This window comes from Papilio xuthus, unplaced genomic scaffold, assembly GCF_000836235.2.
Source record: "Papilio xuthus unplaced genomic scaffold, Pxut_1.1 DF825946.1, whole genome shotgun sequence".
Taxonomy (NCBI): domain Eukaryota; kingdom Metazoa; phylum Arthropoda; class Insecta; order Lepidoptera; family Papilionidae; genus Papilio; species Papilio xuthus.
In genome coordinates this window covers 15650330-15782930 of record NW_013532703.1, presented here as the reverse complement: position 1 = coordinate 15782930, position 132601 = coordinate 15650330, and the positions used below count along the sequence as shown (strand labels likewise).

General features: G+C 34.2%; 14 protein-coding genes and 3 non-coding genes across 21 annotated transcripts in view; 7 read left to right on the top strand and 10 right to left on the bottom strand.

Moving 5' to 3' along the window:
- Positions 1-12731: 12731 nt before the first annotated feature.
- LOC106124057 (uncharacterized) lies at positions 12732-13520 on the bottom strand. Its single transcript, NM_001311891.1, is given in 1 exon segment — positions 12732-13520. A coding segment is annotated over 1 exon segment (699 nt). The 5' UTR covers position 13520; the 3' UTR covers positions 12732-12820.
- A 1669-nt stretch (positions 13521-15189) lies between these two features.
- On the bottom strand, positions 15190-16365 carry LOC106124125 (WW domain-binding protein 11-like). The gene has a single exon (XM_013320593.1). The coding sequence runs from the start codon at positions 16293-16295 to the stop codon at positions 15318-15320; it is 978 nt and encodes a 325-aa protein (XP_013176047.1). The 5' UTR covers positions 16296-16365; the 3' UTR covers positions 15190-15317.
- A 7670-nt stretch (positions 16366-24035) lies between these two features.
- TRNAS-UGA (transfer RNA serine (anticodon UGA)) lies at positions 24036-24117 on the top strand. The gene has a single exon. It is a non-coding gene; the product is annotated as a tRNA-Ser (tRNA).
- Positions 24118-32922: 8805 nt separating this feature from the next.
- TRNAS-CGA (transfer RNA serine (anticodon CGA)) lies at positions 32923-33004 on the bottom strand. Its single transcript has one exon. It is a non-coding gene; the product is annotated as a tRNA-Ser (tRNA).
- A 1922-nt stretch (positions 33005-34926) lies between these two features.
- Positions 34927-35008, bottom strand: TRNAS-UGA (transfer RNA serine (anticodon UGA)). Its single transcript has one exon. It is a non-coding gene; the product is annotated as a tRNA-Ser (tRNA).
- A 943-nt stretch (positions 35009-35951) lies between these two features.
- Positions 35952-36659, top strand: LOC106124098 (uncharacterized). Its single transcript, NM_001312042.1, is given in 1 exon segment — positions 35952-36659. A coding segment is annotated over 1 exon segment (552 nt). The 5' UTR covers positions 35952-35971; the 3' UTR covers positions 36524-36659.
- Positions 36660-36930: 271 nt separating this feature from the next.
- LOC106124746 (uncharacterized) lies at positions 36931-37868 on the top strand. Its single transcript, XM_013321695.1, has one exon. The coding sequence runs from the start codon at positions 37124-37126 to the stop codon at positions 37700-37702; it is 579 nt and encodes a 192-aa protein (XP_013177149.1). The 5' UTR covers positions 36931-37123; the 3' UTR covers positions 37703-37868.
- Positions 37869-38822: 954 nt separating this feature from the next.
- On the bottom strand, positions 38823-39670 carry LOC106124745 (uncharacterized). The gene is given in 1 exon segment (NM_001312599.1): positions 38823-39670. A coding segment is annotated over 1 exon segment (774 nt). The 5' UTR covers positions 39643-39670; the 3' UTR covers positions 38823-38868.
- A 9961-nt stretch (positions 39671-49631) lies between these two features.
- LOC106124586 (protein lethal(2)essential for life-like) lies at positions 49632-50424 on the bottom strand. Its single transcript, XM_013321421.1, has one exon. The coding sequence runs from the start codon at positions 50262-50264 to the stop codon at positions 49743-49745; it is 522 nt and encodes a 173-aa protein (XP_013176875.1). The 5' UTR covers positions 50265-50424; the 3' UTR covers positions 49632-49742.
- A 1047-nt stretch (positions 50425-51471) lies between these two features.
- On the top strand, positions 51472-53385 carry LOC106124075 (uncharacterized). Its single transcript, XM_013320530.1, has 2 exons — positions 51472-51538; positions 52129-53385. Exon 2 carries the CDS (start codon positions 52204-52206, stop codon positions 53281-53283), a length of 1080 nt encoding a protein of 359 aa, XP_013175984.1. The 5' UTR covers positions 51472-51538; positions 52129-52203; the 3' UTR covers positions 53284-53385.
- Positions 53386-53483: 98 nt separating this feature from the next.
- LOC106124062 (protein lethal(2)essential for life) lies at positions 53484-54318 on the bottom strand. Its single transcript, XM_013320516.1, has one exon. The coding sequence runs from the start codon at positions 54238-54240 to the stop codon at positions 53644-53646; it is 597 nt and encodes a 198-aa protein (XP_013175970.1). The 5' UTR covers positions 54241-54318; the 3' UTR covers positions 53484-53643.
- Positions 54319-55923: 1605 nt separating this feature from the next.
- Positions 55924-58983, top strand: LOC106124887 (myrosinase 1-like). Its single transcript, NM_001312147.1, is given in 9 exon segments — positions 55924-55996; positions 56805-56908; positions 56998-57190; positions 57313-57484; positions 57557-57761; positions 57843-57937; positions 58037-58339; positions 58471-58709; positions 58842-58983. Coding segments are annotated over 9 exon segments (1488 nt in total). The 5' UTR covers positions 55924-55943; the 3' UTR covers positions 58966-58983.
- A 2009-nt stretch (positions 58984-60992) lies between these two features.
- LOC106123966 (zinc transporter 2) lies at positions 60993-75903 on the bottom strand. 3 transcript variants are annotated; one of them, XM_013320388.1, is made up of 11 exons: positions 75834-75903; positions 74697-74811; positions 65049-65221; positions 64519-64623; positions 63772-63892; positions 63427-63606; positions 63209-63296; positions 62940-63134; positions 62572-62703; positions 62170-62278; positions 60993-61510 (listed from the first exon to the last, which is right to left on the bottom strand). In XM_013320388.1, the coding sequence occupies exons 2-11, from the start codon at positions 74723-74725 to the stop codon at positions 61365-61367; spliced, it is 1278 nt and encodes a 425-aa protein (XP_013175842.1). In that variant the 5' UTR covers positions 74726-74811; positions 75834-75903; the 3' UTR covers positions 60993-61364. The 3 variants fall into 3 exon arrangements, with proteins under 3 accessions (XP_013175842.1, XP_013175841.1, XP_013175843.1); XM_013320387.1 differs by lacking the exon at positions 75834-75903 and having other exon boundaries at positions 74697-75071; XM_013320389.1 differs by lacking the exons at positions 74697-74811; positions 75834-75903 and adding an exon at positions 70136-70424.
- Positions 75904-81402: 5499 nt separating this feature from the next.
- On the bottom strand, positions 81403-83085 carry shps (putative monoamine oxidase sheepish). Its single transcript, XM_013320594.1, has one exon. It carries the CDS (start codon positions 83036-83038, stop codon positions 81404-81406), a length of 1635 nt encoding a protein of 544 aa, XP_013176048.1. The 5' UTR covers positions 83039-83085; the 3' UTR covers position 81403.
- A 17931-nt stretch (positions 83086-101016) lies between these two features.
- On the top strand, positions 101017-127219 carry LOC106124709 (transmembrane protein 205). Its single transcript, XM_013321628.1, has 5 exons — positions 101017-101336; positions 120509-120678; positions 123203-123366; positions 125252-125374; positions 125690-127219. Exons 1-5 carry the CDS (start codon positions 101095-101097, stop codon positions 125849-125851), a joined length of 861 nt encoding a protein of 286 aa, XP_013177082.1. The 5' UTR covers positions 101017-101094; the 3' UTR covers positions 125852-127219.
- Positions 127220-127712: 493 nt separating this feature from the next.
- On the top strand, positions 127713-130167 carry Fic (FIC domain protein adenylyltransferase). Its single transcript, XM_013320360.1, has 3 exons — positions 127713-128891; positions 129178-129375; positions 129666-130167. Exons 1-3 carry the CDS (start codon positions 127864-127866, stop codon positions 129796-129798), a joined length of 1359 nt encoding a protein of 452 aa, XP_013175814.1. The 5' UTR covers positions 127713-127863; the 3' UTR covers positions 129799-130167.
- A 1938-nt stretch (positions 130168-132105) lies between these two features.
- Klp10A (kinesin-like protein 10A) overlaps positions 132106-132601 on the bottom strand; it is a 37973-nt gene continuing 37477 nt past the window's right edge. For all 3 annotated transcript variants that reach the window (XM_013321209.1, XM_013321208.1, XM_013321211.1), the window contains one exon: positions 132106-132601. This exon is cut by the window's right edge and continues 2144 nt beyond it. The gene's annotated coding sequence lies outside the window, so the exon portion shown is untranslated.

Below are 132601 nucleotides of genomic sequence, written 5' to 3'. Positions count from 1 at the left end.
ATTGACTTTCGGCAACAATCCCGATAATTAAGCAAGAAGTTAAGAATACAGTTGAAAGGGAAGCAAAATCGTAAAGGCAGCAATATTTGTATAAAACTTAAAGCTCTTACCTCAATGTAATGTAAAGTATAATCTCAATTCAAACAGCATAATTACAAAGCGAACGACTGCGGAAAGTTGCCAACTTCAACACAAACCGAAGATTATTTGAAGTGAAATCGTTCGGTAACCGAAATACTTTAATTTGTTTTCTTCTACCAATTTATACGGGAAAAGTTTCGCAATAAAATGTTGCATTACAACATTGCTAATCATTTCAAAATGGTTTCCATAAAATGCCCATAGCCAATCCTTTTAAGTCGTAAACGTAATATCAAGTTTGTTTCGTATCAAGCGATATTATATACATTATCATTTATAACAAAATAAATGTTACAATAATTTTATATAAACAAAGATTTTTGTAGTATGTTGTCTTAACCAGTCGCCTTGACCTTCGACTATTTATATGAAATCAAAAAAGTTTGTCTAGAAGAATGTCTTGTCTCATCAGTGGAGTAAAACAAAACTAATAACAAATAGAGGTTGCCGCCAGTTCCAAGAGAATTTATGTTCAAGCACAAAAGTATCACAAAGCCGAGTCATATTGAAAAAGTACGCGGGGAGTTCGCGTGTTGAATAAACATGTAAACGTTTCATCAAAAAGTTTGGACAAAGTTAAATGAACTCGGAGACTGAAAAGATATTTAGGAAATTACATTCACTAATCTATTATATATTCATTAAAAAAACCTTTAAATACTAGTGAAAAAAACGTACTATAACTAGAAATTAAAAATGAAAAACTGGCAATGATATTGTAAAAATCATAAACATCTAGGCCACAGTAGGCCACAAACAAATGTAATCACATCCTCGAAAAAAAAAACTGCTTACCAATCGGCCACAAATACAAAAATAATCCACCCTGTATATGCTTCATTGTTAAAAAATATACACACAAGAAATATGAGTGTCAATCGCAACGTGACACACACGTGTCATTCCATGTCACTTATTTTGTTAGCCTGCGACATGTCTCGTCAATCATTTACTAGATAACATTTTCTAGGTAAGAAAATATTTTTCATGCGCTGACGAATTACATATAAAGTAAGATAGATTTCTGAAATATCTGTATTCTGTATAAAACTTTGACATTACAAAGATGTTTTAAATGTGGATTTTGGTCTAAGAAACCCAGGATTAAACTCCATCTACGAAGACCTTGTAACTGACTAATCTCCAAATTTTTGCAAAAAAAAATTGTACAGACTTCTGTTTGCAACAAAATTAAATAATTGGAAAAATAAATATGATTATTTATGTTGCACTGATTACACAAATTCACAGAAACATATATCAAATAAAGAGGCGTACGCCAGAAGAATAAAATTGGCAATATTAAAGTCGCGATAACGTAAACATTGCGAGAATGCGGCTGACAGAAATAAAAAAAGGAAACACGTTTTCGATAATTTTATATAATGAAATATGTTTCTGATAATTTTTATAACCAAATAATAAAATGGTAGATAGTTTTAAACATTATTTCTTAGAATCCTTTGGTTACAAAGTCCAGTGTCAGAAGGATTAGTGAGGGGACATAAACGACGACATTAGTAAGGCTAGTGCTGCCAGTACATCGGCACAGTGTCGGATTTTCTTCCTTTCAATAGCCCACACAAGACAATATTGAATACCAATTGAGCGGAGAATACATTCTTTGTTTCCAATAAGTTAATGAGACGGAAAGTTAACAAAGTTAAACATTTAAACTTACGTTAGTTTATTCTTAGTAAAAAATTAACCGGCACATTTTTAATTACTTAAAAACTCTTACATTGTGGATACAGTATAAAATATTAAATTAATCTACATAAATACAAATTAAGTGTAGGAAATAACAATTAGGACTGTTATAAATAAGGAAGGAAAGTCTAATAACCTGTTTATAACGAGTCTTGTGGGAGCTCTACAGCGCGCCGTCCATTTCGATAATAATGTGCGGTTACAATAAAATAAACAATGCACAAACTTATCCGACAATCTGCTTAACAACCGCTTTACATGTTATTTTATATGGATATTTACAATACAACTGAAATACCTTACTCATTTCTATCATAGACTTAATAAACATTAAATTAATCATACTAATATTATAAATGCGAATGTTTAAATGGTTTGAATCGTGTCTCCGAAACGGCTCAACAGATCTTGACGAAATTTCGCGTAGGTGTAGAACATAATCTAGAAGAACACATAGGCTACTCATTTGACCATTTCTTTGTTTCGCGCCGACGAAGTCGCGGGCGACAGCTAGTGAATAATAATTTTACTCATATATTTCTTCTACTAATATATATTTTATGTTTCTCGTGTTTCAGTTATTTGTTCTAAAACATAGGTAAATCTTGTGGGCTGGGTTTGTATAGACGAAAATCGCAAAGGTATATCTTATTACCACACAATTTAACTTGGAAATTCGCTGCTCGATTCAATAATTCTGTTATAAAACTTTCGCCAGAGTTTTGTAATTACGCCGCTTTTGCCAGCCGTGAATTGTATCAAAGAAAATTTAACACTTAAATACTTTCCCTTCTAATTGAGAAATTTAACATAAATAAAGAATTAGCCAATGACTGTTACAAATCTTAAGTACTTTTACATTATAGTGTAACGTTATTTAAAAACAACATGAATGTTAACTACATAGAAATGTACTTCATTGCAACGTAAACACATAAATTATGAAAATCTTATGTTTTTTCGTACCAAAAATTGTATCTATATTTACTACAAGATACCTACAGCGCCTCGTTGGGCTAATCTTACTAACATCTTAGGCTTAGATGGATGGTGGGATGGAAGAATGGATAGGCGGAAAGACGGTTAGATGATTTTGCATAGATGTATAACATAGCTTGAAAGAAGACAAAGGCCACTGATTAAATTTTATTTCAAACTCCGCGTAGACGGAGTCGCAGGCGACAGGTATAGTATTTAATAATATATCATTATAAATATAAAGCCTAATGTAATATAAGTATATCTAATTCTTACGTAAATGCCTAAAATTGCAAAATATGTAGATACACTTTTAATACAAAATACATTTTAGTTTTAGCAATAACTTTGAGCAAAATCTGGTGATACTTGGAGTGTTCTCTCGTAGTTTCAATATTGAAGTAGCAAAACTTTCACAAGAAGCGGATAATAGTACTGTTCAAAATTAGTTTACGGCAACATTATTGTTAAATTTACTAAACATTTTATTATAATTTACATTGTCATTTTTAATTTCCTGATTCATTGTAGAAAATATATATGGAGACTTCATATTTAGATTAGATTGATGAGATTAGTGAGATATGAGATTAGATGTTGAATATCGATGTGTCATCCGCACAATCACAATGACATGAAAATACGGAATATCGAGCAGTAACATTTCATGTATAATGTAAACTTTGCCAAGGTTTTTCTTCGAACCAATATTTTCTTGAGAGTAAAATAAGATGTATATTTACGTTGCTCCGTTGCTTACAGAGTTTTGGGGAAACATATCAAATAACCCAGCGCCAAATAACTGAAATAACATTTTTCCTATTTGAGTAACACGTGGATTTGACGGCATTCGATTTTTTCACTTATTTAAGAATTTAAAACAAAGTCTGAAGTAAAAATTAACAGACTTTAACAGATTAATACAAATGAAACTTTCTATTACACTAACGGCTGCATTGTGAACGCTCGGTCTATCCTTGTTGGTATTTTTAACCTGTACGACTTAGGGCCCTTCAAGAAGCGAGCCTATCTCTTTTTCAAAGGCCGGCAACGCAATTGATATTCCTCTACTGTTGCGGACGTCCGTGCGGAAAACCTAAAAATAATAATATATTTTAAAGGTCAGTAAAACTCGAGGTAATGTCATATTTGCATAATAAATACGTGTTATAAGGCTATATTGAACGTGTCATTTAATGTGGTAGGAAGCTATAAAATTGTCTGAGACTAAAACCGTCTGAATACGAAGTTAATTTACCGCGACGGAGAGATAAAGAAACCTTTCAAAGAAAGGAAGAGGTCTTTTTAACGCTTTTCATAAAATGTGAGTAAATTTATTTAATGGCTTGCCGACGTCAAATGAGAATGTTACTGCGTTGCGGTTAAAAGTTTTAATATAAAACATACATAATATAATATAATCAGTTCTTCTAAAAGTATTATATCCCTTAACTAAATAAAGCTGTTGTCCTTTACTCTGTTTTGCTTTCGAATCTTTTCTAGAATTTTCTTTTTTTATTCTTTACAGCAAGTTGAAGCTTAGTGTAAAAAAACTAATGTGACAAAAGCGAGTCGATACAAGGGTTATGTTAAGAAGAAACAGTCATAAAGCCGCCAGAGTTGGTCACTACTTTTACAAAATGTTCTGACTGCGGCAACAAATAAAATGTTTTTCAGTTAAAAACTAGACAAAAATAAATAATAAACTTCAAGCAAGATTTAAAATTCCACACATTGTAAAAAGCTGTTAAATAAACCTTGACCAAACAATATTTTATAAGCACTAGAGTTTGGGTAAAGTCGCTATACAATGTTCTTAACACAAAACGAAATGGTAGTTATCCCTGACTTAGCGGGTCCCCGAACATAGCATACGGTCTTTTTACTAAAATCTTTAAACTTTATTGTGGCAAGATTTCTTTTTTGAAGAAAATCAAAAAACAAAGTTAAAAAAAATAAGTTAAATATTATTTTATAGTGATCGTATATTTTACAAAATGAACATAAGGGTTACACATAAACTATAATATATTTTCCTATGATTTATAACTGGCAAATAGTAATTTATGCATAAATTTATTTATTTTAGTTAATTGCAAAAGTTAACTGTTGCTAACAAATGTCACAAACTCTTGACTAAGTGAAATCGCAACTAAGTGTAATTTAAAAAAATTTAAAAACAAGATATAATATTACAAAAGTTTTTTTAAATATACGTCTGAAGAATTATTTATAACAAAAGTTTAAGTCGTTGTGTCTTTTAATGTTTACTTGAACGTTAAAAGCAATATAACTGAAAAGCATCAATTTTGCCACATAAAATAACATAAGGTGGCCGTTTCGGAAGTTTGAAGATGTTCAACCAAGTTCAAGGAGAGGGAGACTTTCGTAAAATTTAACGAGCTGTGTTGAGTGTTTCTTCACATTATGTTTAACATATTATTTTTTTCCTGAATCACTATAAATGACACCGACCGATTTAGAATTTGGATAATTCACTAAATGTCTAGTGTAATAATAAAATTACTGTATTGTCATGTAAATCAATTATTGATTTTAAAAAAAATTACAATAATTAAAAAAAAGAAAATAATCGTAAGAAATAGGTTTTAGTAGAAATGTCTTAGCATTCCTTATAAAAATAACTTAGTTAAGTGGTCATATAAGGAAAAGATAGAGTAGATGTTCGAAAGCTCATAAGGGTGAGCAGTTATCGTAATTTACTTTGTATTTCAGACCTTATGTAACAAACAAGCTTATCTCCGTCCAGGGCAGAACATTAGGGAAATTAAATTTTCCGCTATATTACTTTCATTCCTAAAGTTATTATCTCAAAAGAATATTTTCATTAAAATATTTAACTATAAGTAAAATTGACAAAAACGGCGGATATTTCATTACTGCCTGCTTCTACAACAAACTTTCTTCTTTTATAACAACATCAATGTTATTTTCAACAATTATTTTCAAAGTAAACAGTAGTTTGTGTCTATATTTCGTTCGGACTAAAAGTTTCCAAATTGTCAGTAATTTGGTAAAGGTCAAGGGACTATCTGAATAGTGCGGTAGTAACATATCTTTACACCAAATAAAACCCAAACTCCATTTGGCCAGATTTAGAAATTCTAGTGTTGGCCAGAGAATCAGCTATTAAACAAGGTTTTTTACGTCAAGTTAGAAAATTTCTTAAGATTATTACTTTTCTCTTATATCCTGTCGTAATATTTTTTCTCTCTCTCGAGTAATATTTGAATAGTCTGCTAGCAAACTTTAATATATTTTGTCATAAGACCTACCCTGTAATATTTTATTTCAATTATCGCGTGTTTCATGGCCCACACGTTGTTATAAAGGTTCCGACAGAGTGAAAGTGGTAATTGGCAATTCCGGACGACGCCGTATGTTTTAGCATAATGCCATAATATTAGACTTCTTTATGGTGATATTATAATTAAATTCAATTAAATGAACGATACATAGTACTTTATACAGAATTCGTTATGAAATTATTTTAATAGTCAAATATATCATAAAACAATTGAAATACGCAAATAACGTAATAAGCTTATCGCTCCGTATCGTACAGATCTGTAGGGAAAAGAGGCTCTGGAAAAAGTACATTCCCTCCGAAGCGATAACTTAACAATACAATAACTTTGGATAAGTTATTTGACGGTCGCGCGTCAGTTACATACTTTTTTTTTAAATTCGTTATGGAGCGCAGAAAGATGACGGTTTGACCGGTACTCATTGTTTTTCTAATATCATAAATACAATTTTGAGGATCTTTTTTAGAGCATAAATATCAATATTGTTCTGTTGCGAGTTGTGCTGGAAGGTACGCGGTTACTTTAACGATATCAAACACAAACGCGCAGCTTAGTGGCCGGCGGCGCGGCGTCGCTTGCGTCGACACCATTTATCTTCCGTGGCTCAGCGCAGCCAAGCTATCATTTGTCATCGCTTATATCACACCTTCTCTGTTATCATTTTTAAAGCTAAAATAACTTAGAATATCGAACTAGATTTGGGATAGCCTTAAGAGATGAAACGGTAAATCTCTCTTAAAGGCAAACAGTGACTACTAAGTTACAAAAAAAACTTTGATGAAAAGTGCTTAGATTTTTATATCATTATTCAACAAATTAAAAGTTAAAATATTTGAGTGGCCAAAATACTATTTACATACAAAAAATTGTAGCAAACTGAATCCATAAACCATATCGGACCATTAATTCCAAGATCAATAATTCATTTCAAAAACAGGTCTACATTTCAGTCTTTTTGTAACTTTTATATACAACAGTAAAATTAACTGTATATACACAAGAATTAGAATAATTTAAATAAAATTAAATTAATATTGATACACAATTAATACGAATAATTAATAATAAACATCATAAGTAAAAAACGTTATTAAATTTTTTATTCATATCAGATTTATTTAAACCTCTTTACTGTTTGCAATTAATGAGTTTGATGAACAGCGAGCGCATACGAGCACTTGTTATTTATGGTGCTATATTCATAGTAAATAATTTAAATAAATATTATATTATTATATAATCTAATGAAAAAAAAAATTTAGAAATATTTATTAATCAAATTTATTTATAAACTTGTGCATTTACTAATATTACACTATGACGTCATCAGATTTAGGTATCATGTTATTGCTTGACGTATATAAATCATAATTCATATATCAAAACACTCTCTTACGTGAAATCCTCACGGACATAAATAATTGTAATTTGTGGAGCTATTACATTTGTTCTCGTTAATGTCACACGGAGCTTTATCTATGAGAGCCTCAAAGAATTACATTGACTTTTCACATTCACTGGACGTACGCCAATTCTTCTTTAGTAACCATAGAATTCCACTGCCTCGATACCTGTATTAATAAACAGATTTTGTCACAGAGAATGCTTGATATGATAATATAAAATAATACAAATGTAACGGCAGTGGAATTCTACGTTTAGACACGGTGCCAACGTAGACAGGTTTTATAAACAGTGCTAAAAATTCAGTATTTATTTGTCACTAGCTTTTGCCCGCGATAACATCCTCGTGAAATTAAAAAAGAAGACTTATTTGTTCTTCCAGGCTATGATCTACATCTTTGCCAAATTGCATCAAGATTCGTTGAGCCGTTCCGAAGATACCTTTTAACAAACATCCATTTATCTATACTTTACCTTCATAATATTAGGAACATTATAATATCGTAGCACTGTAGCCCTCTAGTAAAATAAATCGAGAAGAATGATATATCGTCATCAGCTACTCTCAGCTAACAACTCGATAGATAAGTAGGTCTTCCTCTATGCCGTATGCCACATACTATGTAGACACAAAAACATGAGTCTTTGGTTATCTAATGATAATCTATTTTTCAATGTGTATCCAGTGAAATGCAAATTGAACATGGTTTTGGCAATAGTTACCGAACTAGAATAGTACAAAAACCATTTCTGGACACGAAAGTTCCGGCTGAAGCGTTAATTACAGCGCGCAGCCCGCGCCGCGTCCGCAACTGCCACTCTTTTTATTTGACTCTACCATTCGCGTTAAATTTCAAAGTATATCAATAATAAGTAAAAAACTCCGTAGCTTTATAAAAAAAAGGCAAATTTAGAACATTCAGCATTCGCGATTAATCGGTGACATGCAATAAATTAATCAAAGATTATGAAACAAAATTGGTTAACAAAAGAATTACGAAATAAATTATAAAAGCATTTAGAAGAGGTAACCTTACATCGTACTATTTTTAAAAACGTAACTCACTGCACCATTTTGGACAAACTAATGTGCGGTACGTGAGACTTGTTGTAAGTTAAAGTACACCTAGAGATGACATAAATTACTTTTAAAGGAAATTACATCTGAAGAAAATGGAGATAACTATCTTCCTAACGACGAAATTATTCTTTTCGATAATTATAGTAACAACTATTTGAGTTAAAACAAAAATATTCCCAGAAATTAAATTAAAATACACCTTTTTTAAACAAACAAAAAATATTATTTTATGAATTTTACGTTATGGTTTTACTGCATTTGCGGTTCCTTGTTATGGATATCGGGTAAATGAACATCAGATGATCCGCTGCTGGTTTGCATTTTTAATATAAATTTTAATTTTCTCAATATCATTTCCATTCGTTTAATTTTTGCCATTGATAATATCTGACCGAACGCCGGTGTGAACCGGTTCATACCGGAATGTTATAAATGTCATTTCGTAGATTTTATTTACGATAGCGCAACGGAAATTACACTGCGGTGCATTACTGTACCGACGACTGTACCTCACTCGCTGCACCTTATTTTGAATATTGTCGGATATTTCCATTTTAATGGGTTTATTTGCTTTATAAATATTATGAAATGATATTAATTATTTTTATCACTTGCTAGTCATATCCCATCATTTTTTTCACTTAAAAACAAAAGCAATTGTTATTAAAAATGTTTTATTTTCTAATTTATATCCATGCCATTATGTTAACAATATAATAAATATAAATAAGTAGTGTAGATGAACTAAGAATGATGAAGATCTTTTTTAACAGTTGTTTCACAATTTTATTTTTACTTTGACTTCATTTACCTTTAAAAAATGACAAGTGCCTGAAAATATCTAACACTGACTACCCCATTTAAATTATAAAGGATGTTTTTAAATAATTCTGTTCCGTACAATCCGTATGCAATCCAGCGCTATTGGCGACGTAATCTTATAAAGCAATTTACTTTTTTAAATGCACTGCAATTTGATACAGCTGTTACGAGTATTTTAAAATGAATATTATTTATATTCTTTAGTAATAAAAATTTATCACAATGGAATAAATAACATGGTTATAATAATAGAGATGGCTTTTTTATTTTTACCACAATCGAGAAAGATTATACCAAGATTTTTTTGCCCTAGAAAGTTTACCTTACCATAGAACTTACCATGAGATTTGACAAATCTCTAAAAAGACTTGATGTACAAAATCTAATCAGATTAAATGAACATAGTTCCCAAACCTTTTGTCACTAAAACAATAACTATGTACTTAACTTTTTCTATGTATCACTCTCGTTTATTGCAGTTACTGCTATAACAATTTATTCGTCAGACCGTTAGTGCAATAGATAAAAAAAATGTTTGTAATCAATTGCATCGCGTGGTGTTGTAATTCTATTTTTGTTTCGCACAGTTCACGGCATCTGTTCTAGGCGTGTTTTGCGAAATTCGCGGCATCTGTTCCAACAATTCCGCTGCATAAAATGTTGCTGCACTGCCACATTGGAGTTTTATTGGAGTCAATACAATGCACGCGAATGCTGATAAATTATTTGATATGACAATAACTAAATATAGTAGTAGTAGAAGCAGCACATATACGCCAATAATGTGTTGCCAATCTGATGTTTGTCTAGAAATAAAAGAGCTAGAATTCATGTGTAAAAATATTCGTGTCCTTTTCCCGATTGTGTTTGTATGTATTTTATACATATGCGTACATATATTATAAACAAACTAATTAAAAAACGTATAAAACGCTCTAACTGGAGCTTAAATTTTTTCGTAAAACGTTTAGCGTATTTTTTTTTTCAAATATTGCAAATTATAGTTTTTACGAACGATTCTCAACTTTCCGTGCGGAGAAACATGAATGTGAAATGCGCATTTAAAACCGCGCAAACTTATTTTTCAAATATTTTTTAACAAATTGGCGCGGTTGCGGGTGGAACTTGCAGCTTGTTATTTTTAAAATGTATAAGTGCTTGTACGGGGTATAGTGAAGAAAGGGGCAAAATGAAGAAAGCTTATGTAAAAGATTTTTGACAGTTGCACTAAAATTATACGAAAAACGATTATTTAATTGAAAATCTAGGTATATTTCGTTTTAAAAATGTGTACAAAACGTATATTGTCATAATAAAAGTACACAATCTATATTTACTGGTTCTACATATGCAACAATTGAAGCAACTGTTGAAATCTTTTGCTTGACCTCTCTTTTATAGTGTAGCATGAACAAACAAAGACTATAATAATGTTTCATAGAATAATAAAATGAACGAACCGTTTTAATGTTTGATGAGATTTTAATTTAATAAAAAGGAAGATTGATTACAATATTATAAGCGCTATGTCCTAGACTAAAATAATAATTCCTATGTACTTAATTGTAACCCAAAAGTTTTCAACAAAACTTTCTACGTTCACAATATACCTAAGAGAAATGATTGATGATAATCCTCTTTAAATTAATTGCAATTATCTGTAAAAATATATATTTGTCGGGATAAATTCTTAAAGAATAGTCACGTATGAATGTGGTCTAATTATGTCCATTACAGCTGAATATCGTCGCAAAACTGAACACGAAACAAACTGCGAAGGTCATTAGCGTAAGAAATAATTGACGTTTATCCAGAGCCGGTAAAAAAACGCATTCTTTTAACAAGATTTGAATAATATTTGCAAGTTTTTCATTGAATATACTTAAAATATTATTAATATCGTTGACTTAAATTGTAAAAGTATTGAAGATATGGAGATGCCATCTATTTTAAATTTTATATTATATTTAAATTAAAATTTAAGATAAACATACAAACTTTATTTCAAAACGAATTGCATATTGAAAATATAAAAGAAACGACGCGAATGTAAATTCAATTTTGCTATAAATATATCCTTATTTAACCTCTAAAGGCTTTGTAGCGAGAAATGAGCATTGGATATCAGCCAACATTATTGGAATATGGAGTTTTTGCTATTACTCCGACTTTTTATTTATGATTGCTAACGATGTGGCTTTTTAATTTATTATTCTAGCATATTACAACTATTTACTCTATAAATCTAACTACAAATTTATTTTTAAAATATACAGGCCTTTCAGAAGAATTTCTTTTCTACTCTTTAGCCACCAACCGTTTTGTTCGGCTATCTTACGGCCACATCCAATGACGTCCATCATTTATTGTAAGGGCTTAGGGAGATGGAAGGATAATTGAAGAATACATTTCTTTTTTAAATTCTTGCCAATCTTTAATGCAACATTTAAGAACATTACCGACAGCTCTATCAAGAGAAAAGTACGATAAAGTAAATGTCGCTGTGGAAAAAGAACTAAACTTTGTTATAGCAGAGGACAGATCTATGACTTATGTATTTAGAGAACTAGGTAATTTTTTAATGTGAAATGAGGAAGTCACTCTCTTTGTCTTTTCGTTCGATGCAATCATTACGATTTAATTAGGCAAATTAGAATCGGGCGGTGTACACGATTTGCTGGTGACATATTGTATGTTACCCTACCTGCGTGTTCGTTGCTGCAAGCTTATCACGTACATATAAGAACTGTTGCGTGGCAACAGGCGCCCAGGCTGCGCTCGGCCGCTCTGATTTATTGTACGTGACTAACATACAGTCAGCTGCATAAATATTTATATATTTACAAAACTTTAAAAACTTGTGTAGGGTGCCGTCGGTTTTAAAAATACTTATGCACGTATTCGCCAAGAACATAGTACATGGACGGCAGCATAAGGACAGATTCGTACATACATATTTTTTAAACCAAAAGCGTATACAAGTTTCTGAAGTTTTTAAATGAATACATATTTATGCATCTGACTGTACAAGTCATCACAAAGTATGACTATAAAACAAAGTCGTTCTATCGGTCTATTGATTTATAGGTTTCCAGTGTCAAAAAACTTATGGCAAAACATGTTTTTGTTGCCCCTTCAAACACATTGATAAAACAAAAATGGAATAAATGTAACAAAATCAAGGAGTAACCTTTAATGAAAAGAAATTATAAAATAATAATTGTATGTCGTTTATGTTATAAATGGAAGAATAAAAAACACATGTATTAATAACAAACTTTTATATAAATCTATACAGAATACTATTTGAAACATAAATTAATCACATACGTCTTATAGTGCTTTTCGAAAATTATCAATTCAAAATTCTCAGATCGTCTGGAGAATTCGTCATTTTGGCTACATCGATAACAGATTCATTTATATTACTTGTACAATCTAAGGCTACTTCGGTTTTCAGAGGATTTTTGTACGGCATCAAAACCGTTAGAGTACCATTATGAAAGGACCAGGACGCGTCAGCCACTTTCACAAATTCCGGGATGATTCTCAAGTCCTTGAAGGTGGGAACGCCCTGGGCCTCTGCAGTGGCCGAGATAACACGGTGTTTGATCTGCAACTTGATGCCACTCTCGGCGAACTCCGGCAGGTTGTACTTGAGTGCGTACGTGTCCTCACCCGGCAGCACGCGCACCCGGCTGTACGAGCTTTGCTTGCAACTATTGTATACCTGCTTGTCGGCAGAGATCACGTAACGAGCCAGCTTATCGAAGTCACTTGCCTGTCCATGCCACGGGTGTCCCCATCCTGGGCCATGTTGATGTCCAGGTCCGTGATGAGGTCCGGGTCCGTGATGATGTCCGGGTCCGTGATCAGGTCCAGACCAGTCATGAGGTCCGGACCAGTCATGCGGTCCGTGTTGGCTCTCGTCTGAATCTGGGCCAGAGTCATCAAATTCACAATCGTCATCACCACCATGATGAAAATTAAAGTCATGATTAAAATGGCCTAAAGCCAAATTAAGCGAGAACAAAAAGACAAACAAACGATACATTTTGTCAGAACAAAAGCATTACAAGAATTGATTATAAGCAGACTTGTGCAACGTATATAAGGGAGGTTGTCAAGCTTAATTTGTGTTTATGTAGACTTATCAGACTTATTAACTGACCTTTAACCGCCACTGATATGTACACGAATGGGTTTTTTGAAGCAAAACAGATGCGGTCACCACGCTATACTTACGCAAACCGTTATCTAAGTGTTTGAATTTGATGAAAGTTAACTATTCTATATTATTTGTGTTACTTTTCTATTAAAAGTAACCCAAATTGTATAATCTAACTCATATTATAAATGCGAATGATTACATGGATAGATGGACGTATGTATGAAAGTATCTCCGGAACGGCTAAACGGATCTTGATGAAATTTGGCACAGATGTAGAACGTCGTCTGGAAGATCACATAGGCTACTAATTAAGATTTTTTTTAATTCTGTGAAGACGGAGTCGTGGGCGATAGCTCGTATAATCATAAAGCTAGCGTTAAGAAGACGTTATAGTTAATAAAGTTGATATGTGTGTTATTAAAACGAACACTAAAGGGCGCAGCAACTATGTTCCGGATTATCGTCACCAACCAGTAGGATTGTAACGGCCGGCAGAAGTATTTTGCCAGTCCAGTTTTAAATTGTGCTATCGTAAGTGTTTTCTTATAAATCTCTTTCTTGTCCAATTCCTACAAAAATGTGTATATCAGTCTTAGTAAACGAAATTGCAGGCAATAGCCCGATAATCTGGAACCGTGGGTTTCCACTGCCGGAGCACTCGACATCTTTTTTTGATTCTCCTTTGTTTGGTACTACTGCACCGACGGCGGGGCAGCGGTGCGGGGGACAACCTTACAGACCCCACCCGCCGCCCCGCGCGCCCTTCACTCTGCATCTACCAGTTGCGCTAAGCCATTCCGCCCGACGACATCCATATCAAATCATATTTGCTTTCATAATCATTTTGCATTACAATCATCCGCCACAACCAGTCTTTCATTACATCATCATACTGTCCACTCGCTCAACACCTTGAAAAAAACTAACACAAAAATATGGTTTTCTACATATGTAAAATACTAAACTACATAGTTTTGTAATGGAAATGCACAATTAATATTGTTTGTAGGCGTAAATTAATGTATTGCATTGATTGCTTTTCTACACAAAGACTGATAAATAAATTATTTATTTACTTAATAGTCTTAAATAAAATAGAATCTGGTTATCATGAAATATAGCAACACTTAAAATTTCTCTGTTAATTATAGGCATGAATTCAAGATACTATGATATCTGAGGAAGAAAATCTATCTCCTATAAAAAAAATTATAGTCTCTTCAGAAATCAGTGTTTGTTCCGATTAATTACCCAAACGAATAAACTAATTTTAACGCGACTTTTAATGCCAGATAGACTCTAACCATAAGCAAGATGAACGAGATATCACAAAATGAGCTGACCTGAAATTCTTTTTCGAAAACGTTGCTAGTTCCTATACTATAATGGAAAGTAGGAGGTAGAGGATCGTATACTTATTTTATTTCATTACTTAAAATGATTTAGAAGAAACTTATTAATGTTTAGTTCAATAATATAACAGTTTTACAATCAAAACACAATAAGATGGAATAAAGCAAGAAGTTGAAAATTGGTCGAAATAAAATGCTAGGTTCTAATTAATTACACACAATTTTTATTTTTTAACACTAATTCTAAGTTTAATACATTGTACGAGTAACATACATTTAACTTTAACGTAAATAAATCACAAACATCTTATAGTGCTTTCTAAAGGCTATCAACCCAAAATTCTCAGATCGTCTTCAGAATTCGTCATTTTGGCTACATCTATAACAGATTCATTAATATTACTTGTACAATCTAAGGCTACTTCGGTTTTCAGAGGATTTTTGTACGGCATCAAAACCGTTAGAGTACCATTCTGGAAGGACCAGGACGCGTCAGCCACTTTCACAAATTCCGGGATGATTCTCAAGTCCTTGAAGGTGGGAACGCCCTGGGCCTCCGCAGTGGCCGAGATGACACGGTGCTTGATCTGCAACTTGATGCCACTCTCGGCGAACTCAGGCAGGTTGTACTTGAGTGCGTACATGTCCTCACCCGGCAGCACACGCACCCGGCTGTACGAGCTTTGCTTGCAACTGTTATACACCTGCTTGTCGGCGGAGATCACGTAACGAGCCAGCTTATCGAAGTCAGTTTCCATTGGACGTTTATTATCGGGTCCCTGGCAATCGCAAGGGCCAGAGCAAGAGAAAGGTCTGGGGCCTGGGAAAGGACCGGGACCAGGGAAAGGTCCGGGACCTGGGAAAGGTCCGGGACCTGGGAAAGGTCCGGGACCTGGGAAAGGTCCGGGACCTGGGAAATGACCGGGGCGCGGAATCGGACCGGGACCTGGGAATGGACCGGGACCTGGGAATGGACCGGGTCCTGGGAATGGACCGGGGCCCGGGAATGGACCGATGCCTATGAATGGACCGGGGCCTGGGAATGGACCGGGACCTGGGAATGGACCGGGGCCCGGGAATGGACCGGGGCCCGGTAATGGACCGGGGCCCGGTAATGGACCGGGGCCTGGGAAATGACCAGGACCCAGGAATGGACTGGGGCCTGGGAAATGACTGGGGCCAGGAAAGGGTTCATCAAATTGCTCGTGGGATCCCGAGCCACAATCACTGTCATCATCAAAGAAGTCATAATGAAAATGGCCAACAGCAAAATTGAACAAAAGTACAAGCGCCAGCAAACGATACATTTTGTGAGCACGATTTCTTTGCAAGTAATGATTGCCAGTAATACGGCGCTTATAAAGTGGGTTCTCGAGCAAAATATAACATATGTTGTATAGGGATACAGTCTTATCTTCAATTAACACTTCCACTGCCGTAGCAAAGAAAGAACCAGTAATAAGCTTACAGCTTGCACTTTAAGAATCACTTACTTCTTAATTTATCGCATTATAATTTACTTTTAAAAGTTAATTATCTCAATATATTGAATTTTCCTTGTGTAAAAAAAAATCTACGAGCGAATAGCAGTTCCGGCTAAAATTTTGAATGATAACCACAATAAAATAATATAATCAGAATCATGTGCTGTAGTTAATTGGAACATTTGTTTGTGGCACGTGTTTTTTGCTCATCAGAGGAATACTACCAGTACCAAGAACAAGAGTTAAATGAACAGAACTGAACGATCAAAATGTAAAAAAGAACCAAAAAATTTTCGTAGCGCAGTTAAAGGGTTAACTGACCTTTAACTGTAATACTGATAACTAGAGCAGATGGGTTTTTTGATGGGAAATACGCATTATGTTATACGAGCTGTGCCCGCGAGTTCGTTCGCTTTATACTTTGGGTAGCAGTGTAATTATTAAGGCTAATCATTTTACTTAAACTTATAAAAGATTCGATAACACACATATTAAACTTACAAAACATTCACATAAACCTCACATATTGTATTACAAACTTTCATCCCCTATTTCCTATTTTGTGCACCCTTGAGCGTAATTTTTTTACAAACATTAACAGCCTGTCCTTTCTCAGGTTCTATATTACTATATCTAGTACTTGTGAAGAAAATTTCATTTGAATCGGTTCGATAGTTGTGGCGTGAAAGCGAGACAGACAGACAGAGACTTAGTATGGAAGTATGGATTATGCTTGCTATTTTTCACTTACAACCTCTGAAACAATAATCAATCTAGAATATTAAAATATTCTGCACGACGTCTTTTTAAAGAGGATATGTTATTGTAGCGTAAGAAGGTATTTGACATTTGAACCTCTGATAAACTGTGTAGTGATAATTAAAGTTATAATAAATCAGTCTGCAACTGAAGTCCATGGTTAAAAGAGAGGAGACAAACAACTCTTCCAACGGCAAGTACTAAGAAAACACTCCGACATACAATCACAAAAATCTTTATTAAATAACATGATGAAATATGGCAAAAAAAATCTTAGTAACTTGGTAATACCCAAAGCCAATATGTGTCGCACATTATCAACTCTCTTATTATTATTATGCTTAGGTACATAGAAGATATAATAGTAATAATTCGCATATAGATTTAAATTGACGTGATTGATTTAATTTGACCTGTAAAATATACTAGCTGTCGCCCTCGACTCCGTCCGCGCGGGATCAAAAAAAGATGTTGACCGATTCAGACCTACTCAATATGCTCACAAAATTTCATGAGAATCGGTCAAGCCGTTTCGGAGGATTATGGGAACGAAAATTGTGACACGAGAATTTTATATATAGGATGAAATCTAAAAAATTCTTCATGGATCCCGTATTTAAATTGCGAATTATTCTGGCATCGTCGGTGGCTCAGCGTTATGCACTTTACTTATAATCAATCGGTTTTGGTATCATCATCATCAGCTCACTATACGTCCCCACCGAGGGGCCCGGAGCCTACCCTAAGTTAAGGTTGAGGTTTTGGTATACTAACATTATAAAGATGAAAGATCTGATTGTTTGTTTATATGCATTGAATAAGCTCCGAATCTACTGTAACTTAGAAAAATTCTTTCACTCTTGGCAAGCTACATTTATTACTAGTCTTTTTTTATTGCCGTGTGGATGGAGTCGCGGGCAACTGCTAGTACGTAATGAAATCACGACGAGATAAAAGAGTAATATTGTTACAAAATTGTTGAATAATTCTGTTTTAACGATATCACGTTTTGGAATTTTACGATAATATAAAAGTGATCGGTGGTAATCTCGCAGCTCTGTTCAAATTTACAATTTTATCGTCATTGAGAATCGTTCGTTATTTTACTGTTGTTCTTTTTAATGTATTTAAAATTACAACTTTTTATATTATATTAATCGGTCATTTTAATATTGTAATTGTGAATGCGATACGTCTTGGCTATTGTACTATACAAATTCTTAGTGAGTATGTCAAACTGGAATTAAATTATTCAAACTTTCGTGAGACATTATACTAAACTCATATATAAACACGGCTAAACACTCACGTATATTCATCCGGTGGCGGCACCGACTAGTTTCGAGCCTATCATCAGTGAGCAACGGGCCGCGTCCGCGAAATAATACCAGTACCACTCATCCCGATGAAGGGCCCCCTATGGGCTCGAAACTAGTCGGTGCCGCCACCGGACGAATATACGTGAGTGTTTAGCCGTGTATATATATCAAACTGGGATTAGCATGATAAGGTTCAAAAAATAAGAAAAAAAGAAAGGTGACTTCATGAACAACATTCACAAACAAAATGCACTAAAAAGCAACGCAATAATGTCATGAATACTCTCGTAAGTAAGAAATTTATCCTCTTTCTTGTAATATTTCTATGTTTTATTATAATTATTTTTTCAGAGTCGGTATCGGCCGAGGTAAAGTGACATTTTATATCTGAGATATATTAGACCTAATTACGTTTAAGTAAGTACCTTGGCATATAACACTCACCACATAATTATCTAGGAAAGACTTATTATGCTTCTTTATTTACGTTAAATAAGTGGAAATGCCATTCTAAAAAAACACGCAAATACAAAAGGTACAAAACCGTACGTGCATACAAAACCTTTAACTTAGTTTAAAAAATGCTTAATTTGTGACTCGCATTGTCCCTTTAACGATCACGTTTAAAAACAAAATTGATTTAACTCCAATGAATTCAATCACAAGTCCCTACGCATTGACACAGCTAATAAAATATTTATAAAGCAAATATTTTCTACGTTAATTTTATATCTACGTGACATTGTCAGAAACTGGATCGGTATGCTTTTGTTGAATGCTTGTCTATATTCAAATGAACCTCGGTATTTCTGTCAAAAGTATTTTAATAATTGGATTCCATTGAAATATAATACAATAAATGTGAAATAAAATAGCACAAAATTATCCTGTTTTAATTATAGCTTCAAGCTAAATACTTTAAAATTGATTAAATTATGCAAAAACAACTAAGAAAATTAGCTTTAGTTAATAAATTATTTAAGATAATTCTAAAGTCACTGTAACACAACCTGTTAAATAAAAAGTGGTAAAAACATTTTTTATATATCATAAGGTGGCAAACGAGCGAGCGGCCACCTGAAATCGCTGAAATAGCGAAATGACCGTTGCCCATCGACAATTGCATATGAGTTGCCTACATTTAACAGTGGGAGGAGAGGATGCAAAGAAAGAAAATATTTTCCCTTCCCATGCATCCTCTCACCCGGAAAGTCCACTTACACTTCCCATCCTTTCCTTATAAGAAAAAGGTGGGAAGTGAAAGAGGAATAAATTTGGCCTCCGGGACGACTTACTTTTGAGAAGTAGTTACAAAATTTAATTTTCGCAAAATCAGCAGATATGTACGTTTGGATTTATACTTTCGAAAGAACGTAAAACCTCGAGTTGACTGATTGCTATATATATGTTTGTCTTTGGTTTCCTGTATTATTTTAATTTTTAATACAACAAAATATCAAATCATTTTAAATGTTAAATCAAACTTTCTCAAAATTAAAAAAGAAGTAGTGAGTCATAAAACGACCTTAACTTATAACAAACTCCGAAGTGAACAAGTTATTCGACATAAATCTCAGACTGCGAGCGGCAAACAGAAAAACTAATAACGTACGATGTGGAATAGCTACATATATGTGGTGACGAGATGCTGCAAGTCACAAGCGTTTCCTCTCAGTACATTAGCAGATCTGAGGACGCTCTCTATGTAAACTTGCGCTATCGGTCATAATATAGCTAACTAGCTGTTGGCAGCGACCGCATCCGCGGGGAATTAAAAAAAACTAATGACTAGCATGTGTATTCTTTCAGACTATGTTCTACATCTATTCCAAATTTGATCAAGATCTGTTGAGCCAATCTGGAAATATCTTCCAACAAACATCCATCCATCCATACATCTAAATAATCGCATTTATGATATTTGTAAGATTATTAACTATGTTATTTAAATAATAATTCTAATATTGATTAACATAGGTTTGTAAATGGCGTAAGTCATTGTAAATAGCTAAGGCAAAATGTTTTTGACGGACACGAAAAACATTGTAGAAATGATTACATCTTGTGACTCACGCCTATGTCGAGTTATTTTATTTTCGCCTGGTTTATGACGGTTGCATAATTTAGGGTGGTGGAGCTTTTTACGTTCATATAACGAATTATGCGGCGTAAGGCAGGCCTAGGGGCTTATGTATAAGCTTAGTTATCTAGCAAATAGAAGACTTTGAGACAGCTCGCAATAGTAACATTGTAAATCACTTTGTCTCATAAGCTGTCGCCCGCGTCCTTCTCTGGCTGAAAAAACTTAGTTACTTTTACGCCATGTCAAACTGCAATCTCTCTTTTTTTTAATTTCATCAAGATCTGTTCAGACATTCTGTAGCTGCGATGTAACATACATCTAAGATTGCGTACAAAAAATATAACAATAAGAAAAACATTTCCATTAAAAATGATTTAATAATCATTACATCATTTCCATATTAAATGAGAGTAAAACAAAGCATTTAGAACATAGCATGGAATAATTTTACCTTTATAATCGTAATCACAGGCTTAATAAAAAAATTTAAAATTAAACAATTTCGTATCATCAATTTAAAAAATGAATTGTTCCAAAATCCATAAACAATGACATTGTCTATGGATTTTGGAGCCAGTGATACACTTTCTTATTTCGATTGAATTTGACTACATACTCAATGGAATTATAAATGTGATAACTTTGTATAACAACAATAAACAAACAACATTAAACAGTTAATTTAAATGCTAAGTTACGTTAAAAGATGAAAACTTCCAAAAAGTTTTTAAACAACACACAATTGTCGGTTTTCTTGTTTATTTACACTGTGTAGCACAGGCAAGATAAGTTGTTTGTTTACGTTTCTTGAACACAACACACCTCTCCACAACTTAGGCGATGCTATTTATACGAGGACGGAACAGTGTGTTTAACAGTAGAACAATACCGTACTCCTATTGTATAATGGCAAATTTACTATTATAACAGTACTGTTCTGACATAATGTACCGAGTGCTGCCCTCGTGTAAAACCAGCACGACTGTAACTATCATAGTACTAAAATAACACACCTTAATTGTTTCTTAATTGTCATAATTGGTATAATGTTAAAGAGTTTCCTTGCAAATTCAATAATGCAAATGCAAGCTCAAAAATTAAAACTAACGAATGTAAATAACGAATTTTACTAAAATGTTTTACGGCTGTCTCGAAATTGTTAAAATCTATTTTAAACTTAATCGTATTTATGGAGCTTGAAATTTAAAAATAAAAACTGCACTGCCACTATGGCGTTAAAAACGTAATATTATATTAAAGTTATCAGTAAGAGAAGGTTCGGGTTAAAATCTTAATTGGATCACGGCAATATTTCAAAATTAATGGATCACTAAAATATTTATTCAGTGCGATAACGTTTCTCTAGAGGCACGTATTTTCGGGATGTAATTCAACATTCATGAAATATGCATTAAATTTCTAATAAAAAGCTCCAATTTCAATAGGAATGGGTTCGGGATTCGCCTTTATTTCAAATTTATCCATTAATCGCAAACATTTTACCTTTAAAAAGTATATTAATATGAACTTATTATATTTTTATTTGTCACAAATTCATAAGAAAGTAATATCTACACAATGAATATTGGCACAATTTATCTTTTAATTTTAATGTTTCGTATGGTTATACAAAATTCAAATCTATACCACCACATTCCAAATTTACGTAAGGTCGGCAGAATAAGTTTACATCTCCCAAATTATCCTTACGATCTTGATGCCATCTTATATGCAATCTATCCATCTCTTCCTAGGTTTATCTGTATGAATTTACTCAAAATAACCAAATCAAGACTTATTGAGTTTAATACGGTCCTGTGTTATTTATAACATTTTTCATTTCCTACATACGTATGTGACACAGAATTCTTGTCACGTTTTCTATGAAGGTCGTATGTTATTTTAGGTCAAAGGATGACAGGTACGAGGAAATCTATTACAAATTCGAACTCGATATTCTTTGTAGAAAAGGACCGCCATAATGAAATAGCTGAAATAAGATGCCAACACAAAAACTAAGAAATATTCTACAGCAAAATATGAAAAATATAAAAAAAAACAGTAACCTGATACAACAAAAAAATTATATAAAGAAGATGATTTATGGTATTAGATGTTCAAATATTGTTTATTATTTTGTTTCAAACGATATGTTGTGAGTTTTGATAGTCACTCTGTACGTATTTTCCGAAAAGTCGAAATATTAAAAAACAGCCATTACAAAAGCGGCAAAAGAAAAAAAAATCGAATTAACAGTAGTAAAAAATTAATTGGTGTAACTATTAATTAATTTTACTTGTAAAAATAATCAAGTTAATTAACCTGGCAACGTTTTAAACCATGTCACAGTTAACTACACTTGTAATGAGTTATTCATTGGGTGAATTAAATCAGCAAAGTGTAAAACTTTTCCGTCGTTCATGAAACTAACACTTAATATATGTACATTCGTACGTGAATTTTAATGTAGCGGTAAAAATATGAATTTTTAAATCAGAATTAAAGAGAAAACATATTCGAAAAACATCAATCAAGGGAAAATTAATCATACTAATATTATAAATGTGAATGTTTGGACGGATATATCTTCAGAACGGCCACATAGATCGTGCTGAAATTTGGCATAGTTGTAGAACATAGCCTGGAACATATGGCACTAATATTTTTTTTTTGTTCTTTTAATTCTGCCTGGACGGTGTCGTCGCCTTTTTGATAAATTAATTTTAATTTTTAAATTAGTCATAAATATGATTCTAATTTTTGTAATGTAAACAAATAAGATTAAAGCATTTTTACTTTGTTTCATATGAGAATTATATGAATCGTTGCTGCGTTTGTAAAAACACGTAGAACATGTTTGTACCAAAGTAATCCACTTACGAGCTAAGCGAAGAATCATGTTCGCGTAATTGGTATAAAGCTAAACATTATTGAGATGGAAAAACATTTGGCCGAAAATGTCGGATCGCATTTATTTGGCATTTCTGGAACTGGTAAATACATCATCTTTACAGCCAGCTCACCAGGTATTCGTCTTTCAGATCAATCATTCATTTTATTCATTCCCCTTAATAACTACTACTTTTACTATCATCAAGTGTATTACATCATAAACCTCCTGCGTGGATCTCGCTAAAATTTGTCATAGCTGTAGAATATAGACTGGATGAACACATACACTATTAATAAAGTTTTTTAAATTCCGTGCGGACGGAATCGCGGGTGACAGCTAGTAATAACAGACGGAGTGACCTTTATGAAGTTCAGATCCAACCAAAGAATGTCAATATAATTATACAAAGATATATTGTTTAGGAAAACAAGGTCGTTTGTCGTCGTACGCGCAAGACCTTTCATTTCTTTAATTAATACCTGGCCTTAAATTCGTTACTGTACTGTATAGCTGAGGTGTCCGAGTGGTTAAGGAGTTGGACTTGAAATCCAATGGGTTATACCCGCGCAGGTTCGAATCCTGTCCTCAGCGAACTTTTTTTATATTTTAAATTTGTTAAGTAAATTTATTTTATTGCTGTATCTTTTATAATTTTTTAGAAAATATAATGAAATTTAAACGTAAATAACTAAATATTTATTGTGTGTGTCAATTTACGTTCATTATAATAATTTTTAATAAAATATTTTTGAAATAAGAACTTTATATTTAGTAGGTATGTCTTAATTTGTAAGACAATTTGCGCTGTATTATTCTGGAACTTATCCTTGTCTTTGTCAGGCTTATCCCGAGTATTTAATGTGATGGCATTCCTAATCTGTCTGTATTATAATACTTTTTTATGTTGAATATAACAAAAGATTACGAGACCAGCTCTTTAATAACATTGATCATGAAATGTGTGTATTAAGTTAATGTAAAAGGTTATATAAAAAAATAGTCTCGCTTTAAACATGTTTATTTATCAACATATCAATGAACGTTTTATTTAAAAAAATAGAAGTAAATATACACACATTAGGCAGTACGAACAAATTAGCAAAACGCGACTCCACGTAACTCCTAACTACGCTCTGGAGATTCCAAACAGAACTTCAACTGTAAAATGCTTTAGTTTGTCAACAGTTCGCATAATAAACTCATATTACATTTCAAACTATGATTCAACTAATGTTTAATATGGTTTAACCCAGCTTGAAAGTTCTTGAGGAATCAACGAGTTCACGAAGAAGTAATTTATGTCGAAATATCAGGTGACTATGAGCCAAATCTGAACAAGTAGCAATCCTAATTACAATCTATAATATAGTAATAATTTTTACTTCATATCTGGGTCACAGGAGCAAGCGTTATATTTCATGAAATCCTTAAAAAAACCTACTTTGCCATTTAATAAAAAAAAATACGACAAATTTAAAGTAGAATTAATTATAATATTCTATTTAGTATTTCACAAGTCTTCAGGTGATAAAGGTGCCTTTGGTACAATAATATTTTCATTGGCGCCCCCACATGTCAGATCAACTTCCTTACCAGACCGTAGCTTGCTGCCTATTATCACGTTGAGGTTTCCATCAATGATCTTCCATAGAGCACCATCCACGAGCAAGTGATCTGGCAGAATCTTCAAATTCTTATAAACTGTACCATTTCCTAAATTTGCTTTAACATATATTACTCTTCGGTGAATCATTATAACAACGCTGTCTTCTACGATATTGTCGAGGTAGTATTTGAGTATGTAGTATCCGTCACCGCTTGTTACAGTCGTTCTGTAGTTATGCTGTGAACAGCTGACTTGCGCCAGCCAGTCAGAACCCGTAACACTTAGAACCAGTCTCCCAAAATCTTCATAAAGATAGTAATCAGAGTGATGGCCATAGTAACATTGTGAACAACCGTGACCGAGGGCCGAACTGATGAGTAAAAGTAAAGTCCAAAACGAATACATATTACGAGTATATTTCAACAAGTGTCAATATTAAAACGAATTCAGTATTAATAGGGGAAATTCGTTTTAATAATAGTGTTGTGTTGATAATAACTGACTCACAGGGCATTCTGTTAAGGCGATGCAAAAATTACGAAACTTAACTTTTTCGCATACTAAAAATGACATTTGGTACTCGCAGTAAATAATATGTGTATTCGCCTTAAGTATAATGTTTATTTGATAACGAATAAGGTTTATTGACATAGGGTATTTCTTGGGTATTTTCGCTTTAGTTTTGTTACACAATAATTACTAATTTTGGGACATGACGAAACAACGCAATTATTCTTTACATTTGGAGACTGACGAACTAAAAAAAAACAAATGTCTGAATATTGTCTAATGATGAGATTTGATGATGATGATGAGACTAAACAAAAAAACACACCACATTAACTATAACGTAACCTATTATTTTATGAATAAAAATTACCACAACTGACAAGTTGAATGTGGTGAATTTGCGATGTGGTCGAAAGATTGTACGTGCTTTCATCAAATCGTTATACGCTTTATCTCTTTTTGCTTTCATGTTTATTCAAGTTTTGTTGCTGTGTATTTTTTCAGTATTTTTTTTTCAATTGGCTTTATGATCATTTAAACTTTTAAACAATAGTTAACGTAAAATAACTTGTAGCGTATTTAATTTTAATTTATTTTGAATAAAGGATAATGCTTTTTATAATAATTTATTCATAACCATTCGTATTTCAGGCTGCAAGCTTGTAAATTATTAAAATAATATTTGCATAAAATTAATAAAACGTAACAGCGCCGTAGTTTATATTGGCAGTTAAAAAGCTTTAAAATTGCCGTAAAATATAGCATTTGGAAACTTTATATTGTTCACGACTCGGTATTTTAGAACTAATAACAACATTGTCTACCGTATTAGTGCCTGAACTGATGTCTCAAGTTAATTTCAAGCTAACTTTAATATGCAATATGTAGTCATGCTAATAAAGAACATGCTTTTCGGTTAAGGCTTAAATTAACCTTTTATCGTCTTTTCTTAGGAGGCACTATTCTGATTAACATAAGTTTTACGGATACGTTGCCTACGAAATTTGTTACTCACTTACTACGTACCATATAAATGCGAATGTTTAGACGGATGGATGTTTGTTTGAAGGTATCTCCAGAACGACTGCATAGATTTCGGTGAAAAGTGACATAGCTGTAGAACATAGCTTGGGGGAACACAGTCTACTAATTCAGTTTTTCCTAATTACGCGCGACCGGAGTCGCGGGCGAAGACTGGCTATAAACTTTTTGTTTTTAACTGACTTTCAGACAATATCCGAATTTGATTTAACCGTCATCTTTGATATAGGTCTATTGTAAAGGCATAGTACTCGTTAATCCGATGCGGACATTTTGGTGATAAGCCGCCGTAACTTCGAAACTTGAAATTTCTTGTAATTTTGCTTCGAATGAAGATAAACTTTAGAATTAATTGTGATATTTTAATGTTTCTTGAACGACTCCACCAATAACGTCTCTTAATTATTATAGCTTCATGATATTTAAACGAGACTGGCGAAACTCTATACATACTTAAACGTGCAATGATAGTTAATAACATAAATCATTTTGTAGGCTTTTTTAACTATTGATATTTCTTTTTGAAGATAATTTATGTACCAATAGGCTATTTATATTCCACATATTCATTTCTCAGATGTTCACGGTGGAGAAAACTGTTGTAGTGCAACCTTCACAAATCTGTGAAGAAATTCAAAGGTGTGATGACAACCTGCACTGGTCCAGCGTGGTTGACTATGCTCTAATCACCCTTAACGAAAGAAGATACTCTGAGCCCTTCGGTGGACTATATGAGCTATTTAATGGAAATTCTACCGATGAATATAAATTATATATCTGTATGGAAAATACGTTAATATTAATTTGCTTTGATGAAGAGATTACGTCAGGAAAATGCGAATCCAGTTGATTTCTATCTGCCGCTGATGACAATCGTAGACAAACCGAATAACGCGTCTTTATGCTTAGTGGACAACAATTATAAGAAGAGAACTTTTAAACTATTTTTATCCTTGAAATTGTACACAAAATATAGTTTATACGTATCTTAAAAGAACACGATACATTTGGCGCGTGGCCAAACGCACTCCAACTGTTTGCCGAGCTCTGCTGAGAGGAATCGGAGCTCTCGAGTAACCCCACCGTCAACTTAAATACTCCATAAGTTCTTAAAACTCTATAACTTTCAACATTTTACGATACTAACAGATATAAAAGAAGTTTCAGTATTATTTTTCTTAAAAAAATTCTATCTTTTAGTTTAATCCCAAAAAACTATTAGTCATTTTTATGGTTAAAGAAAACTTCAGAAATAGTGTTTAAAACCTACTAACCTTACTGTTTTTTCTTTCTCGTTTGTATACAAAATTAGTTGCAAATGAAATTAGACAGAAGACAAAATATTTTTGCACCAATGTTTTTAAAACGGTATGACTCGTGTCCATATTAAAATCCTAATACAAAAGAAATCACCAGAGAACTCTACAAAAGGGAATTATCAAGAGGCTAAAGTTTTTGCTGCAATCCGCATTACAAATTGTTATTAACCCCAACTTTTGCAACAACTTATTTACAATTTAACGCATCCCAAAGCAGTACTGAAATTATATTATTGTGGTTCCTTATATATATATGGTTATATTTAACACCAACAAAGAATTTGTTTGAAACACAATTGCAAGAAAATTTTACAAATACGCTTAAGATACTATACACATTTCTCAGAACATACAAATATACAGTTTGATATTAATTAATATCTAATTTGGATTGAATATTAACTTTTTTTATATCTCAAATCATCGCTTACCTAAAACCGTTAGAACGAAAATTCGACACTATGCCGGTGTACTGGTGCAACACTAGCCTTACTAAAATGTCAACGTTTATGTCCCCTCACTAATCATTCTTGTCACTTGACTTTGTAACGAAAGCGCGCCATTTGCGCGAAAGGGTTCTTACTAATAATGTGTAAAAAAACACAAATTAAATTAGGTTTAATTTATTCAACTAAATAAACTCAATGAAGGATTTTTGAGATCAGGTTTCATACATGTTCATAATATATATCAAATTCATGTACTTCAGACGCTAATTATTAACTTTGGAACATAATCTCCTTCTGAACAGAATGAAGCCGTAGGATAAACGTTATTGAATTAGATTAATCTTATATATAAACCATGGTTTGTTTGGAAATGAGGGTAAGATACAAAAGGTCTCAATGTAAGATACACAACTTAACTGATTTACAAAGAGTATTGGCAAATCTCCTGTATAACATATAGTATATAGTATAACAGTATTGCAGTCCTTTTCCATCGCATTGAAAAAACAAAGATAGCAATAGTGTTTGTATACAAGTGTCGTCATTTGTTAACTGTTGTCCAATGCGATACAGAGATAAAGTGGATGAAACATACATCGCTGTTTTGTTAAACGATCAAATCAGTCGGATAATTGTTTCAAAGAATTCTAAGAATTAATTTTACACGTTCGTCAAACGTCGTCGTTGTAGGCCTTACTGAGACTCAACTCTTCATTATAACGTTTGCTTTTATTTACAATATACTTACAAATGAGTTTTGAAATTAACATCCAAATAAATGCGTAACAGCCTCCTTGATAACTACTCGTAATTTCAATCTGACTCCGCCACAATCGTCCTAATAGTTCTGAATATAATTAAAAGCGAATCTCGTTAGTTTCCAACATTCCTCATGTCAATGATTTAGTTGGATGTTTGCTACATTAAAATATAATATTCTAAAGTTCATTAATATTTATTGTGATGTTTGGTAATTATTTCTTCTATTTTATTATGGGTTAAAGAATTTAATGGTTTATGTCTAACATAGCACAGGAAGAATGGAATTAAGAAAAAAAAATTGAAATATAAATGGTACTAATATTTGCATCACGCGTATTTTACGTAAACTAGCTATTGCCCACGACTCCGCCTGCGCGAAATTATAAAAATAGTAGCCACTGTGTTCTTTCAGGTTATGTTCTAAACGTATGCCAATTTTCAGCGAGATGCCCGTCCTTGAGTTACCTTCTAACAAAAATTCATCCATCCATCCAAACTTTCGCATTTATAATATTAGTATGTTTACTATCGAATTATAGGCATAAGACAGACGGACGGACAACAAAGTAATCCTATAAGGTTTCCGTTTTTTTTCCTATCGAGGTACGGAACCCTAATAACAATAACCAAGAGAAGGGACAAGAAAAGTCATAAATAAGTGAATCGTAGTAGAACATATGAAATCTTTTGCGATGCTGAAACAATTAAGGGAGTCAGGTACGATCGCTGCAGTATTCAGACAAGTGTCTGCGCGTAGCTACACTGTGAGAGGAATGTGCTCCGGGAGCGCGGTAATTAGATTTGTAAGCGCCCTCACACGTTCAACATTTTTAAATTCAGACGTGCAAATATGATTTTATGCGGCCAGTTTTATGCACTTTTAAATTTACAAGTGACATTTATTCGGATTTATATTTTTCGCAACTTTTGCTAACTGCCGACATATTTTTTCCAATTATGGGATTTTGACAAAACGACGCTATTATATTATGTATATGAAAAAAAATCCTGTATCTCGATAAGTATAGAAGGGAATTACACAAAATATAGTTACCAAAAAGAAATCTGTTAAAAATAATTAGAGATCGCCCGCCACTCCGCCCACTAGGAATTAAAAAAATTGTACCCTATGTGTTCTTCCACACTATGAGCTGTGTGTAAAAAAAACATCATGATCCGTTGAGTCGTTCTGGAGATACCATCCATGATGGATATCCATCCATCCAACTAAACATTCGCATTTATAATTTTAGTAAGATGAGTTAGAAATCGGTTTGATTGTCCATTACCGTTCAAATATCATCGTCTTAAACACGTTTTATTATCAATGTTTAATGTTAATATTTAATTCAGGAAATGTTTATGTAGTATTGTTTATTTTAAATTGTTTCCATAAGCGTATAACTCATCTAAAAGCTATTAATATACATATATACAACTAAATTTCTGTAACCCTCTCCGATTTTATCCGGGGTCATTATGAAATTGAGAACCAACTCGGAATTAGTTTGTTCGAGGGTTTTGTGAATTCTCCCTTGAAAGATAGTGATCTTATTATTAACATGGAACATCTTGAAATATAACTATTCATGTGTTATGCATACTAGCTGTCGCCCGCGACTCCGTCCGTACGAAATTAAAAACTATGTTGATCCAGGCTATGTTCTACATAAATGCCAAATTACATTGAAATCCATGCAGCAGTTCTGAAGATAACTTCCAGTAAACAGTCGGATGCATAGCATCCATGCATATGCTTAATGGATATGCATCCATCCATCCATCCTTCCATCCATCTATCCATCTAGACATTCGCAATTTATAAATAAAAATTCTTCATTAATTTTCAATTCAATTGTATTCAACATGTATTTTACGAGCGTGTCTGTCAGTTTTGTTTACTTAAAACATATAACATGGTGTTTAATTATTTCATTGTCTTGACCCAGAACTGATATTAATTAAATACAGGTAGAGTCATTCATGAACTTCTGTGACCACGTTGTAAACAAAATACCATTTGTTTCGTAATTTATTTATTTTCACATTTCATAAAGTATAAATGCTACATAGTTATTGCATAACATTTACGTCGGTTTGATTTGTGCATCTTTTGAAGTGCAAATGCAACCTTTGATTACAAATTAAGATAAGGGAAAAACTAGATTATTGGTTATTAATAACAACGAAACTTGAAGTATAGTCAGGTACATGATACAAGATGAATCAACAATCTACTTAGCAAAAAACTATGATCGTCTTATCTTCTTATAATGCTTCGTAATTTTCTTTTCCATTCCAGTGCACTGTTACGTAAATCCTCTAGGACGTGTCTCCGGACCTCAGCGTCCCTGTTGTCGACCTCGGTAAAGTTTGAATGGAGTCATTAATGTATTCATTACAATCCGCCGCCACCTCGCTACCGAGAGCTCCTTTGTAGTTAAACTTAATAACTAAATCGCCAGATTCCTAATACCAAAAACCATCGTACGGCTTTATAATCTGTGGTAGTGTTCTCAAATCTCTGAAGCTCATACCGTTCTCTTTTTGTGCGTTGACGTAAATCACGCGATGTTTAATCTTAATAGTGAAATCTGCTTCGTTGAAGTCTGGTAAATTGTACATTAACTAGTAGCCATCTGGTTTGTATACATCACGTATCTGGTTAACAGTTTCAATGTTGCAGTTACGATGGCATTCCTCGTCCGCTAAGATAGTGAAGTGCGCGGTTTTGTCGAACACTTTTTCGAAGTGGCGGTTGTTGTAGCGCTCGAGACGCTCCTTCAGCTTGCAGGAGTGGTTATCGTGGCATGTGGCATCACCGTTACTAATACTCAGACAAAGTAACAACACGACGTAGCGACACATCTTATGACGACTGATCAACTGAGAATACAACGCTGTGATACAGCGATTTCCTCCTTACTCGTAGTGATAACTACGAATTTAAAACTGTTTGTTTGAAAATTTGTCACGCAGTACCAACAGTGTATAAAATATTTTTTTTATACCAAATGGTGGCAAACGAACAAGCAGACAGAGAGTTGCCCATGGACTGGCATTTGTAGAGGTGTTGCCTAATTTTAATGGACAGAGGAAGGAACACACAAAACACGTATATATTCTTTTTGTCGGCCCATAAAAAACCGTAGCAATTGTTTTGCAAATATGTAATAATAATTAGAACGTCCGATTTCACAGGCAATCTTGTCTTACTAATATTATAAATGCAAATGTTTGGATGGATGGATGGATGTTTGTTTAAAGGTATCTCCGAAACGTCTCAATATATCTTGATGAAATGTGGCACAGATGTAGAACATAGTCTGGAAGTACACGTAGGATACTTATTATTTTTTTTATTCCGTGCGGACAGAATCGCGGGCGACAGCTAATAGTCAATAAGATCACTGATAAAGTAATAAAGTTGTTGGACGCTCGTGAGGTCATAGAGTCAAGAGATAAATTTGTTTTTAATTTGGAATTCCCGTAAAGATAACTTATGACAAAACATATCCCAATGTTAAAGATGTGCTAAATAAAATTAATTACTGAAAACTTTTTCCGTGTTTTCTGTTGCAGCGTATTAAAAATTTACCTCCAAAAAATCTGTCCTAAATATCTAATAATCTAAAGATTTAAATGATCTAACCGCTGAGCTGTAAACATTGGCTGTATTTGATGTTTATTTACCGAAAAAAAATGTATCCGCAGCCGGTAGGATTCGAACCTACGCTCCCAGAGGGAATCTGATTTCGAGTCAGACGCCTTAACCACTCGGCCACGACTGCTCGTGGCAACAAGTCCTCAATGTAACTTATTTTACTTAGTAGTAGTAGATTTGTATTTTAATATTATATGCTTTTAATTTCACTCATTTCAACTTGTTTCAACATGGATATGTCAAACATCCTGTACAATGATTTTGGTAAATTACTGACTGAATATCGACGACACTTCTTTGATACCTGTATTTGTTCTGGTTTTGTGAAATACTGCAGATTCCTAATTAAAAAAAGTAAATGTAGTTCTGGATAATGACACCTCTATCGGTCCCTGCTGATTCTCATTAACGACCTATTCGCATATTAAGGTAATGAGGGGACCCCCGCCTTCGCTCCGCACCCCTTCCTCCACAGCCCAAATGCCTGTTTCACACGAGGGTAGAACAGAGCAATAGACACTGCAACATTGCTACTGTTGGAACACACTTACTGTTTGTCGATATACTTTCAGCCCGATATCTGATGTACAAATCTTGTACAATTTTTCTTTACAACTCTTACATGTTTTAGTTAATGTAGGTGTCACTATTCTGTCTCAGCGTGTGCGTGCTATAATAGTACTGTCTTGTATTACTGTTCAGCTTGTGCTGTGTCCTCGTGTAAACTTAACGGCTACTAACTGACCGGATGGAGATGTGATTCGCCGAATTCGCTCGTCCCATGTTCTTGTTTGTTATCTTTGCTGACTCGACAATCAGTTCTAACGCTAATTTTCGCAATTCGTTCATTTAATTGAATCAAATACTACATTTGTCTATAATTTATCAAGCATGTTAGGACGATAATGATTATTTTCTGAATTACGAGCTATCTTACTTTTTACTTCTTACCAATATTATAAATGCGAAAGTTTGGATGGATGTATGGATTGATGTTTATGTGAAGATATCTTCACAACGTCTGCATGGATCTCACTGAAATTTGGCATAAATGTAGAGTACAGCCTGAAAGGCTTCTAGTTTTATTTTATTTTGATAAACATTTTGACAATGTTATAAAAAAATTGACTTGTATTGCGATAGATAACTAGAGTTATTTTCTTCTTTTACATTTGACAGTGCTATATTGATGTTCGTCATGTTGACATTGAATCACATGGGCTATATGGTTGATATATAGAGCTGACGAGTCACAACAGTGTCAACTCTGCACATCCATCACATTCGCGCCAGTGCACGACGCGATGTGCAATCCGTACGCGTTGGAATACACAACGATACCAATTTATTTGAACTATATTTATTAAATACAAAATAGTACCAAAACAGATGACTTACCTTTTTACATATTTATTAATTATGAATTAAGGCGCGTTTCCACAGTGCGTGGTTTCTGATTGACGAACCGCGCAGGACGCATGAAAAATTTGACATAATAGACTCTACGTTTATCACAAATTGTATACAATTTTTGTGGTAAATAAATATCAAGAGATTATATTAAATTAGTGATGTTTCTCTTAACCATTGCAACTTAGCTCTAAGTCAATTCTAAGTATTATACAATAGTCGAATAATGTATTCAAACCCAAAACTACGAGATCGGATACCCATGGGCTCGGCTACTAGTCCGTTGAGGCTTCATTTTATAATATCTGTATTCCGTGAAAACTTTATAAATTCTGCATTTGCATGCTTCTTAAGTCTCACAGCAAATCCATAATCCAACATCTGTAAGCTTTTCGTGTATGAATATATCCTGCAAGGAAAAGCTTTTGAGCTTTACACTAAAATATAAAGTTTTAATGTATTTTCATTTAGGGCTGCAACACTAATACATAATCTGTAGGTAAGTGTAATATTAAAAGATAAAGTTTTATTTAAAACACCTGCATTTAGTTTAGAATAAACATTTTCAATTATTAAGAATAATCTTTGATAATTATCAAGCAGTGGCAGCGGTTGCAACAACATCTAATAAAAAAAGTTCGCTGAGGACAGGATTCGAACCTGCGCGGGTAGAACCCATTGGATTTCAAGTCCAACTCCTTAACCACTCGGACACCTCAGCTGTGTCATGCGTGTTGAAATTACAAGCAAAATGCAGAAGCAAACAGTCGTAATATTCTCTAAACACTTGTTCAAACATTATAATAGTTAGTATTGAAAATAAAATATGCGCCTACGCATTGTTTTCTCTCTCGCGACTTCCCTAGTTAAAAATGTCATTATAAATAAAATAAACAAAGAAGATACACCTGGATTATGAAATATTACTTATGTTTTGGAATATCGAATTGTTGATTATAACAATGTGATTTAGAGACCAGAACAAATTAGTGATGAAGACGAAGAAGAAGAAATAGTGGAGACCAGAAAGAATAAATATTCGTTAAGAGTACTCTGTGCATTCATTTGTTTTTACCATAATGTTGTGGGGACAATGAGATAAGCTGGGGCGTTCGCTAATGCACCTATCACAAACTTAATATGACAATTCCTTGTGTTGTACTCCAATTGTCCAAATCAATATTTGTTCCTTGTTATCGATTCGCAGGTATATGGAATGTACGAAATTTTTTCAATAGGAGTTCAATTTTTATAAATAAATACGAATGAATCTTAACGTATTAAGTTGGAATCACGTACTTTCAAACGTTACAATTGTAGCAAAAACTAATTTTCAACAGAGATAAATTCAAATCGTTCGGAATAACGTTATCTGCTCTCTAAAGCTGAATAGAAACTGCCTCATTCAGGAAGAAAGATAAGCTTTTAGACATATAAATTCTATGTAGTTCATAGTTCCATAAAATTTTTAGTGTTTTCTGTTTCCAATAAGTTTCCGCGTCCATTGGATAAAACATATGAGCTATATTTGTCTCTATTTAATGTCGATAATTGATTATAAATAAATGTGTAAAATATACATCACTAGCTGTTATCTCATTTGAACTTTAGTGATCTAACAATCGTATAGTCTCACTTACGTAGTCGTCGTTGCAATACAGCCAGTAAGATTGTTTTTTATAAAATGTACAAACTTTTTCTTCTATTTCTACTGTTTGTTGCCGTTGACAGCAATCGATGCCACAACGATGGCCACTGCAGACACAGGCATAACCAACACAGGCCGGCGCGTTACAACAGTCGTCATTTCGAAAAAGTCTTCCAAGATATATCCAGTACCGTAATCGATATAGACCGCAAGTATCAAGCAGTTTGCAACAGTTCAAACCAACAGATAAGTGAAAATTATGGAGTTGATACTTATACTTTAAAGTATTCACTTAAAGAATATTCCGAAGACAATGTTACAATCAAATTACAACATCGAGTGATGTATTTGAAAGCTGAAAAGAGTCACGTATCAGTATTTAAAGATATTAGAATTCTTCCAAGAGTAGTGGATGCAAAAACAGGTCAGTATTTCAAACAGGATGAAGATTTACTTGTACAATTCTCGTATAAAACGAATCCGAAAACAGAAAATGTTCTCACCTGCGGTGATGATATCAATGAAGAAATTCAGAAGCTGACTAAAGTGGCAATAACCGAAGAAGATTTGAGAATAGGGAATAATTAATATGGTTTATATATTAGCAAATGCTTTCCATGTGTTTAAAATTAATTATAAAAAAAGACGTGCATAAATATTGTAACATTTTTAAAAATTAATAATTATTCAATGTTTTTTTTTTAAATAAAAATATTTTTACAAATTATTTTGCTATAATTTTCCTAAAATCAAAATCGAATTAAAAGTATAAAAAACTCGTGTTTTGAAGTGATAACGTTTTACATAATATATGATGTTATTTGTTAGTGTATGAGAGCTTAGTTTCCTTAGCTCCAAACTCTCCTAGTCTTTACACTGTGAAGTTGTGCAATATAAACAAGTCGTATAGCTTAACTCTATTTTAGTATCGGTTTACACGTTCACCTAATATATACTTACATATTACAATGTTAGTTAGCAATAGACATTTTTACATAAACGCAACGTAAACGTCTAAATTTAGATATTAATTGCGCAGTAAGTATTGTGATGTTACGATAATTTGACGGCGCAAAGTATTATCTTGTAAGTCTTGACTCTTAACCTTACCTTGTTTTGATAACAACCACAGATATCGTGCTTACCACAAGCCAGTCAATCTCATAGTAGAACATCTTCTTGTCCAAGATGTATCGGTCCGTTTTCTTATTGTTTATTATATATAGTGTCACTGAAAGTCACCATTGCCACGGTGACCACGACTGTATAGTCAACTTCAGACTGAATCGTAATAACAACAGAAAGTTCGAGAAACTTTTTGATAAAGTGTCTAGAAATGTGATCGCCGCTGACAGGGAGGTGCACCACGGATGTGGCGCCACTACCACCAACCCCATCCATGAAGTAATCGGCTCAGATTTCTACGTTCTCAAATACACGTTGCCCGAGTTTACTGGTGCTAATTTTACTATCAGAATCAAACATCGAGTAATATATTTCAATGCTTACAAATCAAATGGACTGTCGTTTAGAGATGTGAGAATTTTGCCGCAGATTATCCGCACGCAAAGCGCTCAGTGGTTCATGGAAAATGGTATCGTGAATGTCATGTTCAATTACAAAAGCCCGCTGACGACTGTCACGGCAAAACTGTGCGTGGAGTACGTCGATGAAGTGATCCTGACCGTTCCAATGATGGCGGTCATCTCCAATAATTTAAGGGACGGAGATATCGGAACGGCTCTCGATCTTTCTAGTAATGTATAGCAGGCATCAGGTAGCGCTTGATTTCAAGATTTTTTGTAAAATTGTGTATAACTTCTAACTATGCAATATCTGTCTTGTAGAAACAATGTTCTTCATTATAGCGTTATTATATTATAAATATTGTATTATTGTTAGATTATATTATATTAATAAATAGAACTCCTTATAACAAGAAATTATTTGTATAATTTGCACCCATGAATATAGCATTAAAATATAATTTGTTCTATTTGCTATTACAATATTAAAGGCGTATATTTACTGGCGTTTGTGTTGGCGCAATGATACAAAAATTTGTGAATGTTTTTTCACTGTTAACGTTTGTTGTTAAGTTTTGTTACAACTTTTGCTATTTAAAATAAATAGGCGCTATTCGCCACAGTGAAACGGTTTACCAGTGCTTAGTATCAATTCCAGAGATAATTCACGAACACATGCTTTTTTATCCTGCATCAATCAACATAAAGACCGATAAAGATATCTGACCCGGTAGTTATAAGTGAAACTAAATTATGTCAGCTCACTAGCACCCCACTGTCAATGTCAAAAGTGTCAATTCGTGAGGTATCTGTCATGGCGTGTTTTTACTTTTAAGCCATTTTCAATGTCCATTTAGTTTTACATATTTCCTGACAGAACTAACCGCGATATTTAATCTTATTAATATTATAAATGCAAATTGTTGGATGTATGGATGGCTGAGGAAATGGATATTGTTGTTTGGCCTATGTGTTCACATAGGCCACTAAATATTTTTTTAATCCCTCGCGGATGAAGTCGCGGGCGACAGCTATTATAATTATCTTTTAAAGTCCACTAAATAAACATCTAGATATCGAATACGTTTGTACATTGCTTTAATGTCTTTATGCAACTGGTAGCTACTTTGTTAACTGCGGCGAACTTAACATTTTAATTATTTTTGTTTACACAACGATAATACTAATTGTTTTCTTGAATATTTGTAAGACATCTACATAAATACACGTAAACAAGTTTGTTATCTTCATTTTAATAAACATAATCACAAAGTAAAATAACAATCCTACTTATATATCTACTCTTTTAAAAATGTTTAAATCATAGGTAACTTTCATAAAAGAAATAAAAAATATTTTACTAAGATTGAAATAAAAAGTTTATTTATCACCTATTCTAGCTTAAATCTAATATGGCACTGGCACGAACTCCACCTCGTCCTTGAGGTCCACAGCGTACGTGGTGGCCTCAACCGCCTCCTTGTGCGGGACCTCGTTGGTAAGCAGCTCTGTCTCCTTGGCGACGTCTCCTTTGGCCAAACCCACGTCTGCGTCCTTGTTGTTGTCATCGCTGGGCGTCTCCTCGCGGCTCTCCGGCTTGAACTGCTCCGGTAACTCGGTCGTTATTTCTGCGGTCGTCTCGCCCTCCGTCGTCGTAGACAGAAGAGGGAACACGATTTTCAGGATGCCATCTTCAAACGTCCAGCTGCCGGTGACATTGACAAAGTCTGGTAACGTCTTCACGCTGAGGTAGCTGTTTTGTCCAGCCTCGCCGATGTTCTTTATCGCCTGAATCATCAGAAGACCCTCGCGAGCTTTTACTTTGATATCCTGTTCTTCGAATCCATTCAGTGCTACTGTAATCTTATATTCATTGGTCGTTTTGTCTATACCCTCGTTGGAGACACCGCTGGGGAACCGTTTGCCGAGGTCGTTGAGCAGCTGGTCCAGCATCGACATTTCCCGCGACAACTCGGCCCAGAACCTTCTAGTATCGAACATATTATCGCGGAAGAAATCGTTATCGTTGCCGATTTGAGGTTCCATTCCGAAGCCTCCGTGGTAAAAATCGTCCCGCGGGCCGAACGGGGACGGGGGACCATAACCATGGTGGTGGCTGTACTGCAAGCGGGGTGCCGCGCTGGCGCACGCAAGCATTGCGGTAAGGACTATCGCAAACATTGTTTTCAGTATGCAAAATGACAACTGCTTTGTTCCGAGCGAGGCGTCACTTTATATAGCTTGCTACGCTGGGTCACAGTTTATCTGACTTTATCAGTACTTTCTGGACGTCGGACAAACGTTCACGCTCATAGGTAGAAGAGGTCGCGTCGTTTCTCGGAATCTTAGACAATAAACATATGTCTAACTCTAAGTGTAAAACTGACTAATTCAGTAAGTAATAATGCAAAAATTTTCTTCAATTGATGAAGTCAGAAATGGTACAAATATTTATGAAAAATGTTTTTTTTTACTACATAAATAAAAGACTACTGTCTCTAGGACGCCTGAAAGACGCGATGTTTTATAGTATAAAGTGTAGAAATTAATTGAAAAATAACAACAACAATAACCTAAACTAATCCAAAGGGGTAGGCAGAGACAACGGACCTCTATTTAGAGCCGTTTCTAAAGGTAACGCGTTACGGTAGTCAATCCTTCGCCAGACGTATTTCTTACATTGAGTGGCAGCGCCAGTATAAAAACAAATCTTCAAAATGGTAAATCCCCTGGGTTAGATTGAGGTGAAGTTTATCTACCAAATTGATAACATACGATACTGTCAGGCCAGCTGAATCAGTGATTTGTAAAACTGATGGCGATTTGAGATTGTTGCAATGGTCAAGTAAGATGCTATTTTCAACTTGGTGTTCTCATAATGTCGGAAGCAACCGTTCTCTGCATCGTTCTTAATTATGGGGCTTCTGATAAGAAACTCCTAGCTAGAATAACATAATACTGTATTTTAAGTCAATAAATTATTTTGGAGTTGAGTGATTCTTGTATTTTAATATGTAGTTTAATAAAGTTTCATAGTCTTTGTACATCCAAGATATAATTTCTAGGTAATTACTTATTTGCAACTGTTCCTTGTTTATACTGACTCATTGGTGACAAAGTAGCACTGAGAGATAATGCTCCGTGGTTTTTGCGTTAATAGTCTGCGTGATTCAAAAGAAAACAAAACAAATGATGAATCCATATGTTCATTCTGCTACACTGAATATAAAATGGTGGGTTAATAAGATACGGATAATATCTTAAAATAGTCCAGGATGTTCTTCTTCCAATAAAAGAATTTCCCCTAAATGTCAAGAATAGAAATAACAACAATAAATTTACAATATAAACAATCCTAGAAATCTTACTAATATTATAAATGTAAGAGTTTCGTGGATGGATGGATGTTTGTTATTATATATCTCTAAAACGGCTTATCTGATCTCGCTGAAGTTTGGCATAGATGTAGAACAGAGTCCGGAAAAACTCATTAGCTACTAAAAAACTTTTTGTTAAATTCCCTAAAGACGTAGTTGCGTGTAAAAGCTATTTAACTTATATTTTTTCTGGAACCTTTCAATTTAAATGAAAATAAGTACAGCGCCATCTCGGGGTAAGTTGTCTAATTAGAACAATTTTAACACTATAGTTCTCATATTGTCAAATTCAAGTTGTTTAACAATTATAAACATTGTTTTGTTATAGATGGCGCTGTGTTTAAATATAATTTTTATCAACGCAAATTCGAAGTACCAATTCTTAGAAAAAACAACTACATATTTATATCCTTGGTCTTAGCCCGATTAGATCGATGAAAAAAATATTTAATATCACTATGACAGATTACCTTCTGTTCTGTTTCTTGTTTATGGCTCTCCCTCAGCGGATTGGGCCAGTGTCAAGTGTTTAACAGATTACATTTCTCTGGCACACCACGATTTCCCGCGCAGACTTGTTGTACAAACCAACCTATTTGATTCATCACCAAACAATCAAATTTAATTTTGATATGTCATAACATTAGTATTGTACCTAAGTACGTATTTTTATTTCAAAAATTAAATTCGGTTATGATGATTACGATAAATCATTTCAAGAAAACTGGACAAGGGTATGGAAAAAGTTGTATAATTCTGTTTCTATAATTATATTATAATTAAAAACATTTTTTGTTTAACTTCGTTTGTGTTGCATAGGAAGGTCCATTCCGCTCTGGTACACTAGGAACAATTCCAAACCTACTTATGGTCTTTTGACCAGAGCGCTCGATGGATACTTCTATTTGGTCTCTACACTAGGATCCTCTTTAGCTTGCTCTTTGGCTTTCCTTCTTCTTCTTCTCTTCTTCTTTTTCTCGGGAAGTTCTTGGTCCCTTGGGCAGGGGCCGTTCGCAGGCGGCATCATCGTAGTATGCATTGGCAGTCTACCCACTGTCGCTAGTTGAAAAGCAGACAGAGGAGGTTTTGGTGGTTTAACCTCCTCTTCATTTTTAGGGTTAATAGTTGAGCTTACTGGAACTGTTTCGAAGAACCTGTTTTCCTGAGTGGATTCTCTTCTGACTGCAATACCAACAGACTGGAGCCTCGCCTGCTGGGTTTGTCTGTCGCGTCGTTCCATTTTTCACTTCTTTAGATCAGTGGGAAGATGCGTCGACGTCTGATAGACCAGAGTATACTTCCAGAAGATGAAGCAGAGATGTCACCACTTTGCCCGGCAGGGAATATCCGATGGCCGTTGTCTCTTCTTCTTAAGTTATCTTCTAGAAGGTCAGCAATGGTACTCCCTGCCGGCTGGTGTGCCGTGTGTTCAGAGAGCTTGCATGTGGGGATCTGCAATGTCCCGCCAATGCGTCCTGTATTTATACTCAGACCAAACCTTATCAATAAATGTTGTGAAATTTTCTTTTTAATTAAAGAGTAATAAAAAGATTGTTTTATTTATTTACACCTTTGTATTGTATACATATATTCGGTAGATAATTTTTATTTGTTATTAATCGATAAGTAACCGAAATTAAAAAAAAATCGCACAACATTGCGTAATGGTAACAAAGTCATATTTTAATTTTTATCTATAAACAAAAGTGCTATGGTAAATATTTTATTTGGTTCCATTGTAAAAACTTTCGTTAGTAAAACAACAAAGCGTAATGAAATATATCATACTATTATACTTTTCTTATACAATTTATTTTTATTAATTGATTTATCTAAAATTTAATCCAAAGATTCTTTTAATTAGTATAAACATTTATATGATTTAGTTAATCTAAATATCAATTAATATAATTTTTGGATAGATGGATTATTGTAGTCAGCGATTAAACTAAGTAACTACATACAAGTATATAAAGTTCACGTTTGTAAGTTGTAACAAATGTCACGAAGAATAAATTTAACTGTGGACTTCCACTGCAGAAACTTTTTGACAGAAATACTTTCATATCTCTCTCTATCTCTATTCTATCTCTCATTTTCTTAAAAAAATCACTTAGAAATGTAAGTTTTAAGGTAAATTTCTGCACGGATAACTCACAGTTAGACAGGCGTGAAGTGGTCCCGGCGGCCTTATTCAGTCCTCTTTCCCTTTCCACCCTTTTTCTTATAAGGAAAGGATGGGAAGTGGAAGTGGACTTTCCGGATGAGAGGATGCATGGAAAGGGAAGATATTTTCTTTCTGTGCATCCTCTCCTCCGTCAAATCAAGATAGGCAACGCATATGCAATTGCGTATGTCTATGGGCAACGGTCACTTCGCTATTTTAGCGATTGCAGGTGGCCGCTCGCTCGTTTGCCACCTTTTGATATAAAAAAAACAGTAGTATGAACATAATAAATAACATTACTATTAGTATGATAATATTATATGTTTATTTAGTACCACAGTCCCTTATAAAGTTAATTTTAGTAATTTATACCTAATACTCTTATAGGATCACTTTGTTGTGCGTCCGTTCGTCTGTCATGGCCCTTTTTTATATTTATATGAATTCATTTTGTTTGAATGAATGGGAAAACTGGAGGAAGTATGGATGGATTGTGTGAAAGAGGATATGCGTAAGAAGAGGGTGATTTCAAATATATTTTTTTATATGATAAGGTGGCTAACGAGCGAGCGGCCACCTGAAATCGCTGAAATAGCGAAGTGACCGATGCCCATAGACATACGCAATTGCATATGCGTTGCCTACCTTTAATCGACGGAAGAGAGGATGCACAGAAAGAAAACATTTCCATGCATCCTCTCATCCGGAAAGTCCACTTTCACGTCCCATCCTTTCCTTATAAGGAAAAGGATAGGAAGGGAAAGAGGACTAAACTAGGCCTCCGGGACGCACACTCATCAGACGAAACGCAGAATAGCTTCCACTTCACGCTTGTCTTCTGTATGGTCGTGGTATTTCACCGGGCGAGCCGGGCCGATTCGTGCGAAGATGTTAAAGCGGGCTCTACCACTGTTAGAATTCAAATATGACGGCTGATAGAGATGTATCTTGAGAGATGTATGATATACACCGTGTTAACCCTCCATAGAGAAAAAGGCAGGTTGACGATGAGTAACGAAGTACGAATTATAGGTAAATATAAACTAGTAGTTTTATCTATGTGGGCAGCGATATCCCCACCCTTTTTTGTTAACTAGCCCCTCCTCTTTTCTATTTAATTGCTGTTACCACGTTTTGTATTTAGCATATCAAATTCAAAATCAATGTTTATATGTGTTACTTTACTATTTTTTTTTAATTGTAAAAAGTAATTTAAAATTATTTACATATATGTATAAACTCACAATATTAAAATGGTTTTTACATTAATTAATGCTGCTCTACTATCAATTCGCGTTTCTGTTAATTTTCTGGGTTTTACCTTCCTTCCGATTGTGACACTAATTGCACAATATTATAACATTCTTAAATATTAAAAAGTAACAATAAATATTAGAAAACGTCTCAATATTTGAATTTTCTTACTTTCGTACGTAATTTTTTTGTATTTTTTTTTACATATTTGTAAATTTATTACGCCTTAAACGATTAAATATAAATTAAATTGTATCAATTTCTTTATCATTTATAAGAAATTTTAAAAATATTTATATTTATAAGACAATAATAACAAAAATATCTTCTATAAAAGAAAATCATTAATTTTCTAATTTAAATTATAGTTCTTATGTTTTAATACTAGATGGCGTACGAGAGACATGAGTCATGACTAATGTGGCCATTTATTTTTTTGGTAAAGCGGGACACAGAGGCACGACACATAAACTACTAATTAAGTATTTTTAATTCCAACGAAGGGAGTTGCGGGCGATACCTAGTTGTAGTATAAAAGTTTTGCTATAAAAGGTAGGATACAAAATAACCAAAGCACTAAACAAAAATTACATATATTTATTTCGTTAATTAAATTGATAAATAAACACAAAATAGTTAAATAGGCACTACTTTGTTTGTAAAAGCAAGACTAGGAACGCGACGCTAGAAACACCGGGACAGGCTGCGTGTAGGCGGGACTGTCTCCGACTGAGACTGTCCCGCGCCAAAGCGGGACGTATGGTTACGTTAGTCATGGCGCATATTGAAACATAACACGAAGTTGATAAGCTAACTAAAACACTCCTAATATTATTGTTAAAATAAATTACATACAAAATATAGGCTTGCTATTTAATATCATTAATAATAATAATAATATTTATTTATATTTTAAGTAAGTCTTAAATTCTGTTTTTTTTTCTTACTAATATTATAAATGCGAATGTTTAGATGGATGGATGTTAATTCCAAGGTACAACAGCTAAATCTAGACGAAACTTAGCATAGGTGTGAAGCATAGTCCTACAAAAACACATGTTACTAAGTTTTTTTTTTTAATTCCGTGCGGACGCAGTCGCAGGCGACAGCTTGTACACAGTAAATGTGCAAATTGTAACAATTTTATCATTGCTGAAGACCAAGAAGTTCACAATAACATTTTCAATATTATTTGTAAATTGTATTGATTGTTTATGTTATGTGCATTGCATCACATTTTGCAAGAAAATTACAAAATATTGTGAAATTATATCAAATAAATCACCAAGATTCGGTTATTGCTTAATATTTAAAAAAAATATAAAAAATACTATTTAGTATCCTGCAGTTTTACACTGTGATGATTGGTAGAAGAAATAAATGTAATATAAAAAAATAACAACCAAATAATGACGTCAAATTGTGCAATCGTCATCTATATGTTTCACGTTACCATAGGCTTAGAAGAGCTTAAGCTCTGAAGTCATATTTATGAAATAAACATAAAAGCATCCTATCTTAATAATATGATAAATGCGTTAATGAATTAAGTTAATGTTTTGATGTATATGGATGTTTGTTTGAAGGTAACTCCAGAACGGCTGATGATGAAATTTGGCACAGATGTAAAAATAGTATGGAAGAACACATAGGCTACTAATAAAGTTCCTTTTCATAGCTGCGCGGACAGAGTCACGGGCGACAACTAGTCTTAATAATATTACACATGGAATAGGTTAAATAGAAAGATGGATGGATTTTTTTTAGAAGACGGGTGTATAGATCTAGCTTAAATGTGGCATAGATGTAGAACATAGTTTGGAAGCACACATATGCTACTGATTCTTTTTTTAAAACCGCGTGAACAGATGAAAAAGACGAAAAACATAAAAAAAACATATCAAGCGAAAAAAATGTGCCTTTGGCCAATGGAATATACTTTGTTAGGCATCTAACATTCATGGATAGACAGATAGCTAAATCAAAGGACGCAGATCCCAAAAGTTAATGCACCCTTTTCGCGGAATAAGGCACATCTCCATAAAAAACATGATAACGACGAAAGCTAAGGATGCTCAAGTAATAGCATTTTAAATTACCTTTCTGGTATAAAATGTCAAATTAAATAATGTCTTAATATATTTTCTTTTTATAAACAACGAATTTAAGAACTGAATTTATTATTTATTAAGCGCACAATGTAAAGTTTTTTTCAGACGACTTTATTTTGAAAGCTTTCGACATCCGTAGAAAGTCTACATAGATAAGTTATCAATAGAACTGTTTTACTTTACCTACGCCGTACTCAAACCTTAACACAGTTCATTATCGTTGGTAAATATACATTTTAATGAATCTAACTCTTTAATAAAATTATATATTAGAAGTATATAATAAGGATTGCACAAGATAACGTAATGGGAAATACCGGATAATATAAAGATTATTATTACGGCCTAATTTACTCCTTTTTCTCTTCCCATTCTTCTCTTATAAGGAAAGGATGGGAAGGGAAAATTATTTTGATGGAAGAGGGGACGCATGGTAAGCGAAATATTCTCTGTCCGTCACGTCCTCTGTCTGTTAAAGGTAGAAAAAAAATGCAATTGCGGATGTATATTTTGGGAAAATCAGATGTTTCATCGTTTCCCATTTTATGATATAAAAATACAGTAAATTATTACTCAATATGAGTATATTTTGACCCATGAACTGATAACGCGAGGAGCGACGTCAGCCGCGGCCGGCGCATAAATAGTGCGACGGAGCGGCTGTAAGTCACAGTACGACCAGTACACCAGTACTGGTCGGACCTGTCCTCGACGCTGCAGTCAATCGAAGCTCACACGACGCCACACACTGAGGTCCTCACGACGTCTTCTTCTATTATTCAAGAATCTCGCCACGTGAAAGAAGGATAGAATTGTCTTTTAAGTCATTCTACCAAGAAGAAAGTGCGCAAGCAAATTGAATAAATAGATTTAATTAAGTGCATCAGCACTAGAGAGGGAAGATGACACGAAGAAAGAAAAGCAAGTCTGCTTCGAGCGGCAAAGACGCCGCGGCCGTCCACGCGCCGGCACAGGCCGCGCTCGCTGCAGCCAGTGCGCAGGCTGGCGCTGCGGAGCCCGACGTCACGTACACCGTGCCGATCTGTCCCCGCACCGGATACTGCCTTCTCGGCCCCCGACCGGTGTATCCGATACTGGCGCCTCGCCCAGTCCAGACCTTGTCTGCAACGCGACCGCCTCTCATACAACAGGGAACCCAGCCGATGTTTGCAACTCATGGGCGTCGTCCAATGCATCAGGTGTCTGTCCCTACGTGTTCGACTGCCGCTCGACGTGGAACTGCCCCTCGTTCTGGTGCTGCCGCCCAGCTTGAGGCTGTTCGTCAGCCTGGGGCTGCTTCCCACTCTGAGAATGCTCGTCGCGTTGGGAATTCACCACAGCCTGCGACTGCACGGCAGCCTGTGACTGCTGCAACCGGATCTCAGGTACCGCCCCAGAAACGAGCACCTCAGGCTGACCAGAAAAAATCCTCTGGAGATCTCCAGGTTAAGTCGTCGGCTGGGCAACGTTCAGTGACCGCTTCTTGTGACCGTAGCTCCTCATCGTCCACTGGCCGTTCTACACGAAGCGAGGAGCTAAGCAGTGCTATTTCGGTAGCATCTACAAGTACCTCGGACTTCAAAGACAAGAAAAAACCGAAGCCGTACAAGATCAATGTCACATATGAAACAAAAGAAATCAACATTTACCCCCGGTACCCGATACTGACGGTAGAGCGACTGCGGAATCTGGAGTACCATGTTGGCGAACTGACAACGGTGATAGGCAGGCGTCCAGCCGTCTATCCTCTGGGTCGTCGCGTGCGCTTCGTGCCCGAGACCGCCGCAGAGGGCGACACGATAAAGCGCTACCTAGCGAGGATCGAAGCTCAGGAAGGGATCGCCTGGTGTTCCTACTCGCTGCCGCCCGGCAACAGCTTGAAGGTCGTCGTCAAGGTTAAAATCGTCGAGCGGATCAAGATAAAGGACGACCTCGCCAAGCTTAAACAGCAAGATGAGCAGAGTGGGGATCCTGCACAGGTCAAACAAAAAGATTCCGATGCAAAGGATGTGTCTGCGCCGACTTCAGTGCAAAATAGAAAGACTGATAAAGAATCTTCTCCAAAAGAAAAAAATATAGCTTCTCTAAGTAGTGTAAAAAGTGTCAGTAAAAATAATATTAAAAAACTAACAAATAGTGCTGCTGTAAACCAAATGACTACCTCAAACTCTGCAGCTGTAGCCAAGAACAAACCTGTTGCTCTTACTGGCTCTGTACAGAGTACTAAGACAAACGGGAACATAAATAATAAAAACCAAAGTGCCATGAAAGCAAGACGTAGAGGACAAAAACAAGAACCAAAAAAAATGACTGAAATTGAGAAGACTGCAGCTGCCGTGAAAATTGTACCCGAGCGAGACAATAAACTTATTATTGTAGGTGTTCAAAGGACAAATAAATTATTGTTCTAGATAAATAACCGACTGTAAGTTTAAATAAAGCTTTACGTGTCGCAAATATAACAACTTAAATTTTATTTACACCCCTTGTTGAAACTGATCATTGTTGCTTATTAATTACGATTATATTTCATCGCTTCATTTTTCGATATAAGTATTAACCAAGTAGTCCCTTCAACCTACAGGTGACTTTGCACGCTTAGAAGTCACTCTATTTACATATAATTTTTCGTGATTCAACTATTTACCAATATTAAAGAACTACTAATCAAATCGAAAACGATGTGTACGTTTTAGGAATAAAACCATAAAAATAGTGCGATACAAATTATTAAACGTCTAAAATGTTGAAAAAATTTAAGTTAAATTTTTTAAAAGAATTTGGGATTTTCTCATTTGGATTTTAGCTCCATCTATTGAACAATAATGAACCTATTTAAACTGTCTCGTTTCACTGAATGTTATCATGTTATCAACTAATGAAATATAGGATAGATGGCGTTAAAATAATCTATATTTGCTTTTCAAAACAAAAGATTACGTAAACAAACTGAAGCGGTTGCAAATGTCATTGTTACAGCAAAAGATGCAGAAATTGCTTTTGGTGATCGAAGTTCTGCATATAGGGTGGATTTGACAGAGGCCCGCTTACCCACGGTATAGTTGGGTCCACCAAAGTCAAAAAACATTTCGAGAACATGTCATTTAATTTTTTTTTAGTAAAAATGTTAATGTGTCGCTAGGCAACTAAACGCAAAGTCAATAATTGATCAATAATAAAGCTCTGTATTTTACTATAATTACTATTTAAATATTAAAAAAACTGTACAAAAAGGTGCGAGTAGAAAAATAAAACAAAATATAGAGGACTAGATTGAAATTTAATTAATTCTTAAAAGTAAAGTTCATACAATCATACAAAACGCAATTAACACAATACAACCAAACCTTAAATGCCGAAAACATAATATAATTATGATCGTTCCTCTTCACCTTGCCTCTTGACAGGTCCAGTTTGGACTATAGGCACAATTCTCTCATCAGAGTTCTTTGGAGGTACTTTCAATGGTGCTGTGATGCTAAGGACACCGTCTGAAGACAGCTTCGACATCACCATATCAGCTTCAATACCTTCAGGCAGAGCATACTTCCTCGTGAAACTCCTTGAAATAAAACCATGTTCGTCTCGACGTTCTTCATGTTTAGCTTCAACAATTAAAAATCCATCTGCAGTCTTTACAGAAATCTCTTCAGGAGAAAAATGTTGGACATCTAGGTTTACTTGGAATTTATCTTTATCCTGTTTAATAGTAGATCCCACATCACGATCTGCTGCCTGAAGATTCCGCCAGGGCCTGCAGTAGTCTCTGGTAGTTTGCGGTACTGCAAGTATTGTCAAGTAGTCCTGAGGAGTCAACCCCAAGCCGAAGTGTTGGTCCATCAAACGACGAGTACGTGGACGCTCGTATTCAATGAAAAACGGATAGACTGACATTTTTACGCGTTTTATTTCGACTTGCACAAGTCAAAGTAATCTAATTTTGCAGAAATACTGAATTACTGATCACAGTTTCGCCGGTAGCTTTAATAAGTGCCACTGCTCAACAATGTTATCGACTGATGCCGTAGTGGTGTAGGCCGCAACATTTATACCAATGAATGCCATCTCGCGACAAGTAGAAAGATCTAGAGCGTCTGGAAATTTCTCGAAGCCGTACATCCGCACAGAGGTTGTAAACAGTTTTAATTGACGTATATTGCACGCGTAAATACTCATTTTGCTAAATTCAACTTTTTTACCCAAACTAATTTAAAATTTTTAACTTTTTGCTTCTTTTTTTTAAATATATTTACTTTTTACTTTTGTTTTGTTCATTCTTTATTACTAATAGTAATGGATACATCATAAACAAATCATCAAGAAAATTATATCAAATTTTTGTTTTGCATCTTAGTGAAAAAACATTAATAGATGCTTTAATAAAGTGTCGAAAAAAATAGGCCGTTGCTGAAACTTGACAAATTTCTTATTCTCGATTTAGTTTCAAATCAGATTTCATATTTTAAAATAAGATGCTAACAGTTTATTACACCTGAGTAATACTACTACTCGTCACTAGAGGGCGTAAGTTGCACAAGTAGAGCATTCTAGAAATTGTGTTGACCATACTAATAGTACGCAAATGTATTCCTGCTGTATTTAACCTTTTATCTTTGAATTATTATGATAAATATAAAAGTACAATAAGTAAACTTTTTTAAACAATAAGAAAACACATTTTGGTTGAAACAACGAATTATTATATTTTGTCCCTTGGCTAGATGGCAGCACTTCCTTTTATTTTAACCTTGACTCCCATCACATTTTGATATTTACTATTTTTAAAACATTTTATTGGCTCCTTACGAGTTAATATTTGAAGCCCTTTTGCATACCACGATGCCTATAGATAGCTTGCGTTTCGCTATTTCTGCGAATTCATGGTTTGCGACCTTGTAATTTTTTAAAAAGGAAAATTAGTTTGTTCCTTTTTTGAAAGAGAATGTTTGCCAAACCTTAATTTTTCTGTCATGTGCGTTAATACAATAGATAATAGTAAACACTAATATAGAATAAGAAAAATGATAATACAAAATATCTTTAAAATATCCACATCGTAATAATGTCAAATGTTGGCAACCCTAATTTGAATTCATCGTAATGTATACTATAGATATCTATGTTCGTACAATCCGCGATCAATACTTGCTCGCCCGGGAAATATTAAGGTAAGTTCACACTATGAGTTTATATAAAATATGGTTTTGGATGTGGTTTCATATTTACTAGTTATCTTTAAAAACACTATTAATTGGACCTTCATGGACTGTCCTTGAGATAGAATTAGACCAGGAAACAATTTTATGATTTTTGAATCAAAAGAATGCTTGCTATTAAATAATGAATCGCGTGTATTAGACAACAATTGTGTATACTTTAATACATACACTTGTCTGCATAACACACATTTAGGGTTTTCGTTATGTGAAGACAGAGAATAAATGATAAAGTTATTACAGATGGAATTGGCGTAAATTTCTTAATAGTTTTCGATTGTATAATGTAGGGAAATGAGTATTTTCTACGTGAGGAAATTGTTTTAACTTAGTACATAAGAGTACATAAAGTTGAAATTAGATACCCTTTAATTGTATACCATTCCGAATTTTTTCGTTGTCATTAAATATCCATGATTAATATTGACAAAATCTTTATTAACAAATTGAATTTTCTTATGATTAATTGTTAACAAAAAACATTGTAAATATTAATGTCTGGATGGAAACTAATAGTCGGCCATATCTTTTTCATGCGCAAGCTGTCTGCGCAGTGTCGCTTCGGAGAGGTGAAAGCCGGCCGGGCATTCATTGCGAAAAGAGACGAAATTAATAAAATGTCGAACATTCTGCCGCTGTTCTTGGATCTGGAGGCCCCACGGCGGCCTAACCAACGCCACGTCTCGCTGCAAGTCCGCCCAGAGGAGGTGCTCGAGGAGCTCAGTCGGCTCCAAGAATACGACAGGCCGCGGAACCAGCAGCCGACCATTTTGAAAAAAGCCTCTTCCGCCATAAAAAAGGCTAAAAATAAGTTTCAAGTAAATCTGGACGTGCAATGCTTCGCGCCCGAAGAGCTGTCAGTTGTGACGATTAATGGGTTCGTGGTGGTGGAGGGTAAGCACGAGGAAAAGCGCGAAACGCACTGTTGGGTGAGCAGGGAATTCCGGGCGCGGTACCCGCTGCCGGAAGGTTGCGGCACCGAAGCAGTGCGTTCGCAACTGTCGTCCGACGGCGTGCTCACGGTGACGGCGCCGCTGCAAAAGCAAGCACGGGCCGTGCGGCTGGTGCCCGTGGTATATATTGGCCCAGTGCGGAGTCAACACAAGTCAGCCCAGGTTCAGCTGGAAGAAGCCTTCGGTGGGCACGTCGAAGGGGTCAGCGAGACGCCTGCTGCCTTCGGCGGGCACGTCGAGGCAGATAGTGAGACGTCTGCTGCCTTCAATGGGCACGTCAAGACTGATAACGAGACCCCTGATGCCTTCAGTGAGCACGTAGCGTGGGACAGCGAGACGTCTGCTGCCTTCGATGAGCACGTCGCGTGGGACAGCAAGACGCCTGCTGCCTTCCGAGGTTACGCCGAGTGGGACAGGGAGGCGCTTGCTGCCTTGGATGCGCACGTCGAGTGGGACAGCGAGACGCCTGCTGCCTTCGGTGAGCGCTTCGAGGGCGACAGCGAGACGCCTGCAGCCTTCGGTGAGCGCTTCGAGGGCGACAGCAAGACGCCTGCAATCTTGGGTGGGCGTGACGACAGCGACAGCGAGGCTCATGCAACCTCCAGTGGACGTGTCGATGGCGACATCGAGACGCCTGCAGTCTTCGGTGGGCGCGTCCAGAGCGACAGCGAAACTCCTGCAACCTCCGGTGGGCGCGTCGAGAACGATGCTGCTCTCGACGCGCCCAGCGAAAACGTCCACTAGATTGCGCCAATCTCCTACTGTATCTATTTATTCACTTGAATACAAATTTTAATTCAATGTATTTGATATTTAATTTGATAATGACGGTTTAAATAAATGATAAGTTTATTTGACACATTAATTTACATAAATTTAGTCTAAGCAAAGTTATGTTTTTTTCTTAAATAAAAAATTGCTAATAAGCAATAAAAGGCTATATATAAATGATGAAAACAATTTATTTAAAAACTTAATTTTTTTCAAAATAATACATTAAGGTAAGATTATCACCTTTGGGTTTTCATAAATCAGTCTTACAATGAACATGTTACAAATCAAATTATAAATAGTAAGTCATGTACAGTGTTACTTAGGATTTCTTTAATTTGAACATTCCTTAGATTCCTCACTGTTGATAGATTTCATTTCCTGCGATCCAAGTTGCTTCTTGATGGGGCCAGTGGGTGTTATCGGGACAATCCGTTCACCGATTGATGGCAAGGCAAGAACTTTAGGCGCTGTGACGGTCAGCACACCATCCGAAGATAAGGAAGACTGTACGGTGTCTGGCAGACAGCCTTTAGGCAGTGCGTACCGTCTAACGAACTGTCTGGAAACGTAGCCGTGTTGATCTTGCTTTTCTTCATGTTTACCCTCCACTATGACGTTGCCGTTGACAACTTTCACGTTTATCTCGTCCGGAGAGAAATGTTGCACGTCCACGTTCACCTGGAATTTCTCATCATCTGAACTTATTTTTGCATCGACTTCGTTGAGCGCCAGACGATTGATAGCTTCTGACAACTGCTCCATTGGTCGCATGATATTCTCCCATTCCTGAAGCATATCTCCGAATGGTCTCTCAAATGGATGGTTGAAGAACTGACGAGGAACCACATCGTACGATGGTCGGAAGAAATCTCTGCTTATTGAATGAAAAGGTCTATCTATGTCGAAGAAGAACGGGATGATCGACATTTTCAAACTTGTTATTGTTTTGCTTCACTGAACTGTCTCTGAACGTATTCGTATTGACAATACTATGCCTTACCGCGCGCGATTGGGCTTTTATATATTCGGAACAGCGCCACCTCTTGCCAATAACGCGAACTAGCAAGAATATTCAAGAAAATCCTGGCTTTGTGATTTCTAGAATGTACTTACTGTCCCTGACGCCATCGTGTAATTGGTGGAATGTTCTAGAGACCATAGGTTTTAACGCCATCTAACGGCGGATAGATCAATTTGAACAGAGGTTTGAAATTGGGACAGTGAAAACATTATTTGAGAACAGTTTTTTTTTTATTTCCATGAATAAGTTTATATTAGATATTGTACCTATAAATAATTTTAATAATTTTGAACGTAAACAAATTACTTTTGATTGCTTTAATTGGTAAACGTTTAGTAATTCCTTATTTTTGTCAATCATTATTATTAAAATTTCATTCAAAGAAGGAATAGGAGAACATAAAGTAAAACCTATTCTGGTTCCGGACGTCTCGTGTGTAATTACGTTACTTCGTGTCCTTCGTGAATGTCCAGAAATATAAATGTACTTACATGATTAGCACCCACTTCATCAGGCAGTACACATATAAGCTTGGGTTTCCACTGTATCCATATTTATATCAAAAGATATTTTTATATTTGTTTTTTTTTTTTTAGTGAATATATGACAATACCGTTGCTTTACACTTACTATTTTCACAAAATTAAAAAATCTAGAACTGCCCATCCCATTTGATGTTAAGCGATGATGTTGGCTCTAGCTCTGTAAATTCCTTTACGTCGTTACGTCCTCGAAGGCACCCACGTCTCGAACTGATACTTGGACGGAAGAACTGATGCAACTTATTCAAATCTGATCTTCCACATTTACTTAATTTAGGCTTTCTATTAAAACAAGGATTAGAACAAGGTTGTCATTTATGTGATATTGTATGTTATGAGTTGCATATGAGATAAGAGTACAGGAAGGTTCGCTCTCAGTGTCAATGCCACGGGACGAGACACTCAATATGTTGAGTCATTCACATGATAAAATAGAATAGATGTGTTTATAGTTTTTATTATGTTAACTACGATATTAGGCCGTTGATCCGAGTTCAACCAAGTTGTAGCTATTAATAAGATAGTACTGTAATAAAGTCCACAATGATTTGTAAAAGTAAAAACTCCCACATGATAAAATTAACTCTAATCTGTTTACAGAGACAGGGCATCTTACAAAGGAGATGTATTTTGCAGGTGAGGCACAGAATATGAGTATATGTCCATGCCATTGTTATTAGGGGAGACCTTTGGAATGTGATTTGTCGTTACATTCGTATTGTTCCCTAGAATGTTATACAAGTGACATTAGTAGGATTGTATTTTTTTTTAATTACTAGCTGGCGCCCGCGACTCCGTGTGCACGGAATTAAAATAAAAACTTAATTACTAAACTACTTGTTCTGTCAGACTACATCTATGAAATTTCAGTGTAATCCATGCAGCCGTTCTGGAGATACCTTTTAACAAACTTCCCTCGATCCATCCATCCAAACATTCGCATTTATTATAATTAGTAAGATTATATTATTTATACATAAAGTTGAATGTTATAAACGGCTGAGGCTAGGGGCTATCAAGTCCGCCCTCAGTTGGCGATTGAGCGTGCTCGGGCGCTCCTGTGAACTATGCAGAGTCAATATTATTTTATTACTGTAATCGTGACTGCTCTGTGGTTCAGGTGAGTGACTAATGTAATCAGTTGCATACATAACGTGACCAGACATCCCGTTTTGAACGGGACTGTCCCATTATAGTTACGTGTACCGGTGTCCCCGACAAGAATGCCAGGACGCCAAATTGTCCCGTTTTTTAAACCGCGCGAAAATTTAAGCAGTTTACTTGGCCGATGCAATGGTGTACGAGGTCGAGACCACATAGTCGGACAGTCCATCTGAGAAATTCCAGTTCTTAAGGCGAATATAAAAAGTGCCAAGATTTTCAAACTTGTTTTAAATCACCACCAGCGATTATTCATAGGTAGTGGTACACCTCTAAGGACTAAGAAGAGTTTGTGGGTTGAGTTTAGACTTTTTGAAAATCCATCACACGAAACTTTTAAACTGATTGCGTTTTTTTGTGTTTTGCTGTCTGCATTTATGTACATAAATATATTTCACTGATGATTTTCCCTTTATTTTATTTCTCATCAAATCAACTTAACCCCTGACCTAAGTTACTACTGGCATTCGTAAATCAATAAATTTAATTTTTGCATTGCAATTGTCACTTGTTACTTGTGCCAATTATTTTATTGATAAGAATAATATTTATAAATATCATTATGCAACGATAATGTCATTAAATAAGGGCGACGATTAATGTCGGGATCGAGTTCATGTCCTCTAATGGGAGACTTAAATGTCATTAGTCTGGTGCGAAGTTTTTTTTTATAATATAATGTTGTAAACAAGTGTAATAATTACCCTTAACATTGAAACAGGGCTTCTTTCAACTGGTAAGTACATGTTTGATATTATTATTTATAGAGTGGAAGCAACGCGTGCCAACTCTGAAGTATGTTTCCCGCCACATTTCATGTTTGGTGTTGCCACAGCCGCGTACCAGATAGAGGGCGCCTGGAACATTTCAGGTAAGGTGCCTTAGGCTTTAATAAAATTAAGAATGTATGAATTGAAGTCATTAATTGTTCGGCGCTTTATTATTTATAACATGGATCAGGTAAAGGCGAAAGTATTTGGGACCGCTATACTCATACTCACCCGGAGCGCATCTTCGACCACAAGACGGGCGACGTGGCCGCCGACTCATATCACCGGGTCAAGGAGGATGTCCGCCTGCTGGTTGCGCTGGGCGTGCACCACTACCGCTTCAGCATCTCCTGGCCAAGGATACTGCCCACTGGTCTTAGCAAGTATGATATGGATTACCATCTCCCGATATTTTTTTATTACATCCATTCAGATCATCTAAAGAGCAATATGTGATGGTCTCAAAGTAAATCAATCTTTTAAATCTTTAAATTATCATTTCCAGTGACATTAACGAAGACGGCATAAGGTACTACAGCGAGCTAGTCGACCAGCTGCTAGCGAAGAATATCGTGCCCATGGTGACCCTGTACCACTGGGACCTGCCGCAAGCGTTACAGGACCTCGGTGGCTGGACCAACCCTATCATTGCCGAGTATTTCCACGACTTCGCTAAGGTAGGGAGACAGCATACATTTATTCATTTATTTGATTCGGCGTTTTATTTTCAATTCTTTCATGTGTTTTAGATTGTGTTCGAGCACTTGAGCGACCGCGTGAAGGTGTGGTTCACGTTCAACGAGCCGCTATCCTTCTGCCAAGAGGGGTACGGCGGTACGGATGCACCCGGCGGCAACAGCAGCGGCTTCGAGGACTACCTCTGCGGACACAACGTACTGCGCGCGCACGCTTCTGTCTACCGCATGTTCGAGCGCGACTACAGACACACGGGCGGTGGGTACAAAAGAACACATTAAACCAGCAAATTGAGTGAGGGGGACAGCATCTAGGTGTAACTTGAAATTATTTAAACAGGTGCTGTTGGCATAGTGTTGGATTTTGCGTGGATGGAGCCCGCGAGTACGGCCCTAGAGGATCAGAAGGCTGCTGAAACCGCACGGCAGTTCCAAGTGAGTACTTACTGCTTAAAAGTAGAAGATATCGGTATAAATACGATCAAAATTCAACTCTGGTTTGTTTATTCTATATAAATTTGTTTTTAATTTCAGTTTGGCTGGTTCGCGCATCCGATCTTCTCCCCCGAGGGCGACTACCCGCCTGTCATGAAGCAACGTATCAACGAAATCTCCAAACGTCAGAATTTCCCACGCTCCCGTTTGCCAGTATTCACGCAGGAGGAGTTGGTTTCCTTACGAGGCTCTTCCGATTTCCTCGGCCTGAACCACTACACCACGTGCCTGGTGGCGGCGGGGAACGGCAAGATATACCCCCAGCCCTCCTTCTATACTGACATGGGTGTCCTCATTTCACAGAACCCGGACTGGCCGCGGACTAATTCCACTTGGCTTAGAGTATGTTTTAAATAATATTTAAGTGTCATTCTCTGATATTTAAGAAAAAAAAATCACTTTTTATGCACAAAAGTATATTCTGAAGAGCATCGATCCAGCTGGCTGCTTTCGTTAAGCGAATTCTGTTTCAGGTTGTGCCTTGGGGTTTCCGTCGTGCATTGAACTATATCCGCGTATCGTACAACAATCCGCCAGTGCTGGTGACGGAGAACGGCGTGTCGTTGCCGCGGGGGACACATGACTTGCGGCGCGTGCAATACGCGGCGAGTTATCTACGCGCGATGCACCAAGCCATGCAAGACGGATGCGACGTACGCGGATACACGCACTGGAGTCTCATTGACAACTTCGAATGGACTAGAGGATACTCGTGAGTAACGCCACGTATCCTTTTATAGTAAGAAAAGAATGAACAAAGTTAAATTATCAAGAAGGCGTTGGTATGGTTTACAAGTCACTAAGTCACGTGACACGTGAAACATGTTTTTATAATTTGTTACAGGGAACGATTCGGTCTTTACGATGTGAATTACGCGTCCTCAGCCCGCACGCGCACTCCGCGACTCTCTGCGCGCTTCTACGCCAAACTGACGCGCATACGCTGCTTGCCCGATTCATGGGAATAAATATTTATTAAAACTGTATATACTTTTGTTATTTAATTAATTGCATATTATGTTAATTGTATCCTACAGTTATATATTTAATTTCGTAGGCATTAAAAATTAATTACTTTTACATTATTTTTTAACTTACATTTTCTTCTCAACTACTAAAAGGTGCATAATATTAAAAAAAAAATGGTTGAAACTGTAGGTCATCAAGGTGAAAAGGGAAACTAATCCAAATTTCAATTCAAAATTTTAAATTCATTTTATTGAAAATGTTTTCCGTATATTCGAACAGGAAATTACACATTTATTAATTATATAAATAAAACTATAAGTTAACAATAATCGATGTTTATGCGCAACATAATGACGCATTGTAAATAATTCTACATATGTACAATCAAAAAAACTTATATTTAGGAACTAAATTTAGTTTAAAACGTTTTGTAAAATTTCATGGAAACTGATAAAATATTAATCTTACAATACAACGACTATAAATTATAATTAGCAATATAATGGATAGGCCATTGTTTGAAAATAGGATTGGAGAGGCTGTTGCTAGGACCAGCGTCCGACTTATACATCTATGTTGAGGTTCCTGACAATGAATTCTATCTATATTATTAGTTCGTATCCTCACCACTGCCGCCAACTGCAACAGTCAGCGCTAAAATGGCGAAGACCGAATAGGCACAAAGTACCACGGTTTATAGCCTGTCCATGTATAGTGGTCAGTGATTAAAAGTAAAGCAGAATGCTACAGAATATACAACATCCTGTTAATTGTTTCTTAAAAAGGTAATTTTAATCAAGCTATTATAAATTATTTTGTTGCGTTTAGTTAATATTTTTTAAATGCATTTTATTCATTTTAAAATAATTATAAAGGAAATACTTGTCTAAATCATTACAATATACTCATTGGTACCTTCACTTACAATCTTAAATCACTGGTGTGAAGTTAGCTTCATTCATGTACACTCGCTCATAAATTGTTATCAAAAACAATATTATCAGATAATATCCTGAGACAATTATCAAAATTCTTTTTTGTAAATTATAACAAAAATTTCATAGCGATTGTACGCACGTGCCTGAAGTTATGTAAACATACGAGTGAATGAGAGAGATATATACCAAAACTGTAGTGCGACAGAGATGGAAATTGTATCTCGGCTCCCGCGGCTTCGTGGTGTTTGCTACTCGATGCTAACTTCACTCCGGTCAAATAGCATTTACATCACATGAAATATTATCGTATACCTAAACATTACATTTAAAAGTAATTTTTTAATAATAAATTCGATTTTTAATACGATTTGGTACGAAAAAAAATAAAGACCGAAATACTAAGAATATACAAAAACTACTTTGAGACAGAAATTTAAGAAATAAGTCAAACAATAAAAACAAAAATTAGTAACTCTGTAAGAGTAAAAAGCATTTTATGGTAAAAAATTTAGTTAATTTCACATAAATACATTGTACTGTAATAAAACTAGTCTATATATCCGTCTACGTCAGCCTCTATAACATTTACTTATCGTGGGTTTCTAAGACGGTGGTATCTCCGTTTAATATATATTGTTATCTCTGTTTTGTCAAATATGAAAGACAAGGAAGACAATATGGTTGATACAGTTATTTTAGTCTCAGAAACCCACGGATATGAGACATAATATTGACTTATAAGTCAATTAGCTATAAATATAAAGATTGTTATATAAAGGCACATTTCATTGTAAAGTTGGTAAAAACTTTTAAATATTTAATTATTTGGTCGTGTAACTAAATAAAGCACCTTATTTTCAATTTTTTATGTAAATCAGGAATTCGGAAATATTTATAATACTTATAATCAAACTTTCTGTTGGTCATAATATTAAAATATCTTTTTATCGTTAACTATGACCTCAAACATCTTATCACTTAAATTAATTGAAAAAAATAATGAATAACCGGTCTAAAGTTTTAAAATGTAATCAAAATCAGTAAAAATCAAATATAACAGATGTTAATGATAAAATAATTATAGCCTCTGTAGTGTTACTAAATAAAAAAATATTTTAAAATAAAATCATCCTCTGAGTATAATTACACTGTACCGAGAGATTTATTCTATGTATGACAAACATCTGTATATTGAAACATATAAGCTTCTATTATAGTTCTATACAAATATCTCAGCGGTCCAAGATCATGCACACTGCGCAATGCCCTCCAACGCATCGCAAGAAGTTAGAGCCGACGAGATATGTGAGAACTACTATACAAGCTCATCTGTTTGACACTTTTGTTGAGCTTACTTATATAATGTACTTAATAATGTTATTCGAAAGTTGTAGTCCATTTATTTTGAACCTGTGTTATAAGTTATCCTGTAGGCGGGTGTAGATGTGCTCGGTGAGGGGCTACGCCTGCGGCATCTTGCACTGGCTGCACTCCTCCATGCCATCGTTGAACTCCTCGATCTGCAGCGTCATCTCGAAGAAGTTGTACTTCTCGTGCACCAGCCTGGTGGCCTGCTCCAGCACCTTCTGCGGGCTGATGCCGCTGCCTGTAACACAAACGTTTAGTTTTCTTCCTCTTTTTATCCTTTTATTACATGAAAAGCATGGGAAAGAGAAATGGGAAGGGGAAATATCCTCTTTACGTACGTCCCCTACCGTGTTAATTAAAGAGAGGCAACTCAGTTGCAAATGTAGATGTCTTATACCAGCACTCTATTCGTTATTTTCGAATTCAAGTGACCGCTGGATTTTTTGATATAAAAAATATAATATAAAAAAAGAGTCTTGACAGACGGACGGACGGACAACAAAGTAATCCTATAAGGGTTCCGTTTTCTTCCTATGAGGTACGGAACCCTAAAAAATCCATAGACTAGGCTAGGCTTATTGCCAATCTCAGAGTTGTTAAGTGTATAGTGAGGGAATCTCATGTGTTAGAAGAAATCTACATTAATTGAACATTCAACTGAAACACTGTGAAATGATGGACCGTCGAGCAGGATGTGGAAACGTTAAATGTTTCTAACGAATAATTTATATGATTGACGGTCAGTGAGGTGTGAGGTGCGAAGTGCGAGGTGCGAGGTGCGAGTTGCGAGGTGCGAGGTGTGAGGTTCGAGGTGCGAGGTGCGAGGTGCGAGTTGCGAGGTGTGAGGTGCGAGGTGCGAGGTGCGAGATGCGAGGTGCGAGGTACGAGGTTACGTACGTATGGCGAGGTGGGCGGAGAGCGCGGTCTTGTCGAGGGAGAGGGCCCACATGCGCAGGTTGTGTATGCGCACGACGCCCGGCAGCGACAGGAACGTGTTCGCCACATCCTGACACACAACAATACATACGTTATATAATATATCCCACGACGATCTGGATACGCAAGAAAAATATCGCGCTCCTTTGGACTCCCGCTTATCCAGGTCCCACTATTTGTCCTACTAGGTGGTACATGAATAGAATAAAAAAACTGATTCACTTACAAAAATCCATGCAAACCTTCGTATTTATAGTATTGGTAAGATAGACAAGTAAGATTAAGAATCAAATCTAAATACAAAGCTTTAAAGATTGTCAACTGTTTTTGTGTGTTTGTTCCTTAAATGATGTGTATATTGACCTGGAAGTCGAGGCCGCGCGGCGAACCCTCCATCAGCACCAGCAGGGTGTCCTTGATGATGTTGAATGTGGTGATCAGCACCAGCACCGAGAACAGGAACGTGCAGATCGGGTCCACCAGGTTCCATTCCGGCTACGATCAAAACATTAAATTAAACATTATAACAGTAAAATTTAACAAATAGAATCAACTTTAATTTACTAAATACAAATAAATACAATTTATGGTCATAAGTATTCTTGACAATTATCGTCAAATTTTTGTTTCAAATTGTCATATCTTAATGTAATCGACTCTCTATGATCCTAAAGAGTTGCAAAATTGTAGATTGTAGGTGAATGAGTGTGAGGAATGGTGTGCGAGGTCACCTTGAAGTATATGACGAGTGCAGCGACGAGGACGCCGAAGCTCTGCAGGAAGTCCCCGAGCACGTGTATGAATGCGGCTCGCACGTTGATGTTCTCAGCGTGGGCGTGGGAGTGCCCCCCGCCCCCCGCACCCCCCGCACCCACCGCACCCACCTGCGACGACGCGCTCTCCGCGTCTGACTCTGTATTCCTCTCCTGTAAACAACAATAAAGTTGTGTTACTCAAACTATATCTTCAGTCGCTCTTCTCTCTACTAAGCTATGCTTACCTTGTTGTTGAGTACGGGGTTGGTGCCGCCGTGGGTGTGGCCGTGCCCGCCGTGCGAGTGTCCGTGCTGATGCAGCGTCAGACCCATTCTGAAAACACAACGTAACACATGTTACTGGAAGGGAATCGCTTCCAATGTTAAGTTGGGATCAAGGATCTCTCGAGCGTTACACGAGCATTTAGAAGACAGGTCTGAGACAGAAGTGTAAGAGGACTGACACGAGGTTGACGGCGACGCCGATAGCGGAGGTGATGAGCATCACGGTGGCGTCGATCTCGAAGGTGTTGTAGATGACCCGCTGCACCGCCATGTACACCAATACGCCTGTCACCACCCAGATCAGCAGCACTGACGTCAGCGCGCCGATCACCTCCGCGCGGTACCAACCGAACGACATCCTGCACAACAACACACATGTTAAATTCCTCCTCCTATTGACTTTACCATATTTTACTGAACTGAGTGAGATTTTTAGTTCCCTCTCCTCCTACAGTAGGAACTATAAAATTAATCGTAACATTGGTTGAAGTTTCAATCGAATTTAATTCGAGCTGGTGACTTACTTCCTGGTGGCTGGTCTGCTGGCGACCCACAGTGAGAACAGCGATATCATAAAGCTAGCGAAATCTGTGAGCAAATGCGCCGCATCCGTCGCTATCGCCAAGCTGTTGGATATGTACCCACCTGCAAATACAACAATACGTTCACACCGACTACTATACACCTTACCTCAGTTAGTTTGTACAAGTTGATTACTTCATTTTTATAGTAAAAGAAGCAAATAAGCAACACCACTTTATGTGAAATCTGCGCACCAAGGCATCCCCTCCAAGTCGAAGTCTTTCTTAGCCCCTTCACATCCACTTTATATTTCTTTATTACTAAGATATGTCTTTTCTTCCTTAAAAATTGACTGCTCTGTTGATTGTTGATATATAATTACTTATCAGTAAATTATAATACAACAATACACGACCCGGTCCTAACAATTAGGTTTACGATTACGATTCATGAATAACACATTGTTATAAATCAAGTAACAATAATCGATTTGGTCAGGCGTTGTCGTCTCTAAAGCGATGTGATAACACACGTACTTTATAATTAATGGGGAAATTCTATAACATTTAAATAACTGAGAATAAGCTCCTGCGACAATATAAACTCAATAAATAATGAGATGCAACCATTATTCACAGAGGTTAAAATAAATGTTAGACACATCGTAGCAAATGGCCTTCACAACAAATTCTATTTCATAGATAATGTAGCAATTTTAATGTTGATATAAACAATATGTTAGTACTTACCAACAATTTCTCCTATCATAAATATAACGCATAGTATACTGGCAATGATGAGTTTTCTCCGCGCTCGCTTGTCTATGTCTTCGTTTCTAGATCTGTGGCAATGTCCTGAAAAAAAAAGTAATAAGTCTCCTTTAATGCATAATGACATAATATACCGATGGCAATTTGTATTGTACTGTACATCAACCTGAAAGGCAAGGCAGATGTGTTAACATTTGCATAGCCCTGACATTCGCGCGTCTATTGTTCCGACGGGAACAAGTCGCGGCTTCAACGGTATTTATGTTTCCAATTCGGAATAAAGATGTCAATAAGCGTACCGGATTCGTCGAAAATGCTTTAATGTGTTGCTAATTTCATGTCTGAACAGACAAAAGAACTCCAACTGTATTCATATAGTACCGTATTTACGAGTATCTTTTAGGAAGACATTTTTCGTGTTCAAATGCAATACGATTGTAATACATATCTTCTTTCCTTGAATGGTTACCCTAAGATAAATTTGAGGGATTATACAACGATGTACTGACTATCGACATCGGAGATGCTGCCGTTGCGGTGATCTGCGTGGTCGTGGTCTTGCTCGGTGCGCTCAATAACGGCGCAGCAACCAGTACTAGGGTTGCCGTGCACGCAGTAAATGACTCGACGGCCGCGACCTGGTGTACCGCCCGTGCCGTACGACGCCTTCCCATCTTTGAAGCTGGAAAAAAAATTAAATACTATAATGTCTTTGCTCCGTCATAAGCTACGTGGTGAAGGCACACAAGATTTTAGTATTTAATTCGTCATCAGTTTTCCCCGTTCATCGTTTTAGCATCCTACAACTTTCTACACAATATTTAAAGGTTTTTAGTAGCTATTCCATTCCGAAGCTCCTGAATTCGTATTCTCATATTTTGTATCAAGTTATCAAGTAGGTAACGTATAGGCAGTATGTTTATATTTGTAAGAACGGAATAATTCAAAGCATACAGGCGACGTTTGTTATTCCAGGTAGAAGGTATTGTGCGCAGTTGATCGCTGTGTTTATTACAATTCATGATTATATTAAATTCTAGGGTTGTCACTAATATTTCTCATGTTTAAAGCTTCACCTGAATTTAATGGTTAAGCAAGAAATAGTTTAGTATGTTCCTTACAACTCGATTACTATGTCATACTTAGTAATTTAATGAAATGAAATAAAAACTAAATAGTGTCAACCCTAGGTCAATTGATGTCGCCTGTCGGTACCCCGCGTGCGTAGGCCGACTGGACTATCTTACTAAATGACCGTGTTTATAGCAACACGGGGCGCGCGTACAAAAACACAACAAATTGATTTGATAAGATAATAACGTAATGTGTTTTGTTTGACCAGCAAAGGAATGAATATACCGTGTTATAGACAGTAGTCAGAATTAATATTGCTGTCGAAACAAATTACTAAAAGATTATCGCGTACGTCTTGTACAGTATAAGATACAGAAAACATGATTTTTGACATGTGATGATTAGTGGGAATTCTCTGTTTGATTATAAACAATGTCTATATATCAATAGTTAAGAAGAAAAAACCTAGACAGACATGTTTTATATTAGCGATTATGTTTTATAATAGCATTATATACCGTTATAGGAAACAATGCGCAATGTTGAATGTAATCCGGTCATCCAATGATCTCTTGATGAATCTCTTGTGAGTTCATTGACCCGGTTGGATTTAAAATGGCAACTAAGAATTACATCTCGTGTATTGCACAAAAGATGGTTCGTAAGTTTTTAAACACATGAGCTGTTGCCCGCGACATCTTTTTTTTGTACAATAAGATAGTAAACGAGCAAGCGGACACCCGAAATCGTCGAAATAGCGAAGCAACCTCTGCCCATTTACATCTACAAATTGCAGAATCCCCTTGACGCCTGTCTTCTGGTCGTGGTATTTCACCGGTGAAGCCGGACCATTGGGAAAAGGAATAAAAGTTGTGACATTAATTTCTCAGTTTACTCTTTATGCCCTAATTATGAATAATTTTCTACTCACTGCATTAGCACGGTGTGTCAAATTCTCTAGTAACAGCTCTGAGCAAATGACGACTATGCAATGATTGCACACTTTGAATTCGTCTCTGAGGAGTATCAAAGCCGGTTAAGTGCCTCTTGTGTATTACAAGATTACATTGTTATGTCTGACCGTAGCTAATTTTATTAAATACATTTTATAGAATGAATGAAGGCATTAGAAAATAGTTAATATAGATTAGGGTTTGTAAGTACAGAATATTGTAAGCAAAAACATAAATGAAAAAATCGGTAATTTCATGTTACCCTCGTGTAAATAGGTGATGCAAAGTTCAGCCTCCGCTGTACAGAACCCTAAAATTTTAATATAGCGTAGTCTAACAAAGTATTCAATATAAACAAATTATTTAGTCTCGACGTCAATCGAGAAATAACTACATAATACTATCTTATCTAATCTCGTCCCGGGACCTTGTGCATGTTAACCGATTGGTAACAATTAAACTTTAGTACATTTGTTACATAGTATTTTATCATTTCTTAAGGTGTGTTGTACCCACCACATATTCTGAAAGAACCTCCTGGTATAGCGTGATTTTTTTAGATAGCTTGTTGCTAACTTCAGACTATGGATAAAAAGTCCAGTGGTTCCCAAACTTATTTTGTCTACTGCCCACTTTTAGAATAAATATCTTTTTTAACGCATCCATATTTTCACATATTTAAAAACAACTATAACTTCAAATTAAATTAATTAATTATTGTGACCTATATATGTATATTAACGGAGAATTCTAAACGAAACTTTTACTATAACCCGCAACTTAAGACCTGCAGCGCCCACAAGGGGTCGTTATCGCCCACTTTGGGAAAGACTGGTCTAGTGTCTGTACAAAATCTGCTATCCTTACGATCTTACGAGGCTTATAAATTTGCTACGTACATGACAATTACACGAAAGAATTCACGTTTTAGTTTACTAACACACTAAAAAATGTTGCTTGTTATTAGAATTATGCATATGAATAAGTAAAATGTTGTCATAACTAAATATTTTGAAATAATGTATTATTAATCGAATATTTTAACGAACATTCCTAATTTTACTGCGTACTTACTTGCAAGTCATTTTTTTGAGTTCCTTGCATTTTATAGTTAAGTACACTAAAGTTTTTTTTAACTTCGTGGCGATGTAAATTGGAATGTTGAGTCAAATTTAGTGCGCAAAAAATATTTTCTCACGATCTTGAAAGACCTTGATTCACTAATAATAATGTATGAGGACTTTGAAATGTTAGACCTGAAAGTATAAAAGAAAAAACAAAAAGAGGTCCACTGACCTCTATATATGGACAGGCTATAAACCATGATAATCTGTGCCTATTTGATACGAACTAGTAGATAGAATTAACTGTCTTGTCATGAACTACAATAGACGCTTTTAATTCGAAAAACGTATTCATAGACCACATTTCGATCAAAATATTTTTATTCCTAAACAGAAATATCCATACCATGTATACGCTATTTATTTTGATAAGTTATTTCAATGACTGCTCTGTTACTATCGACCCACGTTTAACCTTATTTCCTGTCATGTTCACACCCTTGCGGCGACGCGGTCACTCAACTATTTGTGTCGAAAAACAACCGCCGTCGTATCTGATAACACTAATATTTTTATTACCTTGTCACCAAATATTGATAAATTAAAATCGGTGTCTATCAATTTTACCACAGAGTAATCGTATCATAGACCCACTTCATATAAATGCGTGAACAAATGTTATTAAATTAATTAATTTCTGATAGCAGATTGTAGTCGGTGTTACCCGGATGACTAATGCCCATGCTGATTAAAGTGACGTATTATAACTATCATTTAAATTAGAAAATATGGTTCTGCGTTACTTTACTATACTGTGTCAACGTTTATGGTTTAGTTTAAGGCATTTTTAGGTAAATTATATCTGGTGCGTTATTGATTAGTGGTGTATTTAAAAAACGTTTACATTATCTGCCATCGACATTGCTTATGGCCACTGGCCAAATACAGAAAACACTTGATAGTATAATCAATTTAAAATGATTCTAAATGTAGACAATACAACTTATTTAAATTCAGTTTTAGAGTTACCATTTAAAATTAGTTAAGAGAAAAAAAAACATGGTCACTCTATGGAGTTGAAACTGCATTATTAACCTTGCACAAATCACAAAAAAATAGACATGTTTTTAGATCAACATTCTTTGTTCCATAAGCTTCCTCATTTATATTAACTTATTGATCGGCTTTATCAAATCGGATGTGGTAATCATTTTTAATCTCTTATTAACAAGGTTTACTGTCCATAACTTCGTTGGAATAACATTGATAAAACTAAATTACAATTGCATTTCATCAAAAGACGTATTGATGGTGAATTAGTTTGCCTTATCAATCATCGCAGAATAGATTCACCGCTGATTATCAAGAAAGTGTACTACACTATATACAATAGGTACTGGAAGAAAGCGACATTAAATTGTCGATGAATAAAAATGTACAGGCTGTGCCAAGATATATAAAAAAGGTCTTGACAGACGGACGGACGGGCAAGAAAGTGATTCTATAAGGGTTCCGTTTTTTTCCTATGAGATACAGAACCCAAAAAATTGGTATGTCATTGAAATGACAACGCATAATGATTTCGCAATCATCAGCAGCGCAACAACTGCAGTCAATGCATCGATGGCCTCGCTCAAGGTCAGATTGCATTGACGTGTTTTGTCCACACTTTTGGTAGTCGAGTGTCAAAAGTTTTTCGGCTATCGATCACTTTGACCTGTTAAAGCAAACAATCGGCAATTTTGTAATATATATTAACATTTTTACTGTAAAAGTATTCGCCTGAGGAAGGCTACACAGCGTTATACAACTAGAAAGATGCATACTTAGGCATATTTCTAGTTGTATTCGCTTTGCGGCATCTAAGGCAAATTAACTCAGCCCGAGAATAAATTGCTACATTACATTGTTATCAATGTATATAATATATTATTTAGTATTATTATGTATGCACCTATATATAAATTGTTAGAGGATTTTAATATCGAAAGACAATGTGTTTCTTATCTTGAAACAAATACATTTAACCCAAATTTAATAGTCTTTATTTATATTAGTGTAAAATGAAATCGAGTCTGTTATATTTGAATATTACTTTGGTAATGCATTTACGCTTTCTGATTTTTGCATTACTTTCTCATGAGGGACCAGTAGAATAGACTCATAGAAGTGAGTGCACCCACGTGGGCTAACATGCCATCTGACAATATCTGATTTTTTTTACTCTGAAACTGTAATTGTATTATAACGCTCCATTTTATTAACCAATAGCTTTATATTTTGAATAACTTGGCAGAATGAAGGGCAAGTTTTTGCCTACGGGTCACAACACTAAGTCCATGCAAATATTACTCCTACTAAAATCCTTTAAGAAATTTGCGCTCAACTTCTCAAAAACTTCGCAAAAAATCTCTGTTAAGATACGGGGTATATGTAAAAAGTATGTATAAAACTTTACTAACAATTATATTTGAAACTTAATAAAATTAATAATTTTAAACTTACAGCACCAACGGATTTTCTTCATTCATTTCCCCGTAGAATATCAGAAAACCAATTAAAAAAAAGTAAACTCCCACCCTAATAATCACTAATAAGAACACTATCCGCGACAATTTTTAGGTTAAAATCCTAACACACTACACAACACTAAAAGAAAAATAACCACAGCATTTGTAATTAATTACTAGACATGTCAAAGTGTGACGTCAATAGTTTTGACTATTGCTAGTCACAGTCAATTAATGTATCGGAAGTAGGAAGCGGTACAAGTCAAGTCTGAGGGCGAACTAAATTGAACCCATCGAAGTTAATGTTATCTCCAAAGCGACTATCACAGGGCGCTCCTTAACTTCACATTAGTTGATAAGGACACGATGCGCAAATACTACCGACTAAGCGATAAACGTGGGGTGCTACTATTTCTATAGTCATCGATAAAATGTCGAAATATAAACTTTATTTGCGACTATATTCTAGTCATCGATAAAAAGTCGCAACATATTTTAAAACATGATGATACACAGAGAATATAAATTTGTTCTTAAAGTCTTATATTATATATTGCGAAAATCTACCTAATAATTGAAAAATTTTAAGATATATTTTTGGTATTATGAGAGCTGCAACGTTAATTAACCTAAGTTTCAGACGTATTTTTTTAAAATTACCAATGACATTTTACAACTTTCATACTAACTACAATATCGACAGTAAAATTTTATTTGGTGCAATAACATTTCAACTCGAAATAATATATATTTTCATGAATAATATCGAACGACACAGTAATAAGTCCCCGTTGATTCAATGATAACTATGCAACAGAGTTTTGTCGCACATCGTGTACATCAAATAGACATATCATAATTATCTATGTCAGCATTAACTGAACATGTGCTCGTTTAAATTAATTTACGGTAAAATTAAATTAAACGTAAGTGAATTACTACGTTATCAAGGAAACACAAAAAGTCGTAAGTACGACAAGAAAAGTAAATATGCAAATTAAGGTTATCAAATTTTGTATATGAAATCCCAAGTCTATGCAATTATTAGAAATTTGTGCACTATTGATGAGCAAAAGAAGTAGTGCTATATCAAAAGAATAGGTTTCTTATTTATCAAATGCCTAATGCCTTATTAAGGCACATGATACGATCAAGTTACAAATATTAAGTCTTCTTAGAATTACAGTATCTGTATCGTGGTAACGACGTGGTACCCAGTCAGATACAGTTGTCATACGCTTACATGTAATGATGACAATTGTAATGCAAACTACATTATATCTGTGACCTATGTTGTTTGCTGCATACAACAAATATATGTTAAGTGATATCGAATATGTAAACCACATCTACACCAGTTTGTATCGACTTTATAGGAAATATTGAAACTGTATTTGATGAAGAATTATAAGAACTTTTACGTTTCCACTAAACATAAAATATAGTTAGACCCTTTTAGTTTAACACTTGTTTTAACTCTTTGAAAGCCGGTGGTACTTTATATGTATTAACATAAATATATATCAGAACACTAATATCGGTATTAGTATTTCATTAATTATTGTTCAAGAACGCATTTCGTAAGATTACGCATAATGATTTCAATAGCCATGATTTGTCAAAAACATATTCGAAACATTGTCTCATTGTAAACCCTAAATATTTTGAATGGCTTTTAACCTATACTAAGATGCATTTAAAACTAACTATAAAGTTTTGTTTTAAAATAAGCTTACCCAAAAGTCAATTGATATACAGATTATTAAACGACTTCAAATATACAGAGTATAATTAGGAATATAATTTCGGAAACACGAGATAGTTGACCGTTAGTAATCATGACACTAAACGTGTCGTATGGCAGAGATAAGGCAAGCAAACAGAAGTAAGCAGGATGTTGGCCAGTACTCACTTATCTAAGACAAATATTTGACCAACGGTAGGCACTAGTCCATTCATTATTATTGTAATATTTCATACTAGCGATATGTCCCGGCTTCGGACTGGTAGACAATTTGTTTTTAAACTTTTTATAAAACATGACAATGAATATTGTACTTTTTTATATTGGATTTTATAAGTCCAAAGTTTTCGAGTTTATTTATAATATGAAACACAGATGTTTCTACTTTAATACAACGGTAAGACAATACAACTATTCGAGTTTGATTCGTTTGTTTTTTTTTATATAACAGAAGGTGGCAAACGAGCAACGGGAACACCAAAGTGTTCAACGACGCCCATAGACATCAGCAATACCAAAGGAACCGCAGATGTGTTGCCGGCCTTTGTTTGTTGTAAAATGTTTATAAAAACTATTACACTTTTGGGTTAATTTTTGTTTTTCCACTTATTATTTTTGAAACCGAATGAAATATGTATAACAATAAACATTAATATACTTTTCAGAGTAAAGTAATAATTAAATTTTATTTGGTTTGATATGGACGTTGGTTTGGATGTGCGTTTTTCCCGAATTCGTGTGACCAAAAATATACTATTAACACATACAAATACGTTGAATAAATACAATTATATTAGATTAGTAAATACATACACATATAGTTAAACAATACATATATGCTATGTTATGCGTCATTTCAGTAATGTAAACTTTCAAGGATGTATTATACTTGGATGTTTTATTTCTTAGTCCATTTTTTTTAAATGGACGATACATTTTCTACAATCTATTACGTAAACACGTATTATACCGTTATTAGAATGTATATTTAAAGATAACATTAGGTACTCCGGCTTATCTATGCATGGGAAGAAAATGTTTACAATTAACATCGCAATTTTCTCAACTTTTATAATAAAATATGTTTTAAAAAAGAGTTTATTGATAGCTAAATGTCGTATTTTGTTGATTAATGATTCTCTATGTATTTGGCACTTGTATTATCTACAACACTTGGAAGCTCAGTAAAAAAAATTACGCTAAGCGAAAATCTTTTACTAACGCGTTAAGCGTTTAACGAAACGCGTAACGCATTTTACTACACGTGCAGAGAAGCGTAAGAAAATCGTAATATTGTTTTAAAATGTTTTTGTGTCACTGATAATTGAAACTTAACAAAGGTATATATTGTGGGCTTATGATAAACAATGTGGTTAATGATGTGGTGCTAGGTCAATACAGAAAATATTGAGGACGTCTGACTTTGGAAAATGAATACTAAAATATATTCAGATTCTACTCAAAGACGAACGGAAACAAGGCGAACATATTTCGATCTTGTGCTAGTGGTAAAATTTTTACTGGAACTTTTTTTTTTAATTTATTGCGTGAACACAGCAGATTTCCTTAATATTTCCCGTTTCGTTATTCGTTATATTATGTACCGCGAGACAAATCCAGAAACTCAGATTTGGATGTTACTGATTAAGAAATAATAGTAGTTTAGTTAATAATGTTTTGAATAATCTTTAAGCCCATTATACGCAAAAATAGATTTATCAAAAAGTTTTGTAAATACATACCTGATTTAATAAACTAAGAAATCGTGTACGCGAGGCTCGAAAAAATAACAAAACAGGGAGGGACTCTAAAATAACATATCACATGTTATTTTTTTCACTGATTTATTTTATTTTTATTGTTTTTACTGATATTATCTTTCAATTGGCACTCGTAAAAATTACACGTGATTTTTGGTTTAGGGGGCAGGAGCAGTTTAAAACCTCGCCACATATCACTAGAGGGGTTTGATTGATAAACAAGCACCAAGACATAAGTATTTACATACATACATATTTGACTATTGCAGAAATAAAAGTTTAAAAACAAAGTTTAATTTTGTTATAATAAAGGTTATATTTATAAAAACTCTATAAGGATTTGTATATTTCTAAGACAGGAACAATTGATATTAAAGTTAGTTTTTTAATAAAAAGAAAAGTGATAAATTAAAAACATAATGAAACCGACATAAAATAATTAAGAATACCTTTGAAAATATTACTTTTATACCTTTACATTTAATGTTTTACATGTTTGTAAGAAACATCTGCCTAAATAAAAGCATTTTTATTATAAAAATAATAAAAAGAGTCACTTTAACCCTACAAATTACATTTTAAGAGTTCTAGCACTATTTTATTTATTATTCTAGATTTTCTATTTCCTTAATAAAAGCAATATACAAAACACAGAAAAAATATAAGCATACTGTAATTCTTATTGGAAGAGTCAAAAGTTTTTATTTCACTTCATTTGTTATTATTATCTGATGATCTAGGAACAAATAAGACCTGATTTAAAGAACATTTCGAAAGTTAAAAAGAATTAGATGAACAGTTAAAAAAGAAATAGTTATTTTACAAATTGAATTGAAAAAAATATTTTTGAAAGAAGAATGTTTTTATTCTTGACATTGCAAAAGAAAAAATGCCCTTGATGAATTAAATTTTTCAGCATGACAAAATATTTTGCGCTATTATTTCATTTTAATTGACCATACAGTAATTGGAAAAAATTAAAAGTTAACACCCGAAGCGCTAATTGATGATTGTTTAAATACCGAATAAAAGGATAAAATGGCTATACTTACTTGTTTATTGTTTGTGCACCTTGATTCATTATTTTGTTCTTGATCAGACAGCTGGGAGTTTCAGATTTATCCGTCAAGTACTGGGCCTCCACATCCTCCAAGATCGCGGCTCGATCTGCATTTGTTTGGTTCAACTTATCACTAGACAAACTTTTAGATCTATACCTAGCATTCAATGGAACTAATGTTTTATCACCGAATGTGCCACTCAAACCGTTCAATTTAGTGTCGTTTTGAAAATTATCATTCATTATTTTAGATGACATCTCGAAATAAACAAACACAGCGCATATACGCGAACGTCAACGTAATGTCAGTTCGCCGAGCAACTGACGGTCGCGAGCAGAAACCGAACGTTTTGCCAGCGCCCGACGATGAATAAAACAAGGCTACTCGGCCGAATTAACAACAACACCGACACCTCGTTATATTTATTAAGTTTTTTCTACATTCCATTTAGGCGTATAGCTCGCGGTGACGTTCCTTTGGTTAAAAAATTGGTCTGTTTATTTCAATGTCGGAACACTCGGAACGCAAACAAGAGTGACGGCGAAATCGATTCTATTGTAATATAAATTAAATACATTGCAAGCGGTCAATAATACAAAACAAAAGGCGGTCAATTCAATGCGGGGAATATTAAAAACTAAGGAAATAGACAGTATCGTCCAAAAAAAATAGGAAGCATGAATAGGATTCTCCATTTTTTATCAAAGAATTTAAATCTAATTAAGTAGCACAAATCTTCAATATCACAAAAAGATGTGCTTATAATAACATCGTTACAATGATTGCATAATTAAATTATAAACTTACCTAAAACTTCATTAATTCCAATTCTTAAGTATTTGATATGTAAATAGTTTATATTTTACTAAACTCGAATACCTAGTTAAATGATAAAGGTATATTTGTAATGCAACGACGGAGTAGTTTTCGAGGCTGTACACTTAACCTTTACTGTACGCGCTCTGCTTTTTAATAGATAAACACTAGCTTCTTGAATCCAACCTACTAGGGCTTGTCACATATTTTTTATCTACCCACAATTAACACAATTTGACAATTTTACAAATTTATCCTACAGATTATATAACGTAAAAATAAATATATTTATTCTGTATTTTTACAACTAACCTTAAAAATCGTCTACACCATTTTAAGTCTGTTTCTATTATAAATCATATAATTTTAGAGTACAATAAAGTTAACTAGATTGTCATGGTTTACGGTTTGATCCGAATAATACATGTTTTATTAATTTGTTATGCATCATTTTTTTATTTGCACAGCACTAGAGCAACTAGTGACGTACTGTGCAATTTATTTTTCTAATTTAAATTTATAAACACTAGCTTTGTAAAAAGCATAAAGTAGCTAAGTATTTTACTGTTTACAAGATACTGGCAACTTAGAAATGTGACAGTTAGTGATAGAAGATTTATTTTTGTATTGGCTGTGCAATCGATTATCCAAGCCTAGGTAAGACAATGACGTGATTTAGCAGGGTTTTATAAAGTTTTTGAAAGAGAATATCGATATCTGTGTACACAAAACAAATTAAATTATGATGTCTTATTAATCTGTAGAATTAATTTGATACTTAGTTAATTATAATAATCCACAAAACATCTCAATCCAGTAGCTTAATTAGTGCATTGTGTCTTTACAAAAAATGTTTTGTTTTTTAAATTTAATACGTTGTTGGTAGCAAGGGCCCGATCGTAAGGTATTAGCATTACTAAATAAATTTTATTTCCATGGCATGTGCCGACCAAACAAATACACGTGATCGGATTTTAGACGCTACACGATAAATAGTGATCGTTCATTTGATATATATGATGTGAAACATTGCTGTGAATAATTTTAAATACATTGTTGATACATTTAGTGCGATTATTTTGCCTATCGGTTAGTAAAAATACGAATATAAGTATTATTTCTAATAGTCTTAAGCAGTAGTGGCATAAGGGTTGAGCGTGAGCCGAGCATAAAGAGGGCGCCACAGGCGCCGGAGTCGAATTCTAAATCTTTACATTTTTAAATCTAGTCCAGATTAGAAAAAGTTTGATTTAGCATGTAATTTCCCTAGTAAAGTATAAAATTACATCATGCTTCTAGCATTTTCGATTCTTATCAATGTTTTGGAAAGATCTAGAGAATTGTAGGATGTGAAAATGTTACAACATAATATAGGTGATTTACAAGGAAATTACACTACGATGTGTAGCATTGCACTCGCATGAATCAATCATTCAACTAGCGTTATCTTGTATTTACATATCATACGCTCCTCGCAGCCGTCTGTTATCCTGTCATTGCACGTACAAACAAGGTTAGGTAGAAACAAGTTTAGGTTAGGTTAACATGCTCTCTTTCAACAGCGGCCAATAATTAACAAAACATATTGTACTCTCATCTACTCCTTTGGACAAAAACCAAGGATCACTGCATGTTTTTTCAAGTGTTTCGACAGTGGAAACCCATGGTGTATTTACCTTAGTTCTATCATTTAAGTTTTCGTGCAAGTTTTTCAAGTCTTGTCTGTTTATGATCTCGTAAGTTACAGCGTTAAAAAATTAAAAAATTTCGATTATGATTCAAAATTTGTATTGATAATTCATAATTATTTCTTTTGATATAGACGATGGTGGATTCGGAGATGACATAACAGATCATGCAACGTCCATCCAGCTCCATGATCCAATAATTGACACGTGATCGCACAAAAACCATGGCCGATTAGTCAATGAGAGGAGTCGCGAACTATGGCGTTCATAGTATTTCGCAATACATCAACTTACTTCAATATACTTATATGAAACTAACATAAGTGTTTAGGGAATAACGGTCGCATTAACAACATCATCATCATCAGCTCACTATACGTCCCCACCGAGGGGCTCGGAGCCTACCCTAAGTTAAGGGTGATTAGGCCATAGTCAACCACGCTGGCCAAGTGCTTGACTTCACACATATCTTTGAATTTCTTCTCAGATATGTGCAGGTTGCATCACGATGTTTTCCTTCACCGTAAGAACGTCGGATAAATGTACATATGTAAATCGGAAATCGAAAAACACATTGGTACATGGCGGGATTTGAACCCAGGACCTGCAGCTTGCAAGTCGAGTGTTTTACCCCTGAGCCACCGACGCTCTTAACATTAACAATATAACATCGTTAAATGGTCATTAAGAACGACCTTTAGTGTAGATTTTTTATGAGAAAACAAATCTAATACGATGAAAAAGAAACTCAAATTTAGTTTAAAAATTAGCACATTATCTTATGACGCAAAATCTCCATCAAAGCTTCTAAGTAAAACATATCGTGTAATACATATTGTTGAAGTTTACACAATGTTACAGTTTCGCTGTAACATTACAAAACAACGTGCGATCGCGTGTCTTTCTCTATAAATTCATACGCATAACAAAACTGTGACAGGGTCGAATACGTGAAATATTATTTTGAAAATAACAATTGCGATAAAGACATATGTTTAAGTCACATATACCTCGGTGTTTCCTTCCACGTATGAAGTGGGAGCCTTCAAGAGTAAGGCGAATAAGCTAGCTTGTACGTTTCGATCACCACTGAACATCAGGTTGGATGCGTTGTCAAGCGCTGACTTATTCATTTACAAAGAACTGCATAGAATGATGATATTTATCATTTGATTTCTTTAAACTAAAGGAAAGATTTGTGTGAATAAATAACAAGGATGTAAACATGTTTTATACATATGTTTTGGCAGTGGAAACCCGGTAGTTATGTGTTCAAATACAAAGCAAGCAATCTAACGATTCATTTACAACTAACAGAAACATTCAACTCTGTTGTCTGTCAGGCTCAGCTGCGCGACTATTTTGGTGTTGTCACGCCTTTTAGACACAATAAGGGTATTGTATTGTTGCTGAGTTGTACTGTCGTATAATAGCCAGGTACGCGTCATATGTTTACGAACAGTCTTCGGGAAATCTGCGTTGATAATTTGACAGATGTTTATCAAAATTGACGAAAAATATGAAAGGATTTTTTGTACACTTTTTCGCATTTCCATAGATAATTAATATTTTTTTAGTTGTTCGCTTAAACTAAAATTGGTTATGGAATTTTTAAAAAGTCAATAAAATTCTCTTTAAAAATTTCGTACGAAAATGGTGCGCCGTAGCTAACTTTAGTTTCGAACTTCCTAAGTCTGTTCGCAGGTTTCGAACTACAATGAAAATAGTTACTTGATAGTACTAAACAATAGTGAAATCACAATTTAGGTGAAATACAACTATTATCGATTCAATGTGATATTCAAGAACACAACATTACACGTGACACGTGGGTACACAACGTGAATTCAAAACAGCGTCCCGTTTAAAATTAGCCGTATTGTGTTCAGTTCGTCAAAGTAGTGTTGACTGCAGCTTTTATACATTTATGTAACATTGGATTCGCTGAAATTATATGCACAATACATTGGTCACCATTGTTGCTGTGAGTTCGGCGGAGATACTTAAAATGGCCGTTTATTTCCTTGTGGTAGTTTTTCGTAGTTTATTTTGTTGTAAAAATATTATGATTAAAATGAATTATTTTGTAATGTAATTTAGATTATCAAATATGTTTGTTATGTAACAAAGCAATGTACGATTTATTTGAATAAACTTATTAATTAAAATAGTCAGCATAACCGATCGTAAGTGAGTTAGATAACGGTTCAATTAATATGCGTCGTAGTATAGTATTGCACGCGCAACGGCTGGTAGTGACCCACTAATTTTGGTTTGTACTCTGTTGCAGCACCGCGTGACCATATCTCATACTGACTGTCTCTGATCTAGTTGTACAATATCTTATATCATTTGTGTGATGTCATAAGTTAATCCAAATGTCAATAATTGAACACATCTTTCCTCATGTCGTCGGAGATTAAAGAGCAACTTTCAGCCCTATTTTTTTGTGTAATTAAATAGTGATTTTAAAAATATATTATAACTTGTTATAAATTTTGTAGATGAGATTAAACCGAAAACGAAAAAATACTGTAAGAAAATTGCGGTAAAACCTTCGTAAAGCGGACACATTTCCGGGCAAAAACATCGCAATTCCTCGTTTATTTATGTAATGACAACCACTAGGAAGAGGAAACTAATTGTTTTCTATTTATTACACTCCAATGGGCGCAGATCGGTGCTGTTGATGGTTTTTCGTGAGGACATTTTCGCTTCTTCCTTAAAATGAACGTCAGATTTACAAAGTAAAATCAATTTACTTAACCGAAGCAGTCAAAATATACTTCGGCTTATTGAATACTTGAGTAAAATCGTTAATTATACAATTTAACATGAAACACGAATTTACCGTACGAGAACTGTAAAACAAAATCATTTATTTGATAATTTTAGTTACAGTTCCTATGCCAGTAACATGCATTATTAACGCCAATTTGGTAGCTTTACACTATCTGTCATAATATTTATCTATAAGAACCTTACTCGTACCTTTGCTAATTTTATTTTGTAGGCGCCTCTTATGAAAACCAAAACAATATAAAATAATCGAGATACACGTAATGTATTGTGACCAACATGTTAAACAAGAACAAAAATTATCATGTTAATTAATTCAAGGTATTCGTCTTGACAATCATTAGTATTACGGTGTAGGAGTGTATTGAAACTTCGAAGTAAATATATACGTCAATAGTTTCCTCGTTGTTTTGTAACCACGGAAACTTGACCCAGTTGCTATGGAGAGCCATCCGACCTTGAGACTGACCAGCCATCGCCGCAGAAGGTCAAACTATACAGATTATGGGGCCCTTCATTATAACACGAACAGACGATAGCGTTGGTGACATTATCTGAATCAATAAGATAATAGGAAAACGCGTGTCATATATAATTGAATCATATGAATCTTTTTCTTATGATTTCTTAGTCGTTTAAATAAAGGAAAACAATTAAAATAAAATAGCCACATGACCATGACATTAAAAATATGTATATAACACAACAGCTTTAGTTATAATTTTAGGCATTATTGTAATTATTATTTTATTTGCTAACCACCAATGAAATATCATGATGGAGTTGTACATTTGTCTACAACGTTAAGCAATATCTCAAATTCATTCAATATGCCACATGAAGTTTCTAGATCTTCGGTTAATCTCATTCTAAGCAAGGGCTCAGATAAACTTTGATGTAACGATAAGATATTTTTTGCTAAAAATAAACACTCACTTTTAACACGTTGAGCGCCACGTCGCGTCAACCATCGGTGGCTGACAGCGTGTAACATGAGAACTATAAAATTTTACACTATTTTGCGTTAAAAATGTATCCTATTATGTACTGCGATCGGAAACACCGGCCCTTTAGTACCAGTGCGTATAAGCGGCGCTCGTGGCCTGAACGGGATTAAGAAATAAGTGTGGCGCTCAACGTGTTAAGATACAAAGATCTAGATTAGGAGATAGCGATACTTCTATTTTAACACATCCATATCAACTCAGTCATTGGCATTGGCATTTACAGTCTAAAGTAAAAAAAATCATTTCACGGAACCAGTGGAATTTGTGAAAACAAATCACTGGGGTCCAATTTCCTCACGTATTATAACAAATATACATGTCGTCGATTCATGTATCAGTAGCCGCAGCGTTTTAAAAATGAACAAAAACAATTCAACACATTTTCGGTTTATGTTTTATTCATATAAGATTTTATGAGACGTATGCCTACATACAGGGCGGCTGTATACGCCATAAATGACAATCCGCTTACAAAGTTAACCTTGGACGTGAGTCGGGTAAAGAAATTTCCATAGACGTTGCTGCGTATGTCTACCGCGCTGACGTCCTCGTAAGTAGCCCCCTGCGGTCGCAGCTGGCTCGACACGCGTAGGTAGGCGCTGTGCCCCGCCTCCAGCGCACCCGATATGTCCCCGTCTCTGTACATGTCCAGTGTACCCCACTCCACGAATCTAACGTTCTCCTCTTCCGTCCACTTCTTTAACGCTACGTAATCCCCACACCGGGGTACGAATAAATCCTCTATGTCACTCTCTCTGTAGTTCACCGGATGGGCCGCGTCGCTTCCGAACAACTTCACCAGTTGCTCGATGACCTCAGCTTTAGAATCGTGTTTATGTACTTCATATTTCACGGCCTTGAGGAAACCCACCAAACAGGCCAAACGCTTCTTACTTCCCGTGGCAGATATCCTCGGTCGCTCTATTGCCCACACGATAGGTCCTCGGATGCTGAGGATTTCACCGCTAAAGCCGACTCTTTTCCAAAAGTCCGTCTCGTATCGAATCTTGAACTTTTTGAGTCTACCGGGTAGCATGAAGTGCACAATGTCGGCATGCCGCGGGGACAGCAGCAGCGGCTCCACGTCGATGTCATGCAGCTCGTCTGGTCGAAGCGCCATTGCTAGTAGCCTGCACACATACGTGTCCTCGTCCCGCGTCTCCAAAATTACTTGCTCGTGCGAGTACGTCCGGATGTTCTTGATGGAGTTTGCGTGCAGCGTAATGTCGGCTACGCTCTCCTGAAGCTTGTGGGAGAGCAGCTTCCTATAGTATCCAAGAAGTTTCTCGCGCAACTTCATGTTGTTTCCGTCGATGTAGTCCCGGCAGCCGTCGTTCCTGTAACACTGGTGAAGGTAAAACAAGACGGAAACAGAGCGCGGGGAGACGCCGCAGACCAGTCGCACTATGCTCCGCATGATCTCCCGAGACGTCGGGAACAGCAGCGCGCCGCAGATGTGTCGCTCCATGGTCGTCCGGTCGAAGTATAGGAGCTGCTTTCTTTCAGATGTGGAAGGAGTTTTCGAAACGCAAAATAAATTAATCATATGTTCATCTATCAGGCGCTGATACTGGTTCAGTTCGAACTTCTCTAGCACAGTGAGGTATTCAAAGTCGTGGAAGTTGTTGTTGCAGGGCACGGTGCTGCCGTTGGTGTGCTCGAACACTTTGTTGTGCGTGTGCGGCACATTCAGTGGGTTTAGCACTTCATCAGGTATGGAGATTTTAAATTCTTTAGCGTACATGAGGAGAAAGCGGCGGGAGTAGCTGTCGAGGTTTTGTTGCGTCCCATTCTCATCACTCTCATCCGCATTGTCGTCATCGTCGTAGAACGTGACCATGTCTATCTTGGAGACGCCTTTGGGCGGGCGAGGCAGGTCGATGACGACCACGTCGAGGCTGTCACCGAACCTCATCTTGAGCTTGTGCGCGGTGACTATGCCGGGCAGACTGCGGCCCAGCACGATCACATCCGCCTGCACCCCGCTCCGCCCCTCCTCTCCGCTCTCGCACCGCTTCACCATAAATATATTTTATGAAAGTTATGGAACAAATAACATAATAACTACAATTGTCACATAGACATTAGTGAAATGTCAATAGCTTTTACAACAAGTAACGAGGTTTTATTTCTACTCAAATTATTAAATTAACATTTTGAAACGCTTATTTGTATATTGCTGAAGAGAAGACGCCTATAGTACCTACCTAGGCACAGATAGGCTTGTTTATTAGAAGGGTACGTGTTACCTCCATCAAATATAGTCAAAACAAGCTGGAACTTGGCTTCTCCTATATCAAATTCTATCTAAAAGCACCTAATTAATTAAATTAATGAGTGTGGTCTACGCAGCTTTAGTCACAGCGGTGTCCGTCATGTTGCAATGGTTAATGATTCGCTGGACATTTTTAGATCAGACCTAAAGCGGGAGGTCGTGCAGTTTCGCAACAGTGACCAATATAGTAGTTAAATAAATCAATTTTCCTGTACAGAAAATATTTTACGTGCAACGAGACGACATGAGTTTTTTTAAGGTGTTGGCTTTATTTGCATTCGTATTGTGACTAAAAGTTAACTGTGGATTCTTATTAATTTTAAAAGTATGTAATCCTTATTGCCCTTTTTAATCCAAATAGGATTGAGGAAGATGTTGAACATCTTTGTCCAGCACTCTAGCCTTGAAAATTTTTACTAAGTGATAGTAAGGAAGTTAAGACTGATGAATTATTATCTAAACTGGAACTGAAGATCGAACTAACGACGTAGAAAAATTGCTTATTTATCATATTTTATCCAATTTCGCATTATGTTTGTTTATAGTTACATCTTTACTTATTTTGAGTTGTTAACCTCAATTTAGCATCATCATGTTGTTAAGTACACTTGAAGCCAGCAATAAGGAGACATGTCAGTGTAATAGCAACTTGCAACTAAATAACAATCACGTCGCGTCGTTCGCTGCGGACTGAATCACTCCAATGAAGACGCGACGTGTGCCGACGTCACAGCCACGCCCCCGCACCGACAAGGTCATTAAAATGATATTATAACGAGACAACTTTAATGAGAACACTATTAGTACTGTAGCCAAATTAAAAAAAAAAATCTTTTTGGTTAATACTACGCGTTTAATGAAAAATACTAAAGGCGTTTCCCCTGTTAAAAGTTAAATTGAGTTATTTACAAAAAGATCATGTAAGCTCATCAATGTTGAATATTCTTGCAATAACTTCTGACTTTCAGTTTGTCACTCTCATAAAAATCAACTTATGTCATGGAAGACATAAGGTTAACACTATTTAAATATCAAATAAATAAATAGTGATGTTATAAAGGAAATAAAATGCATTTCCCGTACCAAATTACATAATGGTTAAAATTATTATGGCAAATAATAGTGATCAAAATAAACTTATCCAGTTATAACAAATCTGCGGAGCGGAGGGTTGCTAGGCGATTGGATGCCATAGCTTTTCTCATTATGTCTGCCGTTCGCAACCACATTGTGGCCATGAAACTTACGTTTTCGGACGACCTTGTCAATGACCTAGACGTTATAGCCTTGACGTTCGGAGGTAAGCTATAAAATTAATATTGGATTTTACTTTTCTTATAAGGAAAGGGTGGGAAGGGGAAGTAGATTTGACAGAGGAGGGAACGCATAGAAATGGAATATATCCTTTTCTGTGCGTTCCGTACTCCGTCTCTTAAAGGTAGTCAAAGCATCTGAAATTGCGAATGTCTATGGACAGTCATTCCGCTATTTTGGCAAATTCAGGTGGCAACTTATAATATAAAAAAAAAACATGAGTACATACTTTATAAGTACAATGTAATAAACAAAACTATAAAAAAAATCTTATAGATAAATATCTATGGTCTGTTCAAAATTGAGTTTTAATTATAATAGTGTTCAATTTAAATACAACTTGTTCTATGGCCCCACGGTTTGTTAAAAGGAAGTCGCATTCGTAGTAATTTGTAATTATGTTTGTTTTATAAGAATTTATTCGTGTACATTTATATATTATTATTATTTAGATCTTTTTGACTTTATAAATAATTTCTTTGCTTACTTTGTGAATCATTTTGATAAAAATGGACGTAAAATCTGTTAACAATTAAAAAGATATAATTTTTGCAAAAATTGTTGTGTGTAAAATTTTCAAATACAATTTTTTCCATGTATAAAAAAACACTAATTTGAGGTGACTCCTATCTGTGACGTCATAGAGTCAGATAAATTAGAAAGCAAGATAAACATAACATACATAAATACTCAGCTAGGTTTGTAATAAAACGTGATATGTAACTGTATACATTTTATGCAGTTGACGACAATGATAATAACACAAAGAAGATAAACAACACACATACACAATCCTCTCATATAAATTCAACTGTTTAAAAAACTCATCAAAAATTAGTAACAAATTATTTAAACTTTTATTTGACATGGAATTAAATAACGCTTAATAACTAGCGTATGTTTTCTTCCAGATTATGTTCACACGTATGCCAAATTTTATCAAGATTTGTTTTGTTTCTAATATACTTTCTAACAAACATCCATCCACAACCAAACATGCGTATATATAATATTAGTTACAAGTAAGATCGAGTATAATCCGGTGACAGCACTGACTAATTTCAGACTCGTCGTTGTCCTTATTCAGGGTGAGCGCTTATTTGAATGTATTGGCGGACGCGTGGTTGGCGTGCCGATTTGTGACTAACATTTAGTAGTTGGCGCTTGAGTTGGCACGTCAGGCACAAAAGCAGTCTTATTTCTGAGAAGCCAAATAAAATTCTGCTTCCTAGACGCCTAACGCACAGCCAACTTATGTCATGTATAGTTATCAACCTTATATTATCGACTCCTAATATATTTCCTTTGTTTTATATTTGCTTATGCAAATAAAAGGACAAACAGCGTGACTGTTTAATTTCTATCACCTGTCATGTAGATTAAATAAGAATAGAAGTAAATATGCAATGCAAGTGTGAATTACAAATATTCCATAGCAAATATCATCCATTTATTTTACAGTAATTTTCTTGATAGTGTCTTAGATCTAAATTCTGTGTTATGATATTAATCGGTTACTTATTTACTGCGCTATTGGTGTCACAAATACTAAAGCCAGTTACACACCTTTAGTTTTAATTAAACTGTACAATTTTGTCGTCGGGACACTCCGAAAGTGTATAGTTGGCTTTGTTCAATTACTTACATGTAATTTTTATATAAAGAAGAATATCAGAGAGATAAAAATACTGAAGTGATAAAAATTGGCATTCATACAGTGCAGCGTCTTTATGCCAGTCAATGACTCTGATACTGTGAAACCTACAGACTGGAGGTTTATGTTAGACACGCGCCGAGTTGGCTTCGGACTTCGGCGAATTAGTCACTATTGAAACAGCACACTTTTGTCTATAGTAGGGAAATTTACTGAAATTTCAATGTCAAAAAATCTTTAAAATTTGTTAAATTTACAATTATTAAATTTAATTAAATATCAAGAACAACTTAACGATTAATCGTATAGGTTTTTAAATTTATTATATAGAAAAACGACAGCCTTAAAACAAATCGCGTTTAATTTAGCAATGCAATAAAATGAAAACATTTTATAAACTGACTACAGTAACAGTGAAATGTCAATGTAGTTGGTATTTGCAATTTCATAGTCAATATAAATAAATTCGCGAGAGAAGCGGCTTCGGTGGGGGCTTGAGCTGCGGTGTGGACGTGCGCCCGCGCACGTAGGCCACCCTCCCGCACTGGTTCCATAGTTAAACGACACGGCACTATCATCTTACTTAGTGTCGTATCGTTACGATAAAAATTATCAGCCGTGTTGCCTAGTCGTGTAATTAATGTGACAATCGTGTTCGAATCTTACTTAAATTTTCGGTCGTTCATGTTCAAACTTTGTAATGAGAAACTTTTAGCAGCTTGGTTGGAAAAAAAAATAGTCGATATAATAATGATGGCAAAGAAAAGCGTTTGCTATAACTGTGATTCTTACAGCTGAAACTGCTATCGACTTTTTATTAATCATTAAGTTACAGACACTTGGAGTAGGAAACGTTAATCGATAACGATTTTATAATTCTACGAAATGATAAGTTAATTATGTAATTAATTTTGGAGTTATCTGTGTGGGCAGTCAGTCCCGTACTTCTCTGTTCAAATCAAAGTCCGTTTGATAACATATTGACTTCCTAATGATGTTAATTCATCGTTTTATATTATTTCCATCGTTATCACAAAGGTAATCAATAATAAAATTTGTTATTGTTTTGATGCTGATTTTAGTATTTCATTTTCACAGTGTTTTTAGAGATAAATGAGATATGTTGTTTTCATAAAATAATATTAAGGTACGTCTTTATGACGTCATGACAGTCGTGACGTGAAACAATGAAAACGCGCAATCGTCGGTAGGTGGCAGTGCGAATCGAGCCGGACCCCATTTATAGCGGACACGACGGCGGGCGGCGGCGGTGAGCGGTGGCCTCTCTCGTGGATTTGTATTCAGATACTGGATACTTGATTGTGCGATTTAGTCTCAGAATCGTCTCACTTCCTTTCGTTTCGATTGTCCTTTCTACTTGATTCTTATGTTTAACAATAGACGATTAAAATGAATTAAAACAAAAAATACGTTTGACTTTTAATAAAGAAAAAAATATATTGGACAACCAATTTTATTATATTATTTGCATAAAAAACTTTTATAGGCATATCATTCGTAATATTATCTGCATATTATTTTAATATATCATAGTTTTTATTTAATTCTTGACCACATGCTGTTAATAGTGTAATTTTATAATAATAGGTGGCGTTAATTATCCTAAATTTTAATTTATATAAATAATCTCTGAGTTTTATAGTTCAAGTTTTTATGTGATTTATTATAATTAAACGCCTTAATAATATTATATTTTCAAATTATTATAAATAATTATGCTATAAAACAACTACAATTCGTGGTTTTCTCTTTAGTATGTGAATAGCTAAAGAGAGTTCAAAATTTATATGGAGTAACTTTTGACGTTATTTTCAACAGGGGAATTAAACTTTGTGATGTGACCTTTGAGTGTAATGTCATTGAATTGTCATATTTTAGTATGCAATATTCTTTTTAACCACAATTATATATTTAACGGTCAGAATATTACTGCATATTTTATAAAATATTGTTATATATTATACAATCATAGTTTTGACACAACTTATCTTATATCTTTAAATGAGCAATTCTTGTAGAGAGATCTAGCTAGGAATCGTTTTTAGAAAATGTCATTTTATTCGTGTTTTATCGATAATCAACTTAAACATAAACTTGGAAGAAAAATAACAAAACGGAGGCGTTTGAGTAGTCTCAACTGAAAAATATTATTCATATTTCATCATTTTATTAGTATTTCGTACTTAAATATTATTTCCAAAAAACACTATTAAAAAAAATACCGAGCAAAGGTCATCCAGGTACTTATAATAAATACTCCATAGTGATATTAACAGGCGTAAAAAATAGGATCAGAAATATATTTCATAGTGATAGTGTACCGTTAAAATGACGCCACAAATCAGTGTCTTGTTCAGACCGCGAAGAAACTCAGTAAATTGACCTATTATAGAGATATCTACAATTTTTTATATTACCGCTAACAATCCTGTTATAAAATTAATTTATTATTAATATACAGGCTTTGTTTACGAATTTCAATTGCTAGAAATACATTTACTAGACAAGACGTAACAGATATGTGTGAAATTAGAAAAAAACATATCTGCAAGTCTTACTAAAACACAATTAACATCTAATAAAGTACAATAAATTAATTTTGTCGTCGATTACAATTTAGTAAATAGTATAATAGATTTAAAGAAAAAACATCTAGAGTAAAATTTTCACCACCGGACTTTTACCTCTAAAACGTCTCATTCCTTCTCATTTGTCTAAAATTGTTTTTAGATATGACATAACAGCTCAAATTGTTTACAAATGTCACTGGCTGAAATTATCTGTGTTCAACTGTTTTAAAAAAAAGTTACGTTACAAATAGCTGAAGGAATTTGAAAATAGAACGAACTCAGCTGGTCATGTGAGCGCGTCACGGGAGCGCAGTACACTTCTGGAAGGGACGTGACCTGGACATGCGCCCACTGACTCATCTAACAAGTCACGTATGCGGTAGTCAATTGTTCCTGTGATATATATCGTATGAATCAGATAGACCTGAGCCTCTTCTGATAGATCTTCCTTGAAGACCTTGTTGTCTACAATAATGAGTACCTATATTTGTAGTAAGAGTTTAATTTTACTATCATCTTCTTCACCAGTCTCAAAGCTTACTAGTATTAGTGTAGAGAACTGAATGTGGGTTCGAATTAAGATCGTGAAAAGGTGCCAAATCCTGTTTTAACCTTGTACTAAGTGATCTAATGTGGTGTGCATTTCTTATCTTCTACTAGTTAGGCGATACTTTTGTAATTTTACTAAAAACGATTAAAGGTTACAAAAAATAATAATTTAAAAGCAACAACAATTACAATAATGAACCGATAAAAAAAATCTTCACCTATATGCTTATGTTTACGCGCATCCAATACAAGATATGAATAATTTAAACAAGATAACTGAACTATCATGTGTGTAATGACTTGAAATTGAAGCTTTTAGTTAAATGTTTCAGACAAACATATCATTATCACTTCACAGTGTATTATTACTTCGGCTGACGCTTTTTATTTTCATGAATAACATTTTTATTTCCCAACACTACTTATCCCCGTACATGCATTCAGAAATATTTATCTTTAAATCTATTACCTTGAGTTTCTGAGACGAAAATCTCCGTTTAAAACATATTATTATTATTATCTCTGTTTTGTCAATGATAATGACAGAGATGAAGATATGTTTTATACGGAAATAAAAGTCTCAGAAACCAATGGTGAGAATAGTTTTATTTAAATACTAGTTGTCGCCCGCGACTCCGTCCGCGAGGAATTAAAAACAAACTTAATAAGTAGCCTATGTGTTCTTCCAGACTATGTTCTACATACAAACACCAATCCATCCATCCAAACGTCCTCATTTATAATATTAGTAAGATAAAATTTTAAAAATTAAAAATCAGTTATAATGCAGAGATATAATTACAATTTAAATATATTATATACCATTTTATACAATATTATTACATAGCAAAGCAGTAAAAATAACTACAAAGTAATACTGTGGAGTTACTTATTGACTGCAACTTGTATAATGGTAGGCGCTGCGCAATAATCATTCATGTTATAAGATATAATCTCTTTGAACATTCCGAATTCACATATAGCGTTCATTAAAACGACTTTCATATTGTGATAAATTGCAATCATTTTTGCATATAGCAAAAAAACACCGATTTAAGTTTGTGACATTAAAAATGGTCTTAAGTTAATCATGTATAAATTTTTTCTAAAACAATCTTATTAACATTTTAAATGCCAATTTTTGAATAGATAAATGGATGTATGGATGGATGAACGGATGTTTGCTTGAAGGTATTTTGGTAACGGCTCAACGGATCTCGTTGAAATTTGGCATAGATTTAGAACATAGCCTGGAAGAACACATTCTTTTTTAACTCCGCGCGGACGTAGTCGCCGGCGACTGCTAATGTTAAAATAAAAGATAAATTCATAGCGAAACAAAGATATAATCTAGAATTAAGATAAGTGTAATGTATCTATGACTTAAACAATAACGAGAGCTTGAAGAAATGTCGATTCGAAGCATCAAACATGTTTATCATCATCATGGTCTAAGAACTACAGCTGCTAGACGTGGTCCAGTAAATTCCTCCACGTCGGTCTGTGTTGAGCGATTCCAGCTGTTGGCGCCAACACATACTCTACTATATTTGAAGGAACTAATTATGGATTTGTTAAGAAAAGAGGTATGTCTAGTAGATAAATATCAGAGTCCAATTTATTCACAAAGATATGATACTATATAATCGTGTACGTGTAAAACCAAACGTCTCACACCATTATTTCTCCGCCAATCCTCACAGACTTCCTCTATAGATTGCTGGAAATAAACTGTGTACGTGTTTCTAATTGTAATCGGCTGTTTATATTTATTTTGGCAATCGATAAGGATATTAAAACTCCTTGGTTATTGCGTCAGCCTATAACAATAGTCTATAATTAGTTCCCAAATGAAATTAACCTATTTTATGACTATAGTTTCACAGAATTTGACTCTCAATTGAGCTTGAGTTGTGTCTCGATGGGTTACATTTCATACACATACCTTTTTCTCTGTAGTTACCTCACTTTTTAAAAGACTTTTACTACGTGTAAAGTTAAAAATAAATTTTGAATAAGTACATAAACAAGCTTATGACAACATGATCAAACCACAGACGGAACGATGGCGGATGTATTATTTTCTGCGGTCTTAATGTCAAATTAATGTTGTCCAAATCTTTAATTTCACCCTCCGAGATATGTTTTGGGAAAACCTTTCATTTGTGTTCGTGCCTCTCTCGTGCCAGGACTGGTTTTGGTACTTCACGTTAAACATATGAGGCTTAAGTGCTCTAGAGATCCTTATAAAGTTATCAAAAAACTTTCATAGTGATTATTTATTTATTTGAATGCGTTAAATAATTTCAATCGTTTTAGGGACCCTGACAAAACATAAATTACTATAACGACATCAAAGAACTGTATTTATAAAAATGTTGCTTTAAATGCTGATAGTTTAAAATGAATAAACTTAACACTAACTTATAAATTCTTTCCGTAGTGCATTTAAATTTGAAAAAATTATGTCTAAGTAATGCTTAATAATAACTAAAGTTAATCCTTTAACTGGAGGTCTTTACACACTTCAATAAGTTCCCAGGATCGGCATCGGCTCGGTGAACTGGAACGCAAATTATACACAACGACGCTCTCAAACTGTGGCTACGTAAATTGAAGCCTCGTTCCCGACACACGCGAAATTGTTTAAAAGAAGGCATGTTCACTGTTGGTTTCTACTGACGAAACACAAGTATAAAATATATTTATCTCTGTTATTTAAAACAAGAATAAGAGGGATGGAAATAGTTTGTAATACTCGGCAGTGGAAACACACGGACACGCGATGTCTTTGTCCAATAAAAACTTAATTGTTACTAAAATAAACAACGCGATAATATTTTAAAACAACTCCGTAAATGAAATGAGTTCTGTAAAAAATGAAAGTAAATTTTGTTGCTTTATTTACGTAGCTAACCAAAATTTACTATTTTTAACTCGTTTATTGCACGTTAAAAACATATCATATTGGATTATAGGCTATTTAAAATCATGATGCTTTTGCGCTGCTAAGGAGCTGCGCAAAAACAGTAAGAATAGTAATCAAAGTTTGAGGGTGGTAACTGTGTTGCCAACGTTAAGAACTTATTGGGAAACACACTAAACGTGAGTTTCTAAGACCAAGATCCTGTTTAAAACATATTGTTATCTCTGTTTTGATAAAGATAATGACAGGGATGACTATTCACTAAAATATTTTATACAGATATTTTAGTTTCAGAAACCCACAGTAAGTCATCTGTTAAGTACGGTGTATAGTATACACTGTTTTCACAAAGAGCGGCACACTCAAATCAATTTAGCAGATCATCGCAAGCCGCGTCTTCGTCTTTTTGTCGTCGGAAATCGTAACTAATAGGTTGTGTCGTCTTTTTATAGTCTCCATGTCAGTCGCGACTTTGATCGAGAGCCAATAATGACAATAAAAGCCGACATATTATCGTTATGATTAATTAGTTACTAATTTTGAGACTAGTCTCAATATGTTCAGTATGTTAAGTCTATAAACGCCTTTATATTAACTTACTTTTCCGATAATTTATATCGGTAAAAAAAGATAAAGATAACTTTATCTATTATCTTTTATGTGTCTCAAGTATCAGATGAGGTTTCTTTTTTGTTTTCTTACACAAAAAAGGTTCGCGAAACTTTGTATCACGTAATTATACTGGACTAATTATAACATGGTACGAATTTGAGACTTACAAAAACATTAATCTACACGTGACGACTTGCCTACGTGATCTGCAGGTCGCTGCACCCATTGCAAATATCAAATCCAAAGCATACATCTGCGACCCTAACCTACTGATCTCAGATAAACTAATATAAACCTTATTGCAGAGCATCAGGGTTAGATTTCAAATGATTTGACGGTTGAACATGCGATCTTCCTGAAGATATTTGCGAGTTTCGCGTTGCTGTAATTGGTACCTTCCCACATCGCCCCTCGCTCGTATGTCATTCGATCAGGTCGAGTAGAGCCGCTACTGTGACGCCATTTATGTCATCTGGTCAATTACTGTGACAAATTATTGATTCGCTTTTGGGAAATGTATTTTACTTCTAAATAATCTCTTAATAAATGACAATTTTAATTACGACTGCAGATGATTTTTTAGTATTTGATTAATTCGTGAAAATACAAACAAAAACTTAATCGTGGTAAGAATTTCCCGTTTCTTACGAATGTTATTAAAAAGTAAAAACCCAAAATAAAAATAAATAACGAAATGTCGACGAAGTGCATCACTAGTTATTTTAAATATCACTTAAAAAAGAAAACGAAATGTACTCAGTTCCTTTAAAATGATAGGGGGGAAGTCCTTTATAGTTATGTAGTTTGGAAAATAAACTCGTAAAATCTGAATAAAACTGGAAAATGTAACGTGCAAGCGGATAAACGCCATCTATAGTCATAATGGGTAAACAATTACTATTTTTCCCTATAAATCTTTTTTGTTCTTTATAACGAAAAGGGCGATAAGAGGCAGTATTTGTATAATTTGCAATTTTTTTTTCAGTTCTCAAAATTGTATCATGTAACTGGCTAATTTATTTGCGGTAACACAAGTCAGTCAGTTGAAACTGAAGTACATCGTTGTGGCAATTTAAAACGGGGTATTTCAATTTAGGAAACGATTCACACTTGATCTGGCCCATTTTAAAGTCCATCGGATACTTACACTGCAAAATTGTTTTAAAGATGATTCCAAAAATTATATATACTTAAATAGTAGTTTGCTTGATTTTCCCAAAGTCATTTAAACATACTTTGTCGCCAGATCACATGCCGAGAGACTAGAACCTATCCTATATTAAAAATGGAAAAATAATATTTTAATTCTATTCTGATGTATCAAAAACGTCTTTGAAAATAAATTTATCCAACAAATGAAAATCATCTGACGTGGCTTACTTGTAGTTGAGTAATACACCCCCTTAATTGTGTTGTAAAGCCTCGATAACCAATTATGAATTTTGTTGAAAGAAATAACTCGTATTTATTATCTTTGAGGTCACGCATCACGTAAGGTCAAGCAAGGACGAAACGACATAATAACTAAGATCCGTCAATTATTTGTAATGACTTGTTTTGCAAGAAATTCGAAAAAAATAAACGAGAATATATCTTTTAACATCTAGTAACGCAGGTTTCAATCCGTTAGAATTCGTAGCGTCAATTAGAAATCTAAAAGCGTTGAGTGTCTTCTATATTTTGTGAAAAACTATCTTTCATTGTGGAAAAGACTAACTATGGAGTGTGTTTTTATGATTAATATACAAAGATAAATCTGTTGGTACACATCTTGACCTGATACCGCCCGCTATCTAATAACGCAAATATAAATAATACAGTTTCATAGTTACAATTTACGACATCTTCTTTCCCTTGTTTTTTCTAATTACATTGCTTTGTATTTTTTATATTGTTGATTATGGCCTAGTCTATCTCCTATTCCCTAACTTAGGGTAGGCTCCGAGCTCCTCGGTGGTCGGTGAGCTGATGATGATGATATCTTGTTTTTCTTCTTTTATTTAACGAACACGTACATTCTCAACGGTTAATTAAAGTCATAAAGAGAAACGTCGATACTTAAAATAAAAACAAAACTAGTGATTTAATAAAAAAATAAGTTGTCTCATAAATCCATAGCTAATTATGTTTTGTGGTTTCTTATAAAAAAATCCATACTCGAATGCCCGCAAAGTTTTACGTCATTCTTATATCTGTCAGAAAAATGCATTTAAGTGGTGAAAACACGAAATCACAATTCAACCGGGGAAGAACCACTATAAAGATGTCTCCCAAAACCCTTTCCACGTATAATGTCCATATTGACATACTATTCTTGTAAGTTGTAAGGCTTTATATTAATCATACTATCTTCTGAAAGTTCAGGGAAACCCTGTTGAAATTTGCTGGGGAACTTTAAACATACTCTTGCCTCTTTTAAATAACGATACGCAATATTGACGTCATACGGAATACCCAATGCTGTAGTTTTACTATAAATCAAATATTTAGGTATTTATTCAATGAAATTCTTCACTTCACAGAAATTAAGTTTTACCTGTACATGTGAGGTAAAAAATCTATTAACTTTATAGGGAAAGAACCTGCACCTAAAAGATAATGTACACAGATTAAAAAACTATAATAAATCAATAATTATAAGCTTATACTTTATTGATCCTTGCCGAATATTATCTTTAAAACATAAGTAGTTTTCTACCAAAGTAAATTCCATGGTTCGTGATTGAGATATCTTAGAGAAACATTTAAATATTTTTTTATAAATCGACATTTCATTCGCGCTGTTTTTTACACTATCTAATGAAATAAAAAAATCACGATGACTCATCAAGTATCAGTCCAATACTCTTAATAACCATATCTAATCTTTCTCCACTTGCAACATTCGAAGGATTTCTTTACAAGTTGTCGAACTGGGCCAGGTAAATAGTCTTATCTGATGAACTTTGGAAGTGCTCTTAAGTATTAAAAAATATATTAATACTGATTACTCCAAGGACTACTTACAATTTAAAGCACTTTTAAGGCTTTCTTAAAAGCTAATGCACTTCACAAAATTGTTAGACGATGACTCAAAGCATTCACTAATGCATTTTACCTCATTGTTTAAAACTATGTATATTAGTAATACCTTAATGATGTAAATTTTACATTTCCTTCCCCCAGTTTATTGTGAAATGAAGTCGGTTAGAAAGATTCTTAAGGGTTAGCGTGATCTATGCCTTCACTCAAAATAACTATAACTACAATTAACTAGGGCGTAATCAATACACTAGTAGTAGTATACCTATAGCTTCCTAGTTCTACTTCTTTGATTTATAGATTTTCCTCAAGGGATTCTGTATGATTTCTGCAACTGTGGACGTGCGATTGACCACGCGCTGTTTACAAAATTCAAGGCGCGAGTTTAGTTCTCATGAATTAAAATGTATGCAACCGCATATCGCTCACACAGTACGTGTTGTAAGATTTCCACGTATTTACTATTTATTTGTCCTTTGACGAATCAAATATTTGCATCGATTGTACGCGAAAAAAGTTTTTCGTGATTTTAATCTAGATGTCACTAAGACATGGTATCATAACGTTTGTTCTGGATGCAAATAGGTTAAAAGAAACACTTTAGTTTACGACCGTTAAGATGCTTTTTTTATAACAGAAGGGGGCAAACGAGCAGCGGGAACACCGAGGTGTTCAACGACGCCCATGGACATCAGCAATACTAGAGGAACCGCAGATGCGTTGCCGGCCTTTGAGATGGTGATACGCTCGCTTCTTATGCTGCAACTAATCCTCCTATTTTAAGTATTTTTAATTAATACAGTAACAACTTATATCGATTAATAATAAATACTAAATTAAACAGAAACTTGGTCTGTGAATGATCAAACATTTTTTTCTTTTTTTTTTTGCAAGGAAACAAGTTACTTAATTATTTTTAATCGAATAATTACTGATTTTACAATCGTGCAAAAAACTACTCGCCAATTATATCATATTACTGATTTTTGTTAAAAAATATTGTAAAAAGTTAATTAATTAATTTATTATTTAAAGTTATATTTTCTTTGCTAAATTAAAAGTCAATTTACATTTTTTTTATATTTCTGTGATAAATATTTAACATTTTATAACTTTAGTATAGTTTATGAATTATGTTTGAATCGAAACTTATTTGAATAAAGTAGTTAATAATAACATTAAAATCCGGCAAAAATTGCCTAAAGAAATAACAGGAATAAAAACAAAACTAGTTTTTATAAAAACTGGTCTAGTTGTTTATCGATACGTAACGAATAATATAACGCGTGTAGAAACTAATTGTTAAAACCGATATGGATTAATAACGCGACAGTGACGTCATCTATACATATCAATAAACTGGAGTGTATGTGTGTAGTGTCGAAACAAAAATCATATTTCGTACACGAGATATATGCAGCAGCTTACGTTGCTGATAAAGAAAAAATTTTTTTTTTACTTTTCGTCTGTCTGTGTCTGTGTGTCTAACAGCAAGGTCGCCTTTGTTCCGGGTAATCTGGACTGATTTTGTCAGGACTTTGACCTGAAGCTGAAGAATGTGGGTATAATAAGCTACTTTTTTTAAATTCCTCGCTGACGAATTCGCGGGCGACCGCTAGTATTAAATACATATTATATAAAACTCTAGAGTTTTACACGGTATAGTCAGTCAAATGTAGTACTATGTTCATTTTGGTTTACTGTAGGTTTACAATACTCTGATATTACGTAGACATAGTTAATTGAGACGACAAGGATCGGTATTCTGTTGTTTTACAAAACAAGAAGCGATCAGAATAAATAAACAAAATGTTTTAAAACACACGCCGACTGTGGAACCGCGAAATACCACTGTGGTGACTTTTGTATTGCCTAATATATTGATCTCTTTTTTCACAGAGAATAACAGACAATGAGAAATCTATACTATTAATAAAGAAATATCAATTTTTAAATATTGTCTTCTCTCGTCTTGTTTGTCTGTTTGTCCGGTCTGCGTTTGATCTGGCTAATCTCAGAAACGCCTGGCCTGATTTTGACGGGAGTTTAACAGAAAGACAGCTAATGTATGCTGGCATATTAAGGGCTTTTTTTTAATTTTTTCGCGCTGACAAAGTTTTGGACGACTAGTAGATTTAATACAGAAAGCGATACCATTATTCTCAGTAACCCAAATCTGGGCTTACGTAGCTGTAGTGGAAAGAATGATTATTTTTAGCCCTTAATATTCGTAAAACACCTTATCATTATTGATTTTTGATTACTGTCTGGACTTCTCAATACATTTATCGGGGATAAACACAAAAGAGATTGGTATTCGTATGCATTATCTTGAAAATATTTTATTTACCCAGACAGTTTTATCAGAAACAAATAAAACTGGGAATGTGAAATACGTCAATACTGGAAATAAAACATGAATTGAAGCTGTGCATCAAAATCTTGATGAATTAAGTTTATGCACTTGTTGTATATCGATTCCAATCTGAACACGTTGAACGCAAGCTTCACTTGACGCTAGAAATAAAAAAATAAAAAAACTCTTATTAAATACTTTTGCGCAAAAGAATAATATTGTAAATAGGAAATTTTAGATGGTTAGGACGGATGGATGTTTGTTGGAATGTATCTTCAGAACGGCTGCATGAATCTCACTGAAATTTGGGGCAGATGTAGAACATAGCCTGGAAGAACAGGTAGGCTCCTAATTAAGCTTTGTTTAATTCGCCGCGGACGGAGAAGCTGGCGACAGCTAGTATGTATTAATTTTTAAATGTTACATATATAAACTGTCCAATTTTGTTAGCTATCTCTAACAATATGTAATCAATGTTATATCAAATCAAACTATCATAGTCACAACCAAAAACGGTGATGTCTTTACGACAACAACGAGTGGAAATTTTCGCATTACGATAAGAAACCTCGCGGAACAAATCTCTTAGGAATACGAAATCGCAATCAGCAAGCTGCGTGTATTGTTTGTATAAGGGTTTTCATTCATTTTTGCAAATCGTCGTGATTTTTCAAAATACAGAGAAAATAAAACAATGTACACATTTTTCATGATTTATTTGTAAGAGATTGTAGACAGGTAAAAGTTTTGCAAATAACTTAATTCGGAACAAAGGAATATGAAACGAAATATTTTCAATAATGTTTCATCAGCTCGCAATGACATCAGCGTGACCAATTACACCAATTAGTACTCAGATGTTTCAATTTACTGTAAACAAACAAATTTAATTAGGTTGTAATAAATAAATAAACAAACTTGTACTAGGAATAAGATGGCGCCACATCGCACCAGTTATTTTGCAAATACAACCAAAGCGTTAGCTTTATTGCGAATCTGGACTTCCAAGAATTTTGTGACGAAAAGGTAAACATTAATTCCATAGAACTAATTATATTTAGCTTAAACATTTTACCATTTTACTACATCTAGTTATTAATTACTAGTTGAACTCTGCATTACAATGATATGTGTATTTGACATGTGACATTTTTTTTTATTTTAGTAAAATTATTTTATATTTAGGTTACACGTGTAACACGAATCATATACATACAATTACAAGAGCTTTATCTTCGTTTGTATCTCAGATGTATCGTATCTAAACATTGTAGGACATTGCCTGCCTGTCCCGTTTGGGTGAGCGCGTGACGCTATCTATAAACAAAATTGCATCAAATAATTTTCCGTGACCACCTCCTTATTTATTCGATAGCACTGCAATAACATCCACTTTTCTCTTTAATCGTTAGAACGATGAGTGAGTCTATAAATATATAATCTAATCTTTTAATACGACTGATGACTGTTTAGTTTTATATTTGCTTGCAATTTCGCAGAAGACGCTGCGCAAAAAGCTATTTTAGGTATCACAGGGATGTTAGTAGAGAACTCCTTATTTTTAACAGGTTAGAGTTGATTCAACAAAAGTGCTACCTAGGTACTCTCTTTCTTAACAAAATTGTATACATCCTATAATATTAAGAAATGCAAGTTACTTACTACGGATCCCTGTTACGTTAGAAATGCGATTCACGGCCTCTTTTCGCACGAGAATTGTTAAAATAATGCAACCTGCGTAGGATACGGCTGCCGAGTATGGAATGGCTTAGACTTGGTGCGATTTGGCCGCATCCGCTCGTCTCCTTAGGGAAGACGAAAAAATGGTATTCAGAACGTGAGTAGCAATAATCTAAAGTCAAGGTTAATATCCTTAAAAAAGATTTCTGGGATAAGTAATATCTTCAGCTCTATTACCCATTTATTCAAAGGTCAATAACATCAAATTAACTATTTATTTAGAAAAAGTTCAACTTATTATAGTTTCCTATCTTCGTTTACATACAAACAGGCCTAATTTTAATCATCTCCCCCTTCCCATCCTTTTCAAAAAAGGAAAGCAAGACGGAATGTGGTCATTTTAAAAATGCAATAGTATTTCCTCGGATAACAATAATATATCTGCATGTAAAATTCATTTAAATTTCATTCATATTTATATTTTCATATATGAAAACATTAATTATAAATGCGACATCAATGCCGTTACCGTTACATCAATGAACTTTTTCGTGAAATATACTTTACAAATGGATTTAAATTAGTTACACGAGCAAAACCAATGACATGTAATATTGCAATATTTTTCAATGTCTGCGGCTTGTTTCTCCAAGTATATATACCTAAGTTACCTTTTATGATATTTTGTTGCACACTTACGAAAGTTATCTGAAGAAAAAAAGTTTTGAAAACGATACTACAATCATATCATTGAACTTTGGTAGATTTATCTTTAAAATCGATAAACTGTGTTACCATTACACGCATTTTTTATTTAAACATTTTGCTTACCAATCAAATTTCCATTTGCGCACATAAGAGAATTCAATTTGGGGGAAAAGCTACGCACCCCCAATCAAAAGTCTCATCTTTTTTAATTGCTGACCGGTCACCGGCAGCGGCTGCAGCAGCGGGAAGCACGGCAGTTATCAGCGGCGCCTGCGTTCGCTTATCGGGCGGTGTAGTGGGGGCAGCCGATTTGTCCAAGTTATATTCTAGCCCTCGCCTCGCTCAGTCTCACACAGCTCCGTGCGCGCAACACACCACTTACGTCATTACGTCATGTGTAACGTTTGTACTCGCGATGTGGCGCCGGCGATCGAAACGCCGCCCGCCAAGCCAAACCGCACGCTCGAACGGATGAAGAGGAAACACAATATTACAACCGACCCTCATGATGAGGAGCGCCAAAAGGAGGTCGCCTACCAGCCTGACCTGCTCGCTATATCCACACAGTACAGCAAAGTCGCCTACGATCTATTCAAGCAGGGATTAGTCCGACTCCAAGAAACCAAGGCTTTCGTGTGAGTACCAGTGGAAATTTTTACTTTCACGTTTGAAAGTGTTGCCAGTGGAAATGTCGTAAATTTTACTTTAAATCGGTCAATTGATAAAATTTACATTTAGCCGTAGTCTGTTTGTACAGCTTGTTCTTTTACACCTTGTTGATTATTTAGTTGGCTTTCATTGAAATTTAATGGAAATGACGCACGAATCGTGTTTTCTTGATGTTGGTTTACGTAATTTTATAATTAACATTTTTGATTTCCGTCAGATTTTTTTTTAATCTGACTGGCAACACTTTCCAATTTTAGCAATATTTTGTTCTATATTTTTATTTAATATTCTAGATTACGTCAATTTATTGTAATAAGTAAAATAAGTTTGCACATCATCTGGCCTCGTCCCAAAAATTATAAATTTCGTTCTTTATTTTCGTCGCACGCAAAAACTCGGCGATTTTTTATTTTAATTAAAGATCATGAATATTAATTTTCTTATAATGCAAATAAAAGAAATTCATTAAAAAGCCTAGTACACCTTGAGAATGATAGCCGTTTGAATCATTGATTAATACAAGGCTGAGGAACAAATGATTCTTAGTGCAAGCTGCACGCTCTATGCCACGTCTAGACGCGTGTTCACTTCAACGTGTGTTTCTAACTGCAAATTCTATGCATTTGCAAATTAAATAATTTAATTTCAAAAGGGCCCTTCTGTGGCACGACTGAAACTGCCTAAAAAAAATCTGACTTCGTTGGACAAATATCTTGCAATCTGATCATATCTGAAAAGAAATTAAATAGCTATTTGTGAAGACAACCAGCCCTCATATAGCCAGCGTCATTAAGTAAGGTCTACTCACCCTTAACTTGCGAAGACTTTCATTGAAAACTCGGCATACCACCAAACATATAATATTTTGCTAACAGTCCGGGTATCGAGTTCAATTTAATCCTGATAACTATACCAAACAACTTCAAGAACAGAAATATTTCAAGCACAATGAAATAAAAAAAAATCTCTTTGCTAACACTCACCGGATATTGAGCTCAATTTTTGTCATGATAACATTTGTTATCATTTCATTTCAAGCAAAATGAAATAAAAATCTATAGCTAAAAAAATTACAAATATCAAAACTTTCTTTGTAATTTTATAAATTGAAAACAGCAGCACGGCAGCCCAATTGCGTTTATTCCGTTGTTAAAACACTTATAACAAATTTGCAATATTATTAAATGGAACTTTATTCACTCCTACATTTCGTTGTTGACATTCTAATTTCCCGCGCAATCTTATCTTTTAACCTATCTTTTTCCACAATTAAAAAGGCAAAGGTTCTTAGTGGCCATTCTGCCACCTCTGGCAGAATGTTTAAATCTACACTCAACACTGCGTACAGTTCGATCGTAAAAGAGTTATAAAAAATACACACAAGGGCATTCACATTACCAATGACATGTTACTATTGACATTACTTCTCAAAATAACCGTTAGAATGAAAAAATATTTCTGTTTTTTTGCTCCTTAGGCACAAATAGGTTTTTGATAAATTTACCCGGAGTAAATAATACTAAAATAACAATATTATTACTGTCTAGGTTTTCTATTTACTTCGTAGATTAGTCTTTGTCGCTTGAGTTTTTGTTACGTTGTTTTTGTTCGTTTTCTAAGTAATTTTGTTGCAATTTTATTTTATAATGACAATCTTCGAATAATTTACGCTTGTTTATCTAATCCACTGCAATTTTCTTAATATTGGTTACTTTAACGAAGCATTTAACTTTTAACCTAAAAATTATTACAGTTATTGATAATTTGCTAACGTAATTAAACCAAAAATATTATTTACCGTTGGTTTCAAAGACCAAAATCTCTGTATAAAACATATCCTCATCCCTGTCATCATCTTTGGTAAAACAGAGATAACAATATGATTTAAATGGGCATTCTCAGAAACTCACGGTTAGTCTGCTTATTAAACTTCGTTAAGTCGTTCTCTCAAGGTTGATCGATCTATGTGAAGCGCCTATACCTAAATGGTTAAAGGGTACATCCGATGACTTGGTCGTGGATTTGAATCCTGACAATCACTATTGTCATAAAGTATAAGGTATCGTTAGCCTAGAACTTAGTTGGTAAGATTACATATTAGTAAATTTCAAGTAACCTACTAAAATTTTAAAGAAAAAAAGCTCTTAATTAAGGTTGTTTTGCGTGTTTGTTCAGCATTTGATATGGCTATTCCACGATCTGATCCGTGACCATAACGAATTGACGAACCAAGTTCAAAGCACAGATTAGACAATCTTCATGAATAATTTATACCGTAGGAATTAAATTTGGAAATGCACACAAATATTACTTACCGTTAAATAATTTCAACTCTGAATACCAAAATATTAAAAAAAAACTGTGTACAAATGTAATTTTACAAGCTTTAGAAACTTCAAATTTCAAAATTTAAATTTGGCCAATAATGTTTCTTGTACTAAGCCAAGTCTTTGTAATTGTATTCATCAAGAGATGCGCTTCGTGAGACATACCAGAGTTGTATTACAGTACAATGGAAACATAAAACAATAATTCATTTGGAAGTAACATGACTCCATTAATCACAAGCGCCATTTTCCTGTCATCTTGTAACAAAATCCCAGAGAGAAAGAAGAAAAATAAAGTCTAAATAATAGGCAGTACAATGTCTACAATCAAAAATGGATTAACAATCGCTAAAGAATAAAATAATATTATATTATCCTATTGTCATATCTAGTAGGAAATGTAAGACTTTATCTATGTACGATTGTATTCAGGTACATGTTCCGTGTATCCAACGTATCATGAATCTAGTATCGGGAAATGTTACCAGACTTTGATATCGTCACCAGCTCGCGGACTTATACAGTTTTAAGGAAGTATCGGATTAGATGTCGAGAATTATTGTAAAATAACTCGATACATGTTTTTTAAATCCTAAAAGATAAAAGGTCAAAGTATCATATATAGTAATGAAAACCAATAGGAAAAGAACTTTAGAAATTATTAATTTATGAAGTCTTTGAACCCGGAAGCAAAAAATTGTATAAAAGCAATTAATTAAATCTTTAAATATGAACAACTCAACGATATAGGTTAGAATTAGTTTACTTAATATAATAACTTTAGTCTACATCCTTTTTAAACCAAATGTGTGTTTAACCTTTACCTTTCAGATTACTTTAACAAAACCATAGATTATAAATGTCTTTAGCGGTCGTGTCGGTAGTCGAGGTCGCGTCTCCATTGTACCGGAGTTCGATGACGGATTGTAACTGAATAGTCTCCGACTTATTATAACTGGACACTAAATAAGCATTACTTACTGTTATATAAAAATTCCTACTGAATTAAGGTTATTCTAGGTTATTTAATTTCAAAATAGTGCGTAGATCGACCTTAAAATGTAAAATTCAAATGTTTTTTCCTGCATGGGCCTCAATATAAAATCACTTTACCGTGATAGTCTATCCTTTTTTATCATTTGTTTAATGAGTGTGATGGAAATAAGTCACGGATTTACAGCCGACTGTATCTGATACCGGTCAGGTCCAAGGTCTCCTGTTAACTCGAATGCTCAAACTATCTTTGCAATGTTTCTCTTTTGACTACCTCTTGGATATCACCTTCACGGTTTTGACGTCATAGAGGCAACTAAGACAACGAATAGACCTTTAAAAAACCTATAAGCTAACATCTAATAAACAAAGGTATAAAACCTCTTTTCCCAATTATCATAGTTTTATTTTTAATGTGCTTTTAAACAATTACTATTCAACCTTGAAAGTTATTACGTAAAATTGTGCAATTCACTTGTGCCAAAATTCTTCGTTCATTTTTCTTAAATTAGCGGAAACCATTTAGTGTCATTACATCACACTGTAAAGCAATTCATAAATGCATCGTACGCACGCAAAACGCAAAATAAGACATATTGTGATTGCGTTGATAAGTTCCGAACACTTACTTGGATAAACCACATTGCCCTCTTGCTACTTCTTGAAAAAGTAGTGGAATTTCACGATAATACATACTAATATTGTGCAATTTCACTGGAATTAAACACAAGTGTTGTTGTATCTTTGACAATGAGATAATCATTATATTCAATTGCTTTGATAACTAATGAAGTACAAAATCCACTCCATAAATATCATTAAACTAATATACTTAATTATAATATTAATTTAAATTGTGTTCAATACGTATTTTCAATTATATAAAAATTTTCAGCAAAGTACTTTATCGTGTTTTAGCGCAAACAAATTTTTAAGAGACACGATATTGTCAAATTATAAATGTTATTTTCTTTAATTTTCCTTTTGACGCAAATCCAAAGTTCAATAGCTCTAGAGAAAGATAATCACAGAAATCTCACTCAACAAACATACAAATTCACCGCAAACACGTCATTCTAACATCAATTGTTACCAAGATAATGTCAACAGTCTTTTATATCGCAGACAATATGCTGATAAAATTTCCGGCCACACATTATCTGTGATTCTATCAAACGATAAGAATTAGATGAAGCAAAAAGTTTGTACTCTTTGAGAAGATCAATTATTCCAAGAAATACATAGAGATTTCTGTACGTACGTACGTAGTTATAAATCAATAGTCGTTCTAAAAAAAGGATTGTTCAGTCTGCGAGTGCACAGAACGTCTCTGTCTCAAAAGGATAAAAAAAAGTTGGATACTAAGAATCATTGCCTCACTAAAATACTTGTCTCCCACGACTATTCCCGCGCGGAATTAAAAAAAAAAGGAAATTTCATCGATAATCGTAGAGCCGTTCTTCTTTTATCTTCTAACAAACATTCATCTATCCACACATCAAAACATTCGCATTTAAAATTTGATAAGTAAGAATTCGCCGTAACCAATTATATCCAACAGGAACATTTAACAACTAATCTTTCTACAATCACTTCCAGAATTGTAACTGAAATCTCCTATAAAATATTAGCAATATTATGTATCGCGAGAGTGCTTTCACCAAGAGCCAGGGCAGGTCCGTTACTTGTTCCCTTTATTCTTTCAGTACTCTGTATGCTTTGTGCGTGGGAGTAAATTACAGCGTAGGATTGTAGGATGTTACAGAAAGTGTTACATAATTTGTGAATATTTCCGCTTTTTTATCTACAACGTCGCTTTTTATCAACAGGGTAACCACCTCCCAGAAACCGGAACAAAGGGTTGATATGACAAAGGTCGCTGTTTAAACGTAATACTTTTACTTCCTTAATAAAATACGAACCAAGGATTAAATAACCGTACTGTTTGAGCTTTGTCACTAATCACGAAGTATTATTGCAGTTAAATTTATATTTCGTAGCTTGTAGGGCAGTTTCCTATGCCAAAATACCGTCTTCACAGATCCCATGAGATACAAAGATTTGTATTATTCAAACAAGCAAGATTTTACCTTCAAAGCATTTATTTCAGTCGTAGGCTTTCTGCCAATGCTTTTACGTCATGTAAGTTAAACATCTTCGTATATCACGGCAGTTGACCGATAAATTAAAACCATTTTCATCTTCAATAAACATTCTAAAGTAGAACAAAACATGTCACACCTGCATTATTTTAAGGTTATTTATACTTCATAGTCATAAAATCAAACAGATCAAATGATACTGTTACTTAAAATCACAAAAACATCCTCACGTTTATCATAGATGATAGAAAAAACAAATAATCTATCATTTGTACGCACTTTGAGATAGAAGTATTTATTATTATTTTAGTTTCGTCTAAGTATTGCCAGATTTACAATTTATGGGACAATACAAAGAGTGGCAATATTACTAATACTATGTATGCAAATGTTTACATGGATGGATGTTTATTTGAAGGTATCTCCGAAACGGTTCAACGGACTTCTGTAGAATTTGGCATAGTTGTAGAACATAGCCTGGAAGAATTCCGCGCGTACCACCGCTAGTTAATAATATTTTCTCATAACAAATTGCTTTCTAAATATACTATTATACTAATTTAAAAATGATTGTAATTTTTTAATGCAGTGTACATACAACGAAATGTAATTGTTTTCATTACAAGTAATAAAGAGCAGAAAAAGTTGATTTTAAGTGTCGCGTTAATTATAATAATATACATTTAGCGAATGAAGTCATAATGTATTCACGGACAAACCAAAATACTTATTCCACTTTTATTTTTTTTATAATTGACTTGGTAACTTTAGCCTTTTCGGTCATTAGTCAAAAATATTTTTCGCTCTTTTTGGTGCCTAATGAGTCTGGTACATTGACTGGCAAGATGTTAATTATGTTTTAAAATACTGTTAATTTTATTCAGGAGCAAAAGTAGGTACCTGTCAACACGCAATTTAATTTTTAATTATTTTTCCGTCTCTACAATGAAGTTTCATAACCTCATCTAAATGCATTTATTATTTATCAAGGTTTTAGATATTGTTTATTAAAGCAGCTGTTTATCCAAGACAAAATAACAACTATAGTTGAACTAGAAGTGACATCATCATGATGATCTGTCACTGAATCAGATATTAAGAGTGTATTCATACGTAACAATGGCTGACTATGTTTATTATACATTCTCGATACGTTAAATTTTTGATTGATGAGAAATAGAATATAACATAAACAAAAGTAAAAGTGAAAAAATGTTTCCATTTAAATGATCAAAAGGCAAAATTGTTACTGTCCATACTAAAACTCATCAATTGACGATGAGTAAGATAACAACATGATTTTGAAAAACTGTTTCAACAACAGGAACTTAAGGTTACACTGACTTTTTAATCGTCGTCATCATCAATTTCCTATACATCTCCACGGAGATCTCTCTCAGAGCCTACCCTAAGTGAGTGGTGATTAGGCCATATACAATCACGATGGCGCAGTGCGGGTTGGTTGACTTTACGCATATCTTTGAATTTCTTCGCTGACATGTCCACAATTTTTCCTTCATCGTTACTGCACCGGATGTATATATGTAAATAGAAAACCGTAAAACACATTAGTACATGGATGGATTCGAACCAAGTATCTGCAGTTTGCAAGTTAACTGAGCCACCGACGCTCCACAAACATATGTGATTTCATAACTTGTTTTATGACCAAAAGGTAAATCTAGCCATAGTGTGATAGCAATCAATGTATGTTTTTGTACACCACATCCATACTTGATTTTCATCCCAGATGATCGGACATTACGATTTCGAAGTCCCTTCCAGTTACCATATTAAGACCTCGTTCTATCGTAGTTTATTTGAGTAAAGTTCTTGCAAAAAGTATTGAAAGGTACAGTCAGCATATCAAATAGAATTTATAATCAAACCATGAGTCTGATTACATGAGCTGTTACGTTTCAAATAAGGATGAAGAATGTAGTGGTAGCATCTTCGTAAACTTTACAAGGCTTCATATAGTTTATGATTTCTTTACAACATTTGCAGTAATTTTAGAGTAACATTAAAAAAATGTGTCGTAACATCATTATGTTCTTACTCACAGTAACAAACTGGTACTTCAAATATTAAAAGAAATTACTAACTTTTTATAATGAACGTTCTCTGTACCTAAGAAACCTAAATTAAAATCATATTAATCTCTTGATAAGTATGTTTTTTATCGAAACCTTATTGTGTTAATTTCACGAATGAGTCAACGATCAAATTTCAAAATTCATGATTGTGATTAATTATGATAAATTATTTATCTTGTTTACCTTTTAATTTAAATCTCTCGTATTAATTTATTTAAATAACAAAATCCTTAAAGACAATTAAAATTAAATTAAGCAAGGTAAAGCAACAGATTAAAAACCAGACTTTTGTCAGTTCGATGTAATATGAATGCGTAATACAGTTATTTTTCAATAAAAGAAAGCTTATAAATAAAGTTAAGTAAGTATCAAAATTGCAACAAAATTAAATTTTTCCAATAATTTTTTGCAATAAAATGAATAAAAAAATAAAAACACTAATTTACAACTTTCATGTGAATGAAATGTTCGTTATTCAATGTCAAATTCTAGGAAGCTTATGGTCAACAACAAATTTTCTTTTAACTCCTGAAAAAGACGTGAGGCCGTGCAGCGACTTTCCCAAGAGTAGTGCAACTCCCGAGTACGTGCCAGCGTGCACGTAACTCCTGCAGCGTATTTACAGTCGCCATCATGTTATTGTAATCTACAGCCATGTGTCCAACACGCAAAGAAAAATGGCCTCTACGATACGATTGATAAAACGAAACAAAAGCGATTATTGGATTCCGCTTCGACGCGAACGTAACGCCCGTGGAAATATTGAAAATTTTTAATTTGAATTAATGCATCACTTCTTAATATTACAATAATTAAACATTTTTGGCACAATGATACAAAAAATATTAATAAATCTACTTTTGGCTGATAATCTGATACGTGATAAAGTATAATAACATTAAGTACAAATAAATATGATGACCAAACATTACTGACAATATCTTTGCTTGATAGTTAATTGATGACTAAACTATACTATATATTGTAAATGTGTAGTAAATCACTGAAAGCAGTTCTAAGGATCCGTCTAGTGAGCAATTAAGTTAGATTAGATTGTTGTAAATATTCAAGAACAAGCTTAAAGCATATTTAGGGTCGATAATATAAAAATAGAATAAAAATCAATTAAATTAAGTAATGCAAACCAAAATTAAAGCCTAACATTATGCAACAAGTTATAAAAATTCGGCTCCCAACGAAGATTCGAATGGGAATCGGGTCATTGATTCATATTACGGCAGTTTCTTTGTATGTTAATACATTGGGTAAGATCGTTGTTCGGATGTCTCTTTACCGAATATCTCACATTCCTCGGTCATTCACGTGATCTGCTGAAAAAACAGCTCAATATATTAAAGAAAATAAATATTATAAACATTTAGTAATTCCTGACTAACAAATGTTAAAGAATGTAACATTTTTATAAATGCAGGAACTACAAAATAAGAAAGTATTGAAATTGGATTTTAATAACTTACATTTATTTTACGTATGTAATGCTAAGAATGGAATTCATATTGTGAGATGAAATTCCACTTGTAAACAAGATAAACATATCACAAACACGTCAGATTTTATATCAACAGCTCCATCGAGCTGTAAACTCACATGATCCAATTGATATAAACGTAATTCTTTACTAGCTGTAAGTATATGCTTAATGCCTAAAGAGATAGCACATTAAAACTAGTCAGCTGTCTACTACAGATTCTTACTACGACTGGGTTTAGAAAATAAATAAAAATAATAGTAGATAATAGGTTAAAATTATTTCTACAACTGCTTTGTACTGAGTAAACATGGTATTATAACTTCAATTACCGCCATAGTGACTTCTACTTATTCTAACAAAATGGGTGTCAGTCGGGCGAACACGGTTCAGTATAGTTTGTCCGCTCTAGTGCGTTCAGTAAACGCACTTTACTTTCTTATAATTCGTTTCCTATAAATGCATATGCATTACCATGGGTACAGTTTTCAAAAAATTATTTAATTTGGCATAATCCTGTACAATTTAATAATGTGTACGCTAGTCCAGAATTATATCTGAGATGTGAGTCTACCATGTTTTTAGGGTTTCGTACCTCGAAAGAAAAAAACGGAACCCTTATAAAATAACTATTTGTCCATCCGTCAATCTTTTTCTTGAAAACGCGTGAAGGTATCACGCTAGAATTTTTTTTATTAATATCACTTGGAAATATCATAAGATAATCATTGACGTATCGAAATGTAAAGAAAGTGATTTAACTATTTATATATATTTTTTTGCGTCATCATAAAAAAACCCACAACATCACGATGAAGTACCATGATTTACATAAACTCTCTTCTTTGTCAATATGAGTAAAAATATAACTTTCAACAGGACACTATCTCGACATGTCCGCAATCTTGATAGATTGCCTTCAATCGACTTATTCATTGATATCACTGGTGACTATTGTCTAATATAAATCTATTTGTTTTACTCAATTAATCTATTTGATGTTGATAGTACGGATTAACGTTTGCACTATCTAGTAATTCACCATAATAAATGAAAACCGCTATACACGTAAAGTCGGCACCGATTAATCACGTACAAATAATCCGATTTCGGCACCGACTTGCTAGTCGGTCGGAGGATTAAATAAAAACGGCTACACTCACGTATAGATAATCCGGTTTCGGCACCGACTTAATTTTACTTCACTCATATAGTCTTTATACTCATTTGTCCAATCGAAAAGCCAATTTCGTTTTAATTACTAATATACAGATAACATCGTCTTAAAACTAAATATCGCATAAGAACAATGCTATACATCGTATATTTCAGTAGGTTAGAAGATTGTTTCATTATATTTATAAATCAATTACAATCACTCTAGATAAGTGTGACGTTGTAATTGGATTAGGAATTGCGTGACGGAGCCACCGCCTCGTTAGAACTCATTGGCAACTGTGCGGTATCGATAATTACACTTTTTGCTGACACTACAATACACTGGTAATTTCTTTCTAAACACTGTTGTCAAGGAAAGATTCGTATTGCAGATTTTTTTAAATTAATTTGCAAAATTAAAGCCATCAATCAGAACAAACTTCACAATCATAGTCTTCTTTGAAAGAAATCTAGAAAGTTTATTGCATATAAAAATTCACACGTCGAACTGTTACAATAAATTCTACAAGATTCGTACATGTTGCATAACACGGTCGCCTTGACAGCAATGTAAGTACATTGTATTAAACGACCACCAGGTCCTACCGCTGCGTGGTAAAATTTAACAACATAGTAAGTCACATGTTTATATTCACAATGCATTGAAAGTTCATATATCTCGTTCCCACGCATACATATAAACCACAACAATTAATTAGGTTTGTAGGAACTTGGAAATGTATCTGGCTGTTTTAAAATGTTGTATAAGAAGTCAGAATATTTTGGAAAGAATTGTCACACCACAGAATATGACTTTATCAAGAATAATAAATTAAAGAAAGTCAAAAATAAAAATCAAGTTAACATTATCTCATGACTATCGATTACTTCATGGAACTTAATATCTATTTATTCTCGATTCACAATATGACAGTTGAGAACAGTAAAAATTCCGTTAAAGCAATGAGAAACGAATGATATTCTTGTAAAATGTTGTTGCCAAGCGCACAGCGGCATTGTTGGCGGGATTTCTAATGTTGATAGTATTCGACGTACATTTATAATCTGCATAATGCTGGCGTGCTCTATGCATCCCACGTCACATCTGACATCGGTAACATTCCATATTTAAATTGCATAACCATAGACAACTGCTTTCTATTGTTTTATTGTTTATTTTAGATAAAAAGTCTATGTTCAAATATTGGTCCTAGTTAGACGTTAATTTTGCGTGTCACTGTACTTATTTTATTTTTAATAAAGTACAGTCTCTTACATTTTCTTCCGAGATTGTTTTTAACAAGACTACACGAGAACACTGTATCTTTTTACAGATAAAAGCCGGCTAATAACTGATATATTTTTAAAGCACTTATAAACAGGTTCGAGAAATAAAATGTTGATACGATTTCGCCGGTTCCGTCGGCGTTCGGAGGGAAGCTATTATTCTAAATTGTCTTCAGTGCAGCAGTGCACACGTAACGAGGTCGCGACTGTTATTTCCGAGAAATTACTAGCGCACGCTTTAAGAACAAATATAAATACATACTATATATAATTACGGCATACAGGTAATGCAAAATAATATTACAAAGTCTGCCTTCTTTACCACGCATACGCTTTCTCAACCGGCTTGTCAAATTCTTATGAACTTTCGTATCAATTCATGGAATTTTGGCGCCAACTTATATTACATAAATCGTTAATCTAAAATGAATATAAATAATTAAATGACATTTTAGATGAAGAAACTCACAAGTATTTATTTCTTTTTGTTCTTTCTGTCTCAACTAGTTAGTAATCCTTTTTAACGAGTAATAAAAATGATAAACATTTGCGGCCATTAATTATTTAAATGTCAATTGACTTTAAGAGCATACTGATATAAAACATCGATAAAGTAAGATAAATCAATATGCAGTTGTTACTTTATAAGCTTTTGTTGTCGTACATTGGCATTTGGTCAACAATGTATTGTTTGTTATCAACAATTAACCCCTAGATGTCGCTGTGTTAGACACAAATCATCACACTGTAATCATCTCTGATAAATGTGTTTGCATAATTTACTACGACAGTATCAAGGATCATCAATTACTAATAATAGAAGAGTACAAAGATGTATACCTAAATAACTGCGAAAAGAATTGGAAGCAGGAAAAGTAATAAAATTATTGTTCTATTTACGTAAAATGCGGGTAAAAAATAAATAGGTTTACGATTTTAAAAAATTCCTCACAATATGTCAAATTTCGAGAAACATGAAATAGTAAAAATAACATTCCAAGAACTATGTCGATAGAAATAAATTGTCCTCGATTTCCGTATAAATCTTGATGTCATTTGATTAAGAATCTTTCCTCGAAGTCGTTGCAATTAGATGTTTAGGTGCGACAAGCGACAGTTGAGCTTCTGCAATAGTCGTAGTAGAGAGCGGCCCTTACAAGGCCACGTTTAAAACGCAAGCCTTGTAAGGTGTGATCATGTGGAGAATTAGTGATCGGATGTATCAGTAATTTCGAAACTTCTTTACTCTGAAAACGCATAAAGAAAAATATAAAACTTTAAGTAACTTTTGTCTTTACGATTTCTGGAAAACAATTAATTATTAGAAATAAGTATATAACGCAATAATCTTATACATTTTTACACTTTAATATGCTGTAAACATTTCACAGATTGAGAGGAAATCCCCGCTGATTTAATAGACATAACCTCACTTTTGTTATTCAGCACATAAATTTCATAAGGAGTTAATAAAAAAATCCAGCACACATGATGTTCCCGTTTTGCTAACGCATGTGCCTAGGTTTCCACAGTTTGAACTGTCATATTCTCTATTCAGGGCGCCTACATCCGATGACAGCACATGTCAGATAATTTGACACTTGTTTTCTTTTAGAAGGAGTGCACAAGCGATGAATACATTGATCTAGTTAACTGAAATGATATGTGAAAGTATTTGTCATACTTAATATTAATTTATAAGTACTTATCAACACATATTCATGCTTTTAAGAACACTTTCATTTAAAATGTTTTTTATTGAACCGAAATTACGATCCGAACACTAAATTACATTCTCAATACCAAATGCGGCAATATTTACAATATATTTTTAATATTCAATGGACAAAATAACAAAACTGATCAGGAAATAATAAACAACACTTTATAGCTGATAGCACCCTTAAACAGCCATACTTTAGAGCAACCGTAATTCAGAATAAAATTCCTTAGTACACTTAAAATAAAGATAAGACCAAAAACCTTTCATAATTTGAAGATTTTTTCTATAAAAGAGGCGAACATACAAATATTGTCAGCATTTGTACTTATAAAATACAGTACTGTACAGACAAACACGACAAGTAACTCAAACAAATTACAGGCTATTAACCACAACACAAGGGGAACTAAATGGCTGTAATGAAAAAAAACATATCGAACCAGGATAATTAAAAAGCAAAATCATAAATATTAATTATTTTTTATATGCCAGTACCTACTCGCATTAATTGGCAGACTTTACCAACGACCGTGTCACTGGCAGTTCTGTATTGCTTCACATTAAAAAAGTAACGGATATTTAAAAATAACCACAGACGAGAAATCGTTTACACCGAACAAACTTGCATGATGTATTGAACGTAAGACTGAGGTAGATTTATTCAGACGAACGCAAAATTCAACGCCTTTTAATCCCCGTTTTACAATGCGCAAATAATTATGTGCACTAGTCGAAGAAATTAGGTAGGACCAGTGACAAGTTTTTTTTTCGATTTTACACAGACCAAGGTCATTGACCTTATCTATAAATACGGTAAGCCGAAGTTTGTTCTCTTATTTTCTTTAAAAATTACTAAACAAATAAAAAATTATATTATCATGGTCAAATTGTACTTATTTTATGCAATATCGATAACAAATTGGCGGTTTAGCACGTCCGTACGTCCAGACATTGACAGGTGTTGCAATATTATATATTTAGCAATATAACCTCAAAATTATTGTTGCACAGGTTATTCATGAGCACGTGTCGCAGCTATCGAGTCATGGCATTACAATGGTATTACGTATATTTATATTATGTGCGATATAACACCGAAGACATTTTTATTATCATAACACGTCGTTATTTTTTGTGTTACCAACGACTAAGATGGCAGGTCATTCACATTTACATAAAATAGAACAAGAAAAATACCAAAATTACTTTATTTCATCCCTCTGTAGAAACTTGGGTCATTTATAAATTCAGATTTTCAACAATCTTTACATCTAAATGTTTAAAGTTTTTTTAACTTGTATATATAAATCCAAAGCCACAAACCACTATCACTGCAATAAAACGTGCAACTGATATGGCACATTTATTTTATGTGTTTTATATAACGACTTGCAAGACACAACGATCAGTTTGTTACAAGATATTCCAATCTATTACATTGGATTTGATTTTAAATCTACGCAGATTCATTATATTTAATATAAAACTATCAAATAAATAAAAAAAATGTGGAATTCCAAACCGATATTTTATAGAAATAATCTATATAAAGTGTGTGTGTTTTTTAACTAGCTGTTTCCCGTGACTTCATAAGAGCGGAATTAAAAAATTAGGTAAACAAACAATGTAACCGTTCCTCCTATGAATTGTATGTCATAGGGTTTTAACAAGTCGACTAATAACCTCTCGGTTTAAAACAACACCGAACCGCTATCAACACGTATATAATAATAACTAAGCATTTTAAACTTGTCGGCTCAAATCACGTTTAAAATTCATGAGGTTGGGCGCCTTCAAATTGAGATTAACATCGACATTTTTCACAATCCGACGGTCGCGAGCTTAAAGTGTTTGCTCTACGATCACTCCGTCAAAAGCATTATTTAAAACAGCATGATGCTAATGGAACTTCTGCATTCGACCGTACAACTGATTTAGGAACTACTAACTTTTCGTTTACTTTTAAATTTAAATTTTTTCCCACTATTTTTGTTCATATTTAAAAAAAACATAGTGTACCAAAAATTATTAGTTGGACTGTGATAGTCCAACTTAATAACTATTGTTTACCGAATTGAAGTATTTAAAATATCCAACTTTAAATAAGATCGTTTATCACTGTTTCCTTTGCCTTTCAACATCTGTCAAAACAAAAAAAAACTAACTGTCAAACACTACGTCGGTCTCCTTTTTTACAATTCGCAATTTATCACAACGGACATTTAGCAAATGCGACTTTCATTGAATAAACTGACACACGTTTGCGGATCTCTTTTTGTTTACACAACCGAAGCTCCCCAATTTTATGCTCGTTCATTGAGTTCAAGTTCAAGAACGAATTTAAAATCGATTTCCTCTGAGCCAAATTATTCCCGCAAAAACTCGAAGCGGTTTAAATGGAGACCAGCGATGAATAATGCATCCTGAAGTGGATACCTGGCTTTTTGCCGTTTGTATTCTGCTTTATTTATTTGAAATTTAAAGCGATGCCACATACACTGTGGTAGATTATTTTACAAACGAATATATAAATTATTTATTATTGCAACACAATACTCTCAGCAAATCAAAAGCCAAAAATGAAAAAGTTTTGAGATATTCGAGACTGAAACAATTTGTCTTAAAGTTTAACGTATTGTTCGCTGTTTTAACGTCGTAACCTACACAATTGATGTAAATATTATACATTAATATGAAAAAAGTTCAAAAAAGTAATTTTAGTATTGTTAAGTTAATGAAAAGTTGATTTCCATATGCTTCCCTTTTGTAATTCCTTTGCCTTACAAATTAAAAAGTGTTAAATGTCTTATTTGCAATATCACGGTAAAATAACTTTTAAAACTGATTTATTGAAACCATAAACAACCGTAGGATTGAAGGGCGACATCGATCTGAATTGTAAATGAAGGCTCACAGTTTGATCACTTAGATGGATTATTTAAAACAGCTATAGATCACTAGATCACAGCGATTAAACTAATAAACCGTACAGCCCCGGCAAACACGGAAGATTCGATCTGTACACAAGATTTACATATAGGGACGTCAAACCAAACTAATATTATCATAATTATTTATTGTTAATTTTACTTGTATTTATATTATAATGTAAATAGTATAATGTAAATAACCATTGTGCCAGTTTCCTTTTCTACAATTCAATAATTTGTTGCCTTAATAGATTAAAAAGAAAGGGTATAGATCTGTATCCAATAAATTATGAATTTCTTCTGGTCCCGTTTTTTATTATAGTCAAATGTCTTATTAAGTCGGATTAATAACCATTTTACAATGGCCTTAACGAAGTTCTTGTAATAAAAAGCTGTCGATAGGTTTTAATTAAGACAAGTCCACAAACTGAACTGGTGCATACGACCTGCCCACACTAACGATGACAACATTCCGCTATCAATCAAGATGCCACTTCTTGTTCTTAAATAAAATGCAATTTATCATAAATTTTAGTATCTTTTAAAATCAATATACGTCAAAATGTAGATAATATTTGAAATCGTGTAAAATTACAGTGGAGTACCGCTAAAATAATACTTTTATTATCTCCTTTCTTGATATTTTTAATCTACATGATCACGATAATGATATGATGATGATCTAATCAACTGTTCTCTAATACGTACTTGCTATCTCACCATTGTCAAATTTACACTGAATAAAAGCTAGCAGGACACTTATTCATAATTGATGCAAATAAAAGAAAACTATTCGTTAATATAGCAATTATTTGCTAACGGTTAATGATTCAAAACCGCACGTTCTCTCTCCTTGACCTTCGCGAATGCAAACATGGCCGCCTGAATGGCGCGAAAATAAAATAGAAAGATATTACTCGTGCCGCCAACTACGTCATTCTAAAGTAATTCATTATTTTATTAAACTTTTTTTTTTACTTGCAATAACTTGAAACGATCTTGAAATAATAAATCTAATATAAAACTAATGCTAAAGTATTACAGTAATTGACATCATCAAATATTAAGGCCCAAATTCGTTTATTCTTTGTATCCTATCCTAGTAATAAATAACTAAATTATAAAAGGAAATTTATTTTTCACTTCACGCGTTCGAAGCACGTTTACCATAAATTTCCTAATGTTATTTGGTCGTCAGGGCTTGCGCAATCGCGGCCCGCAAACGCGCTCCTTATCGAAGGTGGAGGTAGTCGTGAGATGAGGCACGTCGGCAGAAACTAACGCAAATGAGCAAATTTAAATACAATCTTTATCAGATAACATTTCCTTGCAATCACTTTTATCAAAACGATGGAAACTGCATTCTAGCGGAGCTAGAAGAGAGCTAACTATGTGTTTTAGTTTATTGATAAATGAAAAAGCACGCTTAAAACACAGATGTGTTTGAACACAGAGTGAAAGATAGTTGGGAGATTTGAATGAAAACTAATTATATCCTTTCTTTGTTTTCTTTTTTAAATTCAAGATATCAACTTGTTTGCAAAAAAATCACTTATCGCAACGAGTTTAAAACTAGCTATAAAATCGAGAATAATCTAGCTGCTTTTTCTTGTCTGAGCCTATCTATTTTCAAATCATGATGCGTTAATTACTTCCATATCGGCTACAGAAGGCTACGTCACAAAGATAATACGCAACGCAAACGCTCGTGCGATTTCTACAAACAAGGCTCTGCCAGTTTCACACGACGGCAAAAACTTGGATAGAGCAGTAGAGAATAACACGACAATGGTTTTAACGAACACGCCGATAGAGAACAGTACTGTTTTGACAGTAACTGTTGGATGGGTATTCAATGTTACGATTTGAAGACCGAAGATCTGCGTCAATCGATGTAAGTGGGACAAGGACACAAAATGATGATGTTGATTAACTGTGTGTTCAAACAATTGCTGTGCTGCATTGTCTACTGCTCTGCTGCACTTCATCTCCGTGTGAAGCATGCGTTACAAACTACGTAAACATACGTACGTGATTGCGAAAATGACGCGAACATTAAAGACCTAGTCACACGCCGTGTCATGGCGCTAAAAACATCTTATTTCCATTGTAAACAGTTTCATCATTTAACATAGTGACATAAAGTTCAATGGCACGCAATAAATTATTACTTCCACAAATATTATGTTATAATATTTATTCTGGTTACAAGTAACAATCAATATAAATGTTTCTATTACGTCATTGATCATGGCGTATCGCCCGCCCGCATGGTAATCACATTCCAATCATTTTAAAGCGGTTTAATGTTAGATGCCTTAACACATCAATATAAATGAACTCTCCATATAAACAACATTCTCATAAGGATTAACGATAGGGGCAATATACAAAAGATAAAAAATTAAATTAAAAATAAAACAAACGTAACTAAAATAAACAAATTAATTTATTTTTTTTCTCTAAATATTTTCGTAATAATGGACTCTTGCTCCAATTAAAATCCAATTTACATATCGTCCTTGAAACTGTGATCTGATTATAAAATGATTGTCCGTACAGCCGTGCGTCGCATCTGTTACATAACAAATATTGCGTAGCTTATGTATATTAATATACTTCCCATTGATAAGTTTCCTCATTCTGTAACAAATCTTCCGCTTCCTTTTCTGTTAAATTGTATATACAAGTTATATCGTTTTGTTATTATAAAGATATAGATGATGTTAGCATTTTCAACTTTCAGTTTAGTTTATCGCGGTATATTCGTTCCCAATAAATTGACTTGTTAATTTTCAATATATTAAAGGACACGTGTCCGCTAATCCATCAACCGTGCTCAGCCAATGTACATTTATGTACCTATATTATAAAAATAATTTAATATATTAAGTGCAAATTGCTGTCTTGACATCGCTGTAAACGCCACTTCACGTTTTGCAGATATGAATTGTTTATGTAAATTACGCAAGACATAGTTTCAAAACAAAATAAGTAATGTTTTACAATAAATATATTGTTTCATTGTTACAGTATGGCGACGCGGACACCGCAACCGCTGCATATATCTTTGGCGTTGCTAGTAATCGCGGCATGGCTGCTGCGGCCCGGACCCGCTGCCAGTCTGCGCGGATGGCGCGCCCTCTACGTCGCCGCTGTCGCCACGCACCTCGGCGCGCAGATTTGGATGACACTCATTTCTGGTTAGTACATCACCGTAACTTAACCCACCAGCCTTTTTCCCATAGAGCCCTTTTATGTGTTATGCGAAAAATGTGAACAATGTCTTAGATCGTTGATCCCTCTATGTTTTTTTCATATTAGTTATATTTCTTTGGCAAAATTACGAATGAACGAATACAATATTTACAGCAGTATGTAGGCGGATGTCGCGACGTGTTCTTTGACTATGACAACAAAGAAGCTTGCCAATTTTTAAATTTACTTGCTGTTTTTTTTATCAAAGCTCGAGACAATTGCGGGTCTATTTTCCCGAATGTAACCAAATTTTTGATGTTTAGATTCTAGTTTAGACTGACGTAATAAAATCTGTATCTATAAATACATATAAAATGCACCTGTTTTAAGTAAAAAGTAAGGAGATTTAATTATCAGTTGGTCGGTCATCGTCCGGGCAAGCAATAGCCCGTGGCCTTGGCCAATTCTCGGAACAAGGGAATACAAAAAACAGGAATTGCATCTCATACGAGAACCCTCCGATAATGCATTTGCAATGTGTACTTATACGTTTTTTTCTCTTTTATTTTCTCCGGGTTGTATTTTTCAATTTCCATTGTTGTCCACTTCAACACGATAATAATCGTATATAATATTTACATTACTATAAGATAAACTCTCACGCATATGAGCTTAGATGGATATAATAATTTGATTTCTATCTTTATGTTGATGTTTACATAAAGAATACCAATAAAAACAAAAGAAGCATTAACAATTGACGACTTCAAATACTTTTGGCCCAAAGAGCGTGCGATAACGTATAAGTACAAAGCCACAGCACTCAAGAGGATTGTTGACCTAATTGCTCCGAAGGCGATTAGGAAATAGGTGTACAAACATCGATTAAGTTAACATGCGCCACACTTTTCCTGTTTGCTTTACAATTGAGATGTATGCGTAATACGAACGGTAAACCATTTTTTTCTCACAGACGTTTTTTTAGAAAATTGACCAAATGAAATTTTACGACTTTATTTACTACAAATTTTTTAAATGTTTATTTAAGACACGATGGTTTTAAAGAAAATGATATTGTAATACATACTATTTCATCCCCTCCCCTTAATTAAGGCATTAATTAAATAGGGTTGCATCGCCTTTATAAATTAATAAATCCATAAGAACCCTTCATATAAAATTTTCATTGAAGTCGCAAAAAGGGTTCCAATCATCAGTCTGAAGTATCTTCAACCATTACATTACACTTTTGCACCCTAAAAAAACCCCACATCCGTCAAATTCACATCTCAGTTCCCCATCACGTTCTCAAACAATTAATTACAATACATTTTATTCAGAATTCCATTACGTTTTTGTTTGAATTTCGTCGCAACAGCAGGAACGAATGCGCTGCATTTGGTCTGCGCAGGCGCAGTGCAGTTTAAAATTCCACGCGGCATGATGTAATGACATATATGATTGTTTTCCGGTTATTTAAGAAATATGAACGCAAAGGAATGTGCTGGAGCATTGTTCTTATATTTTGGCACAAGTCGATTACATATACATTTGTATGAAAACTTTAAACGTGGCTTTCTGAGATCAAAATATTCGTTTATCTTTGTTTTGTGAGATAATGACAGGGATGACGATATGTTTTATATAGAGATTTTTGGTAGAAACCTACGGTTGGTTAGTCACACTTTAAACGAACTTAAAACTGGCACATTGTAAAATATCCTTTATTTTGTTTCGTGTTAAAAACATTCAATAAAGTAGATAGCATACTTGATTGTAATTACCTTATAATTATCATGTTTATAAAAACGTTGAATTACTTAAATATAAAAAATAAACTTTCAAGTTTTTAATATTTAACTTTCATCCGACAATCGAGATTTTTTATACGTATAAGGTTAACTGAATTAAAAATTATTTGCAATTATCGCGATTAAAAAAATTCAGACTTTTACTATAACTATGTTAATCAAATTATCTAGTATTTAAAAATAATTCTATATGAACATTGTAGATCTCGGCTTGATGATGAACATAATTGATGAGCGGTAAACATCATTATCGTGCATTTAGTAGCCGTCTTCGTCTATTGTAACACGCTGTATATTATACAGCATGTTGTAGAAACAGCTAATGGTCGTACGTTGACAATTCCGTTCTTACTCTCCGCCGGTGTCCCAATTCTGTGATTGCCTGTGGTTGTGACAATTGACGGCCGCTATATGACACTCTTCCGGGATCTACTGATTTGACCTTTAAACGATTCGTTTGATTAATTTGACATCATTACAATTAAATTGTAACAATAGAACTTTTATTTAAAATAGAAAACCATCTTTCGTCCTCCACAAAACCCTTCCTTTATTTCCCTTACCACTGCACCCATAAAGTCTGGGAAGTAACTTGACGCAATACCAATGTTAAATCCACTGCCTCAATTGCTCCACTCTCTCCGTCTTCTACTAACCAAAACCTTCAATGTATGTATAATTTGCAATTTCTCACTCGATAACTAATTTTATATTTCAGGTGTCGTTCTGTACTTCTCGCTGCCTCGGCACGAGTTCGGTCGTGTACAGACGGTGCTCTTCCCCGTCTACTACGCGTTCAATGCGGTGGTGAGCCTGCTGGCCGTGCTCGCTTACTTCCGCACACAGACCCTCACGCATTTCCAACACACCTCCTGGATACAGGTGAGATATAAACAACAAGCTTACTAGCTTTTGTTAAGAATTTTTTTAATACAGATGATAATAAAATAGACTTCGTAGGTGTTAATTATTATAAGAAGAGAAAATGATGCATTTCTTAAGAGCTCTGTGAAATTATTAAATATTCATAATAAAATTTACAAGGATGTTAAATGTGCTCAGAAAAAATTGTGTCCATCGCGCTCGCCTTGGTGAATATACTGTCACGCACAGAATTTATTGTAAAATGCTACAGTACATATGAAATTACAGTAGGTCATTTGCGTTATAAAAGAGAGTTATAGTGTTGTAGGCCTTGTGTATAAATAATTTAATAGCGTGACTGTTCAACATAAATGTAAATTACACAGCATTGTGTCTTAACGAAATGCATCATCACAGACAGTGAGCGAAATGAACATAACCATTTAAGTATTTACTCTTTATATATATTTTATTGACAACTGTTTTACGGGAATTACAACATTACGTAGTAAATAGCTGGCAATCCAAATGACCTTTAATAATTTTATACACTTAATTAATAAATTTAATTAATAACCTACTTTTTTAAAAAATGGCGCCAAAGTTTCACCTTGCCCTTTTCAATTAAATTATTATGTTTAACCTTAATAATTGTTGCGAATTAAAACATTTACAAGTACGCTCAATGTAATCCATTATTATATTATAAAGCATAGCCAATCACATTTAATATAATACATTAATTGTTATTAAAAAAAAATCTGAACTTGATTCAATGAAACATTCTGCCACCATGTACTATATCATAATCAGACTTAATTATTAATCTTCAACGTCCTATTTCGTCATTTTATAATTTCTTTTAAAACGAAGTAAGCTCAACGTAAATTCGTGGCACTAAATAAAAAAAAAATTTGAAAAACATGAATCCAAATAAAATCTGACAGGACGTTCACATTTCGATATTAAAAAAATAACTTGGCACAATGTCCGCCAAGAGTTGAAGTGGCCATAACCTTACCGTGTGCCTGCCAAAATATCTGTTACAATTATTTTGTCATGTAGGTAAAAATAACTATGGTTATTTACTCCTAACCTTAAAAGCCGTTAGTATCCTTGGCCTTTTTAATTTTAAATCTTATAAACTGGAATATAAAAATGTTATTTAACAAAAACAATCACGTCACTATGAATTTTAAGGTCATATTCATTCTGTAAACAAATATTAAGGACTTAATAAACATTTTAGCAACAAATCATCAATATACTTTTAGCGCGCAAAAAATACTACGTCCTCTTCATATTTGTAATTTCTCAAGGTTTCGTAAACTTTGAAGCTTAATAATAGTTATTTAGTTATCAAATTATTGCGTTGCAATTCTTTCAAATTACCTTTTGATTAATGATTGCAACTGAAATGTTATTAGTGAGCTTTTATTCTCAATAACCCTTGACATACATATTCTGAAAAAAAGCATTCACAACCAGTTTATAGGGGTCAAAGCATAAATATATTTATATATATAATTCTTCTGTGAGTGTGTATGTAACTGAACTTCTCTCAAACGACTGGACCGATTTTGATGAAATTTTTTGTGTGTGTTCAAGGGCATCTGGGAATGGTTTAGATTCACAATTTTCATCAAATATTAACTTCATATTAATTTATTCAAATTAAAGACGTGTAGACAGGACAACGTCTGTCGGGTCCGCTAGTATTTATATAAAAATAATTAAATTATTAAAATATGACTTGAGGTAAATGATAAATGGCTCTTGTTGGCATAAAAACTTGCCTGTCTTGCAATATATGTGTTCAAGTAAATTAAGATATCAAACGCAAAGGATAAAACTTTCTATTTTTTAAACAATGTATTAATAGTATTATTGTCTGTTGTTACAGCTAGCGTTGCTGCTAGCAGTGTTCAGTATAGAAGCTTACGTGCGCCTGCGCCTCGTGCAGCCCATGCTGCGTGCCAAGCATGTCAAGACGCAGATGGAGGAGGCTGCGGGGGGCGGACAAGAGGTAACACTAGCACCTTTTTATTCATACTAGCTGTCGCCCGCGACTGCATTCGAGTGGAATTAAAAAAAAAACTTCATTGATAGCCTATGGTTGTCCAGGATGCTACCTACTTCGGTTCCAAATTGTATCCTAATCCAACAAATATGTTTCCAAACTTTCGCATTATTAATATCAGTGTAATATTATACGACAAGTATAATGGAAATAGGCGCCAATTGGTTTGTGTCATATTAACTGACAACTAACCATGGATATCTGCAACAGATGATATTTCCTTTTATAAAAATAATAATTTAATTTATTTGTTGTGTTCAGGTGGGTCGTCTAGTTATGGGCGAGCTGGCCCACTGTCCGCGCTACATCCGCGTCCTGAAGACCTTCCGGGCCTACCACTCCACCATCGCCATGGGAACCATGATCGCCCTCGGCTGCTCCTGCTACTCCACCATGATTATAGTAGACTCGATGTGCCTCTAGACGCGAGCGCGACAACATACAACGAAACAAAACGTCCAATGTTTTATAACTTTAAATCTTTGACGTTTCCCCTGTTTGTGTTGTCTATGGAAGTTGCAGTTAAGGAAAAATAACTCTTTAGTGTTAATGTTTGTTTCTCGTTGTGCGAAATGTACGATGTATGATGTATATAATATGACATGGTTATTTTTCTTTTAACGTTATCATCTACGAATGTGTTACGATATATGTATTATGGAATATGTCTAGATTTTACAGAATTCTGTATGTAAATAACAATGAAATTCTGTAAAATCGATAAAGTATTTAATGGTTTACATTTAAATTAAAAATACAACACGTATTTCAAATGTAAGATTTTCATAAAATAGCTAAGGATGTTGTGATTGCATTTTTAGTGCAGTTATGTATGTTCCAGTTCCGATCCAGGCTGTGCAGTCTGTATTTTATTATATTATAGCTAAATATTAGTTATTGAACGTTTTGTCGTTAAGAGTTATCTGCAGGCGCTGGTCGCGTGAATATTTCCAAATGAAATACGTGTTTTTAACGTAAAAAATGTTTGACTGTGTTAATTAAAATTTGACATTTAATGCACATAATAGATAATTTACAATAACCATTTATAAGTCAATTTTAAGTCCCTCGAATTTGGGTAGAAGGCATATATATATTCTTGCCAATAATAGTACTCGTAGTATTTTTTGTATTTTTATATTACATTGCAGCCGCTAACCATCTTAATTAAAGCTGCTTGGTTACTATAAATGCGACAAATTCAAGTCGCCCGATATCAGAATTCCTACCAGGAATGCCATACAAATTTAGTCTTAAATATAGCTTTTAAGTTTTTAGACATTACGCCGATAATTCAATCGTTTGTAGAAGACTGGAATTTACTAATGTGGCAAAACTAGAGCCTCATGCGACGAACGCGTTCTGCGAAACCAAAGGTTTTTTAAACGTCGTAAACTTTACGTCCCACGATGTTTAAGGAAATGAAACTTTCAAAGATCTCGTTGATTGTACTCATTGATTGTTGATAGTTTTATTTCATAATTTTGCAGTAAGATCTAGTCAGCAATAAACGGAAATTGGTCGTAAAGTCGCGATTTGATATAATTCAGGAGTTTATGCTTACATCTCAAGCCATGTGTTGGATGCGATAGGTTGTCTGTGACATACGATCAAGCAGCTTGCAGTCGCGGACGTATTGTATTATATAAATTTAGCAATATTTAATCTCTAGTTGTAGGTACTTTATACCGATGATCTGAATGTTATCGTGTAAGATATCATTATTTATTCAAAAGAGTGATGAGAGTTTAATTAAGAGATAAAAAATAAATTACTCTACTGAGAAATATATTTGTTGTTTTTCATTTCATAATGTCCTTCAAATATCATATTTCCCCAGATTTCATATACTTATATATGCCATCTGAAATAAAGAGAATTCAAGTCCAATAATAGCTACACTAGTTATAGTTGATACAACTAATTCAAAACATTATAAGAAAAACAGAACAATCCTTTTTTAATAAAAAAAAATAAAAGCAAAATTAATGAGCCTCATTAATGTCAAAAGACTGCAGTGGGAAGCAAATAGTGAACTGTTACTGTGCCCACGGTGCCTGGGGTGGTCGATGGAGCAATCACTGTACTACAAAAAGAACATGTGATAGTTTTTTTATTTAAAAAGAAAATTACTGTATCTCAATCTATTTAGTGGTCAGTAACTATTGTCGCTACCTTTTTGAACATTAATTTAATACAGCTGCAATGTACAAAAAAAAGATGCGTGAAATGTTACGGAACACAACTTGACAACTGGTAACTTTATTTGACTTTGACATTTGTCTCATCTGATATGTGTCAAAAATGATCTTACGTGTTTGGATTGGATTTGTGTTTTATAATTTATTTGCAATTTACGATGAATTTTGAATTATGTACACAGTATTGCAAAACTATTGCTGCGATTACCAAACTCCTCGCTGCCCTCAGTAACCATGTTGTTGATAGGTAGGGCGCAGCAAACCGAAACGATGAAGTGCGTTCAATGTAGTAATTTACAACCAAAAATGATTCTAGATCGATGTAAAACGGTGTTAATATTGTCTAGTGTAGTGTGTACGTTGGCAGTTGTGATATCACTTCACAAGTTGCTCAGCTATGAGGTAAAATTAATAAAACCTTTCTCTCCAATACCAGAGGGTCTGTATGGAAATTATTTAGGACCAGTAGTTGATGAATCACCGCCCCCGCCAGTCAATCGCGTAGACAAGGCTCGCGATGCGGAAGCAGTCGTATCTCTTAATGCCGCATTAGAAATGAAGAAAAATGGTAAGACTGATAAAGCATTAAAACTCTTCCAGCACGCTTTTGCGCTTTCTCCAAAACACGCAGATATATTAAACCATTACGGCGAGTTTTTAGAGGATACAAAAAAGGATGTAGTTAAGGCGGATCAATTGTATACATTAGCATTAACAAATTTCCCTGAGCACAGTGGTGCATTGTCAAATCGGCAGAGAACAGCGAGCATTGTTGAAAACCTGGACCGAGAAATGTTACGTAAAATAGATGAAAAACGAGATGCGTTATTATCAATACCAGAAAATAATTCAGCATTAAGAAGAGCTAAAAAAGAAGCATATTTTCAACACATTTATCATACAGTTGGTATAGAAGGGAACACAATGACCTTGCAGCAGACTCGGAGCGTGCTGGAGACGAGAATTGCAGTAGAAGGAAAGAGTATTGATGAGCACAATGAGATTCTGGGCTTAGACGCTGCTATGAAATATATAAATTCAACGTTACTATATCGTTTGAGAGAGATTACTATGGGAGATATTCTAGAGATACATAAGAGGGTCTTAGGACATGTAGATCCAATAGAAGGAGGTCATTTCAGGAGAACCCAGGTTTATGTTGGGGGTCACATACCCCCGGGGCCATCAGAAATACTAGGCTTGATGAGACAGTTTCTTGAATGGTTAAACTCTGAAGATGCAATGGACTTGCATCCCGTTAGGTAAGTCTATATAAATAACATGTAGTTTATATATAATAATATTTGTTATTGAAAATTAAAGAATGCAATTTTATGTTTATATAACAACCAGTTATTGTTAATTTGACACCATGTAACATGGTCGACTGATGTCACAATCTATCCGTGAATATGCTTTTGCTGTTTTATCAATTTAAAGTAATTTTATTCACATTTTAACATAAATTTAAAATTCTTTCCTAATAATCATCATCCTTTTCTTGGTTGATCATTTTTTAGGTTAATTTTAGTATATAATTTTTTTAAGATATGCGGCTCTAGCACACTACAAGCTGGTGCACATCCACCCGTTTGTGGATGGCAACGGGCGCACCTCGCGGCTGTTGATGAACTTGCTGCTGATGCAGGCCGGCTTCCCGCCCGTCATCATCGCCAAGCACCACCGCCACCTCTACTACCAGCACCTACAGGCCGCCAACGAGGGCGACGTCAGGCCATTTGTCAGGTATGATGATATAAATTAAAATTATATTAATTCGCTTGACTTGATAGGTAATTAAATAAAAAATTGTTTTTTTAAAGTTTTACTATCTTAATTACAATATAGAAAACCGAAACATGGTAACTTAACTAATATTATTTAATTATCTCATGATCAATATATTTACTAGAACGTATCAGAGACTTCTGTATGATTTATTACTTGAAATAAACAAACTGTAAGGCAACAGTTTATCTCTGAAATAATAATTATATTGCACACAATCTAATTCATACATAATTATTGCTTTACAGATTCATAGCGCAATGCACGGAGCGTACTCTAAACCTGTATCTGTGGGCTACGAGCGAGTACAGCCACACTGTGCGCGCTATCGGGGAACCTCACATACTGACCGGGGAAGGATTTGAAGATGACTTACTATGACCAGACACTGACGCAGACATATAAAGTTTGTAGCTATGAAGCCAAGGCTAAGTAAATAACTCAATAATATTAGGTCATGTTTACACTAACACGATTTGACGCGCGACGACACACACTACGATTTATGTGTGTGTTCTGTAGTATCAAATTCTTCCATCAATCAAATTTTCGAAAAATTGTATAGAAATAAAATCATTGTATTAATATGAAAATATTTGTTTTTAAGACAAAACTGTCTGCAGGCGGACAGGAGTCTGTTTCCTAACATGTTTTAAGACATTTAATTAACTCATACAAAAAAGCATTTTAAAGAAGTAAAACTTCATTCATTTAAAGTTTCATTTATGTAATTTACAAAGTTTCTGGTGTACTTTTTTATTTATTTCCTAGTTTTGTAGGTGCTATTAAATTAAATCGATTGTCTAACATTCTTACTAATATTGGTCCCAGTGGACTGTTATATATTTATGTAAATAGTTAAATAACATTTATATAAGAATACTACCTATATGTTTAACACTTTTTGTTCTTCAATTATATATTATTATTCGTTTATCTTCAACATAGTTATGTGTAAAAGATTATCAATTAAAATTAACCAAAGAAATAATTTATATTTTATTTAAGTTCAGTACTGTACATATTTTCGTTGTGTAATATCTTGCCTCTTTAGAACCATCTGTAATTTGATTGTACATATTTACTAAGTTACTTTAATATGTATAAAATACTTAACGTAAAAACTGTATTGTAATAATACACTGTGATACCTTTCATTATTTATTTTATATCCTAGAGACGTATCGTAATTTACCAACGATAAGTTTATGTGGTTATGTTTACGTTAAACAAAATGTGTAATGTTGGTACTAGATATTCAATGTACTATAAGATTCTGTTTGCATTCATTGAATTTTGTTGTCTTCCTAGATAATTAGCATGTATTAAACCGTTTATTTTTATTGACTCCAGTACAAAATCTTTAATCATACTTAAATAAAATGCTGCCAAGGAAATTCAATCTTTCATTTCACGTTAAAAATCCCTTTACTGCCCCGGGTTAAATGAACGCTGGATTACAACTGAATAAATGGAATGCCCACCCAGTGCGTTGACTAGAATAATTTAAACCAGGATTAAATACTAATCAATAATTAGAGGATAAAGTTGTGATAAATGAAACAAAATATTTCGTCAATTTCGATTAATTTATTATAATGTGCGATGTTAAAATATGTTTTATTACAATAAAGCATTTCAACTAGGACGATCCGCCGCCGCGCCTCGGTCCTCGCGCCCTCCCGCCTCCTCACAACACCTCATACAAAACTAAATTCATTCCAAGGCAAGGACGAACTCTCATCGTATTACAGTCATATCAATGTTATGTACGTATTATAATAGAGAGATTATCGTTCAGTGCGAAACATCGGCGCATGCAGCCCCTCTGATACAGAGGACCGATATATCATTTTATAACAAGCACTATCTAAATTACTTCACAAGCCGTAGTACCCTATCTCCCTTTCAGAACGTCAACTCCTTTTCAAAGGCAAGAAAAACTTTCTGCGCTGTTAAATATATATTTGTTTTAAAAACATGAATGGAATTGACGTCCGTATAACAAAGTTCTTGTTGAGGTCTCCACAGCTCGCTCGCTATAGGCACATTTTACTACACTTTTAACGACGCCGGCGCCATCTTTAAAATCAATGACATTTAAAAAACCAAACCATAAACAAGCTAGACATAGAGCAGTCTTAAAAAATTTATTTCGTAAAATCACACAGCAAATAAAAATGGCCACGGAGGTAATTGCTAACTTGGCATAATGAAATCTTTAATATTTATATAAACAAACTCTCACACCTGTATTCAAAAGGGGTAGGGTACAGAAAAAAAACTGGTAAATTTCTAGAAAAATACTTGACAAATATTTACCATATCTTTAAAAATCTGTTTAAGAAAGAAATTATCGATACAAAAGTTCCAATAAATCATTCCGATTTGAAATACAGTGCGTTGACAAAAAATTAATGACAAAAATTTATAAAATTCTCTATCAATTTATAATGAAAACAAAACAATTTTATATTCTTCAACAGAAAAAGATATTGATTAGCCAAATTGCTCAAAAATTATCTCAAAAATTAAATACACATACATATGTTATATGTTTTTTTTAGTTATATTTGTTGATATTGTTATGTTAATTTGAGAATATTAATTAAAGTTACACGCATCATTACATTTTATAATATATTTTTACATTTTTTTTCAATATTTATACATCTACGTGTAGAAATTTATTTCACCGGTGAATAAAATAGCAAAGCAATGATGATGTTTTGTAAATGACGATCCATACATTAAAAAGAAATTTAGACTTTGTTATTAACGCCTCTAATATTATCACAATTAAATACTTTCTTATATTAATTCCCACTTTACTATGAGTAGTGATCACACTAATTCGTTTGTAGATTTTCATTTTTAGTCGACTACTATTAATTATCGAAACTCAAAGACAAGTAAATTGTCTAAATAAAAATATGGAATCTCGTATAATGTCTTAGTTTTATATTATAAAGAAGCTAAGCGACCATTTTGTCATCGAAAGAAAAAAGAAAACTAGTGTCAAATTTTTCGTAGTTAATCCAACAAAAAATGGCCGCCAACTCCAAATATTGGGCAAAAATTAATAAATCTTTAATATGGTTCCGACACAAACATCCCTCATTCGAATAGTTTAGTATCTAGGATATCTAACTTATGCTAAATCTAAATATTCTAAGGACGTGTT

Coding starts and splice junctions, on each gene's coding strand:
- LOC106124125 (XM_013320593.1), bottom strand. CDS start 16,295: ATGTATCGTTTGCTGGCGCTTGTACTTTTGTTCAATTTTGCTGTTGGC.
- LOC106124746 (XM_013321695.1), top strand. CDS start 37,124: ATGTATCGGTCCGTTTTCTTATTGTTTATTATATATAGTGTCACTGAA.
- LOC106124586 (XM_013321421.1), bottom strand. CDS start 50,264: ATGTCAGTCTATCCGTTTTTCATTGAATACGAGCGTCCACGTACTCGT.
- LOC106124075 (XM_013320530.1), top strand. CDS start 52,204: ATGTCGAACATTCTGCCGCTGTTCTTGGATCTGGAGGCCCCACGGCGG.
- LOC106124062 (XM_013320516.1), bottom strand. CDS start 54,240: ATGTCGATCATCCCGTTCTTCTTCGACATAGATAGACCTTTTCATTCA.
- LOC106123966 (XM_013320387.1), bottom strand. CDS start 74,962: ATGTCATCTAAAATAATGAATGATAATTTTCAAAACGACACTAAATTG. Junction 63,607..63,771: donor AGCAGACCAGCCACCAGGAA/GTAAGTCACCAG, acceptor GTTGTTGTGCAG/GATGTCGTTCGGTTGGTACC. Junction 61,511..62,169: donor CTCCGCCCACCTCGCCATAC/GTACGTAACCTC, acceptor TTTGTGTTACAG/GCAGCGGCATCAGCCCGCAG.
- shps (XM_013320594.1), bottom strand. CDS start 83,038: ATGGTGAAGCGGTGCGAGAGCGGAGAGGAGGGGCGGAGCGGGGTGCAG.
- LOC106124709 (XM_013321628.1), top strand. CDS start 101,095: ATGTGTAACGTTTGTACTCGCGATGTGGCGCCGGCGATCGAAACGCCG. Junction 123,367..125,251: donor AACACACCTCCTGGATACAG/GTGAGATATAAA, acceptor CTGTTGTTACAG/CTAGCGTTGCTGCTAGCAGT. Junction 125,375..125,689: donor CTGCGGGGGGCGGACAAGAG/GTAACACTAGCA, acceptor TGTTGTGTTCAG/GTGGGTCGTCTAGTTATGGG.
- Fic (XM_013320360.1), top strand. CDS start 127,864: ATGTTGTTGATAGGTAGGGCGCAGCAAACCGAAACGATGAAGTGCGTT. Junction 128,892..129,177: donor ATGGACTTGCATCCCGTTAG/GTAAGTCTATAT, acceptor AATTTTTTTAAG/ATATGCGGCTCTAGCACACT. Junction 129,376..129,665: donor GACGTCAGGCCATTTGTCAG/GTATGATGATAT, acceptor ATTGCTTTACAG/ATTCATAGCGCAATGCACGG.